This window comes from Cibotium barometz, chromosome 3 (assembly GCF_041138505.1).
Source record: "Cibotium barometz isolate CiBa-2024 chromosome 3, ASM4113850v1, whole genome shotgun sequence".
Taxonomy (NCBI): Eukaryota; Viridiplantae; Streptophyta; class Polypodiopsida; order Cyatheales; family Cibotiaceae; genus Cibotium; species Cibotium barometz.
Genome location: NC_141048.1, coordinates 23,451,448 through 23,595,626, shown reverse-complemented (window position 1 = coordinate 23,595,626; position 144,179 = coordinate 23,451,448). Strand labels below are relative to the sequence as shown.

Sequence of the window (144,179 nt, the reverse complement as noted above, 5' to 3'; positions counted from 1 at the left end):
GATAAATTTTTATATCAAAAGTGTTATTTTTACCATTTTTATTTCATGCTATTTTCATGCATAGGAATATGCATAATGATAAATTTTTATATCAAAAGTGTTACTTTTATCATTTTTATTTTCATGCATAAGAGTATGCATAATGATAAATTTTTATATCAAAAGTGTTACTTTTATCATTTTTATTTTCATGCATAGGAATATACATAATGATAAATTTTTATATCAAAAGTGTTACTTTTATCATTTCTATTTTCATGCATAAGAGTATGCATAATGATAAATTTTTATATCAAAAGTGTTACTTTTATCATTTTTAATTTTCATGCATAGAAGTATGCATAAGAGTTGATTATTTTATTATAAAAGTGTGACTATATCATAATTGAATTTCATGCATAGAGATATGCATAAAAGTTGATTATTTTATTGTAAGAGTGTTACTTTTATCATATTGGATTTCATGCATATAGGTATGCATAAAAGATATTCTTTTTATACTAAAAGTGTGATTTTTCTCATAAATGGATTTTATGCTTAACTTAGATGCATAAGAGAAATTCTTTTATTCTAAAAGTGTAATTTTCTACCAAACTGAATTTATGCATAAGAAGATACATAAAAGATTGATTTTAATTTCGAAAGTGTTAGTCTCCTTAAATGGAATTTATGTATAAATAAATGTGTAGAGAAATCTTATATCAAATATAAGAATTCTCTTTAAAAAAAAAAAAAAGATATGAAATGTGATAAGATGTGATAAGAGGTGTATGATATGTGATAAGAATTGATAAGATGCGTATGGAAAGTGATAGGATGTGATAAGATGTGTATGGGATGAGGTAAGAAGTGTATGTGATAGAATAGGATGTATATGGGTTGTGATAGGGCGAGAATGGATGTGATGTAAAAGATTAGATGTGAAGACATATGGGGTTACATGAATGGGAATGTGGAAATGGATGTATGTAGGTGGATGTGTGGATGTGGAGATGGGAGTATGGATGTATGAATGTGAAAGTGGATGTATGAATGTGAAAATGGATGTATGCATGAAGATGTATATGCATAGATGTGAATGTGGATGTAGATGTGGATGTATAGATGTGAATGGGAATGTGGATGTGGATGTATGTATGTATGTGGATGTAGATGTGGATGTATAGATGTGAATGGGAATGTGGATGTGGATGTATGTATGTATGTGGATGTGGATGTATGTATGCATGTGGATGTGGATGTATGAATGAGGACGTGATAATGGATGTATGCATGTAGATGTGGATATATGGATGTGAATATGAATGTGGATGTGGATGTGGATGTATGGATGTGGATATGGATGTGTATGTATGAATGTAGATAAGGGATGTGGATGTATAAATGAGGATGTGAAAATGGAGGTATGCATGTAGATGTGGATGTATGGATGTGAATATGGATGTGGATGTGGATGTATAAATGAGGATGTGAATGTGGATGTGAATGTGAATGTGGATGTGAATGTGGATGTATGGATGTGGATATGGATGTGTATGTATGAATGTGGATATGGGATGTGGATGTATAAATGAGGATGTGAAAATGGATGTATCCATGTAAATGTGGATGTATGAATGTGAATGTGAATTAATGTGTCGTCGATATGAGGAAATGGATGAGAATGAGTACACATTGAATGGAATGTGGAATAAGTAATGTGGACTAAGGAGGGATAATGTGGAAAGACGAGAGTTTGATTTAGAAACTGTATTTTGTGACTGTTTGTAAATGACTGTTTTATGTCAAGAATGCTGGGGAAGCATTTTGACCATCTTGTGGATTAAGGTCATGAAGACCTAACTGATAAAGTTGCAACTGCTGACGGAGAGTCAATGGAGGACGTCTCGCGTAGCAAGGTCGGCCGAGGTCTTGACCAGCCTCGGTTCGATTAAAATGGTGAGCTTCCGGTACGGTGGATGAGGGACCAAGGAAGCGGCCTATGAGTGAAGCGCTAGGTCACCTGCGAAGGATCCTAGAGGGTGCTGACCATACGGTGCTCGGGCTCTGGGTCGCCCAGGATACCCACGCGTGCGTCGAGGAAGATATTGGAACAAGGAGTAAGAGTTGTTTTGTGAAACCGGGCATGGATCTGGTTGATTGACCTTGCTGGTCTTCAATGGATGAGTCCATGGCTCTTTATATGGATCTGTTGGTTGATCTTGCTGATCTTCAACGAGAGTCCATCTTGATTTTTATAAGTGATTATATTGCCGAGTATTATGGGCTAGGAACTATTGAAAAGGCCCCTGTGTGGACAGGTGGTGAGCGTTCTAGTTGCCAATGATGCCATAGATACTCTGATGAAGGAATGATGGGAAATTATGAATCAACCGGATAAATTGGAAGATTATGATCAGTGGTACTATGGTTTCATTAAAGGATTGTTTTAAAGTTAGTTGATGCTAAGAAAAAGGCAATTTCATATTGGGTGTGTAAGTGGTGTGGCTAGTTCTATGTTTGCATGAACTTCCGGCTAGGGGGCCTTGGAACTCTTTTCCTTGGTACCCGGGACAAAACCTAACCAAATTCCAAATTGGATCCCATCACTACAGTGGTTGGGCGGTTGGCTAACCCATGGGATCGGATGGGGTTAGGCTGGACTGATGGATCCGTAAATCGAGATTTAATTTCTATTATTACGATAGATGAAGTAAATCCCGGATAGAAATTGTTCTATGGATAGGAATCAACGGCTGTGCCTCTTGATGGGGAAAAAAGCGTTGATCCCAATGATCCAAGTGTAAGTTCTTCCTTGATTTGACCAAGTACCGTTAAAGGTGCAGTCAGATCAGTTTGATCAGTAATGATCTTGACTACGTTAGAGTAAAGAGTTATCCTGGTGGAATCGCCCATGCTTTCCGGGTAAAGGAAGTTTTTCCGGTTTCGGTTTTGGACAAACCGACGGATTAGTCTCTTGTCCGGATATCCGTGGGCGAGACCCCGAGTGTGGGACCCCTGTCCCACGCGAGAAGTGCTACTTCCGCTGCTAGTACCCCGAATCCGTTGCTCGGTGGGAACAGGGATCTCACAGTTGGTATCAGAGCATTTGGTTAATAAAGATCAACTGAGAAGACAAATATGTCAAAAATTTATCAAGAAACAAAAAAAAGGTTGTAATTGTGTGATATAAGTCATACAATTTGATATTCAAACTAAAATTCGTAATTTGGTAATTGGGTCTTCAGATGGAAGTACCACAATTATATAGAATCCCTGACTTGCTTGAGGCCTAGACATGATGGTATTTACCTTATAATTCCAAGGGCCATGATTACCCGTATATACCGAGAGTATACTGCAGCTCTTTACTGACAATATATACGAGTAAATCTAAGACTTGAAATTATAAGCGTTAATGCTATCCAGAGGATGATTTCGAATGTGGTTGATATGATTTTTAATTCTATTTGAGAATTGATGAATTGAATTGGATTCTGATTGAAAAATGATGATCCTTGAAATTTGGTTGAAATGTAATAAGCTGAGCGAAACCTCAATGAGGATGAATGGGACGAGTCCCTGTGATGATATTCATAATTGGAATGATGATAATGATTTCAGCAAATCACTATGAGATTAGTGGATTGTGCTGTCAGATTGCTACTATTAATACTTGACCGTTAGATCAAGTTAAGGGATGACAAATTGAGAACTTACTTGACTAAAATTCCCGTGGAGGAATGTTCAGAAGGAAATTTTTCGGTCTAATGGACCATTATCATGTTAAAGATATGAATGATATGATCTGAATGAATTGTTGATAAGTTCTAAGGGATATTTATCCTAGTATTCTGTTGGGTTGACCAGAATATAAGGAACCCCAGAATAAAATTGGATCTTAAGAAAAAGAGTTGTTCTCTTCCTACGAGATGAGAACATCTCGCGCTTTTTTTTAAGTGGGGTAGAATGTAAGAATTCTCCCCAGTTTTTGAGGTATTCAAAAATAAGAATCTCCTCTCTAATCTTATAACTATTCTCTCTCTAATATATAAATTTTTGACAGAATCATGAGACGAGGAAATCGTAGCCGTCAGCAGCCAGACCCTGTCACTGAAGATAACGAACTTGATCCTGATGTTCGCAAGGCTCTTCATAGGACTCAACCAGGACCCTTCAAAGGAGAAGGGGAGAACCTAGGTGAGACTGTGGAGAAATGGGTGGAAGCCATGGAAGAGTATTTTGACGTCACAGGTTATAATGAGCTGAGCAAAATAGCTCTTGGCCGGTTGAAAATAGTGGAAACAGCCAGGGTAGCATGGAGGAACCACTGTGACACCAACCGTCTAAATAGAAATACCCAATCTTGGAATGACCTAAAAACCTATTTGAGAAAGAGATTCTGTCCCCCTGGATTTTTGGAAACCAAAATGAATGAATTTTTAGAACTAAAGCAGGAGAACAAAACCATTGAAGAATATCACCAAGCCTTTGCTCTTCTACTCAAATACTCACCACCTCTAGATGAAGAACAGCTCATGGCCAGGTTCATTCGGGCAATGAATGAACCTTTGGACACACTGGTCAAAAATGCCAAACCAGTGTCCATGGCTGAAGCAGTAAAAATGGCAAAGGATTTTGCCAAAGCCTTTGTAGTAAAGGTCCCGCCAAAACCTGCACCCTCTAACTTTAAAAGATTCCAAGCCCAGGAAGGTACTTCAAACTTTCCACCTCCAAAGAGGCAGCAAGGACCGTTTCAGAATCAAGATGCAGGAAGATTCCAAAGTGAAGGAAGATCCTTCCCCCAAAATACTTTCTCAGGAGGACCATCTATTTTAAGGATGCAGAACAATGAACCCAGAAGTGAGAACCGGTGTTTTGGATGCCAAGGTTTTGGTCATCAGTTAAAAGACTGCCCAACTCCTGCCATGTCAAGGGGACAGGGAAGTCTAGGACCCCGAATTCAGAGACCAATTCCTTCATACCAGTCTAATCAGGGTCCGTCTCACCCAAGCCAGGGTAACCCCAGAAGAACTCCAAATCAACCATCTGCCTCTACCCAGAATAACCTTAGAACTCCTTTCCAGAACAGGGGCAACCAAAGAGAAAGAATTCCACCTCAGACTGCAGCAGCCAGAGCAGTCACAATTTCAGAAGAAGTAGAAGAGGAAAGAAGGGCAGATCTTTACTGCAATTGAAAAACCAAGGACTTAACAGACAGTTCTCAAGTCATCCATACTCCAGCAGAATACCAGGGAAAAATCGACCGTCCACTTCCAAGGCGTAAAGTTGAATGTGATTGAAGAAGAAGAAGATGTGATGAAAGAAATCATACTCCACCTGCGAGATGAGGACATCTCGCGTTTTTTAAGTGGGGTAGAATGTAAGATTCCTCTCCCAACCCTTTTTGATGTCTAGTATCTTCCCCTGTAATCAACCCCTCTTCAGAAATATAAAGACCTTGTTTCTAACTATTTTAGCCTAGAGAGAGAAAATATTCTAGAGAGAGAATATTCAGATTTTGAATATTTTTGGATAGAAAAATATCTCTTATAATTCAGATGAGTTCCCCTGAAACAGAAATTCAAAAAGAATTTTCCAATGTGCAATTGGAATTAATTGGAAATAGGTATAAAGAACCTTAGTCTAAGGGTCTAGATTTTCAGAAATCTTTAGACTATGGTCCAATTAAGGTTCCTATGGGCCAATAGCATCAATCCATGTGTAGGGAGTAGATAAATCCAATTTGTAAAAAAGAAGATACCCAAAAATGAGTAAATGCTCACATAAGGTGAAGAGTTGAAAATGTACAAGGTTTATTAGTAAAAAACTATGAGCAATATTAAAAATATAAGATATTTTGGGAATAATGATTTTATTATGACACATATGTAAGGAAAGAGAGTTCTTTAAAGGAGGTGCATATTTCACATGCTTGAATGAGTTTTAAACTCATAAAAATTGAGATATTTCATCTCTCCTCTCTCCTCATTTAAGTCTAGTTCCAAAAAGTTAGCTTAACTAACCTAAAAATGGTCAAATATTGACCAAACTGATTTAGAAAATTTTAGAATCAGTTTGTTTGGTTAGGAGCTCAATTTTTCCTATAAATAGAAGCCTCCCCCTTGTTGAAAGATAGATAGTGTTTATGCATCGTTACTCTACTCCACCTAAGCCAAGAACTGTGAATTCATTTAATAATTCACTAGTTTTTGGAGCTTCCCTCTTTCTTCAATCCCCCTTTAGTGGCTCCATCAACATACTTAACCAATTGATTGGTTGGGGGCCTCTACCGTGAACAAAGAATCAAGCAAGTTGTAAGGTAATTAGTGAATATTGATCTTTCTATAATTTCTCAATGTTTCTCTCTTCTCAACCCCTCTCAAGCTTGAGAAGTTTAATTGGTATGGTTTTTTTTTAAATGCTATTGAAGTTTGAATAGTAGTGAAGAGTTACATAATGCTATTGAAGTTAATTTTCATTTATGTTTAAATTCTAATGATTTTTATGTAAATTCTCTCTCTCACTCAAGAAATGGTCATACTCATGACCCATTCTCGATCCAAATCAAGCTTTTCATAAAGCTTTTCCTTAACCCAAGATTAAGCTATGCTTGAGGCCAAATTAATGGCTTTTTTCTATGCTTTTAGTTTATGTATATTAATGATTCAATCCATTATGGATTAATAATCCAATTAGAGATTATTTTAATTATTTCTTTAATGATAAGCATTATCCCTTAGAAAAATTGAGATTTATCAGTCATAGCAGCGGAGCTATGGCAAAATTTTTATAAAAATTATGCATAAAATAATCTCATTCAAAGCATAAAAAGAGGACTTCCTACCATATTCTAGGAATTATCATCCTAGATTAATTGAAAGAATTTCATTACAATCATGGAGAAATTGAATTTCAATATCATGCATAAAGGATAAGTTTTTATATCAAAAGTATTATTTTTACCATTTTTATTTCATGCATAGAAGTATGCATAATGGATAAATTTTTATATCAAAAGTGTTATTTTTACCATTTTTATTTCATGCTATTTTCATGCATAGGAATATGCATAATGATAAATTTTTATATCAAAAGTGTTACTTTTATCATTTTTATTTTCATGCATAAGAGTATGCATAATGATAAATTTTTATATCAAAAGTGTTACTTTTATCATTTTTATTTTCATGCATAGGAATATACATAATGATAAATTTTTATATCAAAAGTGTTACTTTTATCATTTCTATTTTCATGCATAAGAGTATGCATAATGATAAATTTTTATATCAAAAGTGTTACTTTTATCATTTTTAATTTTCATGCATAGAAGTATGCATAAGAGTTGATTATTTTATTATAAAAGTGTGACTATATCATAATTGAATTTCATGCATAGAGATATGCATAAAAGTTGATTATTTTATTGTAAGAGTGTTACTTTTATCATATTGGATTTCATGCATATAGGTATGCATAAAAGATATTCTTTTTATACTAAAAGTGTGATTTTTCTCATAAATGGATTTTATGCTTAACTTAGATGCATAAGAGAAATTCTTTTATTCTAAAAGTGTAATTTTCTACCAAACTGAATTTATGCATAAGAAGATACATAAAAGATTGATTTTAATTTCGAAAGTGTTAGTCTCCTTAAATGGAATTTATGTATAAATAAATGTGTAGAGAAATCTTATATCAAATATAAGAATTCTCTTTAAAAAAAAAAAAAAGATATGAAATGTGATAAGATGTGATAAGAGGTGTATGATATGTGATAAGAATTGATAAGATGCGTATGGAAAGTGATAGGATGTGATAAGATGTGTATGGGATGAGGTAAGAAGTGTATGTGATAGAATAGGATGTATATGGGTTGTGATAGGGCGAGAATGGATGTGATGTAAAAGATTAGATGTGAAGACATATGGGGTTACATGAATGGGAATGTGGAAATGGATGTATGTAGGTGGATGTGTGGATGTGGAGATGGGAGTATGGATGTATGAATGTGAAAGTGGATGTATGAATGTGAAAATGGATGTATGCATGAAGATGTATATGCATAGATGTGAATGTGGATGTAGATGTGGATGTATAGATGTGAATGGGAATGTGGATGTGGATGTATGTATGTATGTGGATGTAGATGTGGATGTATAGATGTGAATGGGAATGTGGATGTGGATGTATGTATGTATGTGGATGTGGATGTATGTATGCATGTGGATGTGGATGTATGAATGAGGACGTGATAATGGATGTATGCATGTAGATGTGGATATATGGATGTGAATATGAATGTGGATGTGGATGTGGATGTATGGATGTGGATATGGATGTGTATGTATGAATGTAGATAAGGGATGTGGATGTATAAATGAGGATGTGAAAATGGAGGTATGCATGTAGATGTGGATGTATGGATGTGAATATGGATGTGGATGTGGATGTATAAATGAGGATGTGAATGTGGATGTGAATGTGAATGTGGATGTGAATGTGGATGTATGGATGTGGATATGGATGTGTATGTATGAATGTGGATATGGGATGTGGATGTATAAATGAGGATGTGAAAATGGATGTATCCATGTAAATGTGGATGTATGAATGTGAATGTGAATTAATGTGTCGTCGATATGAGGAAATGGATGAGAATGAGTACACATTGAATGGAATGTGGAATAAGTAATGTGGACTAAAGAGGGATAATGTGGAAAGACGAGAGTTTGATTTAGAAACTGTATTTTGTGACTGTTTGTAAATGACTGTTTTATGTCAAGAATGCTGGGGAAGCATTTTGACCATCTTGTGGATTAAGGTCATGAAGACCTAACTGATAAAGTTGCAACTGCTGACGGAGAGTCAATGGAGGACGTCTCGCGTAGCAAGGTCGGCCGAGGTCTTGACCAGCCTCGGTTCGATTAAAATGGTGAGCTTCCGGTACGGTGGATGAGGGACCAAGGAAGCGGCCTATGAGTGAAGCGCTAGGTCACCTGCGAAGGATCCTAGAGGGTGCTGACCATACGGTGCTCGGGCTCTGGGTCGCCCAGGATACCCACGCGTGCGTCGAGGAAGATATTGGAACAAGGAGTAAGAGTTGTTTTGTGAAACCGGGCATGGATCTGGTTGATTGACCTTGCTGGTCTTCAATGGATGAGTCCATGGCTCTTTATATGGATCTGTTGGTTGATCTTGCTGATCTTCAACGAGAGTCCATCTTGATTTTTATAAGTGATTATATTGCCGAGTATTATGGGCTAGGAACTATTGAAAAGGCCCCTGTGTGGACAGGTGGTGAGCGTTCTAGTTGCCAATGATGCCATAGATACTCTGATGAAGGAATGATGGGAAATTATGAATCAACCGGATAAATTGGAAGATTATAATCAGTGGTACTATGGTTTCATTAAAGGATTGTTTTAAAGTTAGTTGATGCTAAGAAAAAGGCAATTTCATATTGGGTGTGTAAGTGGTGTGGCTAGTTCTATGTTTGCATGAACTTCCGGCTAGGGGGCCTTGGAACTCTTTTCCTTGGTACCCGGGACAAAACCTAACCAAATTCCAAATTGGATCCCATCACTACAGTGGTTGGGCGGTTGGCTAACCCATGGGATCGGATGGGGTTAGGCTGGACTGATGGATCCGTAAATCGAGATTTAATTTCTATTATTACGATAGATGAAGTAAATCCCGGATAGAAATTGTTCTATGGATAGGAATCAACGGCTGTGCCTCTTGATGGGGAAAAAAGCGTTGATCCCAATGATCCAAGTGTAAGTTCTTCCTTGATTTGACCAAGTACCGTTAAAGGTGCAGTCAGATCAGTTTGATCAGTAATGATCTTGACTACGTTAGAGTAAAGAGTTATCCTGGTGGAATCGCCCATGCTTTCCGGGTAAAGGAAGTTTTTCCGGTTTCGGTTTTGGACAAACCGACGGATTAGTCTCTTGTCCGGATATCGGTGGGCGAGACCCCGAGTGTGGGACCCCTGTCCCACGCGAGAAGTGCTACTTCCGCTGCTAGTACCCCGAATCCGTTGCTCGGTGGGAACAGGGATCTCACATGGCTGATATCTTCACGAAGCCACTTAGCAGGGAGAAGTTTGAGTACTTCCGGACTATGTTGGGAGTACATGGGATGAGCTTGAGGGGGAGTGTTGAGAATCTTGATATCCCAAGCTCATCTACATCTTCATCGGTAGTACATCATGAGCTTGAGAGGGGCTGTTGAGATTCAAGCTCGATGTCAGTGTGAGCCAGCTATGCTATGTGCTGGCAGATTAGGTAGGAACATGTGTGAGACATAAATGACCGCGTGTCCAGCTGGTCATAGTGTGTGGACATTAGCTAGGGTTAGGAGAGTGTGGACACAACTCATTGTGTGTTGTGTGGATTATGGATTAGTGCATTATGCTTTGTATGAGAGTGGACATGGCTTCCCTCTATGGTTAGGGTTTGCAATATACATTAGGGTTTGCTCCTGTGTGTGTGTCTCCTCCTCCTCTACCGTTCTTTCAACAAAGCTCAACACCATGCACTGCACTCCAAGTAATCTCCTAAACTTGTGGAGCTTCTCTGTACCAATGCCTTCGTGAAAACGTCAGCCATATGATCCTTGTAAGAGTTACCGGGGCAGCGCCAACGAATTGACGCTATGGGTTCATTATTAGTAGGTGGTGGTGGTGGTCGATTTTTGGCCATGTTTTGAGGATGGTGTGAATCGTGTCTATGCCATGTAGCCACCCACATTGTATATGCATCTACCACACCACCTACATCATTATATATATAGACATAGTTATCACAAGCAAAGGTATCTAATGCTTGTGAGTATCCACACCCTCTACACTTAGTACTTCCTCCATCTCTAGAGTTTGTCTAGTTGAGAATGCATGGGTAGACAACACCATCACATTGTACCTATCTCAAAATTTTAAAGTCTCTAACTATTGTACTTTGTTTTGCTGTCCATCTTTCCATTGTGCTATATTCTTATATGGTATGAGCTTAGGTACTTTTAGTAGAAATAGTGCATAAAGTCTAGTCTTTCTTTGCATATAATACTAGGAGTAATGGGGCTTCTACCTCAATTTAGTGCTTATTGTTGTTGCACTAGCCTTGTGCATTCTTCCACCATTCTAAAGTACCACTAAGGATCCACAAAGGTTTACACTAAGGATGGATGCTAGATCACTTCAATTCTAATAGCCTCCCTTGAGATCAAGCATCTATACCAAGCAGGGTGTGCTTGGATCAAATATACCACAAAGAGAAAAAAATCACAAAGTTATCACTGAGATAGAAAATGCCCCACAGACAATAGAAAATGTTTACAAAATGTAATGTCATGAAGATAAGAAAAAACACCAACATATGTAGCATGTTGCCACTCAGATGAAGCCACTACAAAGGCTACGATGATGGACATGTCGCCACCCATGCCATGCACATAAAGAAAAGGTAGTAGGCCCTTGCCACTAGAGTCTTTACCTCCAAAGTCACCAAGCTGATGTAGACACAAAGAAATCATAAAAGGTGATGTGCATTGACTCACAAGCTTCAAGGTGATGTATGATGTCCACACCAAATGAACCATAAGAATGTCCCATTAGTAATGGAACCACCACAAAGAAATGAGCTCCACCAAGATTTGATGAAGTTTTCCACCAAAAATACAGCATAGATGTGTTCCCATCGGTGGACCCATGTAGAATCACATAGGAACCACCAAGAGTTTCCACGAAGGATCACATAGAAGCAACTCAATTGATGTAGAATCACCAAGTAGAGGTGCACACACTTGTGCTCACAAAGTAACATGTCCCAAAAGGAGTGATGATGAGCCATGTCTCCATGTAGAGGGTCACCAACAAGGACATTCACAAAGACAACCGTTACAAAGACTTTGGCCACTATACATATACATAATGTGTTTATAGATAGGAATAGGAAATGTCACCACAAAGAATCACCACACATATAAAGGATTTGAAGAGACCTTTATAATGAGGAGGGCTTTTACAAAAAGGGTTGAATTTTTCAAAGGTTTTTAATTTTTTGACAAAGAGATTACCCCTCTTTTTAAGGAGAGGAAAAAAAACCTTGAATTGTGTGCCTATCAATGGCTTCTCCACCGCTTTGGAACGTCTACACCGTTTGGAAGAAAGCACGGCTCGTTGTTGCTGTAGGAGAACTATATGCAGAGAGAGTTGCCTACAAGGGGAGCTCCTCTAAACTGAGATCCAAGGCTCACTCGAGCCTTATGATACTACTATGAATACAAAGCGCAAGCAGCAGCTACGTCTACTTGTATATGAAGACCCTAGCTACTGTGCCAAGAACCTAGCTGTTTAGTGCTGAAGAAGGGCCCGCTATATGAGCTGAGGTTTTAGCTGGGTATCACACTCTTCACATTGAGCTTACTCTTATAGCTCTCATAGCTATATGTGCTGGTTTTACTATTTAATGGAGCTATCTTCTTTGCTTATGGAGTCCACACTTAGTGGAGTGATAGTAAATATAGCTTATTGCTCTCTCTCTCTCTCTCTCTCTCTCTCTTTCTTGCTCAATTGCACTCCTTCTCTCTCACTCAGAGATGCTTGCTCTTACTCAAAGATTTGTAAACATCGATCTCTGTCACACTCAATGAAGAGGTAATGATATTTTCACAAGGATGATCGTCAACACCCATAATGGTGTTTCCCAATAGGTGTTATCCCTCTCTCAAACTTGCCATGGAATGAAACCTCTACTCAAGATGCTTCAATGATGCAATTAGGGGCCACACACTTTTAGCTCACATAGAATTTTCAAGCATCATAACTCCCACACACCTCAAAGTGCCACTCAAGCAGGACTAGGAATGGCAATACATTCATCACCACGTGTGATGTACTCACATAAACCAATGCTTGTAATATGCCACTTAATAGCATTAAGCAGGTTACTCTTGTGTGATGTGCTCACATAAGAGTAAACCGATGCATATGCCACTTAATAGCATTAAGCGGGTTACCGAAGCAAAATTTAGTAAGCGGTTTATGTGAGTACATCACCACAAGTGTGATGTACTCACATAAACCAATGCTTGTAATATGCCACTTAATAGCATTAAGCAGGTTACTCTTGTGTGATGTGCTCACATAAGAGTAAACCGATGCATATGCCACTTAATAGCATTAAGCGGGTTACCGAAGCAAAATTTAGTAACTTTCTACAACACTAAGAAATACTCATCAATGTGCCACTCATTCATGAGAATGAAAAATGGTGAAACAACCAATAAGATACCCAAACACTCTGAGACCATATTAAAAGACATCGTGTGAGCTTAGACTTGATAAGGATTAGATGAATCACTTAATGATGATGATTATCACTTAAGCTATAGTCACACCAAATAACAATACATAAAAATCACTAAGATAAGATGAGATGTAACCAATGAGTAATGATGTGTGCTCAAGCGTCACCACATAGACATAGCCATGAAAACTAGACAAGTAGAGAGGATCTTCCTCCACAAAGGACCACTTCGATTACTTAGCACAAAGCAACAAGTACACAACTAATAGAGGTATGTCACACACTCTCCACACTCTCTAGAGATGTGATGTGAACACTTGTATATGTAGGCTCCATGGAGGAGGGCATCTAGAGCCTTTGAATCTCTCCACCTCCCTTAGATTTCTCACATGACTCACCTAAAAGGTGTTTCCTACATCAAGAGTGTACCTACTAGAATAATTCTAGTAAACGAGCCTTCTAACCTTAGAACAAAGCATTCTAGAAAGGTACCACTAAGGATCCATTAAGTTTTGCACTAAGGATGGATGCTAGATCACTTAAATTCTAACAAAGATTTGGCCAACCTTATGGTATAAGGGAGGAGGAATTTTATGGGTAAGTGTTCTACAATTAATTATGATAGCCTCAAGATCGTAATTGGGCCATGATTTCAACAAAAAAGTGTTCTACACTTATAAAATTATGGGAGGAAGTAAGAGGGAATATTATATAGGGCAAACTTATGTAATGGGCTACCGTTAAAGTTAGCGTCCTTCACGTGGGACTCTGGTCGTGTCAAGGCAAGATTGGGAAGGAATTTATCACTTCAACTTACTCTTATGTCTAAAGGAGGTCTTGTATGGATTGTATCCTAGTGGTATGCAATGCTAAGATTTGCTACATGCATGGTTTCTTGATACACTTATATTCCTATTTGGTGGATGTTTGGAGTGAGGGGAAGAAGTAGTTGATTTGAGATTGAGATTGTGAATAATTGTTGAAATAATACACAAAAACATATACATGTGACATTGGGGATATGGGCATATGGTTCAAATCTTATAGCCACCATACATAGTGAGGGGAAGCGGTAGTTGATTTGAGGTTGAGATTATGGATTATGAATTGTTGAAATAATACACCAAAACATTTACATGTGACATTGGGGATATGAGCATATGGTTTAAAGGTCTTATAGCCATCATACATATGGTATATTATGGTCAAAGGAGGATCTAAAATAGCATATTATAGGCACCTATTATAAGTGGGAAGAGGTTCAAACTTGCACGCAAATTGAGCCAATTTCGGAGATCTTGGAGGTGCTCACTTCAAAAGTAGATTAGGAATTTGCTTAAGGTTTAACCATACCCTTAATCCATTCATTGTACCCTAGCCTATTTAAAGGCATTGATCTAATGCAAGAGTACACCACTATTATCCTATCTCATTGTGTCATTATGCTGTCCATTTGATTAAGCATGTGATTCAGTATTGTTGAAAGGTCATGGCCTGGCTGTCTACATACCACATGCATAGTGCCAAGGATAACAGGATCATATATAAATAATAGAATACTAGGGCCATTATTATCCCTCCTCTACAAAATTTCATGGCTTGCAAGGGATTAGAGTGGTGGAGGTTGAGCACGCAGTGGCGTGAACACTACTGGGATGAGTGACCTCCCGGGAAGTGGCCCCCAATTTCTAACAAGTATCACTCTCATTCTACCTTAGCTTGCTTCCATGCTTACACACCATGAGTTCTATCATCTTACTCAAGCCACCATAATTCCAACATGGTATCAGAGCCTAGATTTAAAGCACCTTCTCTAGCTTTAACCCTTGATTATCATCTATACTAATTATAATTAGTACTAATCACACTTGAAAGTGTTTGGGTGCATGGCTTATATACATGTATGAGGTGAGGCAAGAAGTAAGTTGGACCCCAAGGCAAACAAAAATATATTCATTGGTTATTTCCTTGAGAAGAAAGATTATAGATTCTATAACCCACTATGCATGAGATGCAAGTGAGCATGGAGGTTGTGCTTAGTGAGCCTTGAGTAGTTGGTTTACAATAGTGAAGGATTCTATTGAAGCTGAAGCAAAGAATCAAATGGGTGCCTTAATAAACGCTGAGTAGTAATCACATAAGCACTTAGTGGACCAAGAGATTCCTCTCTAGCAATGGGTCTTTTGTGAGATCTTAGTCAGGTAGGTTGAGGTAGGTCAGATAGGTTGAGGCAGAATGTTAGTAGGCCTTCTGATGTATCATGGTGGTACTAAGGATGCTAAAAATTTTGCAAGTTCACATGTATATAATGCAAGTTCACATGTATCATGGTGGTACTAAGGATGCTAAAAATTTTGCAAGTTCACATGTATATAATGCAAGGGAAAAGAAAAGGTGGATCACCTTGTTATAATTCTTGATGTGTCACTCCTTTGTTGATGGAGATAGTGGCTTGGACATAAGCATTAGGAAGATGCCATGGATGAAGATCTAGTTACGTTAGATTCTCATGCGACATGGGATTTAGGGCCTTTGTGTTATTACAAAGGAAACGAAGGAAATGGGATATAAGTGGGCCTAAAAAGTGGAACATAATTCAGAAGGTTCTATTAGTAGGTACAAGGGAAGATTTGTTCAAGGGATATGTACAAATAGTATGAGAAGATATTCATTAGTCTAGTTCCTAGGATGGAAATTGTGAGAGTAATCATAATTATTATGGCTGTGTAGCTAAAGGGAATAGTCTTTATAATCACAAATGGATGTAAAGAATACATTTTTACATGGTGACTTATAAGAGGAAGTTTACATGGTGTAGCCACAAAGCGAGGATGTGAGGATCATGTAGAATAATATTTTATTTATAGGTTGTACAAAAAAGCCTTGTATGGCTTGAAGGAGACACCTAGAGCATGGTCATACAAGATAGGGGAGTATCTTGTCACTATTTTAATGTTGATTTCTCACTTTATAAGACTAATAAGGGGATTGTTCTAGTGGTCATCTATGTTGATGACCATTGGATATCCAATGCTAATTTCTCACTTTATAAGACTAACAAGAGGATTGTGCTAGTGGTCATCTATGTTTATGACTTAATTATCATAGGTGAGAGTGACGATGACATTCATAAGGTGAAGATGCTTCTTAAGAAGAAATTTGAAATGAAAGATTTGGGTGAGCTGTGATACTCACGGAGTTGCGGCTTCAAATGAAGAACTTCAATGACCTCTCCTATGCGAAGGTCCCTCGACCCTATTGGCCACCTGCCGATTCTTCCAGCTCATCATTGTTATCCTTGAGGATGTGCTCAACAACCACTGAACAAGCAATGAAATATTTGATGTCAATGAAGGTCCTAACTCCTCTCATCATCAGCATGCATCAGATAGACCTTTAAAGCATGGTTAAATACTTCCACAAACACATAGTGGTAGACACTTTCAAAGACATGCTGGATAATAGGTTTTGGAAGCCCTTAGAGATTACGTGTCAATGATGGTTTTCCCACAAGCCCTTTGTCATAACTTTTTATAAGACCGACAACATATTTGGTACTAATGTAGGTTAGTAAGTCTCAATGGGCATGGCACACACAAGAAGCTACATGAAAAAAAAGAGTTGAAGAAAGTAGACTGAAAAGCATCAAATAATTTAGCAATGTTTAAAGTTTTCACCATAGTGGAAGAAGCATCTACATAAGCCCCCCTTTTGCCCAATTCCCATGGTGCTAAGATATGGTGATAGTGGCAATGAACTATCTCGATGTCACTCATGTATGGCTATGATTCTGACAATATAGATGATTATTGCTATAAATTCAAGAACAGTTGTGTGATGGTGATGACTGTAACTACTATGACTATGGCTTTAGATATAATGACATGAAAATGGTGGTCATGGTCATGGGCATAATTTGGACCAAAAATGATGGTGGCAGCTTCCAAAGTATGTGTATGTGTTATTATTACTTGCAAAGAGCTTGATGATTGTCGCATTTAGTAGAGATAAGACCCCTCAACCATGTGCAGTGTTGCCTATGACCAAAGCTTTGGCAACAACTCAAGGCAAAGATCCAGTTTGAGAGCATGTTCACGGATCTCCTATTGCACTATGCCTGATGTGAGCCATATCTACTGTGACAATTTCATCACACCAAGCGACAGTTTCGTGTGGCATGTTGGTTTCATCTAGCTTTATATAAGGTAGTTATTGGGCTTGTTAATTTTGTTAAGCCCCATGGCATGTTGGTTTCATCTAGCTTTATATAAGGTAGTTATTGGGCTTGTTAATTTTGTTAAGCCCCATGGTCTACAAACCGTGTCCACCCTCCTTGCTTAGCATGTGCGTGATGAACTTAGAAGAGGTGATTCTACAAGAACTGGTAGACGCTTAAGTGGCTTCTTAGCCAAGTTTTTACTTTTCTTGCTGATGTGTATATGGTTTGTCTTGAGGAGAAGGAGATGATTTCTTAAACTCCAAGAAAATAGTTATAAGGAAGGAAGTGTTTCTACAAACTTTTACTCTTTTTACCTTGTACTAGACGATTTTTGGGACATGTCAGTGGTGTTTGCATAATAATGGGAGGTCATGTACATAACACTTAGATATGGAAAAAATTGTACACTTATGTGTGTCTTTGGTTGTGCTCATTATTATGAGATGGAAAAGATGTGTGGCTTACATGCTAAGGTTTTGATAGAGACAAGGCATTGAGAGAGTCTTTGATAAAGTGGTCGAAGGTTGTGTTAGAGTGAGTGGGAGAGCGAGCAATTAAGACTTCCCTACAACCACAACAAGAGCCACTGGCTTTGGTAACACTACAAGCCCCTCAATATAAGAAGACCAAGACACTAGCACCCACATAAACCCCAAAGTCGGCATAACCACAATCACAAATGGTACACCAAAATGGACACTATGCCACAACAAGGTAAAACAACCATTGGTAAGAAGCAACAACTAACGAGTAGTAAAAGACCTCATTCGGATGCTATCAACATTCTGGCAAGGGTCGATCAATGCAATGCCGATGTCCCCATTCTTCTCAATAACTGGTAAGTTGAGGTAAAACACATCACCCTCCTTTTATTGCTTATATAGGCTCCCCACAGAGGGTAGAGATGGTATAGCTAGGTTTGCTTACAAGTACATCGCATGGATAGTTCAGAATCCAAACCCTTTGCAACCCAAAAGAAAATCCTGATAAGATCAAATCCAAATCCACTTGCAAGTTTGCGGTGTGCATTCAATCCCCTTCACCCACATCCTTTTGCCATCAACACTTATGCGCCCGGACAATCCTTCTTGCCTTATGGTCCATCTGGACATCGACCCATGCACCCATGCCTTTGCCAAGATCGCACCCAATATTCTTAACTACATGTTATCACTCAAACATTTAATCCCATTCTTTCACATAGCTTCCATGCCCCTTGCCAACACTTTACATGCTTGCTTCCATCCCAGTGCCTTGTCTTATCTTCTTAATTGAGTTGTTCTTGCTCCATCCAACCCTCTTTCCCTCCATGAATCACAATTCTTGGGTTTGCACACTCACACAGGCTATGAACCTTCCATCCATGCACAACGCACTTGGACACTGTGAAGATGCCTACCGGAGAATCCTCCATCCTGCCCAATCACCTTCAAGGCATATCGTGGACCATCCACTTTTTGACAGCAACTTCACCACCGAATTGCGTGACATAAGGATGTGAAACCATTAGGAAGGGAAGTATGTTAACCAATTCATTGGTGCTAACATGGAATGATTGTCCATTACTCACTCTAAAAAATGACTTATATACAAGTGACTAGTTTCACACTAGGTCAACCAAACTTACAAGTGGTTCGGCCTATATTACTAGTCTCAACATTGAGTCCATAGGCTTTCCCTGTTTAACATTAAGTGCATGGTAAGTCTGCTTTATATGTTCTTGCACTGTTTTATAAAATTTGAGTGCCCGTTTGTATGCAGAAGATGGAAAAGCACCTTAGTTTTTTTTGTGAGCTCTCCTTCTTCCCACTTCTTGCTTACTTGCATGCTATTGAGAATCTTTCTTGCTTGATAGATGCATGCTAGATAGATTTGATTGTAGGTTTTATTCTTGTATTAGCTTCTTCTTCTTCTTCTTCCCCAGCCTTTTGTGAGAGAGAACCACTACGAAGATGGATCCCTTGTTGCCTCCATCAAGGCATAAAGAGCTCTCCCTTCACCCCTTTGTCAAGCAAAACATTCTTGTGTGACAACAAAGTGAGGATGTTAGATGGATGAGCTATTGTACCCACATTGGGAAGTTGCATTTGCAACAACACATGTTTTGGGTAAGGCTAAGCTAAGCTCTTGACTTGAATTGGTGGCCTCATGTAGAGGGCATCGTTGCACCCCTTTGCAAATTAGTTTAGCAACATGAACCACTTGGTCCTCTTTGAATTCAACTTTCTTGAGCTCATATAGGAGTTGGTCTATTTGGGCTTCATGTGTCTAGCACCGTAAACTTTATGGTCTCAAAGTATTGGTATTAAAGGTAGAGGAAATCCATGTCATGCTTGTGAGTATGGGCTAGCTCCTCTTGCATGACTTCAATAAAAGCGGATATGGTGGAGGTTGGAACAAACTAGGAGTTTGTTATGGATTTTGGGAGGTTGGTGGGAGCCATTCACTTGGATCTGTTCACTTGGTGACTCTCTTGATGTGGGCATCTTTAGCTTGGGCTCCATGCACCTCTCTTGAATGTGGGTCAGGTGTGCAAAGAAGTCCTAAGGCTCAAATATTGGGAATGGAGAATATGTATGGTGGAGATTAAGTTCACAGTTGGGGGCTAGAGCCAATGGCAAGTCTTGGGGAATTCACTTAAAAATATGTAAGTCTACTATATGTGATCATAAAGAGTTTTTTTAAAACAAGATTTTGAGGGAAATTTACAGAAATATGGTTACATAAGGGGGTTTTAAATGGCATTTTGAAAAAAACCCATGAGTTTATAAAGAAAAAGGGGTCATTTTATTAAGTCAAAATTCTCAAAAAATGGTACACGATGCTTATGTTTTGATGGCAAGTTCCAATGTTTCTTTTGGTGTCAAAAATAATGTTAATATCATCATGGGGGTAATAGCGTCAAAAAGAGTGTCGGAGAATAGATGTCAAAAAGTGCATCGATAAAAGCGTCGAAATTATTGTCGGATTTTTTTTTTCAAAAGTTTTTTATTTTCACCTTATTTATATCTTAACCAATATATATGTTTTTTTTCTCACTTTTGGTATATACAAATACTTGTAAAAGTAAATGAAACTAACAAAAAAATAAAAGTTTATCTCGTCGAGGTGTTTCTTGTAAAAACATATGCAATACACTCTTCGTTCCACCATGTACACACACACACACACACACACACACACACACACACACACACGTAGATCATGGTCCTCGCACACCCCTTTCCACATACACAAATACATTACCATCAAATCATAGCATGTGAGAATATTTGCATGTTTACAAAATCATAGTTGATCATTATCAACTTTATCATCTTCAAAAAGATCATTGGCCTTGAAAAGAACTATTTTAAGGAAAATCCCTCCATCTTGGAATCGTGTAGGAATAGAAGATGCATCTATGTCGGCCTCTAAATCTTCTAGCTTTGGCTCTTGTTCCTCATTTATTGCTGGCTCTTTGTAAATATCACCATCTACTGTGAGACATCTCTTGTGTCTAACTGCTTGATCTCTATACCTTTGTCTAGCCCTTGCTCTTGTTGTACTTCGACATGTAGTGGAATTTGATCTTGTTGGCCCACACCAATCTCTGCTTCATCTTCTACTATTTCCATGTCTTCATATATTTGTTTACTACGTGGTGCCACTTGGATTACAAACTACCATCTTAGATCTCTTGGGTCCTCCTTAAAGATTATCTGCTCACAATGTTCTAGTAGTACAAATGTGTCTTTTTGGTCTGTTCGTATCTTTGTGGAGTCCACTTGAACCAATCCGGATTTGTCTCTTCGTACGGTTGCATGTGCTCCTGTTGTGACTACCTTGAACCACTTAACATCAAAGATAAACATATGAAACTTTCTAAAGCCAACCTTGATGATATCTTGGGTGGTTCCAAAGCATGTTCACATCCCTATTTAGATCACTTGCACTAGTCCTGCTTTCCTGCATGAAATTTGCTTTAACACCACAATTGAATGTTTTTCTCTTCTTATCAATCCTCTCCACTCGAAAATGTCATCCATGTGACCCTAGTGCTGCAAATTTTTGGTACTAAAAGAAAATAACACATCATTAGTTTATGGAAAAGTTATAAATAATATTTTGAGCACATGTGAACATATCGAGGTTTAGAATGAATGAAATCACCTACATGGTAGTCACAACCATATGCAAGCTCCTCTTCCTTATCCGTAATAACTTCACCACAAAGTTTTGCTTCTTGTAAGGTTTGTTGGAGCCATCTACTTGACGGAAAGTCTGCAATCATAGCAAGCAATGAAGGGTATGGTTGTGGCAAGCCGACTCCTTTGAAAAGCTTGACGAGCTCGATTCCTTTTGTTCTTGGCCTCTCTATACTGCTCAATCCACTTTTGCATACTCCTTGAGTTTAAGATGCAAAATTTATTAATCTTGTCTTGTAAGGCCACATCCATCTTTTCTCAATCCCTTGTCCTTGTGGCTCTTCTCCAACTACCCTATCATCCTCTTCCGTTAACCATAGTTTAGGCATTTTAGAGTCTATGGTACTAAGAAACTCAGTGATGTACACTAGGGATTCTTGGACAAGCCATCCCATTTCCATACTTCCCTCTAGGGGGGAGCTCTTTGAAACAGATAAACCCTTCTAGCGTCTTCATGAACCTCTCCAAAAAGAACTTCCAATGTGAATCGATGACCCTTGCCACCACAACCACCTCATCCACAACATGAACTAGGAGATGCATCTTAATGGTTAATATGTTGGTTGGGAGAAACTTCTCCACCAATCTAATTTCTTCTTTGGCATTTAAGCGGGCTACTTCCAAAGTGTCTTTCTTATCTCCTTCAATGAAATCCAACGGACCACAGTGCCAATCTTGTATATTGTATCCCTTATGTTGTCGGTGAGGCAACCATTTATGGCCACATGCAAGACAAATTGCAAACAAGAACTTGTGCCAATCGTGTGTGATTTTAAGTCGAAGAGCTCGTTATCCTTTGTAAACGCCCCCTTTAGGCAGTTCATACATCCAGTCAGATTACGAAACTCCGAAATGCGCTTCTTAACTTGAGCTTTATCTTCTTTTGTCAATACCCAAGGAGCTTTAGGTAGTAGCAACTTACCATCAGCTTTGGTTCGTGGCCATGAGTGTTGCATACGATCACTCATTTGTAAATCCTCCTTTTGGCCCTTGCTCTCTGTGACCCCATTAATAGTCTTCCAAAGCACTATGGCTATATTTTTAAAAATATGCATAGGGTCAAGCAAATGGTTAATTAGAAGACCTTCTCAATATGGTAGTTGGTAAAATGTGGACAGCCGCTTCATTCCGAGGGGTGGAGACCCTGCGTTGTCCTCCCATGCTCTCTTCCAATTGCTTGCCTTTAGTGTAGGAGGAGGCCGATCCAAATAGCTCTCACATAGTTCATGGTCCTCTAGTAGATACTTATTGTGACCCCCTCGTACACCATCTTTCTCAAGCCTCTTGAATAACGAGCCTGTAGTCTAGGTCCACACAAAGGGCATGCATTGTATCCAGAGATTGGTAGTCTTGTATTAACACAAATCATATTATACAACCATCCATATATATATATATATCAATAGTTACATAATAACAAAATAGCTTACCACTGCATTCTCCATAGCCTGGCCAATCATGCATAGTCCACATTAGTATTCCTTGTAATGAAAACTCCCTTTATCCAAACCTCTTTGACATGTCATGAACATCAATTTCTTCCCACAATCTTTGTAGCTCCTCTATTAACAGGGCTAAGTACACATCCATGTTGGCTACCTTGTACTTTCTAGGGACTATCAAATGAGAGCAAAAGATGTCCCTTCTTTATTTGCTAACCACACAGTGGAAGATTGTAGTTCATAAGACAAACTGGCCATGTGCTCCATGTTGAACTTTTAAGACCAAATGGGTTCACACCATCCATAGCTAGCCCAAGGTGAATATTACGAGGTTCCTCATTAAAGTTTTGCCACTTCTCTTCAATGTCTCTCCATGTAGTACAATCGGTGGGCATGCACATAACATCATCCGCGAGGATCTAGTGGTTCAATGCTAAGACATCATAGACACCATGTATTTACACTTGAACAAGGTTTGAATCCATGGGATGATAGGGAAGTGCCTGAGTAATTTTGCAGGAACCCTTTCTCCTTGGACATCTTTCCTATATTTGGATTCTCTAGATTGCGGACATTGTGCAATACCTGCATGCTCGTGTTGATAGAGAATACAATCATTTGGACAAGCATGGTAAGAATTGTAGTCCATATACCAATGGATTGTAATATACATGCACCATGATATAAAGGTGTATGAGCTAGCCTACACAACTCTTGCTCTTCTCTCGAGGCTTGCTCCATGTGTCGATGGGAAAACCGCCCATTTCCTGTGTTATTTCTCACTCAATATCCCGTCTATCATGTCATCCATATCTTGCTCCACATGAGTAGTACTTGCTTGTGTCGTTATCCCTCTAGTACTCTGCTCAGGTTGAAGGTCCAAGCAATTGATCGGTTCATCATTTTGAGGGGACACATTTGTAACACCAAGTAAGGTATTTAGATGCTCAACTTGAAATATACCATTTTTTAAAAATGGTCGTTTGCAAATTCTTCGTGTCGTCAAGAGATTTGGTACTTACACCAATTGTAAGGGCACAAGCATTTCTCCTCTACGTTTGGGTGTTTCGACGTGTTTGTAGTGTTCACACCATCCATGACCATAAATTTGTGTTTGTGTTTTTTTGGGAGGGGGAATGTCCCTTTATATATTAAGCCATAGTCTAGTCAGCCAAAGTTTAAATTCTAATGGGAAAGGTGTTGGGACGGGAAATTTCAAAGGTTGCATATATTTTTTGTATATAATATTTCTCGTCGTCAAAGTAGTTGTCAGAAACATCGTTGAAAAAACCATTGGAAAGCACGTTGGAAAAAGGTTTTTCCGACATTGTTTCTGACGTTTTTTCCGACGCTCTTTCCGACATTGTTTCTAACATTTTCACCGACGTTGGTTCTAACATTTTTTCCGACGCTGGAAAAAAATTACAGTGCCGAACAACAAACTCTATTTACACTATTTTCATTGTTTTTGTTTATGCAGGAGGGCATGACCTATTGGTTGTCCTCTCTCTCTCTCTCTCTCTCTCTCTCTCTCTCTCTCTCTCTCTCTCTCTCTCTCTCTCTCTCTCTCTCTCTCTCTCTCTCTCTCCCCCCCCCCCTACATCCCTGCACTCTCCTACACCCCTGTACTTTCTTGCTTTCATGTTTTCTTACACCTACATAGTGTTCTTATCTATTTTTTGGGGTATATTTTGCAAGTTGCATATCTCTACCATCTATCCCTAATCTCTTAGAGGTAAGCCCTTTTTCCTCTCCCTAATCTGTACATATTTATTTGATTTTTATGTTTTTAAAATGTATCTGATTAGTGTGGGTTTTATGCTTTTGTGATGAACTCTAACAACTTTATCCCCTCGTCGCTAGAGGTAAGCCCTCTGATCTTATGCTTTTTTTTAAATATATGTTTGTCACATGTTCATATGCTCCTGCATATCCACTTGCATAATCATATCCATGCACATATGCAGATGGAGGACCACATATATAACCTAGACTTCGTAGGTTAACATGGTTTCACCTGCTGGACCTACCGTTCGTAAGACACTTTGCCATCTTACTCGAGTGGGCACTCATCTTTTGTAAGATAGTGTTGGACCATATATAGCAACCTTACCTTGTACTTAGCATCAAATAGGGGAGCCCACAGGGGCTCTACAGTTGGCACCTGGCTTATCTATAGTGGTCTTCCGGTGGCCTGTGTCTGATGCGGCTACCCTTTGGAGACACAAAGACACTACCTATGGGACTGTCCACAGGCGCAGCAGATTTGGCTAAGGATACTGCGCATTTTGGCCCCCCTCTCTCTAGAGGGCATGTATACATGGGGTGCCGCTGCTTGGTCGACATCGTCAGGGCCTGCTCTGGGATACGAGACGGAGCAAGATAGCCAGGCCATCAGATTCATTAGGGGCCAGCCTCGCCTTGTTCCTTCACCGGACTTCTCGTCCGCCGTCTGGACACAAGAGAGAGATTTACGATGGGAGCTCCTCAGCAGCCTCACCATCTGGTTCACCTGGAGAGCCCGGTGTTTCAGGGCCTTTGAGGGGAGACTAGAGCCACCAGCAGAGACTGTTTGGGGGATTTGGCAGGAGCTGATCCACACCCTGCCCTGCGGCGCGGACAGTATGACCGGATGCGGCGATCTTGTGACGCCAGGCCTTCCACACCACTTGACACAGCGGCCCCTTCTATACACCACGCGAGAACCCCCCGCTGGCATTACAGGCCACCTGTTTGGCTTTTCCCCCCTCCTGTTGTATGATATAGCTCTCAGTTATTTGTACTAATCTTTGTACCTTTTTGCACCTAGGGAGAGTCTCCCTAGTTGCCTTGATTGGATCTCTGCTCTGCCTTCTTATGAGCAGGAGAGGTTTTTGTAGCCCAGTGGGGAGGTTTTTTTAACTAATGAAAGGATCTTTTCTCGGGAAAAAAAAGCATCAAATAGGGAAAGTCTACAGAATTCATGGACATATTTACATAAGACTAGTAATAGAGTCTGGACCATTTTTACGTTTGGTCGGCCTAGTGTGAAAACTAGTCATTTGTATATAAATCATTTTTTATAATATAAGCAAGACACAACCATTCCCTTGCATTATTAGTTTACTTGTAATCTCTCCTCTTCCTTTTTCTTGTTTTCTTGTATGCCATCAAATCTTGCTTGCTTAGATGCATGCTAGATAGGTTTGATTCTAGTTGCACTTCATTCCCCACCCTTTTGTGAGAGAGCAACATCACAAAGGACCATCACTTGTTCCTCCATCTAGGCATAGCAAGCTCTCCCTTCACCCCTTTGGCAAAGGAGCATTCTAGTGTAACAATAGAGTGAGGATGAGCTAGCGCACCGACATAGAGAAGTTACAATTTGTAGCTGTAAGAAGACAAGACCCAACGAGGACACATATGCTTTGGCAAGGCTAAGGTAGGCTCTTAACTTGAACATATAGCACCAAAGTCAAGGACTAGAATAGTGCTTATCCATCCATCCATCCCAAACTATTGAGATTACCCAATATTAAACTGATGTTAATTAGGAGGTCACACTCCAAAAAACATACAATCTTGGTGTCATTGGATGTGTTTAGTTGTTGAGTTTGATTATGATTTGAAGTTATTTGTATTACGATTTTCTAGTTTCATCTATTAGAAGGAAAAAATCTTGGTTCATTGGTGACGTGCATGAAATTGGATTAGATTTGACTGCTTTGGGCCAAGGAATACCTTAGGAATTGTGATTAGGTGTGGAATCCATTCCAAAAACATGAGTATTAAGCTCCATTAGGGCGGATTAGAGTGGGATTATTATGTTCATGCATTTCATTGCTTTGAGCCAAGAAATAGCTTAGCAATTGTGATTAGGTGTGGAATCCATTCCAAAAACATGAGCATCCCATTAAGTCGTAAAAATCTTAAAAACCACCAAAAACTAGGCCAAACCAACTCTCGCGTTGAGGACATAAGTCCATCGTCCCACGTAAAAAAGATGTGAGTTTGGACACCTACAGACGTGAGCCTAGAGAGGTATACCTGAGCTTGGAGACGTGAGTCTTGAGACATGAGTTTAGACGTACATATACCTAACATATTATACCGACTAATTATTATTATCCAAAAGCTTGTATACAAATGCCTACTCTTGGCCATGGAAAATCTTACTGATACAACCTGTTCTAGCTACAAATTCCAAGGAAAATTCTTGCTCTTCACAAATATTGGGGAATTAAAGTATAATTATGACCCAATAAGTGCCCACTAAACCTTGTCGTAGGCCCAATTCCTAGAAGTATGTACCCTACGTAGGCTTATTTCATTAAAAGAAATTACATGAGCCTAGTTTATATAAAAAGGGCATGAACATGAATACGTGAACGTGGATAGGTGAGCCTTCAAGTGTCAACCTAAATATGTGAATATGGACATGTGAGCCTTCAAGTGTGAACCTAAATATGTGAGCCTACTGGTGGACACATGGTGAGCCTGTAGGTATGAGCCTGAATACATGAGCTTGGACACGTGAACCTATGCATGTGAACATAAATACATGAATCTAGACACATGAGCATGCGAACACGAGTTTATAGGCATGAACCTAGATAGGTGAGCCTAGATACGTGAACCTAGATAAGTGAGTCTAGATACGTGAGCCTAGAGGCATGAACCTAGATAGGTGAGACTCAATGTGTGGGCCTATAGATGGAGTCTAGAGGCATGAACGTGGACACGAGCCTTAGAAAAAAAGGTGTTTGAAACCATTTTCAGATGTGCTTCAAAAGAACTAAGGACCTTTGATGCTAATTGTTGGAAATGATAATATAATCGATTGTAGTGCATCAAACCATACTTCCTCAAACCGCACCAAGACTTTGGTCCCAAATAATAAATGACTAGCACAATAGAGTGCTCTCCTATTAAGAAGGCTAGACTCCTATGGATCCACTTTAAGCTAGAAGCTTTGCAAAGAAATAAGCCAGCAAAACACAAACGTGTGAGTCTAGGAACATCAAAACACCTGAAAAAATATGAGCCACCACCACGCTCCTTTGAGCTCTGGATTTATGAACTAGCTCTATAAACAACACCATACATTTATGAAGAAGGTACCTATTTTTGGGCATAGCCCTAGTGAAAGAGTGAGAGCGGGACTAGAAACCTGAAGGTTCACTCCCACACGAAGCGGTCAAACCATTTCCAATGCCAAAATGTTTCAAACATTTGGTGTCGATTGCGAGCTAGGTATATCCCAAACTAACCATGACCAACAAGTAGCCAACAACCGTATTAACAATAAGCGAGACATTTCTCCTTTGCCATACTAGTAGTAAGGGTAAGTGTTCCCCAAAACACCCAATATAGCAAGTGCACACAATGCAAGTAGGAGTCTCACTCTCCATAGAAACTTGTTAAAGAGGTACCTTTACCACTCTCCACATGAGTCCCACTCTCGATAGGAACTCGTTAAAGAGGTACCTTGAGTCCTAGTCTCCATAGGAGTCCCACTCTCTCCACAGGGGTCCCACTCTCCAAATAAGGTCACTATAGAGGCACCTTTACCACTCCATAAGAGTCCCTCTCTCTCTATAATAAGAACTCATTACAGAGGCACCTTTACCATGGAACCAAGTTCCAATTCTTCTCTATTTGGATGATGAATGAAGAACATGGGGAAGAGCCAAGGACTACCTCAACACATGAGGGGTTCCACAAGAAAATTTTCATAACATGTTCTTGAGCTTGTAGTCTTAAAGCCAAGCCGTCATGGAGTACAAGTGTTATTGGAAACCGCACAATCCAACCCCATCCCGTACCATGAAACATAGGGTTTTGTGTAACCACATCCTTACATTCCACCACCAAGTGAATATGTAAAAGACATGCCAAGGATGTCATTTGAAATGGGAAGGAGGGTGCAACCAGCATAACACTTAAAGGCTCAGTGTTGGGCAAACCAAATGCAATCCACATCTCAAGGATGATGACCAATTTTGATGGAGCTAGAGAACTAGAGAATTGGAGATCCTATTTAGTACCTAGAGAAGTTCGATCAAATTTGTGAGGCCATGGGACGGATTAATAATCCCACCAAGATCTCATTTAGACTTTACCTTGAAGGCAAAGAATGCTAATGCTTTACATCTCTAAAACTACTTAAGAAGGCCAACTATGAGGTCCTAAGACACACTTTCATTGTGGGATTCTCACCCCACTAGTGAAGCCAGAGATGGAGCCCCCACTACGCGCACGGATCTATAACCTTAAGTAGGAGGAGGGACTATTTGTTTTTTCCCTAAGGCACACAATAGAGAAACCTTCAATGGCCCACTTGCCACTCGGGGGGTGTACTTTTAGGAAGAACTACATATAACCTGAATTCAAAGGGTATTAAAAAATCACTACTACAAGACAAGCATATACCGACGTTTTTTTGACGAAAAAGAATTTATTGTAAAATTTACAATCGTCTATATGCGCGTTGAAAAAAGTGTCCCTATAAAACCATCGGAAACATTGTCGAAAACGAGCATCAAAAAATATGTCACAATATATGTCGAAACAAACGTCAAAAATAAAATGTTTTCGATGCTTTTATCGATGTTTATTGTGACTTATATACTAATGGACACATGCAATTTTTGATGCTTTTACCGACGTTTATTCCAACTTATATACCGACGGACACAGCCAATTTTCGACACAAATCACGACGGACGCAGGAAATTTCTGACTCCTTTTGACGGATGTTGGTATAAATTATTTTTGGCATAATGGTGCATCTAGGTATAGTTCTATACTCGGATGCACCATTATGCCCAATATGTAAAGATTTTATTGAATTTGTATTCAACTGAAGTTTTACACAAACTTAAAGGCAAACAAAGATACACTGATACAAAATCAAGTTTCATTACTAGATATCAGACCACAAAGATACATTGTTACAAATTGTTGGATATCAATCCTTATACGGTAAATGTTGTATTCAAAAAAGTTTCCGCATATGCGAGCAAACTATACATGCCCAAAAGGGGTGCCAAAAAGATCTATACAATTCCAAAAATGCGCATAACATGCGAGCTAAAGTGGTGTCCAATCTGCGAGCTATCGGTAAAACGAGGAGGCTCAGATATTGCTCTCTGCAAAAACAATGCAATACCTACAAATTAGCATATACAAACTTACCGAAACCTCAAACTTACCGAAACCTCAAATTGGCATATGGTACAAAGCACTTTCCAAAACCACAACTGCCTAATCTACATTTCTGTCGTCTTGCTCAATGCCCTCAAGTAAGGCATAAGTGCCATACTTGAATGCATAACGCTCCTCCAGCTTGGTAGCTTGCAACCACCCTCTCCTGCATACATGAAAACAAAACATAAATAAAAACATACAACTATACACTAGTTGACATACAAACGAGAGGCTACAGAAAGCATGGATACTTACAAAATACTCATAAAATGAGTCCCATCCATTGCTTTCGAGGTGCGAGCTCCCCACGCCCTCCTTATCCGATTTCTCTTGGTCGCAAAATCAAGGCTTTTCTCCCTCCGTTTTCACCTCTTGGGTGACATCGGACCTCTTGTGTTTCATCAATCTCTCATGAGATCATAGATCCACTTGTTAGGTACTTTCGCACTACCTGGAGTAGGCTTGAACTTGTTCTTGATTTGATTACATATTCTTGTTTTCTTCTCCAATGGGAGGTGGAGGAATTTGGTTAGAGTGTCATGGGCATACACTGTGCCACATAGATTCCTCACATGATTCCGCATCACATAACCTACATCATCAAGAACGATCTTCCCTTCCCGCACCGCGTAAAGATGGTGATTTGCATTGGGGAGAGGGATACTACCAAAACGTCGACTAGATCGATGCGATGAGATGGGGGTTTCGGCCACACTATGTATGGGTGGACTCTCTCGTGGGGTAGATGCATTTGTGGCACTACCGCCACAACCACCACAACCACCACCACTACCCCTACGACGCGAACTGTGAGTGCAGTTGGAGGAATGGCCCAAGGGTAGGGGGTTTGAGTAGGGGATGGTATGGGTGTGGGTGTGACCGTGGGTCACGGTTGCCAATGGGCCTGCACCCATTTCGCCTTTGATCAAATAGACTCTAGCTTGCTCGGGGGTGGCTTGTGCGATGAAGGAAAAAAATTGGTTAGGGCTCATGACACGTGGAGTAGATGGGACAATTAGTTAGGGGGTAATCTCGAGGGTGACGCAACCATGTTAACCTACGAAGTGGTTAACACGCAACCATGGGGAAGCTGTACACTTTTCCATTCCTAACATTTCTAAAATTTTCTCACCACCTTTACCATCAACCAGCCTACCAAATCCTCCACCACCTCCATTCCCCTAGGGAACAACCAAAGTGCATAGAGTCATGGCCCGATCTAGTGCCATCAAAGTTTTGTTCTCTGTAAAGCAAATGAGTTTGGATCTATGTATATTACCCTTGCACATGTAGAGTCTTTTGGCAAAGGATTGTATAATAGCCATGACCTCACTCACATTTTCATTAGGGGCTTCCAAGATTAAGCGAAAGTCATTATCAAAACAATGAATAATCATTTTCTCCTTACTATTAAAGCCCTTGTACTACGTACTGTTGTGAAATAATGCCAAATCAAATGCCACCATTTAGGGAAGGCCTACCACCACTACAATCATGATGGGGGCTAGAAAACAAGCCTATCTTACAAACTTCTTGAGCTTGAAGGAGCCTAGCACCTACCCATTCAATAGGAGATAAGAATCAACTCTATAGCTCAATGTAAATACTAAATTAGCAATCAAATTGCCAAAACCCATCTTTGTCCCGTTGAGAAAAGACCACTGAATCCTATCATATGCTCTTTCAAGATCAAGTTGAAAAAGAAACTATTTTTCTTGGTTGATAGCTAACCTTTTTGTCATTACATATACTATCACCTATTAAACTCAACTATTTCCCTTAATTAAAATATATTGTGTACCTCTTACTCAAGCTTTGAGGAGTGATCATGATAGCTACCACCTTGGCTAGTATCTTGTAGATGATTATCAACATTTTCATGATGGGACTCCAAGGATTTTAAGCCTTGGCCTCCTTGGCATTTAAAGCCTTTAGTGATACTATATGAAGTTGGTCATCCCAAGTCAACCTAAGTCAAGGAAGAATTACATTATTAACCATTTCACCCTAGTGATTTACCCTTTCCTATCTATTTAAGAGCATTCTAACATTTAACGTGTAAGATTTATCTATCTAATGTTCTTAATCAATGATTTCACGAATAAAGGAACCAACTCTCATCATGGAGAAGCATTCCAATGTGACAATAGAGGAAGCGACGTAGAAGAGCTAGCACACCCAAATGGGAAGTTGCAAATTGCGGCACTAAGACAAAATCCAATGATACATGCTTTGGAAAGGCTACGGTAAGCTCTTGACTTGAACAGTGGATCTCTAGTCTTAAAATCCCAATTCATGCAAAGGTTTTACATACTTTAGTATGCAACACAAAAACACGCATGTAAGGTCAGGTAGGTTCTAGGGTTCTCATGTTGTGTTGTCTAGTTGCCTTATACAATGAATATGTAAGTGGGTTACTATATTTCCCTATGTTATTACTTGCCTATCACACTCAAATGGGAGAATGTGACTTGGGATGCAAGGTTGATGAGTAAATCCCTTCTATATCTTTGAAGATCAATAACAATTATTTTGGTTATTTCAAGTTTGGTATCATGGTGAATTCAAATCTTTCATGCAAAATGGAAAAAAATATTGTTTATTGGTTCAAGAACAATTATCTTGCATAATACAATGAGTGATTAAGAAGTTTGTAAAATAGGTGGTGAGCAATATTTAAAAAACAAGTGGATTTAGCTTATCAAATGATCTACATTTGTATTGAGATGTCTAATCCTAGTCTTCTCCATTTGTATTGAGATGTCTAATCCTAGTCGTCTCGACAATGGGGAGCTTTGTTTAAAAGAATTAAGCTCTTTTGTCGTCAAATAAAGAGCAAGAGTGCTTTGCAAGGGTGTAAGGTTACAAGATATCCAACTTTGGCAAAAGGAGTTTTGCAAGGAAATTGGAGTTAAGAAGAATAAGAGATCTTATTTGTTTGTTATATTCAAACAAGATACACACTTGACTGAAACTTCACTTATTGTTACATAATGGATATGGTATCCACTTTTGAATGAATGGATTTTGATGTCATGGAATTGATGCTCAATTTGACTTGTAAATCTATGAGGAAGACTGTGTTGCCTTGGTGGATGGACCCTTAAATTTAGAAGAAGTTGCTTATGCTTTTTCACCACCTTGGCTTTGATGGGATCAATGTTAATTTTGGAAACATTTGAAGGGTCCAAACTTGCAAAATCCCAACTTGCTAAATTTGAACGAAATTTGGATGAATCAAATAACACCTTCAAATTTTAAACAAGGTGTAATTAGGGTGATTCCTAAGCAAATGCTTGCTCTCAATAAAGCATCAGTGGCCTTTTACAATGCTTTATTCTTTCTATAAGTTGTTTGCTAAAACCATGACTTCCAAGTTCATGCCAATTTTGGCCATCATAATCATTTCTAACAAGGAATTATGGGATTATCAAGAGAAAACGGATTTTGGACAACAGGGTTTGAATTTACCAATCACTAATAAAAAAACTCATGTTGTTGCAAGAACCATGGTATTTTCTATAGGGCTTAATAGAAGTCTCTTTTTTAAGGGGAAAAAAAACATATTATTGCAAATGGATATAAAAAAAGGCCTTTGAAAAAGTGTAATGGACTTTCATTCACAAGGTCATAATTTTGGATTCGTATTCAAGGCTTCCTTGCTCCCTCAAAATTCCAACTCTCATCTTTTTGCTCAGTGGAAGATTCGTTGGAAAATTTCACCTAGTCATGTCAGATGGAAAAGGATATCCTCCTGCAATTTGCCCTTTGCTTCTCATCCCCTTCTTGGTACTCCCCTTGAAAATATTTAAATTATGTCCAAATAAAAGACCTTCAATTTTGAGAAGATGGCTTGGTAAGACAAGATTTTGCTGATGGCATTACATTGTTGATGTATGTTGAACAACACAATCTTGATGTTGCTTCTCTCATATTTGGATTCTCATATTAGAGAGTTTTAAGGGTTGCTAGGACAAGTTATTAGGCACTTACGATGCCTTATTGGAGTTAAGAGTTTAAGGGAGTCAATTCATGATGTGGGTTTTTGACAAGATCTTTAAAATTTTGAAATTCAAGGATAGCTCCTTAGCCATTTCATGCTGAATATATTCTTAAGTCTTATGTCCTCTAGCCGCCTTTCCTTGTATAGAAGACTTCTAAGTAAGGTGCCACCACTCAAAAATCTTTTGGGATCATGACTTTCATTGACACTCCTCACCTTAGTTTATGAACCTTAGTTTATGAAAGTAAGAAAACATGCCCATGCTACCATTGTTCAAATTGATTTTACAATAATGAAACATCGACACAAACTTCAAATCATGAAGCTAACCATTGGAGAAGGTCATAAAGATGATGTGGCACAAAACAAAATCACATAACACAACACAAGAAGACTATGGTTCATTTGAAAGTTTGTAATTTCTAGAGCTTTGCATGATATTTGTAACTCTCTGACGACAACTTTTCCTTACACAAATCATTACATCTTTTGCACTTACCTGTTTCACAACCGAGAACTCACCCATATTTATTTTTTCATGGACCTTTTATACTGAGAAACTCAAATAATGCATTGCATGTGGATTGATTTGTCCAGTAACTAAACGAGTCAATACAAGCCTTACATTTAAAAGAAAGTAAATGGAATAAACCATGAGTTTCATGCAATAAGCCCCATCAAAGTTGGAACTGTTACAAAAGATAACAAACACCTACAGGGAAAAGGCATTAATTTAGAGGTTTCAAACTCTAGAATCTATCATTAAAAGTGTCATGTACGACCAAGATGCAACCACTGAATGCAACGTATGCAAGGCTCGTGCCATACATGCATGCATGTCAAAGGGGGATTCAAGAGAATGTTGATAATAAACGAACGACGCACTACTTTTTCTTCATTGAAATCGCTTGCAAACTCCCAATTCAAAGGGACATTTTAAGTGCATGCCTAATTCACAGCAAAATCCTAATATTTTCTACAAAAGGTGCTACAAGCTGCATGTATACATCTCTAGCTAGATACACAACCTTCCCCACCCATGCAATGGGCAGGAAGTTGGATCCATCACTGACAGGCCGCCCAGATGGGCCCTGTAGGCAGATGTATCCAACCTGAATCACAAAAATACAAACTCAAGCAATTCTGGATCCTGAGTCAATATATAAAGTGAGACTACACAATTTCTGCACCTTTCCATAAACTGGAACAAATATTTGAGGAAAATGATCAATAGATATGCCCTTCAAAAATAAAACAAAAAAGAACATGCCCCCTTCAGGATTCCTGAATTGTGTTTACAGCTTTTTGTTGGACTTCTTTCCTCTTGAAAGTTTGTAAACAGCCATTCTGGCAATTTTATAGAACCAGAAAATGCTCACAAACTGGATGCCCAAAGCTGCCACCTGCAATATGCATCAACAAAACTCATCAAACCACATACACACCCAGGTCCCACACACCCACATTCACACACACGTGTGCATGCCCTACACATAACCATGCACAGATGCACACTCTCCCCTGACACATGCATGCACACCCACGCATACACATGCACGTGCACACCCCACATAGACACACTAACCCCAAAGCACACGAGTTACTTTCCATATCTCTTGTTTCAAACAACATATCTCCAAACAATCTTGTAATCTGATGCAAGCGAGTCGACCCAAGAGCTGGAGCTCCCAAGTGCGCGCCTGTCCAAATCCCCCCGCCCCGCGCGCCCGTTCCTCCCCTGACACATGCATGCACACCCACACATACACATGCACGTGCACACCACACAGACACACTAACCCCAAAGCACACGAGCTACTTTCCATATCTCTTGTTTCAAACAACATATCTCCAAACAATCTTGTAATCTGATGCAAGCGAGTCGACCCAAGAGCTGGAGCTCCCAAGTGCGCGCCTGTCCTTATCGGCAAGAGACGGCTTCTCTGGTCCTTACCCCTTCACAGGAGGTCTCATAGTCACATAGAAACGCGTTTCTGGGCTGAGAAACCCCGAAACCCCGAAACAGCCGAAATGCCAAAAACGCGTTTCAAAAACGGGGATTTTTTTTCGTTTCTAAAAAAACAAATTGTCTTTTTTTTAAAATTGTCTCAAGTATTTTTTTTTAAAAATGTTGGGATCTCTCTCTCTCTCTCTCTCTCTCTCTAATGTTGGGCTATCGAGATCACAGGGATCAGATGCTCTCACATGCTGGAACTCTAAAGGGGGAGTAAGCACAGTGGACTACTTGATGGGATCTCCTTCATTGATACCTGATGTGTGGCATTTCACGATTTCCACTCAGCCCATTGGCATAGCAGCCGATCACGCATACCTGAGTTTCACACTAGTAGGTAGATCCCCAAGAGATGGGCCAGCCACTCATCTACCTAGGTACCCGAGATACCAGTTTACACATGAGACAGCTGGGGTTTACCGAGATGATGTATCTGATGGCTTGTTTACTTTAGACCCACATAGCCCTCTAGACGAGATTACGAGAGGATTGGCAGGTGTACTACATGCATCCGTCTCATATGCGTTTCCCTGCACTATGATCCCTTCCACCCCCACCCCCACCCCCGCAGCACTGCCCCACATAACAGTTAGTATGATGATGAGTGTCGTGAGACACGGGCACAGCTACAGCGTGAGATTGCCATTGGCCAAGATGATCTTTCGGCGCCTTGTGAGGAGGAAGAAACGAGCCTACCTAGCTAAGTTAGAGGAGGAGATCTACCAACACTTCCTGGGGAAGGACAGCAAGAGGGCATGGAAGATGTTTCACGAGAGAGAGCCTGGTACTCCGATTACTGCACCTGAGGCATCGCATGCTTATGCTGGAGAGCTGTGTGATGCACTAGGACAGCCCCCCCTCCACTAGGAGCTAGACCTAGCAACACCTTTTTTACTATGCGGATGGTGCTAGATGCGATAGACAGGTTACAGAATGGAAAGGCACAGGATCGTGATGGGCTAGTTAGAGAGCACTTCTCATATGCGCCTGACACTTTGGCTCTGCTGATTGTACATGTGTTTAATCGTGCCATTTGTGAGGGTTTCCCGACAGCTAGTGTAGCCTGACATGGTGTCTGTGTGGCATATGGAGCCTAACATGATAGTACATGTATGGGTGTAGCCTAACACGATAGTATATGTGTGGCTTGTGGGGCCTGACATGGTGTACATGTATGGCTCATGGAGCCAGACATGATGTAATTTTGTGGAACTGGCTATCTTGGAGATCTTTTGTATTTATGTTCTGGGAAGATTCCGGAAGGATCATGAGCTCTGGACATTTTATCGGATACAACTGCGCAGATGGGTGTTTCTTCCAATCTAGTTGCACTCATGTGTGCATGACTTTGATTTTACCTTTGGATGACTCGTCTTGTTTGCCTGGACAATGCTTGAGATTTTTGCCTGCGTTGTCCATGGGGCCAGGGACGCCTTGTGGGCGTGTATGTGCACACCGGTTTGGGACTGATAGGTGGTCTACATGTGTTTTGCACGTGGTAAGTGTCCCCAAAAAACCCAATTTACAGCTTTACGTTTTCACGTACTAATAAATATGGGTGCAGGTTCACACACAATAAGTGGCCAGACAACTTATAAGTTGTACACACTGGACGGGACTTATTTAATACATGTGCCAGCTAGAAGGTGGGCACTGGACTTCATTTGTCCCACTTTCTAGTAGGCGCCCCTTTTTTGGACCCAAAAAGCACACATTTGAGCTATTTCCGGTGGGGAGCCCTTATTACTGGCAGAAAACTCAGATTTGGAGCATGCGCCTGCTTTTCTAGGTGCATGGGAGCTGGTCGACCAGCAGCTGTGGGCAGCCTTTTCTCACCATCCTTCACAATGGAAACCATCCAGGTGTATGGTAGAAGTTGGTTGACTACTCCTGGGAGCCTTTCTTGCTGCTGGCCGCCTATTTACAGCTCTTAAAAAAAAGTTGCTGGTCAGGGCACAAAAGGAGGGGAGAAAGCTGGCCGATTTGAGGGAGAGTCATCTTTTGCTGATTGGAGACTGGAGTCTTCCTGGAATGTGTGCTGCTGCCAGTCGACCCCTTCTGTGGCTTCTAAGAGCTGGTCGACTGTTGCTAACAGCCCTATAAGGCTGGTCGACTAGTTCTATGAGCCAGACAGGAGGAAGATGAAGATGCAGAGCTGTCCCGGGCTGATGTGGGAGTGCTATGGGCTGTCCATGGTTGTCCTACATATGCTTTATGCCAGGAATGCTCTCTTGTGCTGAGGATCATCAACAAATTCTGCTTGTGTTTTTGTTTTGCTTTCATATTGTACTGGAAGAGACAAGTGCTAGCCAGTGGAGAATCCCTGGGCACCCGTGAAGTTGTATTTGGAAGCAAACTCCGTTTTGGTAATCTAGCCATAAAAGGAAGGGGGGGGGGGGTGGCAGCCCATCTTCTGGCCCCTAGTGTGGTGTACTGAGCAGATTTGTCATCTTGTTTTATTTGGCATGCTTATGTGTATTTTCAGATTTCATGATTGATAAGATTTTCCGCGTACTGCCCTTCCGTTTAGAGAGAGAGAGAGAGAGAGAGAGAGAGAGAGGGAGAAGAGGACAAAGTATTGGGTCACAAATACCCTCTGTACTGCCCTTCCGTTTAGAGAGAGAGAGAGAGGGGGGGGGGGAGGAGGACAAAGTTATTGGGTCACAAATACCCTCTGTAGGGCCCCCATCACGAATGGTGTATTTGCTTTATTAGAATGATGTAAATCAAAAAATAAAGAGAGAATCTTGACCTGCAATGTTCACCTTGATTGGAGCTATCCCCTTGGCTCTCCTGGCCCTTGGAAGTGTCAATCCCTTGTGAATAATGAGATAACTCTTAACGTTTTCTTGGCTAGGCTTTTATACCCTTCTCTAGCCCTAGTTGGCCAGCTTATTGAAGTCAGCCAGCAACATAAATGCTCACGACCAACAAAAATAGCAAATAAATGCTAACGTTCTCACACTTGACAAGACTGGCCGCCCCAAGCAAACTTGCTGGTTGCTAGGCAGTCCTTGGACTGGCTATTTGGGCTATCCAACAGCTGGCTGACAGCCTCTCTAGGGCTTAGGTCCCAGTCAGCTGGCTGTCCAATGGCCATAGGGCTGGCCGACAGCCCCTCTTGCCCAAGCCTAGGCTGGTGGGCACAGCTTCGGGCCCTCCTGGGTCCTTGGGGGTGGTTCTACACCTCGCCCATGCCCACCACAAGAGCACAAGGCTCTGCCCTGGCGTAGCCTTATGGGCTGGCCCCTTCTCTACATGCAAACCTACATGCACCTACAGATGTCCGGCACCCAGTCACAGACCAGATGGTGGTTCTACACCTCACCCATGCCCACAACAAGAGCACTCGCCCATGCCCACAACAAGAGCACAAGGCTCTGCCCTGGTGTAGCCTTATGGGCTGGCCCCTTCTCTACATGCAAACCTACATGCACCTACAGATGCCCAGCACCCAGTTGCACACCAGATACATAGATCACCTGACATCATTCCAAAGGGAGACTCACAGTACAGACCAACACTACTTCATGTGCAGGACAATGCACACCTGACCTCGAAAGCATAAGGTGGAACCCTGGCTGACTCGTCCCGGACTAGACTCACATGGGATCAGTTTCCACTCCAGGTCCTGCACCTTCTTGTTCAGAGATGTCTACGTGGCATCCAAGTGCGGGATGCACATGACATTGCAAGTCTATACCGACAACCACATTGTTTGCAACACTGTATTCATTTACATTGGTATGGAAATCTGGTCAAAAATGCCCATGACACTATGTACCTGATTCTCCCAAGATCAATATACTTTATTTGAGGGAGGGGGGCCAGCCGTTCCGGCTCATTGTGCGTCTCCTGTCAATTCAGCAAATTACTTCTTGTATTGAGCATGTTGTCCATTAAATCTTGGTGTATTTAAGCGTATTGATTAGCATTGTGTTCAACCAAGCTACATTGGTATCAGAGCATACGGTTCTCTTTCACTTCTATCGTGAAAGACTATCACTATGAACACTAGCTATCTCTACTCTTAGAACACTACAGACAGCCATACAGTGAATGTTGGAGATGCGAACACAAGAGGCGGGGACAATGAAATGCATGCTTCCAATGCTTTATAGGATGAGCAAACTCATGTGGTGTACATTAGGGAACAGGACATGTGGGATAGCCGTCCCGTGGCAAAGAGAAAATGCAGGAAGAAGAGTCCATAGCCTTAAGGACTGAACTTACTCGTATGCAGGCTCTTCTTTATGCACAACAAGAAGAATTGAAGCTCTACCACCGCGAGGATCCATTGGTACATGATCGTTTGAAGGCCAAGAAAGCTGAATCTTATATGGATCATGCAATGGCAATGATTGCTCAAGAGTTGCACATGCAACCGAGAGATGCAGCACGTGAATATTTGGCTCGTACCGAGGATAAATATGCAGAAAAGGCAACCATGCCACATGCCTTGGTATCCCCACAGGTGCCTGAACAAGAACTTATGTCTAAGAGGATGAATCCTCATGCTATTAAGAGTACCTTATGTAGCCCATGAAGGATACAATGTTTATGGCAGTGGTCAAAATGTATGTCAAATGCCATTGCTAGCTGAAAATGTATATGCACAACAAATGCAACATGGGCTGCAATTTTCTGTTGGTGCAGGTATTCCACGTATCTCTCATGCCACCCATGCCTTCGAGTGTGCTCGTGAGGGAGAAGCTATGGGTGAAAATGCACCAATGTGTGTTGAGAGGCCAGCCAAGCCTCATGCTTACAGGACACATGTATCTATGCCTAATGCATCACCTTTTGTTCCTAGAATGATGCAAGTCACAGAGGCTGTCCCAATGGACAAACATGTGGGAAAACATGTTGAGATGTAGGCTAATGCATCAAAGTCTCGTGACTTCAAAGCCGGAGACAAATCTATGAAGTTTGATGCATATCATGGAGAATATGATACATCAAAGGAACTTGCTTGATATTGCTTTTAGTGATGAGGATTTCACTCAGAAATCCATGATCCAGCATGTAAGTATGTTCATGAAAGGCACTGCTGCCCATTGGTGGCTCACGGAGAAGCTCTCACCAAATCCCCAATTCTTGCCTCCCAATGGATTGAACAAGATAACAATGAGGTGGGATTGGGTGAAGCAGAATGAGGGGGAAACAGTGAATGCATATGTGCAAAAGTTTTGGAAAGTGCTTTTGGAGGTGTCTCCATTTATGCATGTCATCGAGGCGCAAAGGAAGAGAAGGTTTCAATCGGGATTGCAACCCGTGTACAAAGTGGGACTACGAATGTATCCTGGTCACACCTTACACCAACTAATTGTAGCCGCCACTGCCACCGAACAATTGGAACTAGATCCAATAAAGCTAAACCCTCATTTCAAGGCCAAGAGAGGGTTGTCCAAAACTTGCAACATAATGAACAGCCACCTAAAAAGGACCAAAACCAAGATAAAAATGGTCCAAAGGCTGAAAATATATCTACCAAGAAGTGTCCCTTCCAAGTGAGAGACTATGGTCTCACTCCGGAGCAGAAAAAGCAATATATGAGCGAGGAGAAATGCTTTACTTGTGGTAGCACTGCAAATGCACGCCCAAACAAGAAAAAGCATGATAATGCGAATGCATCAAAGCCCAATGTGCATATGGTTCCGAATGTACAGGGCAACACTTCACATGATAGCAAAGACAAGGTTGTATGTAAAGCTTGGGGACAGCTTAAGGATTAGCCCACTTTGTTCATGTTTGATGATTGTGCAACTGAGAACTTCATATCTACACAGATGGCAGTTACTTTGGATATTGAAGTGGAGGACATGGGTCCTCAAATTGAAGCAGGGGCTGCCTTTGTTGGTAGAGAAGTGTAAGTTATGCCTATTATTGGTAAGTTGTATATACACATTCAAGGCTATGTGGATCATGAGGACATTCTTGTAGCGCCTTTGAATGGTTGTGATGTATTGCTTGGAAAGCCTTGGCACACACGCATTGATCTGTGCAAGGCTTACAAGACCAACATGATCACCTTCATGCATAAAGACCGAAAGCATGTGAATGATGCTGGTGAACAGAGTGATACCATTCCCCTTGTATCTCATGTACAAATTAAGAAAGTAATGAAAAAGAGTGTTTTTACGTACTTGATTTTTGTACGGAATCATGTTGAAGAAAATAATGTGCATGTAAACACTCTTAGTAATGATAGACAGACTGAAATTCTTGCAAGAGTACAATGATTGTTTTGTTGATGAGTTACCAAATGAGTTGCCACCCATACGAACGGAAGATCATTGCATTGATCTTGTGTTGGGTAGCTCACCACCTAATAGGCCAGCCTATCGTGTAAGTGCATGTCAAAAAGAGGAGATAATGAAGCTGGTATATGAGCTTCTTGAGAAGGGATTGGTTTAGCCAAGCTCTTCCCTATATTGTATACCCGTTCTCTTGGTTCAAAAGAAGGATGGATCTTTTCGTATGTGTGTGGATTATGGGGCTTTGAATAAGATCACCATTAATAATCGGTTTCCGATTCCATGCATAGACGACATCCTTGACAAGTTGGATGGATCAGCATGCTTTAGCCGAATTGATCTCAAGAGTGGATATCATTAAGTGCGTGTGGTGCTTGAGGATGTACATAAACTGCTTTCTGGACAACATTTGGGCTTTATGAGTATCTTGTTATGCCTTTTGGTCTTACAAATGCCCCCGCTACATTCAATAAAATGATGGATTGTATATTCTGTGCGTACAGGAAATTTATAGATGTCTTCTTTGATGACATTCTAGTCTTCTCAAAGACCGAAGAAGAGCATAGAGCTCATTTGGCTATTGTTTTTGAAGAACTCCGTAAGCATAAACTCTTCATAAATGCAAAGAAGAGTGAGTTCTTCTTGTCAAAGATACATTATCTTGGACATATTGTGTCCAAAGATGGAGTGCAGATGGATCCTGCAAAGATTGATGCAATTCGAAATTGGCCCAAATTGAGATTAGTGCGTGAGATCCGTAGTTTTCTTGGATTATGCTCTTATTACTGCAGGTTCATTCGGCACTTTGCATGGATTGTTTCTCCTTTGCATGACTTGACAAAGAAGAAGGCTATATTCAAATGGACTAATGTAGAGAGGGATGCATTCCTCAAATTGAAAGATGCAACTACACATGGTCCAGTGTTGATCATTCGGGATTTGCAAAAGCCATTTAGTGTGGAATGTGATGCATTTAGAAATTGCATAGGAGCTGTCCTAAATCAAGAGGGACATGCCGTGGCTTATGTGAGTCGTAGATTTCATGATGCAGAGCTCTCTCTTGGCATTTATGAGAAAGAGATCCTGGATACAATTCATGCACTTACCATATGGAAACATTACTTTCTTGGGGCTGATTTTACTGTGAAAACAGATCACCAGAGTTTGAGGTATTTTCTTACCCAAACTAAATAGTCCGAGAATGGCCAATTTCCTCTCTATGTTTCAGTTTCAGATCTTGCACACCCCAAGAAAGAAGAATGTAGTGGCAAATGCATTGTCACGAAAGCCGTATGCAATAGCTATCTCGGTTGCCTCTCATGGAGACTTGTCTGCCATGCGTGATTTGTATCATACAGATGCTGATTTTGCCACTATTTGGACTGATCTGATGACTGGTCATGCACATGCCTTGTATGTGATCAAAGAGGGTTATCTCATGAAAGATAAATGCCTGTATAGTGTCTGACATGAGACGAAAGGTTTTGGATGGGTGCCACGCTCCTCCATATGCTGGTCATAGAGGCATAATGCCTACTACACACATGATTGAGTGGCATTTCTTTTGGCCAGGTATGTGGAAGAACATAGAGACACATGTACATGCATGTATCACCTATCAAAAGGTGAAATTTGATAGGCAAAAGGCACCAAGTCTGCTTTAGGCATTGCCTATTCCCATACAGCCATGGGAAAGTATTATAATGGATTTCATTATGGACTTGCCACCGACCCAACAAGGTAATGATGCTATTTGGACAATTGTGGACAGGTTTAGCAAGCAAGCTCACTTCTCGCCGGTCAAGAAGACCATCAAAGCTAAGCATATGGTTAAAATATATCTTGCACAAGTGTTCAAGCATTATCAAATGCCGAAGTCCATTGTGGGAGACAGAGAACCCAAAACTACAAGTCTCTTTTGTGGCAGGCCTTATTTGATAATATGGGCACCAAATTGGACTTCTCATTAGCTTATCACCCTCAAACGGATAGGCAAAGTGAGGCTGCAAATTCAGCCGTGTTGGATCTCTTGAAATGTTATGTGGCCGATCAGAAGTCTTCTTGGGAGAAGTTGCCTGTGAATCGTGCATGTGAAACTGTCTGTTGACATGGTTATGTGGCATGTGATAGGTGGTACGTATTGGTGATAAACCTAGCCTTGGGAATTAGCACTAATTTAGAAGTGAGTGTGTACACACTCCATTAAGTTTTGGGCGACCGAAACTCACTTATGAGTTATGACCAGCCTTGTGTTCACACACATTGATGTCCCGAGGTGGACAAAACCCAATGTCCACCGCCCAGACCTTATCCCCTTTGTACAAAGGGAGGAACCAGCCATGTGTCCAGTCTAGCTTGCACCACAAGGCACTTGTCATCTCTACTCGACACCTAGAGTGGACAACTCACCATCTCTCTTTCCTCTCTCTAGAAGTAGGCGCCCCCTTCATGAGGCCTCTTTGGCTGCATTTTCTGCACTTTCTCCTTGCCAACTCCATATCCAAGCTTGGCAGTGTGTTTTCCAAGCTTCCAAGAGTGTTTCCAAGTGGTGTTTACTCTCCCACACACATCCAATGACTGAAATTCAGCAAAACAGCTCTTATTTTTGCTGTAATTTCTGGTCTTTTTGCTGAAAATCCTAATTTCAGCCTTCCTTGTAAAGTTGAACCATAGGGGAAGCTTTCCTAGGGTTCCCTTTATCCTCTTGAAGACTTTTGTCGCGAAAGGATCGCGACAAATCAAAGATTTCAACACTCGCAAGTTCTTCCATTGTGAAGACTTCCGTTGTCATCGACTCTACTTGCAATTGGTAAGCTTTGATGCTTAAATATGGAAGCAAGTAGTAGGAGGGAGGAACCGGACTCCATCATCACATGCCCTATGTAGTGTTCTCTTGTCCTACGTATTATCTTCAAGTGCTCCTCCTTAATCTGTGTGACCTGAGCCTCAATGCTCACTTGTCGTTGTAAGGCTCTGTTCAACTCCTCCTGCATGTGCTGGGCTTCTTGGTCCTGTCTAGCCATATTTCTTTTTAGTGCTTCTACCTCCTGTCCTAGCTCTCTTTCGGCCTCTTGGAGCTCCGTTAACTGTCTTTGTAGACTCTCCACCTGGTTAGCTTCTACTCTCCTCCTCAGCAATTCTTCTTGTTATGGTTCTTGCTGGCTCCTCAATTCCTGCAATGCCCTTGTGCTCTGAGCACATGCCACATCCTTTTCTTTGATGATGGTTTGTAGTTTGGACATTTGTTTTAGGCCTTCTGTCATGCATTTCTATAGGTAATTTAGTGCTCCCTACACCCAATCCATTTCTTCGGTTTTCGGAAAACTGGACAAGCCTGTTACCATCGGGGTTGGGTTGGGCATGGGGGGTCCCGGCTGAGGGAACTGCATCTCCAGTTGTACTGTTGCGATGGATTCCGGCACAATGAGGCCCATCACTTTAAGTTGATAGTGGATGAACGTTTCTTGTCCGAAGGTTTCCTGCTACTATTGCTCCAGTCTCTGGGTCAGTAGCACGAATCGGCCTAGTGCAACCAAATCCTCTTCCATTTGTTGATTGTTTTCCCACTAGAACCTCCTTTAAGGAGCTTCCCCTTTTTGATGCTGACCTTCCTTTCCCCAACCTCAAACATTCTTTTGTTGCCTTGCCCGATGATGGCTGGTTCTGGGGTGTTTCTGGACAGCTTAGTGATTTTAGGTTTCCTAGGGACGTGGTTCTTTGTGTCTTCCACCTTTTCTCTTTCTGTTTTTGTGCATCGTACATAATCAACATTGCTCAGTGGATGAGAGTACATGGTTTCAAGCCGTATTCAGTTATACTGCATAACCAGACAGAATAATATAAACTTTTTCTCCTTCATGAAAATGAATTAATAAATCGACTCACTGGATTTTTTTTTCTCCCTTTCACTTGAAATGGAGCCTTTGCCTTTATTCGTCAGGGCCTTCGCTTTTCAGAGAATCTTCCTTCCTTCCTAGGCAGTGTGTACGCTAGCTAATTGAGCTCTGTCTGATCCACCAGAAGCAAAAGTATTCATATTGGTTAATACCTTTTTTTCTTTCTCACCCCGAAGAGTCCTGAAAGATGGTGATTCGATCTGTGGCGGATCTGTTTACAGGAACAAATGAAATTGGTGAATTCACATTTGCCCAGATTCATGGAGGGTCTAAAAATGAAATTGGCGAATTCACATTTGCCCAGATTCATGGAGGGTCTAAAAATGAATTATCAACACAACTTTTCTGCTTTGGCTTGAACTCTTCTTTTGAACAGGGCCTCGAGATACAGCTCAATCTTGGTTTTGGTATTCGCCCTCGTGAGCTTGCCGATCTGCTCTTTGAGGTTGTGGTAAAGAACTTCTGGCCATGCCACTTGTGTGCAGTCTCTGCAGCTTTCACAATCCCAAAAGTCTTTCTAGACATGCAGTAAGGTTTGTGTGTAAGGTCGATCATCTCCACTATAAAACTCACTGCTTTTGTCTGTCCTCATCAGCATTCCCTACTATCTTATATTTCTTTGCCTTGCTTTTCAGCGGGCCGAACTCCGCAGTGAGATCTTCGTCTTCTACTAGCTTGATTTCGATCTCCCCCTTTGTCGGTAAGTGTCACAAACGGGGGCGTGGTTATACAGAATTTCATACTGAAATCACAAGATTTATCATCCTTTGATCACTGCCATATCCCACATACATAGCCATAACAATTGATTATACAATGTGGAAGTACTGAAAGAAATGATACTGCACTAGGGACCAGAAGATGGGCTGGTCCCTCCCCCTTGAAGAATATGTATTGCCTTAAGGGAGTAAGAATTTTACAAGTACATAAAACGGGTGGATTGGCCCAGCCATACACCACCGTTTCTTCCAAAATGATTGAATATGAAAACAACTTACAAACACTATACTTGCCTACAAGTAGCCCAGCTACAAGTTAGCAATATGGTGCCCAGCACCCTTCACCAAGATTGCCCAGCAATCCCGGTTTCTTCAAATGTAGCTTAACTTCAATAAAATCAACCACCTAATGGCTGAAAACCAGCCTTAGGAGAATGCCAAGCACTTCCCAAGGGTTCTCCCGCATAGAACTTGTAGCAACCAGATCCAAGATGATTCTTCCACAGCTTCAATCTTGGGAATAGTCTTCTTCTTCTTCTTCTTCTAGCTTGAATGGAGACTTTCAATTTTGAAAATCAGAATTCAGCCAGCTTCTAAGTGTTTTGGGGAAATAAAAACACTATGGTATGGCTGGAAAAATACTCTAGAATAAGTGCATTAGATAGAGCAATAAACAAAGGCCAAGAAGTACTCTTGAATGAGGCTCGAAATCTGAATTTAGAGTTCTATAGAGAAGAAGTGGAGGTTATTGCTCATGAAAAGATGTGGTAGGGAGAGGTTTATGCAAGACTTTTGGATCAAAGAATGGCTATTAGCAAAGTAGCAACTTGTGTAGCTAAGAGAGAAGGAAAAGTTTACTTTTTATCTTTTTCTTTTGAGTTAACTAGCTTGCATGCTTTACTTTTAAGAAAAGTAAGCTTGCATGGCACACTTTTAGGTGCATGATAAGATAAAGCATTGCATGATGCATGCATGTAGCTAAAAAAAGCTTGCATGTTGCATGCATGGGGGTTTCTGGCCATGCATGTCGCATGTATGGGGGTTTCTAACTATGCATGTCACACGCATGAGGGTTTCTGACTATGCATGTCGCATGCATGGAGATTTCTCAACATGGAGCAGAAGTTTATCAACAATACTTAGCTAGATTGTCATGCATGCATGCATAGAGATAGAAAACCTACATCATAAGAGTGGGCTTCCTTCAAAATGTCAATTATTCCTGTACAAATCCATCAATACAAGGTAATTGAAGATAGGTTATGCAACATACTAACCCATGGGTGCAATCCAGATCCATGAGCTTCTCATGCAATAAAATACAAGCATTGTTCAAGCAAACAAAACAATACACGCAAATAAAAATAAGCCATGCACACAAATGTATGCATTTAAAAACATATTTTGGAAGAAACCCCATCTATTTATATGTTCTTGATATTTACAAGGGCTATGGTATTTGGCTCTCCAAGATCCATCAAATATCCATGGCATTATGTATTGCATTTGGTTCTCCAAGATCCATCAAATGCTTAACATGATTCTATGCAGCCAGGATCTCGTAGATACAGCTAGTATACACATACATGGGAAGCTTAACCATAAACATTCCATGACTACATGTAGTGTCCAACACACATGTCCATGGATAATAGAGAATTTACAATATGAATCCCGAGAAATTAGGGAATAGTTACAATAAGCGAAATACTTCTGATACATATGTGGCCGTGAACTTCTTCTCCTCCCTTGAGGGCAGCATGATGATGTTGGAGCGTTGAAGCTGCTCCAACTATTCACTTGCCTTGAAATTGTGTTGTAGTTCTTCCCAGGGCAGCTTTGCAAATTCCTTTAGGCCCATCTTCTCCAACCATTCTGCATGCATGTCTGCTTCTTTGTACAAGGTGGACGATATGTACTCTAATTCAATCATCCTGCCAGATAACACGTAGCTAGAGGAGGGTAAGAGAGAGCGAGGAACACAACGAAGCTTAGTGTTGCAAAGTAGAGAAATGCAAACCAAGCAAGGCATAAGCTTGAACGAGAATCTATAGTGCACCCTAACCGTTGTCATGGCGCATGATTCTCGTTGGTATTGAAACCGGCCTTCAGAAACTTGACGGGCGGTGCGCACACTTAAAACTCTTTACGAACTGGAATAATAAACTTGGAAGAAGAAGAAAAAGAATCAATGGAGCTAGAGTGCTCCTACACAAAAGACCAACTGGCCCCAAAGTGTGGCGCCCCCGCAAGTATTTATTTATTACTTGAAGTCGGCATAGCCCTTGTACGATTCCCGAGAAGATGCCTCCTCGCTTCACGTGGAGGAGATCTCCTTGAAACTTTCACCCAATTTGTGTTGTGGGATACAAGAGCCTTGGCCCTCTATTTATACAAGTTTTGGGAGTAGGTACAAGACCTAGATTGGTAACTTGACCCTTGTGAGCCCTAGTCTGGGATGAGTCAGCCAATGATCCACTTTAAGCATCCATGGTCAGGTGTACAAATCCCATACATGGTAATGGTCAGGAGTGCATGTCCCACACATGGTTGTGGTGCAAGTCCCACACAAATAGTCACCCTTCTGGAATGATGATGTGGTGGTGATGTTACGAACATTGATAGGCTTTCAACCAGGCGCAAGGGCACTAAGGTAGCATATCGATGCATGTACTAGCATGAAGTGCAGGGCCATAAACTATGTCTATATTGCCCTACACTTGGGCTACCTTAGGGCAGCCCATGGGCCATGGTTTGGCCCTATAAAAGCCCTTATGCATCAGTAAGCCAGCCCATAGGAGGGCCAGGCCTCAGTAGGCCAGCCCATGAAGCCACGTATGAAAGGCACCTAATTTATGGACCAGCATATATAGGCGCTATATCATAGTCACCAGAAACGGGAAACAGAAACAGAAACGGAAACACGATCGGCACCCCCTTGGAAACGGAAACAGAAACCGATGGGAAACGGAAACGGCTACGAAACGGCACATGTTATGACCCTGTGTTTTTCCCTCTGGACAACAAGCAGGTGGGCACAGGCACGGGCACGGGATGGACAGTGTGGTCAGGCTTCAGTTAATATGAAAAAGAAAACTCATAAGTGTGGCCAGCCCAAGTGTGAAAGGGGACAAAAAGGATTTTTAAAGGTGAAAAGCTATGCTTTTCCCCCTAAGAAAAACTAATACAAGTGCTTTTCTCAAAAGAACTCTTTCGAATAGCTTTTCTTCTCTTTTTTTTATGTTTTTAAAAAAAAAAACGTAGCGCTTGAGCGTTTTCTTCTTTTTCGAAAACTAAGCTCCCCGGCGCTTTTCTCCATCGCGCTTTTCCTTGCACGTTTTGCTGCTGCCCGGTTGCCCATCGCTTCGCCTCCCTTTCTCTTGCTTGTGAGCGCATGCCTGCCTATGTGGCAGCGCCTGTGCTTGTGCAGCCAGCCGCCATGTGTACCAACAGTCAGCCACATCAGCCCAGCCATGTGCACTTCTAGCAACCAGGTGCCACATCAGCTGCAGTCCAGCCTGTGCAGCTAGCCGTACCACGTGTCAGCTGCCATGTCACCTGTGCCATGTCAACTGCTGACTGGTTGTACTTGCAGAGCTGACCCACAAGATACCTCAACTGCTGCTGCTCTTGCAACAAGGTAAGAGAAAGACCAAAAAAAAACAGGCACATGAACAAATATATGATCATGCACACACACACCAAACATGTATCTGCATCCACACACGTGTACAAACTTACACATGCATATACAGGATTAACATGATCACTGAATGCTAAACATGATTAAACATAAGCACAATGCTTAAGAAAAAGAGGTAAAATACTCAGTCATGTAACATACCCCCCTCTTAAAACAAAGCAATCGTCCTCGATTGTTCATTCAAAGGATCTGCCAACAGAAACAGAACCTAAGAGAGCAACGAGAAAGCTATGTCCTGCCAACTGAAAAAGAACATCTGAAAAACATAAATCAAGAGCATCCATCTCGTGAATAGTCATGTCCCCCTGGATGCTTTACCTACTCATGGCCATCCCACAGGACCCACGATCAGCAGTACATCATGAACATGAGTAAACATTGATGCATATCAAATGAAAGTCTAGAATAGGCGTTCCCATTCTCTCAAAAGATCCGTATATCCATGAATCAAACCATGTGACTAGTACACATATATCATAGAAATCCCATACGCAGATATATTGTCAGTTCAGTATCTTGGGTGTGCTGATAAGAACACCAAGTGACTTCCAGATCTCATCCAAGTGAACTCTGTGACAAGGGAGCGGAGTCACCCCCCTCTTGAGTAACAGGTAGTACTCCAGAATCCACAGCTGAACCTGTTGAAGCACTTTCTAAGGTAGGCTCCAAACCAAAAGCCTCGAGGTAAAGTTGTAGTATCCTCAGTGAATCTGCCAAGTCACCCTCCTCCATCCACTTCGAATCCATAGGTGAACAGTTCACAAACTTCACCAGATATCGACGTGAAACTTTTCCTCTGACTTTTCTTCATCTTTGGGATAAGGGCGGAAATTTCCTCTTCTTGGATTGCCCCTTCTCTCGTGGTTTAGCGTCTTTGTTGTCCTTTGACTCCTTTGCCTCTTTAAATGCCTTCTTTGAGAAGAGACGTTGATCCTTGAATCTTGACATCTGACTAGTAAGCATGGCATATCCAATCTGAGCATTTTCTATCATCTGAGTCATATTCATGACCTTTGTTTTAATGCAGTAATCACGAAGCTCCTTGGGTAACCCACAGCAATATGTCTCTACTTGCTTAACCAGTGACACGGGCCTGAAGGATGTGACCGGTAGCAAAGCATCCCAAAATTTCTTGTTATATTCTTCCAGATTGCTACAATCTCTGGAATCTAATTGATGCCAAGCTGTCATAACATCCATCTCAAAAGTCAGTGTCAACCATAAAGAAGAGAAGATTTGCTTAAACTCCACCCAAGTGCTAGGTGCTATTTCCTGATGAAGAAGTGTCGAACACCATTGAAGAGCATTTCCCTTTAGGAAAGAAGCTGCCTTCCATACCTTAGATTTGCTTAAACTCCACCCAAGTGCTAGGTGCTATTTCCTGATGAAGAAGTGTCGAACACCATTGAAGAGCATTTCCCTTTAGGAAAGAAGCTGCCTTCCGTACCTTAGATGCCTCTGTGAAGTTACCACCAGAAAATGCCGCATCAAACTGTTGAATGAAGGTGAGAGCCTTCAAACGATCCTTTGCACCACTAAAAGTATCAAACTTTACTGTAGCACCACCCTCTTTATAATCTTTTGGCTTCTCGCCCGGAACAAGATTATCATAGGGATGTGGTTTGAGAAAAGAATTGCCCATAGCATTAGATCCCATGCCCATCATACCACCTCCCATACCAGGCATACCAAAAGCACTTCCGCCACCACCACCATAAGTTCCATACATACCTCCTGGCATACCTCCATACATACCTCCATGCATACCTGGTTGCATACCATAGCTCCCAATCATGCCCATGTTGGGTACACCCGTCATAGAATGAAAGACAAAGCCTCCGCCAAAATAACCAGGATGAGAAGTATTAAAAGGGTTTCCATGGGTAGGTGGGGGAAAAGAAGAAGAAGAATTAGGATATGGCTGAAAATTTGGGTAGATGGAAGCCGAATGTTGAGGCTTAGGTTTCTTCTCAGATCCCTGCTTCCGTGGTTTAGAATCAACTTTGAAGTTTTGTGGAAAACGTGAATCCTTCGCGAGTTCCATTAATCCCTCCATCAAACTTTGCATCTTTGCTTCATAGGCGGCATCATCATCTTCAAATTCTAGCATATTGGGAGGTAATTCTTGCTTGCTTTCCTCATCTTCATCCAAGTAGTTGTCCTCTTTTGAAGATAAATCCTTCATCTCTGCACTAGTTCCAGCCATAGAATTAAATGTGTCGACCACACGCTCGTCCCTTGAAAAAGTTGACGATGAATCCCGGCAATGGAATCTTGAAACCGGCCTTCAGAAACTTGACAGGCAATGAGCATACTTAATCACACTTAAAACTCTTTACAAACTGGAATAATAAACTTGGAAGAAGAAGAAAAAGAATCAGTGGAGCTAGAGTGCTCCTGCACAAAAGACCAATTGGTCCCCAAACGTGGCGCCCCCGCAGGTATTTATTTATCACTTGAAGTCGGCGTAGCCCTTGTACAATTCCCGAGAAGATGCCTCCTTGCTTCACGTGGAGGAGATCTCCTTGAAACTTTCACCCAGTTTGTGTTGTGGGATACAAGAGCCTTGGCCCTCTATTTATACAAGTTTTGGGGGTGAAAAGCTATGCTTTTTCCCCTAAGAAAAACTAATACAAGTGCTTTTCTCAAAAGAACTCTTTCGAATAGCTTTTCTTCTCTCTTTTTTAATTTAAAAAATAAAAAATAAATGTAGTGCTTTAGCGTTTTCTTCTTTTTCGAAAACTGGGCTGCGTGGCGCTTTTCTCCATCGCGCTTTTCCTTGCGCATTTTGTTGCTGCCCGGTTGCCCATCGCTTCACCTCCCTTTCTCTTGCTTGTGAGCGCATGCCTGCCTACGTGGCAATGCTTGTGCTTGTGCAGCCAGCCGCCATGTGTACCAACAGTCAGCCACGTCAGCCCAGCCAGGTGCGCTTATAGCAGCCAGGTGCCACATCAGCTACAGTCCAGCCTGTGCAGCCAGCCGTACCACGTGTCAGCTGCCATGTCACCTGTGCCACGTCAGCTGCTGACTGGTTGTACTTGCTGAACTGACCCACAAGATGCCTCAGCTGCTGCTGCTCCTGCAACAAGATAAGAGAAAGACCAAAAAAAAACATGCACATGAACAAATATATGATCATGCACACACATGTACACACACACACCAAACATGTATCTGCATCCACACACGTGTACAAACTTACACATGCATATACAAGATTAACATGATCAGTGAATGCCAAACATGATTAAACATAATCACAATGCTTAAGAAAAAGAGGTAAAATACTCAGTCCTGTAAACAGGTACGGCCATAATTGCTTATGCTTTTATGATTCTCCAAAATAACAAACCTTATGGAAGAGGAGGTGGTGGAAGATTCGGACAATCAGGAGCTGGGCTGATATGCTATTACTGCAACGCCCCTGGGCATAGGCAAAATGACTGTTCGATGCGACAACATCATCGGCAAGAACTACAAGAAGTAAGACCATAAAGGGAAGCAAACCCAACAGGAGCTAACGCAGCAATAAACATGGTGAAAGTGGATGAATGGACAATGAAGCATCAAAAGAAGCCATCAATAGTAATGGAAGTGACAAGGTTGCAAGGACCTATCAAGACAGTGACAGGCAGGAATGCTGATCCAGAAGAAAAGGAGAAGCCAGTACAATGGGTAGGATAGTAAAGGGCCTGAGAACAAATCACTAAGCTTGTGCAGAGTGGACAAGGAGTGGTCCGAAGGATGCAACAAAGCCCGCTCCTGCTGACACTAATCCAGACAGAACAAGCCTGGTCAGTAAGAGACAAGATATTGCAACATGCAAAAAGCCATAAGGCAATGTGAAGAGGACTCGAGCGGTTACAAGAGTGCCAACTGGAGTCTACAACAGCCCATAGCATAAAAATGATCTTGCAAAAGGAATCAAAAAAGAATCCAAAGCAAGTCCAGATAAAAGAACTGACAGGGGAAGGTCACGAAAGAGAAAAAGAAGCCAATAAGAAGAAAGAAAAGATGAACAAAAGCCAAATTATGCCAAGTCAAAAAGTAAGGAGCAGCAACCCAGAAGAAGAATATAACCTATGGGAGGATCTCAGCAAAATGAAGCCGAATATAACACTAGAGCAAATGCTGAATCTAGTACCCAACTACTACAGGCAAAAATTGCTCCAAGCCATAGTGCCAAATGAAAAGTTGGTGCAAGTGTCCGTTCAAGAAGTGGAGACTCTGGCTGCGGAGTGTAGAAACATAGAAACAGTTCAAGATTGCGACACAGTTGTTCATGAAGTGACTATAAAAATAAGAGGGCAGATCATGTCACAAGTCATCCTAGATGGGGGATATGGAGTCAACATAATATCAGATAGTCTGGCAAAGAAACTAGGAATCACAGAAATGCAACCTGCTCCGTTCCAGATCAGGATGGCTGATCAAAGGAGGGTCCGGACAGTCGGAATTATCAGAGGAGAGCATATTGAATTGGCAAGATGTATGTTCACTGCTGTATTGATAGTTCTGAAAATAACTGAGATCTCGAGAGCATATCCCATGTTGTTGGGAAGACCATGACTCAAGAATGAAAAAATCAAACATAATTGGAAACTGACAGGATCACGATCCGGAAAGAAAAGAAGAAGGTCCGCATCTTGTTTGCAAGAAAGAACAAGATAAATCTAGCCAACCGACCATTGCATGCAAAAGGATTAAACTATTTGGAAAGAGTAGAAGATGATGAAGAAGAGTAGATCATCCGAACTTGCTATCACTCTTCAAAGTGGATATAAAACGGATTGTTCAAAGGTATAATCCAGAAGTCCTGATCACTCAACCAGAATTGCCAAGAAATGAAGAAAACCAAAAAGAACAGGATGGGGGAAAAGTTAAAGACGGTCAAGACGAGATAACAAAGATACAGGCAGAGCAAGAAAAGGCTATGTTCGTTCTTAAGCAGGAAGAAGAGAAAACGAAGAGAAACAACATCAGAGTACAAGAAGATGAACTTGAAGAAATAAACCTAGGAGATGAAAAAGAGCCCAGGACAGTCAAAGTTAGTACAAAACTGAGTCACCAATTTAAGGAAGAACTTTTGGAGCTATTGAAATCCTACAAAGATGTATTCGCTTGGAACTACGTTGATATGAAGGAAATTGATCCCAACTTCTATTATCACAAAATCAATCTGAAGGGAGGAACCCAGATGGCAACCAGATGGGCTGTTCAGCCGCCAACACCACATCAACTTCCAAGGATGAAGATAAAAACTTCTTATTGAACATCTCTTTGAAGTCCTTCCATATCTTCAGTTCTCTTCATGGATAATCTTGAGCCACAAATTCAAGGTAGCATCCTTCAAGTGCATTCTCGCCATCCTGATCTTGGACTTTTTTGAATAATCTTCACCACGAAAAGCAGCATCGAATTGCCTAATGAAAGAAACGGCTTTTTGAGAATCTCTCTTACCATAAAATGCATCAAACTTGACGCTCTTTTCTCCGGGCTTGAACTCCCGCTTGGCAACTACTTGTGAAGTTTTTTCATGAACCGCTACTCCTTTTGCCATAAAAGCCTTAGGTAGGCGAACCAACCACCATGGACATTTGTGGTTCTTTGGCTTTCTCCTTGTCCTTATGAGGATTTTCAAGACAAGATGAGGTGGCTTGGCTATGGTGGGACTTCAAGGTTACAGCTTCACTCCTTCCTCTCATGATATAATGAATCCAGGAACATGCCCAAATTCACCTTATAAGAATGTGCAATTTATAACCTCATGGTAGTCATCCACAAGACAATAAACCATCAACTCCATTATGCATAGTATGGACTGGATATTACGACATCCCCACTAAGAATTAACACAATATTAACTGGTGGACGAAAACTTCACAATGTGAAATTTGCATGTCCTCTAAAACAGCATAAAGATATACCTAGATGAATCCAAGAACATGCCCAAATTCACCTTATAAGAATGTACAATTTATAACCTCATGGTAGTCACCATAAGACAATAAACCATCAACTCCATCATGTATAGTACACATGATGCTAGGTGAAGTAAATTTCATGGTCTTTGACTTTTTTGAAGTACACACTTCTTTCATGTTGAGGTAGGCTTTCGTTGCTGCAACACCATCACATGCAACAATCTTCTCGGTTAGAAAGTCTTCAAAGACTTTAGCTTCAGCTCTAGCTTTAGCTCTTCTCTCCATCAAAGCTTGAATCTCTGGATCTGCTTCGAGCTCTTTGTATCTTTGAATCTTCTCATAGTCTGAAAAAGACATCGTCAAAGAACGTCGAGAACGTCCGGATTGTTGATGAATACTCTTGTTAGGAGAATGTAATCTATGGGCTTGCCGAAAATTCTGTCACCCCGAGAAAGTTCTCACAAGAGAAGACTTAGCTATGACACCATGTAACGCAAGGACACATGAGAGTGAGAAAATTGATGAACTACTTGTAACAAACCCACTTAATCAACAATCACAAATAATGAAAGAAAGTAGGATTCAGAGAAAAGAGAAACGAGACCTCATTGAGAGGGGAACAGGCCCCTCCCCCTTTGGAAGAATTTATTGGATCAAACCACGAGAACAAAGTACCTGAACCTTTACAATAGATGAGAAGTGCCTTCCCCAAATGTATAGAGAGTGCTCCAATTTATAGGTTTGAGGCTTCAATGCTCTTGAATGGAAAGAGTAAGCTCCAAATGACAAGTGGCTACTTTAATTAACAAGTGTTAAGGTGAAATGACAAGTGTAGGGACACTTGTCTCATTCTAGATGCCACATGTCTTAATTTAAGAGGTGATTCTTCCATAACCTTCTATGCTAAACATATCCCAATCGTAAAGAAGTTGACAAAGGTGCTTTAGTAAGTCTTGATCCTTGCGAAAATCCGGAGGTGTTGATGCGAACAGAATTTCCATTAGAGTCTGCCAAAAATAGCAACTCTCCAAGATTCTAAGAGTTGCATGCTTTGGGTCCAAGAAGGCTTCGTTGTAAAGATTCACTTGTTCATGCTTTGTTCAAATGATTTGAGCATCTGGTTTCACCTTCGAAAGCACTCATCACTCATCCGGGCATTCTGGTCAATCTGACCACCCGAGTGCTAATTCCAGTCTGGTCTATATGACCACCCGATTGAAAACTTTGAGCGTTCTGACCAATGGCCAATTGTAAATAGAAATGAGCATTCAAGCTTAATTAGCTACTCAAAAGATATACAAATCACAATTCATGCTCCATGAGCTATCTGGTGATTACCAATAGAACAAAGTAGGAAGCTGGTTACATCCACATGTAGACTAAGCCACTAAGGCTGTTTTTTCTTGGTAACTAATAGAAGGATCTTTTTCCCTACCCCGGGGGGAACGGGTGGGGGTGCGGGGGCAGCAGCAGCGGAAACAAACTTGTAATCTTGCTGCTTCTCACAACATAGGTTGCATATACTTTGACTGGGTGAAAATTTGTTTCCAATTGACCTATTTAAGTACCCTTTCAGTATGCAAAGTTAGATATGGGAGTGCCTTGGTGTCATGCACACCTTCACTAGTTTCGGGTTGTCAGCAAACACCGTCAAATAGACCAGGTAAGGTCCAAGTCCTATCCTAGGAAACAATCTTGTAATCTTGCTGCTTCTCACAGCATAGGTTGCATATACTTTGACTGGGTGTGAAAATTTGCTTTTGACCTATTTAAGTACCCTTTCAGTATGCAAAGTTAGATATGGGAGTGCCTTGGTGTCATGCACACCTTTACTGGTTTCGGGTTGTCAGCAAACACCGTCAAATAGACCAGGTAAGGTCCAAGTCCTATCCTAGGAAACGATCTTGTAATCTTGCTGCTTCTCACAGCATAGGTTGCATATACTTTGACTGGGTGTGAAAATTTGCTTTTGACCTATTTAAGTACCCTTTCAGTATGCAAAGTTAGATATGGGAGTGCCTTGGTGTCATGCACACCTTCACTGTTTTTGGGTTGTCAGCAAACACCGTCAAATAGACCAGATAAGGTCCAAGTCCTATCCTAGCAAAACCAAACACGAGAGCAAAACAAACCTGCAAACAACATCAAGAAAACTTCAGTACACTGGTTGACAGATTAGTCCAAAAATATTAGCAGGATATCTGTGTCCCTTGTGCAAAAGATCACACATGGGTTGTGCAATCTTTGTAGGTAGCATCTTACATCATTTGCAAGAGCCAAAGTTGTCTCTTTCAAACCAAGCTCTTTCAGAAGTTCGCGGGCATGCATGAATGGGTTTGAAAGCTCCGACAGCCAAACACACATCACAAGCTCTGTTCCACACTGCACACAAAGTCCACAAAATCACCAGAATGCTTTGGTTACCCTCAAGAATATATGTCGATGGAAAGCTCGTGCTATTTCCCGAACTTAACAAAAGCATGTACAATTTTGACTCCATGATGAAGTTCACTTACAAAGCTTCAAATCATCAATTCCATTCATAGCATAGACTACGTGTTGTAACATGTAGTGACATCCCCAATCACATCATCAGAGCCCAAGAGTAGTGCACGTATGTGCATTAAGATGTGTTCATAATAGTGGACAAATCCTCACAGATTAACCATCATACTGAGATCAGTAATGATGACCCCATGCAGATGGCAGGTACATAATATCAATTAATGGAACAAATCATGTGACAATAAATGCTGTTTTATATTTCTCCCTATGCTACTTCTGTTGTAACAAGCACGTGAACCCAAGAGACCTGAATGTTTCACTTAATTAAAACAAACCACGATGCAAATAGAGCATGGATGCTGATGCAGATTATCTGTATGTGTGTGTGTGTGTGTGTGTGTGTGTGTGTGAAGCACATTGGGGGTTAAAACATCCCCACCAGCCCTTCTGGTATCATGTGAAACACCTTTGGCAATCATCCAAAGTCAATGCCGAGTTATGGGCACCACCACACACACCCCCCAACACCCCCCCCCCCCTTTCGTATCTCTGTGGTTTTGCATCACTCTGGGCCTTTCACCCAGAGGCGCACGATGATCTTCTCCTTCCCCCTGAGTGCAGCGCAGAGGACAGATTGGAGCATGGAGTCGATGTCTGCCGCTATCCACGGGCAGGCCATAGAGCTCTCACACAACATCTGCATGATCTGCTTATTACCGACGTGCTCACTCACTTCTGGTCATTGGCACGGATGGAGATGGGTGGCTCTGGCCACAGAGACCCAGGAGGGGAGATGGTGTCCTCCAGCCTGGAGGTGCTCCTCTTTGTGTTTCTTCATGTTTCATTGTGAGAAGTGGAGCCCAAGTATGCATATTCCAAGGAGAGTGGCTCCACATGGAGGGCAGGATTTGTGCCCATCTGGTGCAGCTTCGCCCCGGGACAGATAGTGATTACTCTCCGTCCAAACCCACACCCAAGACTCTTCGAGTGGAGAGCAGTTCCAAAAGTTCCGCCTCCCACCGATTTTAGTTATGCAGATTCTCATGGAACATTCAAGGTTTGGGAGGACCACAGTGCTTTCAGAGGCGCGGGGTCCTTAGAGAGGAGCTTCACAGAGCTGTAGTTGGTGGGCCCATTGACATTCTCCTCCAGTAGCATTTCAGAGGCACGGGTCCTTAGAGAGGAGCTTCATAGAGCTGTAGTTGGTGGGCCCATTGACATTCTCCTCCAGTAGCATCATCTTTCCGAGAGGCGCCGCTGCGGGAAGATCCTTCAGGGCAGGAGTCACACATTTTGGTCCCATGCTTTTGGCTTCTCCATGAGGATCTTCCCTCCGCTGCGGGAGATCCTTCAGGGCAAAAGTCACACCTTTTGGTCCCATGCTTTTGGCCCCTCCGAGACCCAGCGTGGGGTATGCATTTCCGTCAGCCAGCAACTATTACCTGCAATCGTTGACTCAAACACCATTGTCACTGGGAGAGCTCAGTTGGGAGACCATCAGGATTGTAGAGAACAGAGTGAGATTTTTGAACATATATGCGCCAAATGCCGCCACTATCAAGATTACAATTCGCCACTCTCTCCCACATGTGGATTTCTCGTGCATGGATGGGCATTTCAACATGTTAGAGTCGGCAGAGGACAAACTCGGACGTGGCATGGCTATAGTTTCAGGCATAGAGTACTCGGCCGGGGAGGAGATGATTCTCGCTTTGAGGGAGCAGGACCCTTGGCATTTACCGGAGTTCGGACGTAGCCTCGGGAGTCCGTGCTTCTCGAGATCCGATAGGAGGAGCACATGCCCTAACCTGTCCAGATTAGACCCGTTTTATGTAGATTAGGGGGCTTGTGGACGTGGTGGCATAATTGGTATTCTGGCAGGCATTACTCTGTCCGATCATGCACCCGTCATTCTATCCCTAGAGGACCCCTAGAGGCAAGACATACATTTGAGCGCTTGGATCCTAGACAACCTCATTCAAGACCCCAAGATATGCAGCAGGATAGAGGAGATCTAGGAGAGTCTGGATTTTCAATCTGGTAGTCCCGCAGTAGCCTTGGAGGAGATGATTCTGGCTTTGAGGGAGCCCCTTGGCATTTATCGGAGTTCTAACATAGCCTCAGGAGTTTGTGCTTCTCGAGATCCAACAGGAGGAGCACAGGCCCTAACCTGTCCAAATTAGACCGGTTTTATGTAGATTAGGGGGCTTGTTGTCACATGCATCCCACACTTGGATGCCACGTAGACATATCTGTACAGAAGGTGCAGGACCTGGGATGGAAAACTGGTCCCATGTGAGCCCAGTCCGGGACAAGTCAGCCAGGGTTCCATCCCAATCATCCGAGGTCAAGTGTGCATTCTCCTGCACATGAGTCCAAGGTCAGGTGTGCATTGTCCTGCACATGAAAACAGTGCTAGTCCGCGCTGTGAGTCTCCCTCTGGAATGATGTTAGTGAGTGTGTATTTGGTAAGATACTGGATGCCAGATCACTGTGTAGACAGTAGGGTTTGCATTTAGGAAAAGGGGCCAGCCCATATGGCTACCCCAGGAACTCATGTGGGCATGGAGAAAGTATAAGACAACCCCCATAAGGGCCAGGAAGGCCTTGGCTGTACCCACCAACCATGGGTAGGTCATGGGAGGGCTGTAGGACAGTCCTAGGGGCTTTGCAAAGGATAGCCGACTGGTTATCCAGCCCTAGGAGGGCTGTAGGGCAAGTGTGGGGCAGCCCATACAGGCTGCCCAGCCTCCAAGATCAGGCGTGTCCAGCCTCCATTGCCCATGCGCCTAAGTTCCCAGCCCTAGTTTTAGTCTAGCGCAGCATTAAATATGATTTTATGCTGTATTTATTCAGTTTTGTGGAGCAAATCTGGGACAGCCGATTGCTTTTTAGACAGCCGACTGGTCTTCCTAGAGGGTATAAATACCCCAACCCACAATTCATTCATTCATGCATCTTCCTATGCATAAATTCATTTTAAATGAGAATGACACTTTTGAATTAAAAATCAATCTTTTTTTTTTTAGTAGAAACTACACTTTTAGAATAAAAGAATTTCTCTTATGCATCTAATTTATGCATAAAATCCATTTATGATGAAAATCACTCTTTTGAATTAAAAATATAATTCTTTATGCATCTTTCTATGCATAAAATAAGAATTAATAAAAATAACACTTTTTGGATTAATTTAAATTCTTTATGCATCTATCCATGCATAAATCCAATTTAGAGCTCCTTTTATTGCCATTGAAGAAGTATGCAGCGAGATAACTATGTAGTGTGGCTTCTAGGATTGGTATTCCTCCCTAAAAGGTATGTGATGACATCATAGTGACAATGGATAGCAACGATGCAAACTCCCCATTAAAAGGTTCAGGTACTATTTCCCTTATCTCTAAAGAAGCTTGCACCCAATGCTCATTCTCATGTGCTTCTTCATAAGAAGAAGGCTCTTCTAAATCAAAGAGACCACCCATGGCTAATGCAAGCTCCCCATGATGCATATTCAATGCATGGCTGGAACTAGCCCTTGTTCTACCTGTGAGTGGAGCTACAAGTTTGCTTTCTTACAAAGTTTTCAGCAACCATCTTGGCACTGACTTGGTTGTGTCTATGGCTGTTTGCTCTTCCCTAACAAGATCTTCCACTACTTCCATAGAAGGGGGCTGAATGGCTGGCTGTTCCACATGTTCTACATGAGGATTTTCTTGTGTAGGGGCTGGCTGATCTGAATCCCTCCTAATTGCAATGGGTAATAGTCCATCAAACATGTCCTGTGTATGCCTGCATCATTACTTTTATACAAGTTGTACATGGGTTGTACTGAATTTTCAGCAAATACCACATCTCCACTGACAAAAATCTTGCGTGTTGTTGGATTATAAAAACGGTATCCTTTGCTCTCATTGATGTAGCCCACAAAAATGCATTTCATTGCTTTATCATCTAGCTTTGTTCGGAGTTGTTCGGCACATGTGCATATAATCCACTGATGGCTTTCGGCTATACCAAGCCTCAAATGGTGTTATGGTTTTCAAAGCTTTTGTTGGACACCTATTCAACACACGAGTTGCACACATTATAGCTTCCATCCAAAAATTGTGAGGCAACTTTTGTGCTTTCACCATGCATCTTGCCATCTCCATGAGAGATCTATTTTTCCTCTCAGCTACACCATTCTGTTGCGGTGTACAAGGCACAGTACATTGGTGTTTGATGCCCTTTTGAAGCATATAGTCCTTGAATGCATTTGACATGTATTCTCCACCTCTATCTGAGTGGAGTGTTTGGACTTTACATCCACACATGTTTTCAGCCATTGCTACAAAGTGTCGAAAGCATGTTAACACCTCTGCTTTCGCTTTCAAGGGGTAAACCCAAGCAAACCTCCAGGAGTAGTCATCAATGAATGTGACGAAGTAAAGATGCCCCCCTATGGATGGTGTCCGCATTGGACCACATACATCACTATGTATGAGCTGTAATTTACTTTCAGCTCTAACAGCTCCATCTTTGGGGAATGGTTTACGTTGAATCTTTCCCAAAATACACCCCTCACATACATGTCTTGTTTGGAGACTCAAGAGGCGGCATATTATCAACCATATGATGCTTCTGCAAAAGCATCAAACTCCAAAAATTTACATGCCCAAAACAAGCATGCCATAGCTTTGCATCATGCATAGCAGGAGTATGGGCAGCCACTGTATTTACATCATAAGTACGCTTGTCATAACTGTCCAGCTTATACAAGCCTTTGTATCGTGTTCCAGAAGTGACTATTTCATAACCCTTTGATGGGTCTTGTACCAAACACTTCCCATCTTCAAATTCAACCTTTAAACCTTGGTCGTTTATGGCTGAGACGGAGAGCAGATTTTTCTTTATCCCTGGAACATATAACACATTTTTCATACATATATTGGCACCATTGGTTGCAATAAGTATGACATTGCCAATTCCCTTTACTGGATATGTGGTATGATCTGCACATATACAGTGCGGCTATTTGAAGCATAAACCAAGTGTTGAAATACATCTTTGCATGAAGCACCACTATCAAAATACCATGATACTGTTAGAAGTCATCTCCTGTCTATTTTTATACACCAGGGCCTCTGTTGTGGGTGTGCCCGCCCTTATTAGGTGTTTTCTCAAATTGTTGTATTTAGAGGTTCGATTCGTGAAGAGAAGACAGCTTGGGGAATAGACCTCAGGTATAACGACTGTGATCTGCGCCTGCGAGCTCCGCCTCCCCCCCTCCCGCTGCTTCTCACCGTTGCGCCCTCCTCTCCCCCCCGCCTGTCCCCCGCCTTCTCCTTCGTCCTCTCCCCCGCCTCCTTCCTCGCACCCTGCCTCGCCATCTCTCCCCCGCCTTCTGCCTCGCATCCTCCCCTGCCATCGCTCCCCCGCCTTCCTCCTCGCATCCTCCCCCGCCTCCTTCCTCGCATCCTCCCCCGCCTTCCTCCCCCCCCGCCTTCTCCTCCTCCGCCTCCTTCCACGTTTCCTCCCCCGCCATCCCCCCCCCCCCCCCCCCCCCCCCCCCCCCCGCGCCTTCTTCCTCGCTTCCTTCACCCGCCATCTTTTCCCCCGCCTCTCTTCCCCCCACGCCTCCTTCTCCTCCGCCTCGCTTCTCTCCCCCGCCATCTCCGCCCCCTCCGCCTTCTCCTCCGCTGCGCGGCTCTTCCCCCCTGCCTTCTCCCTCTCCTCCCCTTCCGTCTCGCCCCTCCCCCCCACTGCTAGCTCCCCCGCCTCAGGCCCCCCCCCGCCCCCGCCCCCGCCCCCGCCCCCGCTATCCTATAGCCTTCCGCCTCTCCTTTTCCTCGCAGGGCTGTGTCCCTCCCGTTAGTGACCCCGGTTTCTCGCCTTTTCCCTCTGGAGGACTCCATGGAAGCCGCTCCGACTACCCCTGCCGATTCCGGTCTCCGTCTGGAGTTCACAGCTAAAGATCATCAGTTGTTTGTTTCCACAGTATCCGCTCTTGAGGCCGCCTCCTTGGTCTGCAAGATAGTGGGTAGCCGTCCGATGCGGAGAGAGCTTTGCGACCTTCTGCAAGGCAGCCTTGTTGGCGTGCCTCCCAAGATCGTCGGCGTAGATTTTTTGGGACGTGGCTACTACCAGGTGGATTTCGAGTCCCCCCAGGCAGCTTAGATGGTGCTGGCCCGGAGCCCCATTGCCCTCCGCTCTTCCCGGGCGTTCCTGGCGCGATGGACTCACGGCTTCAACCCCGCTTCTGACCCGCTAGCAGGCGCGACAGGTTTCCCTGTCACTATCTGCTTTCCAGGACTCCGTAGGGAGTACTTGCCCCTCTTGTCATCCATTGGCAAGGCGTTCGGGCAGGTGGTGGAGACGCCTCAGACAGCGGCTTCAGTGATAGCTCGGGCAGCAGGACTCCCGGCCATTCGTGTTGTGGTTCCGTCACCGGAGTCCCTCCCGAAGACGATCCTCCTCCCTTGTCTTTCTGGAGGACATCTGATACAGCGCGTGGAGTATTCGGGCCTCCCAGGACAGTGCTACTCCTGTCGGGAGATGGGCCATCTCGCACGCGCCTGTCCCGCAAGGGGGTTCATCCTTCACACTATGCCGCCTCTGGACCCCCTGCAGGAGACCCGAGGGGTGGCCATCCACCTCAGAGACCGGACATCCCTGGCTCGCCCCAGCAGGCGCCATCATCTGACGAGCAGGCCCCGGCGGAGGATGCCGCGCCGACCCAGGAGGCTGGCGGATGGCAGGAGGTTCGCCGGCGGAAACGCCCGGCCCGCAGGAACCGTCGCAGACGCCAGCAGGCAGCACAAGCTGGCGGACAGGCTGGCGGACAGGCGACTCCGGCTGGTGTCCAGGCACCTACCCGCACTTATGCTCCAGTCAGGGATAGGCGGCCAGCAGGTCCCACCCCGATGGACGAGGATTCAGACTCAGTGCCCGTTGAGGCCGCCGGTGGAGCCTCCCATGGAGAGACCCCGCTCCCGCCTCCCCCCACGGGGGGCCCCGCCCCCTCCATGGAGCAGATTCCTGAGGATCCTGGGCCGCACTCTGCGACCCCCGGCTTCTCTTCCCCTCACCCGAAGAGCACTCCTTCCACCCCCTCCTCTCCCCCCCCTCCCGCCTCCCCCGGCAGCCCCCCCTGACACCTATCCTCTGGCAGATGCCTCTCCATCCTCTCCTCGCTCTCCCCCCTCCTCTCCGCGAGCCCCCATCCCTCCCTCGGCCTCTCCAGGATACTTCGCCAGGCCACCCACTGCCCCGGGGCAGCGCAGCTAGGTAGGCCAGAGTTCAGTCCAGCGGCTGTTCCACCGCCACTCCGGGCCGGTGGAGATGGCGATCCTAGCTTCGCCCGCCACAGAGTTCTCTCCAGCCTCCCCTGGGGGGCCCCCACGAGTGATGGGGCTCCCAGTGGATTACGGTTTTTTCAGGTGTCTCCAGCTGGATGCTGGCCCGTTCGAGACGCTGGTCGCGCCTTTGCGAGTTTGCGTGGTGTGCCATCCCTCTCGTTCTCCTTCAGTGGTGAGCAGCATGGTGGCCTTCTCCTTTCCTCTCAGTGTTGCCCCAGACACAGCATGGGATTGCAACTCTGTAGAGGAAGTTTTGCGTGATCAGATACTGGAGTTTTCTCATCACTTCAGTGACTTGGGGCTCACGGACCTACTGCAGACCCGATTACACTCAGCCCGCAAGAGCTTGTTTGGTATAGGAGATTGGCGGGCGGATCCGGTCCACACCTCAGTTGAGGCGGTGCTACTGATTCTCCTCCATGCCGCCCCGAGGGTGCAGCCTACCTTTAGATACATATATGCAGAGGATTGGTCTCACGCCTATGCCCTGGACAGGGCGAAGGCGGAGTGGGGCTGGACACAGAGACAGGTCACCCTCTTTTTGGAGAGACTCCGCACCCGGACAGACAGTGATTATTCTCCCTCCAAGCCGGCGCCCAAGACTCATAGAGTGGAGGGCAGATCATCCGGGCCGGCTGAGAGGGGTGAGCCAGTGGCGGCTGCTTCACTTGCCATAGCTCATCCATGAGGATCCTCTCATGGAACATCCAGGGTCTCGGTGGACATCGCTGCTACATTGGTCGGGGCAGACTTCGCCAGGAGATCCAGAGGGCTCTCGTTGGAGGACCCATAGATATCCTTTTCATCCAGGAGCACCACCTTTCTGCCGGGCGTACCCGCTCCTGCGGGAAGATCTTGCCAGGCAGGAGTCACACTTTTTGGTCACCGGCATATGGCTCCCAGGGGAACCAGGGTGGAGTATGCATCTCAGTCAGCGAGCAGCTTCTATCCGAGGTTGTGGATTCTGGCACTCTGGTCCAGGGTCGAGCGCAGTGGATCATCCTTCGGGTTGGGGAAGACCGCATTGGCTTCCTCAACTTCTACGCCCCTAATTGGGCGACCGGGAGAGCCGAGTTTTGGAGTACCATTAGGCAGTCCCTCCCCTTGGCAGACCACTGGTGCCTAGGGGGGGATTGCAACATGCTGGAGGATGCAGAGGACAGGATGGGGGGCAGCCAGGAGACCATTCATGGGCCGGAGCTCGCTGCCTGGGAGGAACTAGTGCTGCAGGTGAGAGGCCAGGATCCGTGGACTCTCCCGGAGTTTGGCAGGTTGCAGGGGAGTTTATCTTTCTCGCGCTCGGATAGACGGGCCACAGGAGTTAACCTTTCCCGCATCGACACGTTTTACATTGATGAGTGGGCTTGTGATAGAGGTGGCACTGTGGGCATACTTGCAGGCTCCTCGTTTTCAGACCACTTTCCAGTGCTTCTCCAGATCGAGGACCCTACGAGAGGAGAGCGAGGCCAGAGCGTCCGGATTCCAGATTGTCTCATAGAGGAGCCCGAGATTGCGACCAGAGTTGAGCAGGTCTAGCAGGAGCTGCAGTTCAGGAGAGGATCGGCAGCCAGCGATCTTGCCAGGGGCTTGCAGGAGACCAGTCGGATGCTCAGACAGGCTGCCCTGGACCGTCTGGAGGCCTTCAGAGAGCAGGAGAGGAGCCTGCGCGGAGGAGTCTAGCGTCCCTTCAGAGACTCCAGGAGAGGGATCCTACGAGCCCTTGGATCTCAGAGCAGATGGAGTCAGCTCGCACAGAGATCAGATCCATCGAGGAGAGGAGGGTGGAGTTCCGATTCCATGCTCGGGCTTCTTTTTGGACACAGGCTGGAGACAAAGTGACTCGAGATTTCTTTGAGGCGACAGGGCCTCGCTTCAGCAGGCTGACGGCCAGGTTGTGGTGGATCCCCCCAGGGTCCGGGCGATAGCCACAGATTTTTACAGGGAACTGCTCTCTGCTGAGCCAGCAGATGACAGGGTGAGAGAGGCTCGGGAGGCAGTCTGGAGCTTCACGAGACCGGTTGTGCCGGCCCATTTGCAGCACTCCCTTCTCTCCCCCTTCTCGGATACGAAACTGGAGGAGGCTCTTCAGGCACTTCCTCGCGGCAAATGCCCAGGAGAGGACGGTCTCTCAGTGGCTTTCTTCCAGAGGTACTGGGGTCTCTTACATAGGGGTTTCAGATTGGCATTCGAGGAGATTATGGAGTCGAGAGTCATGCCGGACAGCATGGCAGAGGGGTTGATTCACTTGATCCCCAAAGAGGGAGGAGACAGACTGGAGATTAGACAGTGGAGACCGATCACCTTGCTAGGCACGGCCTACAAGGTCCTAGCTAAGGCGATCAGCAGGCGGCTTCAGCCTCACCTTCCGGACATCATCCACTCCACGCAGACAGGCTTCATCCAGGATCGGAGCATCCTGGATAACATTTTCTCTTTCTGGGAGGCTACGGCTTTGGCTAGATTTCGGCAAGATGATCTGGCAGTGCTCCTTCTCGACTTCGAGAAGGCATATGATCGGGTGGACTGGGCCTTCTTGGAAGGCACTATGGAGAGGATGGGCTTCCCCCCTCAGTGGATCCGTGGGGTCTCTGCACTCTACACATCGGCTCATAGCCAGGTGCTGATACAGGGCGTGCGCGGAGAGAGGTTCCAGCTCTCGCGCTCGGTGCGGCAGGGGTGCCCCTTGGCGCCCTTTCTTTTTCTTTTTGTGGCGGAGGCCATGAGCACTTTTTTGACGGCACAGGATACAGGTTTGCGGGGCCTCCTCCGCACCTCGGAGGAGCTCCTAGACTCGGAGTTTGCGGATGACACTGCTGTCTATCTTCAGGGAGGAGAGGAGAACCTCCGCCGCTTCGCCTCAGCCATGGACAGGTTTTGCAGAGCTTCGGGCGCTTTGATCAACTGGCACAAGTCGTGTGGGTTGTGGGTCAGTTCTATGCCCCCCCCCGACCTGGAGGCCAGTTGATGGTTTTCAGTGGCTGCCCCCCGGCACTACAGTGCGCTATTTGGGATGCTATGTGGGCATGGACATATCTCCGGAGCAGCAGATAGCCCCCCTTCTTCTGAGCATTCGGAAGAAGCTTCTGTATTGGAGTACCGCTCGTTTATCTCTGGCTGGCCGAGTAGTTGTGGCCAACCAGGTTCTGCTTGCTACCATGTGGTACATCACTTCTTGCTGGGCCTTCTCTCGGGCGTGCATTGGCCAGGTGCAGAGGCTCATCAGGAACTTTCTTTGGTCCGGTGGCGACGGGCGGCCCGCCAGGGCCAAGGTGGCATGGGCTGTGATCACTCAGCCGAGGGAGAGAGGCGGCCTGGGCATTGTTGATCCTATTTGCCAAAGCCGAGCTTTGCTTGGGAAGTTGGTGGTTCGTGGCCTCCTACCAGGCGCTGAGCCGTGGAAGGAGTTTCTTGTTTCCAGGATGCTCAGCCGCACTCCTTCTCTTAGCGGCCCCTGGACCCCCAGCATCAGGTGGATCTTTACAGAGCAGCGATCCAGAGGAGTGGGCCTTGGCTTCGAGGAGCGTTTTGCAGCTAGCCTTCTGAGGGCCTGGGCGCATCTGAGGCCGTCTCTCTTCCAGACTCCCCCGGGCACCGATGAGGAGTGCCTGAGGGAGCCATTGATCTGGAACCCCTTGATCCGACTTCCCGGTGGCCATATGGTTGGATCGAGGTCTCACGTGTCGTGGGGCCCATTGAGCTCCGGCCCAGCCCAGTCCTTAGACGACTGGATTTGTTTTCAGCAGCTGCCTCTAGAGGCTCAGGAGAGGAGACTCAGTGGGATGAGGGGCAGAGAGTTGATGAGACAGGACATTGAGGCGGCCATCCCCCAGGAGTGGCGGACCCCAGTACAGGACCTTCCACCTCCACAGTGGATGGGCGTCTTCACTCGGCATGAGATCCTTCTAGCGGTCTGCGGCACAGCGGAGAGAGCCGCCCCACTCACTTTCGAGGTGGGAGAGGGTGGCCAGCTTCAGAGGACACGACTAGATTTGGATGAGCTCCAGGGTTGTATTTTTCAGAGGGTGCGGGTGGTCGGCTTTCATCAGAGACAGTGGCATGTAGACCCCTCACCGGCCTCGATAGGGGAGGACTGTTCTTGGAGATTATGGGCTTGGGACAGCAGGCCTCTCATTCGCCTTCAGTGGGATCCAGGTGAGTGGTTTTGGCGAGATCCCTACTCGGCCCCTACCAGCCCAAGCATCCCCTTTTTTCAGTACACAGCGAGGCTGGGGCGGAGGATTCAGAGGCACAGGATAGCGAGCACCCCGGCAGCGGCCGAGCATTGGCGGCGACAGGGGCTCTCCCCTGCCTTTCTTAGGGACTTCTGGCAGCGCCTTTGGGCCAGCTTCCGGCCCCGGAAGGTGACGCTTTGTCTCTGGCTCACAGCGCATAGAGGACTGGCTATGGGGGCTTGGCTAGCTTTTGGCAGACACCCACCGTCCTGCCCTCGGTGCGGCCATGCATAGGAGTCGCAGCGGCACTGCTTATGGGATTGCCCACAGGCACAGCAGGTCTCGCAACACGCTCTCAGGATGGTTTTTGCAGGCTCGCCAGGTGAGATGCTGGTGACGTGGGGTGCGGTGGCTTGGGCCACGGACAGCGGCCCGGCCCTTGGATATGAGGACGTCCCTGGCAGTGCGACCATCCAGGTCTCTGACAAGGCGATGGCGGTGGTTCCGACGCCAGACTTCTCTTCGGCAGTCCCTCAGGAGGGGGACGGGCACAGATGGGAGATGATCAGCAGCATGACGGCTTCGCACATATGGAGAGCCCGATGCAGGGAGGCCATTGACCGCCAGGCGACTCCACCGACGGAGGTCATACAAGCCCTCTGGGTGGACATCATTCACACCTTGAGAGGACACTGGGGGAAGCTTCAGGGCGACTCGGATCGCATGAGAGGTGTCACCAATTGGCCGACCATTTGGTCCATTCCTAGCTTTTGCGTCTCGTTCACTTGAGGCCAGGCCGGTGTCTCATGTGAAGAGGCCAGTATTTTGCTGACATGGACGGGAGCCAGACTGGTGCCACCCGTGTGTTAGCAGGATGGTGTCGTATGGACGGGAGCCAGATCAGTGCCACCCGTGTATGACCTGGACTGTGTTCGATCCATGGGACTGTCACGCCATGGAAGAGCCAGTATTCGTGCCGTGTTTTACCTATGGGACTGTCACACCTAGGGAAACTCGTGCCTGGAACTGTGTCTTACCTATGGGACTGTCACTCCATAGGAAGACCAGGTTTTTATGTTTTATGTCGTGCCAGTTTTGTGCCGACAGATATTTTGTACATGTTCCATGAACGGGAGATATGTCCATGTTACTATTTGCACATGCACACATATTTTGCATGTTTGAAACTGTTTTCGCATGACATGTATTCGTGTGTTTGCCTGCTTGACGTGTTACTTACTGAGCGGGGACGCCTGCCACTGAGTCGTGAAGTGTGCTCTGTATTCTGACGAGTTTCAGTGCATGTGAACAGGTGGTAAGTATATAGTACATGTTGTTTAATGTTATTAAATTCTAACCCTTTGATTTATAAGGTTAGGGGTCCACACTTATTTAAAAGTGGGCACCCCCTTTGGGCACCCACTTTGGGGCCAAGGTGGGGAGCCTCACTTTTAAGTGAGTGTGGGGGTGGGCATGGTCACCTACCCCCACTAGACCCCCACATGCATGCGTAGAATCTCTAAGGTTATCTTCACTTCATTTTTTTTATTTAATATGGCTCTCCATCAAGCGTAAAAAAAACATCGTTTTCCTTCTGGCGTGGAATTCCCATCAACCGGCGATCAACTTGTTTGCGTAAGGAAACAGGCGATCACCTCTTCACTGCTGCTTCCTCCCTACAAGCTGTGTACGCTGCTATACGGCTGCTTCTACCTTCCTTGCAGCAGGCGGCCAAAACAGGCTGCGCATATTACTGTGGGGCGGCTGATGTACTGCTGCGCTTAACCCATACAGGCGACTGCTTCTACCACTCCCACTTCAGGCGCATCTCTGTTTTTCCTCTCCTGTTGGCTGCGCCTCCACTTCTACAGGCGGCTAGCGTTGACTTGTGGTGCGCTTCACACATAAGCATCGCTGCAGGCGGCCATCTCCATACAGCATACGCTGCCCTCTACAGGCGAATCCCCTGGTCTTGCAGGCTGCGTGTTTTCACCAGCAAACTGCCCTTTCTTTTCTCTCTCAGGCGGCTGAGCTTACAGTGGGAGGCTATCTTCGGTTGGCAACTACACAAGCCTCTCCTTCTTTCACAGCAGGTGGCTGTGATCTTTTGCGGTGACTTTTGTCTTGGTGGTTCACCACGAGGCTACTGCTTCTTCATCACTTGGAAGACTTCATCATACCATAAGTATTGGTTCTCTATCACCTTTCAACAAGTAAGTGATTTTCAGATTTGAGTAAAGTATTATAAGTTAAATCTGATAAAAGATTCGTCCCGCTCGGCCTACACCCGTTCGGTGCCGGGTTGTCCAAGCTCTATATGGGCGAACCTCGGTCCAAAGGTGCTGAGATCGGGAGAGCCAGGCGTTAGTACGAGAGCGCCTGTCTGTGCGTGGTCTCGGAACACCAGTGTGGTGCTCTCCGCGGAGTCCAGTGAAAGCACAGGACCGTAGCGATTGGACCACACCAGTGGTCGTACTGCTTCGAGTATTCTTCATCGAAATCCGAGCCTACTTGTTTGGTACTGTTTTCATATGTACATGGACATTATCTGGTTCTCAGAACCCATGGAGCATTGTATTCTTTAAATACTCCCAATAAATATATCATATATTGAGGGGGGGGTCGGCCCGTTCCGGCCCCAGTGCTGGTGTCCATCTTTCCATTTCTGTTCATTTAAATTTCAAGTTGTTTTAAGTTGTCCATTTCATATTTGTGGTTTTAAAGTTGTGCTATTAAACGTGTAGGTGTCCAATTGAGTCTTTCCCACTTGACGGGATCGGTTTCATTGGTATCAGAGCACGGTTGTTTCCCTCTCCCTAGTGGGGAAACGAACCTGTGTACTGGACATCCCGCTTTTAGCAAACTTTGAACACAATGGACAGCCAAGGCAACCCTTTGGAAGTGCCAAATTCGAGGGGTCCCTCTAGTGCTTCTCGTGGGTCTGATGCCCTGCGAGGTAGGCACAAGCCTCTTGAAAGGGTTCTTGATAGTGAATCCAAAGGTCAACTGTCTCCAGGAAAGACAGTTATGCTTGAACAAGACCCTGATGCTATGAAAGCTGAAATGGAACATATGAGAAAACTTTTGCAGGCTCAAGAGCAAGAATTGAAGTTTTTGCATGAAGATCCTCATCTGCAAAGTGCTATTGAAGCCAGGAAGGCTGATGCTATGGTTGATGTAACCTTTGAATCAATGGCTCGTGAAGTGGGCAAGAAACCAAGGGAGTTGGCACTTGCCTATCTCCTTCGCAAAGGTGATATCAAAGAGGGGGATGACGGAGAACTAAAATTCAGAAATCCACCTCGTTTAAAGCATGGAGATCCCGCATCCCAGAGGCTGAAATCTTTTATGCAAAAGGAAGAGGTGACTGTCACCTCTCGTCATGCATCCTCTCCCCAAGGCACTAAGCCTGACAGATTTATGTATGCCAGTGCTCATGGAGCGCATCAAAGTCACATGCATGCAAGATATGTATCTCATGGTGACAGGTCTGCTTCCAGAAAAATTTTGCCTTCTGAGTTGTCTCATGGAGAGACTATGCCATATGCAGGTAAGTCACATGCATCTGAGCTTCGAGTTCGTGGAGCACATGCCACCGTGCCCCATGAAGCTTCTTTGACGGCCCATGGAGCCCATGCAGACAGGGCTACCCCGTTGGATAAGGGGAAAAGAAAAAGAGAGGACCATGAGCCTCATACCAGGAAGCTCAAGGAGTTCAAAGCAGGTGATAAATCTGTCAAATTTGATGTCTTTCATGGTGAACACGATGCTTCTAAGGTGTTAGCGTTTGTGGCACAGTTCGACATTGCTTTTAGCGATGAGGACTTTACAGAAAAGTCAAAGGTGCGCCATGCTAGCATGTTTCTGAAAGGCACTGCTGCCCATTGGTGGATCACCGAAAAGATCACCAAGGATCCCATCTCTACTTGGAAGGAATTCAAAGATAGATTTTATGCTCAGTTCTTGCCACCCAATGCAGAGCAAACTCTCACTCAAAAGTGGGATAGGCTGGAACAAAAAGATAACGAGAGTGTGCAACAGTATGTTAACAAATTTTGGAAAGTGTTGCTGGAAGTGACTCCCTTCATGCTAATCTCTGAGGAGGAAAGAAAGAGGAAGTTTCGTTCTGGATTGCAACCTGCATATAGATCGGGTATTGAATTGCACCCAAAACATACGTTGCAGCAACTCACAGCTTCTGCGCTTGCTACGGAGCAATTGGTGCTCAAGATCAAGCAAGATCAAGGAGGTTCCAAGGCGAAGGACAAGGCTGCCCCAAATCAGCAAAAGGGCGGACAGCCATCTAAAAAGAACTTCCGGGAGTCCTACAAGGGTGGTAAAGCTGAAAATTACACATCCAAAGAACAGGGCCCAAGAAAGAACAAATTTGGATTAACCCCGGAGCAAAGAGAGCAATATGCTAAGGATGGAAAATGCTTTTCTTGTGGTAGCAAAGACCACATGTTTCGGCAATGCCCAGATCGCAAACCAAAGCATGAGGACAAGCACACCAAAGCAAATGTTCATGCAGTTCCTGATGTGCAAGGTAATACAGGTCATGATGCTAAAGAGAGAATGGTTTGCAAGGCATGGGGGCAAGTTAAGGATCAGCCCGCACTCTTCATGTTTGATGACTGTGCAACTGACAATTTCATCTCTATGCAAATGGCAGCTGCATTGGGTATTGAGGTTGAAAATATGGGACCTCAGATTGAAGCCGAAGCTGCATTTATTGGTAAAGAGGTGCAGGTTACCCCTTTGATTGGGAAGTTGCGTATCCATATACAGAGCTATCTGGATAATGAGCATTTCTTAGTTGCTCCACTGAATGGATGTGATGTATTGTTGGGCAAGCCGTGGCACCATAGGCTTGAGCCCCGCAAAGACTACAAGTCCAATATGATTTCTTTTATGCATAAAGGCCGCATGCACTTTATTGATGCTGGCAAAGAAGGGGATTCCATCCCAGTTGTATCACACATCCAAATTAATAAAGCAATGAAAAAGAGTCTTTCAGCGTACTTGGTTTTTGTGCGTGATAGTCTTGTGCCAAATCATCAAAATGTGGATGCTATGTCTAATGATAGGCTGAATTTTCTTAATGCATTCAAAGACTGTTTTGCTGACTCATTGCCAGGTGAATTACCTCCCCAAAGGCCCGAAGATCACCGCATAGATCTTGTGCCAGGTAGTTCTCCACCTAACAAACCCGCATACCGAGTGAGTGCTGCACAACAAGAAGAAATTATGAAGCAGGTCAACGAGCTTTTAGAGAAAGGTTTGGTTCAGCCCAGTTCCTCACCTTACTGCTCTCCTGTGCTTCTAGTTCAAAAGAAGGACGGATCATTCCGTATGTGTGTGGACTATAGAGCTTTGAACAAGCTTACCATCAAGAACAGATTTCCAATTCCACGTATTGATGATATCTTGGATAAGCTTGATGGCTCAGCTTGCTTTAGCAGACTTGATTTGAAGAGTGGTTATCACCAGATCCGAGTGGTGCCACAAGATGTCCATAAGACTGCATTCAGGACAGCCTTCGGATTATATGAATTCTTGGTAATGCCTTTTGGTCTCACCAATGCTCCTGCTACTTTTAATCGTATGATGGATAGGATATTCCGACCCCATCGCAAGTTTACAGGAGTCTTCTTTGATGATATCTTGGTTTTCTCCAAGAATGAGCAGGAACACAGAACTCATTTGCTCACAGTGTTCGAAGAGTTGCGGAAGCATAAACTTTTCGTCAATGCCAAGAAAAGTGAGTTTTTCCTTTCAGAGATTCATTATCTGGGACATATTGTATCCAAAGATGGAGTTACAATGGATCCTGCAAAGATAGAGACTATTCAGAATTGGCCCGAATTACAAAATGTACATCAAGTACGTAGTTCTACAGGCGTTTCATAAGGCATTTTGCTATGATTGCCACTCCTCTACATGATCTCACGAAAAAGAAAACTGTTTTCAAATGAACTTCAAAGGAACAGGATGCTTTCTTGCAGCTCAAGCATGCGATCATATGTGGTCCAGTATTGATTGTTCCTGATTTGCACAAGTCATTCGTGGTTGAATGTGATGCTTGTGGTGATTGCATAGGAGCTGTCCTAAATCAAGAAGGGCATGCAGTTGCATACGAGAGCCGTCGTTTGCATGATGCTGAGCTTCATATGGATATCTATGAGAAAGAGCTCTTGGCTGTAATTCATGCCTTAAAGATTTGGAAACACTACCTTCTTGGGGCTGAATTTGTGGTCAAGACAGATCATCAAAGCTTGAGATACTTTCTATCTCAAACCAAGCTTTCAGAGAAGCAAATGAGAATGGCGAATTTTCTTTCCATGTTTCATTTTCAGATTGTGCATACTCCAGGAAAGAAAAATGTGGTGGCCGATGCACTATCTAGGAGGCCTTATATTGCTGCAGTCTCAGTGGCCTCTCATGGAGATCTATCTGCTATGAGAGATTTGTATCATTTGGATGCTGATTTTTGCCATATATGGACTGATTTGATGGCTGGTCATTCACATGCCTCTTATGTTATCAACGAGGGTTATCTCATGAAGGATAATTGCCTATGTGTGGTGAAGGATTTGCGTCCAAAGGTTATGGACGAATGTCACGCTCCACCTTATGCTGGTCATAGAGGTATTATGCCTACTACTCGCATGATTGAGAGGTACTTCTTTTGGCCGAGCATGCGTAAAGACATTGAGGCTTATGTGCGTGCATGTATTACTTGCCAAAAGATGAAATTTGACAGACAAAAGCCTCCAGGTTTGCTTCAGCCATTGCCTATTCCCTCGCAACCTTGGGAAAGTATCACGATGGATTTTATTATGGATTTGCCTAGATCCCAGCATGGGAATGATGCTATTTGGACTATTGTGGACAGGTTTAGCAAGCAAGCTCACTTCTTGCCTGTCAAGAAAACCATCAAAGCTGATCATATGGTAAAGCTTTTTCTTGCTAACATTTTCAAGCATCATGGTATGCCTAAATCCATTGTTGGGGATAGAGATCCCAGGACTACAAGCCTATTTTGGAGGGCTTTGTTTGATAATATGGGTACTAAGCTTGAGTTTTCATCAGCTTATCATCCCCAAACGGATGGCCAAAGTGAAGCTGCAAATTCAGCTGTGTTGGATTTATTGAAGTGTTATGTGGCAGATCAGAAGAGTGCATGGGAGAAGTATCTTCCACTTGTTGAGTTTGCCTACAACAATACAATCCATGCTTCCACAGGAAAGGCTCCGTTTGAGATTATTTATGGCAGAGTGGTCTTGCCACCCATCCTTCGTACCAAGGATGAGATTTTTGCAACTGATGAATATGTTCGTGACTTGGATGTTGCCTTTGGTCAGGTGCGGACAGCCATTGCAAGATCTCAGGATAAGCATAAAAAGGCTGCTGACAAGCATAGAAGGGACATGGAAGTCAAAGAAGGTGATTGGGTATTGCTGAAATTTGAGAAGGCTAGGCTTCGGAAGAGGCCAGGACGAGAAGGATCATATCCTAAGCTTTCTCCTCGCTATTATGGACCCTTCAAGGTGATTCACAAAATCAATGAAGTGTCCTACAGGCTTGCTCTACCTAGTCATTGGAAGATTCACAATGCTTTTCATGTGAGTCTATTTCGGAAATATGTGGGGCCAGATCCTGATGAGCCTGTCACAGAAGATCCGCCAGAAATTGAAGAGCTTGAGGAGATCCTCCAGCCAGAACAGATTGTTTTTCATAAGGAGAGAAAGCTACCTGCAGGAAAGCTTTCCAGGAGATACCTTGTGAAGTTTAAAAATTATTTGCCTATTGATGCCAAGTGGGTAAATGAGGATTATTTTGCAGATTATCCGCAATTGTTGCAGGCATATCTTGAGGCTTTTAAGTTGAGGTCAACTCTTTAGAAGCCCGGGGGGATGTCACCAATTGGCCGACCATTTGGTCCATTCCTAGCTTTTGCGTCTCGTTCACTTGAGGCCAGGCCGGTGTCTCATGTGAAGAGGCCAGTATTTTGCTGACATGGACGGGAGCCAGACTGGTGCCACCCGTGTGTTAGCAGGATGGTGTCGTATGGACGGGAGCCAGATCAGTGCCACCCGTGTATGACCTGGACTGTGTTCGATCCATGGGACTGTCACGCCATGGAAGAGCCAGTATTCGTGCCGTGTTTTACCTATGGGACTGTCACACCTAGGGAAACTCGTGCCTGGAACTGTGTCTTACCTATGGGACTGTCACTCCATAGGAAGACCAGGTTTTTATGTTTTATGTCGTGCCAGTTTTGTGCCGACAGATATTTTGTACATGTTCCATGAACGGGAGATATGTCCATGTTACTATTTGCACATGCACACATATTTTGCATGTTTGAAACTGTTTTCGCATGACATGTATTCGTGTGTTTGCCTGCTTGACGTGTTACTTACTGAGCGGGGACGCCTGCCAGTGAGTCGTGAAGTGTGCTCTGTATTCTGACGAGTTTCAGTGCATGTGAACAGGTGGTAAGTATATAGTACATGTTGTTTAATGTTATTAAATTCTAACCCTTTGATTTATAAGGTTAGGGGTCCACACTTATTTAAAAGTGGGCACCCACTTTGGGGCCAAGGTGGGGAGCCTCACTTTTAAGTGAGTGTGGGGGTGGGCATGGTCACCTACCCCCACTAGACCCCCACATGCATGCGTAGAATCTCTAAGGTTATCTTCACTTCATTTTTTTTATTTAATATGGCTCTCCATCAAGCGTAAAAAAAACATCGTTTTCCTTCTGGCGTGGAATTCCCATCAACCGGCGATCAACTTGTTTGCGTAAGGAAACAGGCGATCACCTCTTCACTGCTGCTTCCTCCCTACAAGCTGTGTACGCTGCTATACGGCTGCTTCTACCTTCCTTGCAGCAGGCGGCCAAAACAGGCTGCGCATATTACTGTGGGGCGGCTGATGTACTGCTGCGCTTAACCCATACAGGCGACTGCTTCTACCACTCCCACTTCAGGCGCATCTCTGTTTTTCCTCTGCTGTTGGCTGCGCCTCCACTTCTACAGGCGGCTAGCGTTGACTTGTGGTGCGCTTCACACATAAGCATCGCTGCAGGCGGCCATCTCCATACAGCATACGCTGCCCTCTACAGGCGAATCCCCTGGTCTTGCAGGCTGCGTGTTTTCACCAGCAAACTGCCCTTTCTTTTCTCTCTCAGGCGGCTGAGCTTACAGTGGGAGGCTATCTTCGGTTGGCAACTACACAAGCCTCTCCTTCTTTCACAGCAGGTGGCTGTGATCTTTTGCGGTGACTTTTGTCTTGGTGGTTCACCACGAGGCTACTGCTTCTTCATCACTTGGAAGACTTCATCATACCATAAGTATTGGTTCTCTATCACCTTTCAACAAGTAAGTGATTTTCAGATTTGAGTAAAGTATTATAAGTTAAATCTGATAAAAGATTCGTCCCGCTCGGCCTACACCCGTTCGGTGCCGGGTTGTCCAAGCTCTATATGGGCGAACCTCGGTCCAAAGGTGCTGAGATCGGGAGAGCCAGGCGTTAGTACGAGAGCGCCTGTCTGTGCGTGGTCTCGGAACACCAGTGTGGTGCTCTCCGCGGAGTCCAGTGAAAGCACAGGACCGTAGCGATTGGACCACACCAGTGGTCGTACTGCTTCGAGTATTCTTCATCGAAATCCGAGCCTACTTGTTTGGTACTGTTTTCATATGTACATGGACATTATCTGGTTCTCAGAACCCATGGAGCATTGTATTCTTTAAATACTCCCAATAAATATATCATATATTGAGGGGGGGGTCGGCCCGTTCCGGCCCCAGTGCTGGTGTCCATCTTTCCATTTCTGTTCATTTAAATTTCAAGTTGTTTTAAGTTGTCCATTTCATATTTGTGGTTTTAAAGTTGTGCTATTAAACGTGTAGGTGTCCAATTGAGTCTTTCCCACTTGACGGGATCGGTTTCAAGAGGTCGCCGCAAGGCTTTCCTCCGCACTTGGCAGCCTGGCCCTTTCCTCATCGCGAGGGGCGAGGATGTCACTTGGCACTATAGGCCTCCAGTTTGGCTTTTCTCACCTCCCACATGTACTACTAGGTAGCCCCCCCCCCCCCCAGAGAGCGGCCAGCCACACGGGGGTGGAGCTCAGGTGTTCACTGTGTGTTTTTTATCCCTCCTTGTGAGGTGAGCTCTGTAGCCTTATGGCGTTTTCTCATTAACTAATAGAAGGATCGTTTTTCAAAAAAAAAAATTTAGGTGTTTTCTCATTTTTTTCCACTCTCTGTATTTTTTCCCCTATTTTTTTCCATTTTTTCTGTGGCTTGGGAGGCACCCCTGAGATGGCAGGAGGACCCAGTTGCTGGCCGACTGCATCATCATGTTTATGTTCTCATTTTGGAGCTGGCCGACTGGACTGGACAAGTCGTGGACCTTCTGTGCTGGCCGACTGCTGTTTGCAAGTCGTGGGTGTCCTGTCGGCTACCCTACAGCAGGCCGACTACTGTTGGGGGGCCATATAAAATGGCCCCCAACCCCCTTGTCATTGTTGTATCATTCCCGAGATCTTCTTGTGTATATAGAGCAGAGTTACATGCCTCTACCATTCTCTCTTGTGCTGTTATTTTTCTGCATTGCGTTTTGCTCGTGTTCCCAGATCTGGTCATCATCTCCGCTGCGTATTCTGACAAATACATCCTGTCTGTCAGATGCAATGCAAGACAAATCATTGTCTGAAGCACTTGGTGTGTCACTAGTGCATGTGACAAAAAAAGTGTACTCTTCCTGAATTACATTAGCTGATTGCTGTGCTTTGTCATCAGAAGAGTTGTGAGATCCCCCTGTTCCCACCGAGCAACGGATTCGGGTACTAGCAGCGGAAGTAGCACTTCTCGCACGGGACAGGGGTCCCACATTCGGGGCCTCGTCCACGGATATCCGGACAAGAGACTAATCCGTCGGTTTTTCCAAAACCGAACCCGGAAAAAACTTCCCTTACCCGGAAAGCACGGGCGATTCCACCAGGATAATTTTTTACTCTAACGTAGTCAAGATCATTACTGATCACGCTGATCCAACTGCACCTATAAAGATACTCGGTCGGATCAAGGAAGAAACTTGCACTTGGATCATTGGGATCAACGCTTTTTTCCCCATCAAGAGGCACAGCCGTTGATTCCTATCCATAGAACAATTACTATCCGGGACTTACTTCATCTATCGTAATAACAGAAATTGAGTCTCGGTTTACGGATCCATCAGTCCAGCCTAACCCCATCCGATCCCATGGGTTAGCCAACCGCCCAACCACTGTAGTGATGGGATCCAATTTGGAATTTGGTTAGATTTTGTCCCGGGTACCAAGGAAAAGAGTTCCAAGGCCCCCTAGCCGGAAGTTCATGCAAACATAAAATTAGGCACACCACTTACACACCCAATATGAAATTGCCTTATTCTTAGCATCAGCTAACTTTAAAACAATCCTTTAATGAAACCATAGTACCACTGATCACAGTCTTCCAAATTATCCGGTTGATTCTCAAATTTCCCATCATTCCTTCATCATCAGAGTATCTATGGCATCATTGGCAACTAGAACGCTCACCACCTGTCCACTCAGAGGCCGTTTCCATAGTTCCTAGCCCATAATACTCGGCAATATAATCATTTATCAAGATGGACTCTCGTTGAAGATCAGCAAGATCAACCAACAGATCCATATAAAAGAGCCATGGACTCATCCGTTGAGGACCAGCAAGGTCAGTCAACCAGATCCATGCCCGGTTTCACAAAACAACTCTTACTCCTTGTTCCAATATCTTCCTCGACGCACGCGTGGGTATCCTAGGCGACCCAGAGCCCGAGCACCGTATGGTCAGCACCCTCTAGGATCCTTCGCAGGTGACCTAGCGCTTCACTCATAGGCCGCTTCCTTGGTCCCTCATCCACCGTACCGGAAGCTCACCATTTTAATCGAACCAAGGCTGGTCAAGACCTCGGTCGACCTTGCTACGCGAGACGTCCTCCATTGACTCTCCGTCAGCAGTTGCAACTTTATCAGTTAGGTCTCCACGACCTTAATCACAAGACGGTCAAAATGCTTCCCCAGCATTCTTGACATAAAACAGCCATTTACAAACAGCATTTACAAACAGTTTACAAATACAGTTTCTATATTAACTCTCATTTTTCCACATTATCCCTCATTAATCCACATTACTTATTCCACATTCCATGTATATGTGTACTCATCCAATCACCTCCTTTTCCATCTCTTCACTTCAGATTCCTTCACATCACATATCATATATTCACATCCATATCCACATCCATACATCCACATCCACATCCACATTCACATCCATACATCCACATCTACATGCTTATCTCCATTTTCACATCCTCATTTATACATCCACATCCCATATCCACATTCATACATACACATCCATATATCCACATCTACATCCACATACATACATACATCCACATCCACATTCCACATTCACATCTATACATCCACATCTACATTCACATTCACATACATCCACATCCACATTCCCATACATCCACATTCCACATTCACATCTACATTCACATTCACATACATGCATCCACATCTACATGCTTACCTCCATTTTCACATCCTCATTTATACATCCACATCCCATATCCACATTCATACATACACATCCATACATCCACATCTACATCCACATACATACATACATCCACATCCACATTCCACATTCACATCTATACATCCACATCTACATTCACATTCACATACATCCACATCCACATCTATACATCCACATTCCACATTCACATCTACATTCACATTCACATACATCCACATCTACATTCACATTCACATACATCCACATCCACATTCCACATTCACATCTATACATCCACATCTACATCCACATTCACATACATCCACATCCACATTTCCATTCACATCTATACATCCACATCCATTCACATCTATACATCCACATCTACATCCACATTTACATCTATGCATATACATCTTCATGCATATATCCATTTTCATGTTCATACATCCACACTCCCATCTCCATATCCACACATCCACATACATACATCCATTTTCACATTCCCATTTATATAACCCCATATACTTTCACATCTAATCTTTTACATCACATCCATTCTCGCCCTATCACAACCCATATACATCTTATCCTATCACATACACTTCTTACCTCATCCCCCCATACACATCTTAATTCATCTTATCACATCCTAACTTATTTCATAAGCATCTTATCACCTCTTATCACACCTCTTATCACATCCTATCACTTTCCATACGCATCTTATCAATTCTTATCACATCTCATACACCTCTTATCACATCTTATGACATTTCATATCTTTTTTTTTTTTTTTTAAAGAGAATTCTTTTATTTGATATAAGATTTCTCTACACATTTATTTATACATAAATTCCATTTAAGGAGACTAACACTTTCGAAATTAAAATCAATCTTTTATGCATCTTCTTATGCATGATTTCAATTTGGTAGGGAATTATACTTTTAGAATAAAAGAATTTCTCTTATGCATCTAAGTTAAGCATAAAATCCATTTATGAGGAAAATCATACTTTTAGTATAAAAAGAATATCTTTTATGCATACCTATATGCATGAAATCCAATATGATAAAAGTAACACTTTTGATATAAAAATTTTTCCTTTATGCATAATATTAAAATTCAATTTCTCCATGATTATAATGAAATTCTTTCAATTAATCTAGGATGATGATTCCTAGAATATGGTAGGAAGTCCTCTTTTTATGCTTTGAATGAAAATTTTTTCATGCATAATTTTTATAAAAATTTTGCCATAGCTCCGCTGCTATGACTAATAAATCTCAATTTTTCTAAGGGATAAAGCTTATCATTAAGGAAATAATTAAAATGATTCTCTAATTGGATCCTTAATCCATAATGGATTGAATCATCAATATACATAAACTAAAAGCATAAGAAAAAGCCATTAATTTGGCCTCAAGCATAGCTTTATCTTGGGTTAAGGGAAAGCTTTATGAAAAGCTTGATTTGGATTGAGAATGGGTCATGAGTATGACCATTTCTTGAGTGAGAGAGAGAATTTACATAAGAATCATATAAATGAAAATTAACTTCAATAGCATTTATTAAATTATGTAACTCTTCACTACTATTCAAACTTCAATAGCATTTAAAAAAAACCATACCAATTAAACTTCTCAAGCTTGAGAGGGGTTGAGAAGAGAGAAACATTGAGAAAATATAGAAAGATGAATATTCACTAATTACCTTACAACTTGTTTGATTCTTTGTTCACGGTAGAGGCCCCCAACCAATCAATTGGTTAAGTATGTTGATGGAGCCACTAATGGGGATTGAAGAAAGAGGGAAGCTCCAAAAACTAGTGAATTATTAAATGAATTCACAGTTCTTGGCTTAGGTGGAGTAGAGTAACGATGCATAAACACTATATATTTTTCAACAAGGGTGAGGCTTCTATTTATAGGAAAAATTGAGCTCCTAACCAAACAAACTGATTCTAGAATTTTCTAAATCAGTTTGGTCAATATTTGACCATTTTTAGGTCAGTTAAGCTAACTTTTTGGAACTAGACTTGAATGAGGAGAGAGGAGAGATGAAATATCTCAATTTTTATGAGTTTAAAACTCATTCAAGCATGTGAAATATGCACCTCCTTTAAAGAACTCCTCTTCCTTACATATGTCATATTTTTAATATTGCTCATAGTTTTTTACTAATAAACCTTGTACATTTTCAACTCTTCATCTTATGTGAAATATGCACCTCCTTTAAAGAACTCCCCTTCCTTACATATGTCATACTTTTAATATTGCTCATAATTTTTTACTAATAAACCTTGTACATTTTCAACTCTTCATCTTATGTGAAATATGCACCTCCTTTAAAGAACTCCTCTTCCTTACATATGTCATACTTTTAATATTGCTCATTATTTTTTACTAATAAACCTTGTACATTTTCAACTCTTCATCTTATGTGAGTATTTACTCATTTTTGGGTATCTTCTTTTTCAAATTGGATTTATCTCCTCCCTACACATGGATTGATGCTATTGGTCCATAGGAACCTTAATTGGACCATAATCCAAAAATTTCTGAAAATCTAGACCCTTAGGCTAAGGTTCTTTATAGCTATTTTCAATTAATTCCAATTGCACATTGGAAAATTCTTTTTGAATTTCTGTTTCAAGGGAACTCATCTGAATTAGAAGAGATATTTTTCTATCCAAAAATATTCAAAATCTGAATATTCTCTCTCTAGAATATTTTTCTCTCTCTAGGCTAAAACAGATAGAAACAAGGTCTTTATATTTCTGAAGAGGGATTGATTACAGGGAAAGATACTAGACATCAAAAAGGGGGTGGGGGAGGAATCTTACATTCTACCCCACTTAAAAAAATGCGAGATGTCCTCATCTCGCAAACTGGGATAATTTCGCAAGATGCACGAATATGAGACTTAGAGAAAAATTTTAATCAAGATTAACCACCAAGATAAGTCTTAAAGGGAGCAAGATTCAAAATACGAACAAGATTTAAACTTTATTCATTCTCGGAACTTATACAGTAAAGATAGAGGAACTCTTTACACTTCCATAAGCCCGTCCATCATATGGTCACAAAAGCAGTCCTCACAAGCTGCACAAGTATAGGGTAACTCATCTATGGGAATGATTCTGCTGGTTATTGCCGCACCTATCTCAGTGGTATGAGGTGATCTAACAAAAGGACCTCTGAGAGGCAAGCCAAAAACGGGGTAAAGGCATATCTTCTCATGAGGAAGAAAACACGCCAATAAGAAGACCCGCTCAGAAAACCCAGGATGCCTTGATTTCATGACGCAGTAGTATCGGGGACCCAAACCCAAGGCTTCAATAACCATGGCAAGCGGACATTGTTGCAAAAGTGCTGCTGACCCCAGGGTGTTACCCTAGTTATGTCTTGATAGGTCCGCCATTTGGTCTGCGCTACAGAAGTTCCCAAGTGAGGGAAAAGTGAGCGCTCATACTGTTCTATAAAATCCTTCTTCACAGACTCACTTGCGTCTTGAAGGTGAGGAATCATTATGGATAAAACTAATTCTTGTTGCCAAGCCATGAAGGAGATTAGGAAGAAAGGAGATCGATGGGAGTAAGATTACTAAGAGCGACAAGTAAAAGTTACGACTTATATAAAGGAAGGAGCTAGCGTAACTTAGAAGCCAACGGTAGCTTGCCACTGAAGTTTTACCGTCTTTCCATGATTTGGGTTTGGCACAATTTTCTATAGAAGGCATTAAGAACTTTGAGATGAGGAGATAAAAGAAGCTCGTAAGCTAAGTCACTTACTTTCTTTGAAGTCAGATAAGGCTCACAATATCTGGGGGATAACTTCTTAAACTCCCCAATAGATAAAGAACTTCTTTTGGGCCGTACTCGAATGAAAACCAAAACCTTGGTATCCAAAACATCGATTTTCACTTCTGAACTCATTGTTCTGAATCCTTAAAACAGCGTGACTCCTGAGAAGTATTCTAGGGAAAGGGTCTTCCTTTTTTTAAACAGAATCTTTCTTTTATTTTTGAGAGGGAATAATTTTAAGATCAAAAAGGGAGATTCTTACTCCTGTATACCTCGAAGGCAGGGGAGGAATCTTACATTCTCCCCCACTTAAAAAAGTGCGAGATGTCCTCATCTCGCCAAGTAGAGGACAACTCTTTTTCTTAAGATCCAATTTATTCTAGGGTTCCTTATATTCTGGTCAACCCAACAGAATACGGGGATAAATATCCCTTATATAGAACTCATCATTAAATAAATTCATTTCAGATCATATCATTCATATCTTTAACACGATAATGGTCCATCAGATCGAAATTTTTTCTTTCTGAACATTCCTCCACGGGAATTTCAGTCAAGCAAGTTTTCAATTTGTCATCCCTTAACTTGATATACCGAGTCAAGTGTTAACAGTAGTACTTTGACAGCACAATCCACTAATCTCATAGTGATTTGTTGAAATCATTATCATCATTTATCATTACAGGGACTCGTCCCATTCATCCTCATTGCGGTTTTGCTCAAGTTATTATATTTCAACTAAATTTCAAAAATCATCATTTTTTAATCAGAATCCCAATCAATTCATCAGTTCCCAAACAGAATTAAAAATCATATCAACCACATTCAAATTCATCATCTGGATAGCATTAACGCTTATAATTTCAAGTCTTAGATTTACTCGTATATACTGTCAGTAAAGAGCTGCAGTTATACTCTCGGTATATACGGATAGTCACGGCCCTTGGAATTAGAAGGTAAATACCATCATGTCTAGGCCTCAAGCAAGCCAAGGATTCTATATAATTGCGGTACTTCCATCTGAAGACCCAATTACCAAATTACGAATTTCAATTTGAATATCAAATTGTATGAATTATATCACACAATTACAACCTTTTTGTGTTTCTTGATAAATTTTTGACCTATTTGTCTTCTCAATTGATCTTTATTAACCAAATGCTCTGATACCAACTGTGAGATCCCCCTGTTCCCACCGAGCAACGGATTCGGGTACTAGCAACGGAAGTAGCACTTCTCGCACGGGACAGGGGTCCCACATTCGGGGCCTCGTCCACGGATATCCGGACAAGAGACTAATCCGTCGGTTTTTCCAAAACCGAACCCGGAAAAAACTTCCCTTACCCGGAAAGCACGGGCGATTCCACCAGGATAATTTTTTACTCTAACGTAGTCAAGATCATTACTGATCACGCTGATCCAACTGCACCTATAAAGATACTCGGTCGGATCAAGGAAGAAACTTGCACTTGGATCATTGGGATCAACGCTTTTTTCCCCATCAAGAGGCACAGCCGTTGATTCCTATCCATAGAACAATTACTATCCGGGACTTACTTCATCTATCGTAATAACAGAAATTGAGTCTCGGTTTACGGATCCATCAGTCCAGCCTAACCCCATCCGATCCCATGGGTTAGCCAACCGCCCAACCACTGTAGTGTGATGGGATCCAATTTGGAATTTGGTTAGGTTTTGTCCCGGGTACCAAGGAAAAGAGTTCCAAGGCCCCCTAGCCGGAAGTTCATGCAAACATAAAATTAGGCACACCACTTACACACCCAATATGAAATTGCCTTATTCTTAGCATCAGCTAACTTTAAAACAATCCTTTAATGAAACCATAGTACCACTGATCACAGTCTTCCAAATTATTCGGTTGATTCTCAAATTTCCCATCATTCCTTCATCATCAGAGTATCTATGGCATCATTGGCAACTAGAACGCTCACCACCTGTCCACTCAGAGGCCGTTTCCGTAGTTCCTAGCCCATAATACTCGGCAATATAATCATTTATCAAGATGGACTCTCGTTGAAGATCAGCAAGATCAACCAACAGATCCATATAAAAGAGCCATGGACTCATCCGTTGAGGACCAGCAAGGTCAGTCAACCAGATCCATGCCCGGTTTCACAAAACAACTCTTACTCCTTGTTCCAATATCTTCCTCGACGCACGCGTGGGTATCCTAGGCGACCCAGAGCCCGAGCACCGTATGGTCAGCACCCTCTAGGATCCTTCGCAGGTGACCTAGCGCTTCACTCATAGGCCGCTTCCTTGGTCCCTCATCCACCGTACCGGAAGCTCACCATTTTAATCGAACCAAGGCTGGTCAAGACCTCGGTCGACCTTGCTACGCGAGACGTCCTCCATTGACTCTCCGTCAGCAGTTGCAACTTTATCAGTTAGGTCTCCACGACCTTAATCACAAGACGGTCAAAATGCTTCCCCAGCATTCTTGACATAAAACAGCCATTTACAAACAGCATTTACAAACAGTTTACAAATACAGTTTCTATATTAACTCTCATTTTTCCACATTATCCCTCATTAATCCACATTACTTATTCCACATTCCATGTATATGTGTACTCATCCAATCACCTCCTTTTCTATCTCTTCACTTCAGATTCCTTCACATCACATATCATATATTCACATCCATATCCACATCCATACATCCACATCCACATCCACATTCACATCCATACATCCACATCTACATGCTTATCTCCATTTTCACATCCTCATTTATACATCCACATCCCATATCCACATTCATACATACACATCCATATATCCACATCTACATCCACATACATACATACATCCACATCCACATTCCACATTCACATCTATACATCCACATCTACATTCACATTCACATACATCCACATCCACATTCCCATACATCCACATTCCACATTCACATCTACATTCACATTCACATACATGCATCCACATCTACATGCTTACCTCCATTTTCACATCCTCATTTATACATCCACATCCCATATCCACATTCATACATACACATCCATACATCCACATCTACATCCACATACATACATACATCCACATCCACATTCCACATTCACATCTATACATCCACATCTACATTCACATTCACATACATCCACATCCACATCTATACATCCACATTCCACATTCACATCTACATTCACATTCACATACATCCACATCTACATTCACATTCACATACATCCACATCCACATTCCACATTCACATCTATACATCCACATCTACATCCACATTCACATACATCCACATCCACATTTCCATTCACATCTATACATCCACATCCATTCACATCTATACATCCACATCTACATCCACATTTACATCTATGCATATACATCTTCATGCATATATCCATTTTCATGTTCATACATCCACACTCCCATCTCCATATCCACACATCCACATACATACATCCATTTTCACATTCCCATTTATATAACCCCATATACTTTCACATCTAATCTTTTACATCACATCCATTCTCGCCCTATCACAACCCATATACATCTTATCCTATCACATACACTTCTTACCTCATCCCCCCATACACATCTTAATTCATCTTATCACATCCTAACTTATTTCATAAGCATCTTATCACCTCTTATCACACCTCTTATCACATCCTATCACTTTCCATACGCATCTTATCAATTCTTATCACATCTCATACACCTCTTATCACATCTTATGACATTTCATATCTTTTTTTTTTTTTTAAAGAGAATTCTTTTATTTGATATAAGATTTCTCTACACATTTATTTATACATAAATTCCATTTAAGGAGACTAACACTTTCGAAATTAAAATCAATCTTTTATGCATCTTTTTATGCATGATTTCAATTTGGTAGGGAATTATACTTTTAGAATAAAAGAATTTCTCTTATGCATCTAAGTTAAGCATAAAATCCATTTATGAGGAAAATCATACTTTTAGTATAAAAAGAATATCTTTTATGCATACCTATATGCATGAAATCCAATATGATAAAAGTAACACTTTTGATATAAAAATTTTTCCTTTATGCATAATATTAAAATTCAATTTCTCCATGATTATAATGAAATTCTTTCAATTAATCTAGGATGATGATTCCTAGAATATGGTAGGAAGTCCTCTTTTTATGCTTTGAATGAAAATTTTTTCATGCATAATTTTTATAAAAATTTTGTCATAGCTCCGCTGCTATGACTAATAAATCTCAATTTTTCTAAGGGATAAAGCTTATCATTAAGGAAATAATTAAAATGATTCTCTAATTGGATCCTTAATCCATAATGGATTGAATCATCAATATACATAAACTAAAAGCATAAGAAAAAGCCATTAATTTGGCCTCAAGCATAGCTTTATCTTGGGTTAAGGGAAAGCTTTATGAAAAGCTTGATTTGGATTGAGAATGGGTCATGAGTATGACCATTTCTTGAGTGAGAGAGAATTTACATAAGAATCATATAAATGAAAATTAACTTCAATAGCATTTATTAAATTATGTAACTCTTCACTACTATTCAAACTTCAATAGCATTTAAAAAAAACCATACCAATTAAACTTCTCAAGCTTGAGAGGGGTTGAGAAGAGAGAAACATTGAGAAAATATAGAAAGATGAATATTCACTAATTACCTTACAACTTGCTTGATTCTTTGTTCACGGTAGAGGCCCCCAACCAATCAATTGGTTAAGTATGTTGATGGAGCCACTAATGGGGATTGAAGAAAGAGGGAAGCTCCAAAAACTAGTGAATTATTAAATGAATTCACAGTTCTTGGCTTAGGTGGAGTAGAGTAACGATGCATAAACACTATATATTTTTCAACAAGGGTGAGGCTTCTATTTATAGGAAAAATTGAGCTCCTAACCAAACAAACTGATTCTAGAATTTTCTAAATCAGTTTGGTCAATATTTGACCATTTTTAGGTCAGTTAAGCTAACTTTTTGGAACTAGACTTGAATGAGGAGAGAGGAGAGATGAAATATCTCAATTTTTATGAGTTTAAAACTCATTCAAGCATGTGAAATATGCACCTCCTTTAAAGAACTCCTCTTCCTTACATATGTCATATTTTTAATATTGCTCATAGTTTTTTACTAATAAACCTTGTACATTTTCAACTCTTCATCTTATGTGAAATATGCACCTCCTTTAAAGAACTCCCCTTCCTTACATATGTCATACTTTTAATATTGCTCATAATTTTTTACTAATAAACCTTGTACATTTTCAACTCTTCATCTTATGTGAAATATGCACCTCCTTTAAAGAACTCCTCTTCCTTACATATGTCATACTTTTAATATTGCTCATTATTTTTTACTAATAAACCTTGTACATTTTCAACTCTTCATCTTATGTGAGTATTTACTCATTTTTGGGTATCTTCTTTTTCAAATTGGATTTATCTCCTCCCTACACATGGATTGATGCTATTGGTCCATAGGAACCTTAATTGGACCATAATCCAAAAATTTCTGAAAATCTAGACCCTTAGGCTAAGGTTCTTTATAGCTATTTTCAATTAATTCCAATTGCACATTGGAAAATTCTTTTTGAATTTCTGTTTCAAGGGAACTCATCTGAATTAGAAGAGATATTTTTCTATCCAAAAATATTCAAAATCTGAATATTCTCTCTCTAGAATATTTTTCTCTCTCTAGGCTAAAACAGATAGAAACAAGGTCTTTATATTTCTGAAGAGGGATTGATTACAGGGAAAGATACTAGACATCAAAAAGGGGGTGGGGGAGGAATCTTACATTCTACCCCACTTAAAAAAATGCGAGATGTCCTCATCTCGCAAACTGGGATAATTTCGCAAGATGCACGAATATGAGACTTAGAGAAAAATTTTAATCAAGATTAACCACCAAGATAAGTCTTAAAGGGAGCAAGATTCAAAATACGAACAAGATTTAAACTTTATTCATTCTCGGAACTTATACAGTAAAGATAGAGGAACTCTTTACACTTCCATAAGCCCGTCCATCATATGGTCACAAAAGCAGTCCTCACAAGCTGCACAAGTATAGGGTAACTCATCTATGGGAATGATTCTGCTGGTTATTGCCGCACCTATCTCAGTGGTATGAGGTGATCTAACAAAAGGACCTCTGAGAGGCAAGCCAAAAACGGGGTAAAGGCATATCTTCTCATGAGGAAGAAAACACGCCAATAAGAAGACCCGCTCAGAAAACCCAGGATGCCTTGATTTCATGACGCAGTAGTATCGGGGACCCAAACCCAAGGCTTCAATAACCATGGCAAGCGGACATTGTTGCAAAAGTGCTGCTGACCCCAGGGTGTTACCCTAGTTATGTCTTGATAGGTCCGCCATTTGGTCTGCGCTACAGAAGTTCCCAAGTGAGGGAAAAGTGAGCGCTCATACTGTTCTATAAAATCCTTCTTCACAGACTCACTTGCGTCTTGAAGGTGAGGAATCATTATGGATAAAACTAATTCTTGTTGCCAAGCCATGAAGGAGATTAGGAAGAAAGGAGATCGATGGGAGTAAGATTACTGAGAGCGACAAGTAAAAGTTACGACTTATATAAAGGAAGGAGCTAGCGTAACTTAGAAGCCAACGGTAGCTTGCCACTGAAGTTTTACCGTCTTTCCATGATTTGGGTTTGGCACAATTTTCTATAGAAGGCATTAAGAACTTTGAGATGAGGAGATAAAAGAAGCTCGTAAGCTAAGTCACTTACTTTCTTTGAAGTCAGATAAGGCTCACAATATCTGGGGGATAACTTCTTAAACTCCCCAATAGATAAAGAACTTCTTTTGGGCCGTACTCGAATGAAAACCAAAACCTTGGTATCCAAAACATCGATTTTCACTTCTGAACTCATTGTTCTGAATCCTTAAAACAGCGTGACTCCTGAGAAGTATTCTAGGGAAAGGGTCTTCCTTTTTTTAAACAATCTTTCTTTTATTTTTGAGAGGGAATAATTTTAAGATCAAAAAGGGAGATTCTTACTCCTGTATACCTCGAAGGCAGGGGAGGAATCTTACATTCTCCCCCACTTAAAAAAGTGCGAGATGTCCTCATCTCGCCAAGTAGAGGACAACTCTTTTTCTTAAGATCCAATTTATTCTAGGGTTCCTTATATTCTGGTCAACCCAACAGAATACGGGGATAAATATCCCTTATATAGAACTCATCATTAAATAAATTCATTTCAGATCATATCATTCATATCTTTAACACGATAATGGTCCATCAGATCGAAATTTTTTCTTTCTGAACATTCCTCCACGGGAATTTCAGTCAAGCAAGTTTTCAATTTGTCATCCCTTAACTTGATATACCGAGTCAAGTGTTAACAGTAGTACTTTGACAGCACAATCCACTAATCTCATAGTGATTTGTTGAAATCATTATTATCATTTATCATTACAGGGACTCGTCCCATTCATCCTCATTGCGGTTTTGCTCAAGTTATTATATTTCAACTAAATTTCAAAAATCATCATTTTTCAATCAGAATCCCAATCAATTCATCAGTTCCCAAACAGAATTAAAAATCATATCAACCACATTCAAATTCATCATCTGGATAGCATTAACGCTTATAATTTCAAGTCTTAGATTTACTCGTATATACTGTCAGTAAAGAGCTGCAGTTATACTCTCGGTATATACGGATAGTCACGGCCCTTGGAATTAGAAGGTAAATACCATCATGTCTAGGCCTCAAGCAAGCCAAGGATTCTATATAATTGCGGTACTTCCATCTGAAGACCCAATTACCAAATTACGAATTTCAATTTGAATATCAAATTGTATGAATTATATCACACAATTACAACCTTTTTGTGTTTCTTGATAAATTTTTGACCTATTTGTCTTCTCAATTGATCTTTATTAACCAAATGCTCTGATACCAACTGTGAGATCCCCCTGTTCCCACCGAGCAACGGATTCGGGTACTAGCAACGGAAGTAGCACTTCTCGCACGGGACAGGGGTCCCACATTCGGGGCCTCGTCCACGGATATCCGGACAAGAGACTAATCCGTCGGTTTTTCCAAAACCGAACCCGGAAAAAACTTCCCTTACCCGGAAAGCACGGGCGATTCCACCAGGATAATTTTTTACTCTAACGTAGTCAAGATCATTACTGATCACGCTGATCCAACTGCACCTATAAAGATACTCGGTCGGATCAAGGAAGAAACTTGCACTTGGATCATTGGGATCAACGCTTTTTTCCCCATCAAGAGGCACAGCCGTTGATTCCTATCCATAGAACAATTACTATCCGGGACTTACTTCATCTATCGTAATAACAGAAATTGAGTCTCGGTTTACGGATCCATCAGTCCAGCCTAACCCCATCCGATCCCATGGGTTAGCCAACCGCCCAACCACTGTAGTGTGATGGGATCCAATTTGGAATTTGGTTAGGTTTTGTCCCGGGTACCAAGGAAAAGAGTTCCAAGGCCCCCTAGCCGGAAGTTCATGCAAACATAAAATTAGGCACACCACTTACACACCCAATATGAAATTGCCTTATTCTTAGCATCAGCTAACTTTAAAACAATCCTTTAATGAAACCATAGTACCACTGATCACAGTCTTCCAAATTATCCGGTTGATTCTCAAATTTCCCATCATTCCTTCATCATCAGAGTATCTATGGCATCATTGGCAACTAGAACGCTCACCACCTGTCCACTCAGAGGCCGTTTCCGTAGTTCCTAGCCCATAATACTCGGCAATATAATCATTTATCAAGATGGACTCTCGTTGAAGATCAGCAAGATCAACCAACAGATCCATATAAAAGAGCCATGGACTCATCCGTTGAGGACCAGCAAGGTTAGTCAACCAGATCCATGCCCGGTTTCACAAAACAACTCTTACTCCTTGTTCCAATATCTTCCTCGACGCACGCGTGGGTATCCTAGGCGACCCAGAGCCCGAGCACCGTATGGTCAGCACCCTCTAGGATCCTTCGCAGGTGACCTAGCGCTTCACTCATAGGCCGCTTCCTTGGTCCCTCATCCACCGTACCGGAAGCTCACCATTTTAATCGAACCAAGGCTGGTCAAGACCTCGGTCGACCTTGCTACGCGAGACGTCCTCCATTGACTCTCCGTCAGCAGTTGCAACTTTATCAGTTAGGTCTCCACGACCTTAATCACAAGACGGTCAAAATGCTTCCCCAGCATTCTTGACATAAAACAGCCATTTACAAACAGCATTTACAAACAGTTTACAAATACAGTTTCTATATTAACTCTCATTTTTCCACATTATCCCTCATTAATCCACATTACTTATTCCACATTCCATGTATATGTGTACTCATCCAATCACCTCCTTTTCCATCTCTTCACTTCAGATTCCTTCACATCACATATCATATATTCACATCCATATCCACATCCATACATCCACATCCACATCCACATTCACATCCATACATCCACATCTACATGCTTATCTCCATTTTCACATCCTCATTTATACATCCACATCCCATATCCACATTCATACACACATCCATATATCCACATCTATATCCACATACATACATACATCCACATCCACATTCCACATTCACATCTATACATCCACATCTACATTCACATTCACATACATCCACATCCACATTCCCATACATCCACATTCCACATTCACATCTACATTCACATTCACATACATGCATCCACATCTACATGCTTACCTCCATTTTCACATCCTCATTTATACATCCACATCCCATATCCACATTCATACATACACATCCATACATCCACATCTACATCCACATACATACATACATCCACATCCACATTCCACATTCACATCTATACATCCACATCTACATTCACATTCACATACATCCACATCCACATTCCCATACATCCACATCTATACATCCACATTCCACATTCACATCTACATTCACATTCACATACATCCACATCTACATTCACATTCACATACATCCACATCCACATTCCACATTCACATCTATACATCCACATCTACATCCACATTCACATACATCCACATCCACATTTCCATTCACATCTATACATCCACATCCATTCACATCTATACATCCACATCTACATCCACATTTACATCTATGCATATACATCTTCATGCATATATCCATTTTCATGTTCATACATCCACACTCCCATCTCCATATCCACACATCCACATACATACATCCATTTTCACATTCCCATTTATATAACCCCATATACTTTCACATCTAATCTTTTACATCACATCCATTCTCGCCCTATCACAACCCATATACATCTTATCCTATCACATACACTTCTTACCTCATCCCCCCATACACATCTTAATTCATCTTATCACATCCTAACTTATTTCATAAGCATCTTATCACCTCTTATCACACCTCTTATCACATCCTATCACTTTCCATACGCATCTTATCAATTCTTATCACATCTCATACACCTCTTATCACATCTTATGACATTTCATATCTTTTTTTTTTTTTTTAAAGAGAATTCTTTTATTTGATATAAGATTTCTCTACACATTTATTTATACATAAATTCCATTTAAGGAGACTAACACTTTCGAAATTAAAATCAATCTTTTATGCATCTTCTTATGCATGATTTCAATTTGGTAGGGAATTATACTTTTAGAATAAAAGAATTTCTCTTATGCATCTAAGTTAAGCATAAAATCCATTTATGAGGAAAATCATACTTTTAGTATAAAAAGAATATCTTTTATGCATACCTATATGCATGAAATCCAATATGATAAAAGTAACACTTTTGATATAAAAATTTTTCCTTTATGCATAATATTAAAATTCAATTTCTCCATGATTATAATGAAATTCTTTCAATTAATCTAGGATGATGATTCCTAGAATATGGTAGGAAGTCCTCTTTTTATGCTTTGAATGAAAATTTTTTCATGCATAATTTTTATAAAAATTTTGCCATAGCTCCGCTGCTATGACTAATAAATCTCAATTTTTCTAAGGGATAAAGCTTATCATTAAGGAAATAATTAAAATGATTCTCTAATTGGATCCTTAATCCATAATGGATTGAATCATCAATATACATAAACTAAAAGCATAAGAAAAACCCATTAATTTGGCCTCAAGCATAGCTTTATCTTGGGTTAAGGGAAAGCTTTATGAAAAGCTTGATTTGGATTGAGAATGGGTCATGAGTATGACCATTTCTTGAGTGAGAGAGAATTTACATAAGAATCATATAAATGAAAATTAACTTCAATAGCATTTATTAAATTATGTAACTCTTCACTACTATTCAAACTTCAATAGCATTTAAAAAAAACCATACCAATTAAACTTCTCAAGCTTGAGAGGGGTTGAGAAGAGAGAAACATTGAGAAAATATAGAAAGATGAATATTCACTAATTACCTTACAACTTGCTTGATTCTTTGTTCACGGTAGAGGCCCCCAACCAATCAATTGGTTAAGTATGTTGATGGAGCCACTAATGGGGATTGAAGAAAGAGGGAAGCTCCAAAAACTAGTGAATTATTAAATGAATTCACAGTTCTTGGCTTAGGTGGAGTAGAGTAACGATGCATAAACACTATATATTTTTCAACAAGGGTGAGGCTTCTATTTATAGGAAAAATTGAGCTCCTAACCAAACAAACTGATTCTAGAATTTTCTAAATCAGTTTGGTCAATATTTGACCATTTTTAGGTCAGTTAAGCTAACTTTTTGGAACTAGACTTGAATGAGGAGAGAGGAGAGATGAAATATCTCAATTTTTATGAGTTTAAAACTCATTCAAGCATGTGAAATATGCACCTCCTTTAAAGAACTCCTCTTCCTTACATATGTCATATTTTTAATATTGCTCATAGTTTTTTACTAATAAACCTTGTACATTTTCAACTCTTCATCTTATGTGAAATATGCACCTCCTTTAAAGAACTCCCCTTCCTTACATATGTCATACTTTTAATATTGCTCATAATTTTTTACTAATAAACCTTGTACATTTTCAACTCTTCATCTTATGTGAAATATGCACCTCCTTTAAAGAACTCCTCTTCCTTACATATGTCATACTTTTAATATTGCTCATTATTTTTTACTAATAAACCTTGTACATTTTCAACTCTTCATCTTATGTGAGTATTTACTCATTTTTGGGTATCTTCTTTTTCAAATTGGATTTATCTCCTCCCTACACATGGATTGATGCTATTGGTCCATAGGAACCTTAATTGGACCATAATCCAAAAATTTCTGAAAATCTAGACCCTTAGGCTAAGGTTCTTTATAGCTATTTTCAATTAATTCCAATTGCACATTGAAAAATTCTTTTTGAATTTCTGTTTCAGGGGAACTCATCTGAATTAGAAGAGATATTTTTCTATCCAAAAATATTCAAAATCTGAATATTCTCTCTCTAGAATATTTCTAAAAGGGCTATCAATGACATGGCCTGTGCATCCCTAGAGTCCAATCTCTTTTACTCTTGTGTGGAAGCACGTTCTACCTCAGGAGCTCTTTGAGCACCTCCCCTTTGAGGCGTGGCTGGCTGTACGGTAAGTGGGCGTGTGTCATCCCATCACCACACGATGCCCCAAAGCCCTTTGGCTACTCCAGAGGGAGTAGTTAGATCCATCCAACTTGTCCTCCTGGGTGAGCACACCAAATACATCTGTAGCATTTTGAGCCATGTCAACAAAATATACCTGCAAGCAAACCAAGCACCAATGTGCACTGCCAAGCAACTAAATGTCCTATGCAAATTTTTGCCTGCAAACTGAAGCAAGTGTAAACCTGCACCAAATTGTCCAATTACACACAATGTGTATACATATGCGACAAATCACAGCTGTAATGCCCAATTACATGCTCCAATCTAAAAAGCCCCAATTTTTATACACTGCAATTGCTTCAATGTGCAGTTAATTGGCATCTGAATAAAAAATTACCTCAAAAGAATCTGTCCTTGAAATGGCACATGCGGGAGGGGATTGCAGGTACAGACGAGGCACGTGCAAGTACTGAAGGTGTAGGCCAGGTGTAGGCCAGGTGTAGGCCAGGTCAGGCGAGCAGCGCACGGAAGTGGCGAAGAGCAGGTACAGTCGTGCAGATGACGTGGCCAAGAGCTGGCCGACGCAGGTAGCAAGTATAGGCGGTGTTAGGCTGCAGGTACGCCTGCCAGAATGAAGCTGGAGAGGAGCTGGCTGGCACGGGCGTGCGGATCTGCAAGCGCCGCCGGAACAGTGCCGACGAGGCAGCCGGAGCGACGGACGACGGGAGCAGGCTGTGAGACGGAGGGTGCGAACAGGGCGCCGCCACCGGGGAGACGAGGCAGAGGCGGTTTGCTGGCCAGTAGCGTGGCCGACTGGGCTGGGAGGCGTGGCCAGCTAGGCTGGGAGCTGGGCGGCTGCGGTCCTCTCTCCAGTAGCGCCGCCTGTTTCGGGCGGCGAGGACGGCTGAGCCGGCCGGACGGAACTCCACAAGTGACAGACGGAATCCCTGCGTCGACGGAAAGCTCACAGCGAATGGACGGACTAGGTGGGTTGCCGGAAATCCCACAATCAGCAGCGACGAAAATCCCACAGGCAACAGCGACGGACGGAAACACAACAGTCACCTGCAAAGATTGAATTCCCAGTCAGCTGAGGACCTGAGGTTGAACCTCTAGAGCTCTGATACCAATTGTTGGTGTTGGACTCACACACTCACACACGCAGAAACCTGCACATTAGGGTTAGGTGCAGGAAGAAGAAGCTCACACAGAAATGTGAGAGAGAGAGAGAGAGAGAGAGAGAGAGAGAGAGAGAGAGAGAGAGCCAAAAGTGTGGTAGCCACAAAATGCAAGTCAACCCTTGCATGTGTGTCACATCCATATAATATAGAAGTACAAAATATTATATGTAGAGTGTCCTTTCACACTTGATATCCAAGGGGAAAAACCACATGGGAAAAAGTGCCCTTGGTTAAGCCCTGTTCACACATAGCACTACCATAAGTGAGCATATGCCTACACTTTCTCCGATCATGCACCCGTCATTCTATCCCTAGAGGATCCGAGGAAGCAAGACAACACATTTGAGCGCCTGGATCCCAGATAGCCTCATTCAAGACCCCGAGATATGCAACAGGATACAAGAGATATGGGAGAGTCTAGATTTTCACTAAGGTTCAGTGCCTTGGATGCAGGCCTTGGAGAGATCAGCAGTTTATTACAGGAGGCAACGCAGAGAAGGTTCGCTGGCTTTCAAGAGCAGAAGAGGAGCATCCATCGGAGCCTAGCTTCCTTGCAGCAGCTTTAGGAGAGTACCCTAGACGGCCCGTGGATTGAAGCCCTGTTGGCTGCAGCCCATTAAGAGCTTAATTCCATCAAGGAGTGGAGAGTGGAGTACAGTTACCATGCCATAGCCTCCTTTTGGACCCAGGCAAGAGATGGGGTCACTCGCTTCCCTATGTGGAGACGAGTTTGTCCTTAGCCATGACCCTCTCTTTCCATGCCGTGGAGAGGGTGACCTAGAAGGGGAAGAAGAAGAAGAAGATGATGATGATGATGAGGAAGATGAAAGGCTTGATGAAGAAGATGGGCTCCTAAACCTATTTCGACCATGTCGACCTTTCCCACGATGAGAGTGGGCTGATTTGGAATGGCTCTTCTTTCTTCCACGAGAAGGTGGAGGATTGGGATATCTCTTTGATGAAGACTCTTGATTTTCAGCCGCATCCTCCTTTGTTGGTTGCTCATTCCCTTTCTTCATTTGCTCGATCTTCTTAGATAGTTGCTCAAAAATTCTCATCAAGTCCGGATGTTGGAGAATAGTGTCCAAATTGGTCATAGTTTCTTTGACCATGTGGGTTCTTGTGTTTGCTTTCCACTTTTGGGGCTTGGTCCTCTTCTTGGTGGTGAGTGCTTTCCACTGCTTGAAGAAAAAGCAAAAAGCACCGCGTGTAAAGATCATTATCTCTCGTAGGAGAGAGATATAACCTTCGCTTTGATACCACTGAAACATGCCTTCATAAGGGTTGTAGCACGGGTACTTGGCTTATCAAGAAAACAACAATTTCATGTGTGAAATCTTGAGAATAAACAAAAGAGAGAGAGTAGAGAGAGAAGACACCACACTAGGGATCGAAATAGCCTTGGGCCGACCCCCCCCTCCGAGTTATATTAGATAAAACTCCTTAGAGGATTCTTGAGTACAAGTTCTTAGAGCTAGAGAGCTCTCGTGTCTTTTTTACATGTTGAGAGAAAAGCTGAATTTATAGTTCTTGACTTAAGAAAAGTGCTTTAAAACTCACTTTTAGTCCAAAAAGCATCTTTTTAATAATAAAAGCTCTTCTCTTTTCAATTTTTAATAAGCTTTTAACCTTTTACTTTCCAAAAGCTAGTCGCATCATTCCAAGCCTGTAAGGTGACCTTGCGCTGCTTTTTGCCACGTGTTAATGCCACGTCACCATTGCCATATCATCAGTACCACACCACTTTTTTTTCAAACCTTTTTTTCCAAAAAATAAAATAAACTTTTTTTGTTGGCCGCATGCGCGCGTTGCGTTTTGCATATCAGCAACCTGTTTTTTGATGCTTCAGTGACACTATACTTGTTGTATTAGCCCATGTACCTGTTGTTCTAGATTTTGTACCCGCTTGGTGAAAGAGTGCACAGAGCGGAAGCAAAGGAGCACTAGAGTGTGCAGAATAGAGAGTGCAAGAGAGAGAGATATGGAGCAACTATGCTGAATATACTGAAGCAATACAGTCCCAAGCAAGAGACAGATGTAGTCTCATAAGTGAGGGAGCAAAAGATAGACAAGGCAAGATGAAAAAGTGAGAGGCCAGCCCACCTATTTATAGGTGGGGAGAGCTGGCCGACTGTGTAAAGCTTTTATAGCTTTATTAACATGATTAAGACTTAATTAACGAACATAAGACAAATGCTGATAGAAAGATTAAGATGTTTGCATTGAGACAGGGGCCTTTCTTAAATAGAGGCCGAAAGGGTACAAGTGAAGAGACACATCCCTAGGAAGGGGTGTGGCTCTTGAGTCAACGGTTATGTCCTTTTCTGGACTTAGGAGTGTGCCTTTTAATGAATAGACATGTCCTTTGATAGTGACCCATGTGTAAGGGTGTGACCCTTCACAGGTGTCCTTTCAGTTAATAAGGGATTAATGAGTAATTAAGGAGAGATTAAGAGAGTTAGTCACAATCGTGACATTCCCTCCCACTTAAAATAAGACTCAAGAGTAGTTGTTGAGACTCCGGGAGAAGGGAAATGATTGAATTGCTTCTGCATCCAAAGCTCTAGCTGCTAGATCCCATGTCATGGCATTATTGTTGACCATAACAATCTTGCATATACCAAACTGAATATTAAGTGCATCTGCAACTTGTCTCATCTTTACCAAAAGTATGAGAATCATATCTATAACTTGAGTAGAACTTTTGTTAACATCATTGGTAACTTCGAGCTTTGTCCAAGAAAAGACTGAATCTTCATTTGCCTTTAGAGAAACCATAAGCAAACTGTCTTGATTCTCCATATCAAGGATTGTGTCACCAAACTTTGCATTTGACCATCATTTGGAAATCTGAAAGGGATTCCATTGGCTTGTCTGGAACACGGATGTCTTCAAGGGTTGTCGTAGATAAAGAAGAAATATCTTCCATATGCTTGTGAAATTTTTAGCTTAAAGGAATTAATGGTTATTTTTATGTAATTTTTAAGAAAAATTTTAATAGATTTAATTTAGGGAAAAGAGAAATTCCCATGATAATTGGATTGCACTCATTGAAATGAGAAAAAGAAGGATTTCAAGTTTATTCAAAAAAATAGGTATTGATATTTTAGTTAAAAGATGAGTTTCCATGATAATTGAGAAAAGATGGATTTGAATTAAATTCTAATGTCAAAAGATGAATTTCCATCATAATTCTACCTAATGAATTAAGGTTGAGAATTTATGTGGGAAAAAGATACAATATCATTATGTTCGTGAACGGGTTCTTGTTGGATATTTGCGTTTGGAGTATTGTCCTTCAGCGGAGAATGCTACAGATTTGTTCACCAAGCCGATTTCTCAGGCTTCCTTGGCTCCTCATCTTCGGCTTCTCGGAGTTTGTTCAGCATCTGGTGCTGAGATGGGGTGTTAGCACATTCATCCCGAGTTTATGCCCATTTTTGGTGTCCTTTTGGTCCCTTTTGCATGGCCCTTGATTGTGGACTAGCCACCCCTATTTTATATATTTTTCTGGGATTTTTCCCAACCCGTATGGTTTTTTCCTCGTCGGCCAGCTACTCATGTCCAGTCTGTCACGATTGTGACTAACTCTCTTAATCTCTCCTTAATTACTCATTAATCTCTTATTAACTGAAAGAACACCTGTGAAGGATCACACCCTTACACATGGGTCACTATCAAAGGACATGTCTATTCATTAAAAGGCACACCCCTAAGTCCAAAGGACATAACCGTTGACTCAAGAGCCACACCCCTTCCCAGGGATGTGTCTCTTCACTTGTACCCTTTCGGCCTCTATTTAAGAAAGGCCCCTGTCTCAATGCAAACATCTCAATCTTTCTATCAGCATTTGTCTTATGTTCGTTAATTAAGTCTTAATCATGTTAATAAAGCTATAAAAGCTTTACAGTGGTATTAGAGCAAAATTTTTTCCTACCCGTGGGTTGTGAAACCCTCACCCTCTCCGCGGCACTCACCCTCTCCTCGTCCACCCCTCTTCTCGGTGTTGTATGGAAGCAGCGGAGCGATGGTGGACTTGGCGTAAAGCTTTGCCCATGGTGATGTAAAATATTTATTTTTCTTCCCCCGTGGGTTTTACGGGCCACTTAGCCTCTTCATTCGGCGTTCTCCCCCCTCGACAACCCACACGTGTGTTGTATGGGAGTTATGGAGCAATGGCAAATCTGGCGGAACATCCTCCTCCTTGCTTCGTTCGCTACAGGCTATGTGCCCCCTCCTCGCTATGAGCAACTGCCGGCCTTGAGCGCCCCTAGCTGCTGAATATCGACTGCTCTCCCCTCCTCGCTTCGGGCACTGCAGGCTGTGAGCCCTCGCTTGTTTCATGTTGCTGCCGACCAAGCGCCCTCATCGCCGATTCGTGGTTGCCGCCACTCTTCGCTTTGCTGACGGCGCCCCTACGAAGCGGCACCTCTTCGCTTTGCTGGCCGTCACCTTTACACCCATAACTTAAGGCTTATACAAGCCTTTTAAACACGTGGCTTCCACCAGCCACGTAAGCAGCCGGCAGCCAGCACCCAACGGCCACCCGCCAGCGAAAGGAAACCCGCCAGCCTCCAGTGCATTTAAAAAAAAAACGGCCAACCGACCAGCGCATTTTTAAAAAAAAATGGCCAATGCCACGACCAGCCTCCAGCGCATTTATATTTAAAAAAACGGCCAGCCGACCAACATATTAAAAAAAATGGCCAACGGCAACGTGTGGCTTCATCTGCGAATTATGCCTGCCACTTCCCAAGTTCGCTCTCTCTCCTCCAGCGCTGGCCCATCTGTAAGCACCATCTTGTGCGCGCAATGGCAGACGAAGTTTTCGATGTGCCCGTTCCGTATCTCTCGTATGTAGACGAGGTTCCCAAAGATGAACTGCCGGGCGAATCCTCTCCCTTCACACGAGATTATTGTCATCCCAGATTCACCCCTGTCTGAGCGAGAGGTGATCATTATTCCCGATTCCTCGTTCCCCCACGCCGGGACCAGTTCCAGTTCCTACACGAGTTCCAATTCCTGCACCACAGGCATCACATTTTGCCCCAGGATTATCTGAGTACCAGGTAGATGCGGTGAACACTGTTACGATCAAGAGATGGTCTCTATATTGATGGCTATAAACAAATCCTTGGAGCAGCAAAATGCACAGCAACAAGCCGCATTCCAGCGGTTTGAAGCCATGTTCCATCAACAACCAAAAGCTCGTATCGATGAGCTTCAACATGTTTCTCAACAAAAATTCTCTCACCCTAAGCATGGTTCTTCAGAGACACCAGACACAAAGTATCTTCGTGCGAGCAACGCAAGCCTCAGCATGGATATTCTTGGAAATGTTACAGTTCTAAGCAACCAACTTCTTATTGGAATCATCAGCAACATGAAGCTTCCAAAGGATCACATCTTGGAAAGAAATCAGCCATATCAAGATGGGCTTACTTAGTGGCACGTGTGTCCGACCCTAGTCGAGTACTCGGTCGTGAACGCCACGACGTTGGACAAGTTTCCCCTCGCGAGCAATGCCCTACATTCAAGTCCTTGCAAGCTCTTGGTGGCAGTGTTGAAGACTTGCTCATTCTCACATTGTGCAAGAGGATCCTTGAGAGGTCTAAGAGGCGCAAACAACCTCAACCTCCCACATTGGAAGCCTTAATACCTACTGAGAAAGCTGAAGATTCAGAAGATTCTGGTACATGTGTGACAAATACAATGTCCACAACTCCTTTTCTTGCCGGTATCTCAATGTGTTTCGTACGAGCATGGAACACAGGGTTCTTAGCGATGGCGATGCAACTCTGATTGTCACACCAAAGAAGAGTAGATCCAGTAGGAGGACACCCAAGCTCCTCCAATAATCTCCGCAACCAAATCACCTCACATGCAGCATAACAAACCGCACGATACTCCGCCTCTGTAGAGGAAAGCGCCACAGTAGGCTGCTTTTTACTGCTCCATGAAATGGCTCCAGACCTGAGTGTAAAAACACAACCAGTGGTCGAACGTTGAGTATTTGGATCTCCAGCCCAATCTGAATCAGACCATCCGACAAGAGTGCATCCTTGGCCATAGAAGATGCCAAAGTCCAGAGTGCCACGCAAGTACTGAAGAACTCTGAGAGCACACCGCCAATGACGGGGTTTGAATGAGAAAGAACTCAATAAACTGACTGCGAAATATATGTCCAATCGAGAGTAGGTCAACCAAACCAAACAACCGACGAGAACCCGATACTGTCCCTGATCAATCCCTGGAGAAGCATCAAGTAGAGAAAGCTTCTCACTAGTATCTATAGGAGAAGATACTGGTCTGCATCCAATTATCTGAAATCTGTCAAGAATCTCCCGTGTGTACTTCTCTTGAGAGAAGAAAATGCCCTTCGAGGTCTGCCAAATCTCAAAGCCAAGAAAATAATGCAGAAAGCCAAGATCCGTAATCTCAAACTCTCTCTCCAAAGCATCCATGACAGAACGGATCCTCACAGAATAAGAACTTGTAAAGGTGAGGTCATCTACATAGACCACAATGATAACAATCAACCCCCTCTCAAGGAGGATATAAAGGTTCGAATCTGCATGAGAACGGCGCAGGTCGAGCTTCCGAAAGAACTCATCAATCCGTTGGTACCAAGCCCATGGAGCCTGCTTCAGACCATATAAAGCCTTCTTCAGCCGATACACCTGATCCTGTTTGCCTGGAACAACAAATCCCGATGGCTGATCAACATAAACCTCCTGTGTAAGCTCTCCATTCAGGATAGCCGACTTGACGTCCATCTGGAAAATGGGCCATCTATGATGTCCTGCAAGAGCAAGAATGGTGCGAATGGTAGTCATCCGGGCCGTCGGAGCGAAGGTCTCATCGAAGTCAACCCTTGGCAACCAACCTCACCTTAAAGCCTCATATGGAGTTTTATCGGGAAGAGCAGCAATAGGAGACCCGTTTTGAATGTAGACAGCAGTGGAAGCCGCCTCAACCCAGAAACGTCGAGGTAATGAAGAATGCTCAAGCATAGCATGGGCCATCTCCATAATGGTCCTATTCTTCCTCTCTACAACTCCATTCTGTGATGGAGTATATGCTGTAGTAAGCCGTCTCCGAATGCCATGGGTCCTGCAATATTGTTGAAACTCCTGGGATGTAAACTCACCCCCTCCGTCGGTCTTGAGAGCCTTGACTGAGCAACCGGTCTCTTTTTCCATCTCGACTCTCCAATCACAGAAGTGCTGAAAAGCCTCACCCTTGGTCTTCAAAAAGAAAACCCAAGTATATCTGGAGAAGTCATCCACCATCACGAGCATGTACAACGCCTTACTCAAAGACGCAGTACTCATAGGACCACATAAGTCTGAATGAACAAGAGCAAGTGATGTCAAAGATCTGTGTGTCGCCTCCTTCGGAAAGGCAGCTCGGTGTTGCTTCCCTTGTAAACAAGAGGAACAAGTAGAAGATGGAGCCTTGATGGTCGGTAAACCCTCAACCAACCCATCCTTCGAAGCTCGCTGTAGAAGCTAAAGCTCAAATGGCCAAACTGAGCATGCCAAAGAGGAGAAGAAGCACCAGAAGAAAGCAGAGCGGTCAACTTGTACAGACCACTATCTTGGAGTCCCTGAGCCAAGATGCTACCAGTCGCCTTATCACGAATGGTAATCTCATAACGAGAAAAGATCACCTCCGCACCTTGAGCTGTAAGAGCACACACTGACAAGGTTAAATGTAACTCGCGGCGAGTGCCCGGGGAACTAGGACCTTTTACACACTTGTTGATACCATCAATGCATGTTCAAACACTTAAACATGGCCACAGCCTTAACACATATCCATCATCACTTTGCATAAAACATAAAGACTAAAAGAATGATTTTCATCATATTCATGGGAAACTAATTTTAGTGTTTATACATAAATAATTAATTAAGAAAAGAGAAAATTTTGGTAATTTTATTTTTATGCAAAAAGAGGAATTCCCATGATAATGGAGATCCATGTAATTAAATGGAAAAAGAGAAATTTTGGTATATTAAAATAATGAATATTTTATTTAAAGAGGAATTTTAGATAAATTTATTTTATGCATGAGAAAATTTAAATGATAAAAGAGTCCCGTCATGTCCACTTTACCACTTGCACTCCGTGTTGGTACTCTAACCACACACCTTGGATGAGAGGTGGGCTCAAGTAACAAGATAAAATAATCACTCGTCGCGGACATAGATAACCTGGTGTTCCATAAGCATTTCTGCTACACATAGTTTATAGGCATTTCGGCCACCAATAGTTTGTAGGCATTTCGGCCACCAACTCACACTACCCTCTCAAGTGTCCATGTTCCCTTCCATCTGCTCTCTATTGTTCCACCCACACATGGTAGAAACAATCTTCAAGAGAGCACGTAAGAAAAGAGAACACTACACAAGGTATGTGAACCATGAGTTCCATAAGTCCAATGCATCCCAAATAAAGGGAGCCATAAAGAATAATCCATCCCAGTAAAAGGGAGTCATAAACATAATCCATAAACCTGAGGATGAATTCAAATCCCTAGAAACGAAGTCCAAGAATCCATAGACCTGTATACCATACCTCTTACCACATACTCCATGCTAACCATACTATAATCCACAATATCCATATGGAAAGAGTGCTAAACGTGTGCACATAAAGCCAACTCCATACTTCCAAGATAAATTTTGTGAATTCAAAAATCCTTAGACCAAGCTGTCTATTGCTCATGCTCTTGCTTCATAGGCTCTGAAGTGGCTGGCCATGCTTAATAGCAATGATGGTAAGTGTGGTCCCCACTTGAGATCTTTTCTCTTCCTTATTGATAGAAAGAAGCCTCTGCTTCCAAGAAAGCCTATGCTCTAATACCAATGTAACTCGCGGCGGGTGCCCGGGGAACTAGGGCCTTTTACACACTTGTTGATACCATCAATGCATGTTAAAACACTTAAAAATGGCCACAGCCTTAACACATATCCATCATTACTTTGCATAAAACATAAAGCTGGACAAAACATCCACAAATGCTGAAAATGGAGCTTGCACGTGTGACACCGCATAGAGGCCGGAATGGGCCGACCCCCCCCTTGGAGTATTTTATTACCCAAGGAGAATAATATCATGTACAAGCTTTGAGGGCCTTACTCTCCCCATGGGAGATGCCGGATTATCCCTATACAAATGCCATAACACAGCCCAACACAAGGCTACCAAGCCGGAACATAGGCTGTAGAAATGCCAAGCCAACAATATAATCCATATACCTCCGTGTGAGTACTAATTCTTCCCCAAAAAACCACGGGTCTTCATGCAATAGAGTTGGTACAGCAAGTACAACTCTCCATTCAGCCAATACACCAGGTACAATGGTTGGTACAGCATGTACAGTGGCTGGTACAACAGGTACAAGTAGTACAAATGTTGGTACAACAGGTACAATGACTAGTACAGTAGGTACAGTGGTTGGTATAACCGGTACGGTGGCTGGTACAGTAGGTACAACAAGTACAAATGCTGGTACAACAAGTATAATGACTAGTACAGCAGGTACAATGGCTGGTACAGCCGGTACGATGGCTGGTATAGCAGGTACAACAAGTACAAATGCTGGTGCAACAAGTACAATGGCTAGAAATCATAATAAATGATTAAATACCCTTGCCTTCAGTATTTCTTCGCGATGGAAGCCTCCAAAACAGTCCCCAACAGCCGGTATTCTTCATGGGCAGCCTTCAAGAGAGAGAGAAAGAGAGTAGCCATCATTAGGGCAGCCTGTAACGGTGGTAGAGGCTAGTGTGCAGCAAGAGAGCCTCCATTAATGAAGAGAGAGGGCTCCAATTTATAGATTTGGGCCTCCCATGAGCTAAAATGGCAAGAGAAGGCTACGATGACAAGTGGAGAGCCACACAATAGCTAAAGTGACAAGTGTGAGGCCACTTGTCTCACTTTGATCTACTTTCTAACAAATGTCACGCCACTTGTCTCACTTTGGTCCACCTCCTTGCCACATGTCCCAATCTAAGAGATGGGTCCTTTCATAAACTTTATCTCTAAAAATATCCCAACTGGTAGACATTCTGTCATAGACACTTTGCCAACTCTTGGTATCTGCTCAATTCCAGATGTAATGATGCGAACAAAATTTCCATCGGAGTCGGGCCAAAAATAGCAACTCTCCTAAATTTTAGGAGTGTGGTCCTTTGTATTCTAGGATAATCCCCCATTCCCAAATCTTGTACTTTCCAAATATTTAAACATCCTGGAGTCGACCATACCCCTTTCAGACTGGGAAATGTCCAGGCTGGTGACATTAAAAGCCAAATCTGGAATACACAAAACGTCAGAGAAGTACCTCTTGTCCTCGGAAGAGAGGAAGATGGGGATGGTGCCACGTCCATGCATTGGCACGGAAGAAGAATCACCCAAAGTGATCTCGCCTGACCTGGCAGTGAAGTCCTCGAACCAGTCTTGATGGGGTGTCATGTGAGCAGTAGCACCACTATCCACAATCCACGACCGCAACTGAGAAGTCACAAGAGCAAGTATACGACGAGTACCTGCTAATAGAAGAATGCCATCATCCTTCTTGGTCTAAGACACCGCTGTAGAGGAAGAGTTCTTTGCTTCTTCATCCCGCTTCTTCTTGTGACATTGGGGCGACTTATGACCCTTCTTGCCACAATAATGACATTCTATGTCCTTGTTTTAGAAGATTTGCTTTTGTCTTTATCCTTGTCGGAATCCTTGGAGTTCTTGTCAGAACTCCAAGGATTCCGACAGATCTCGATGGGGTGTCATGTGAGCAGTAGCACCACTATCCACAATCCACGACCGCAACTGAGAAGTCACAAGAGCAAGTATACGAAGAGTACCTGCTAATAGAAGAATGCCATCATCCTTCTTGGTCTAAGACACCGCTGTAGAGGAAGAGTTCTTTGCTTCTTCATCCCGCTTCTGTCATGTGCATCCGTTCATGCCAATGCTCATAGACATGTATATTTTCATAAGCAAATATATGGGTAGATTTAGGGGCAGATTTAGAGCAGATTTTGCAGCCCTACAAGCTCTCGGAAGTGCCCAAGACATAGCCCAATGGTTGGGACACCTTTTGGGCATAGTTTGGACACAAAATATGACTGTTTGGACAATGTTTTGTGGGAAAAATAGGCAAAACCGACTTGATTACGAATTCATTCCTTTTTCCTATAAATAGGATCATTAGGCATTCATTAGAATCATCATTCAAAGATCAAGAGGATCCATTTGTCAGAGTCTGCAAGGCAGCAAGGACACAGTGGTGGATCAACAGGAGCTTCTCTTGTTCGATTGCAAGTAGAGGGTTGCAAGGATCTTTGGTATGCATCATGAAGCTGTGAATCAGCAAGATCATTGTATATATAGCATGTTTTCGCAATATACAGTAGATTAGGTCTTTCTCTCCTTCTCTTTTGTGTCTTTGCTAAACATAGGATTAGCGTTATCTTCTTTGCTTAGCGTTAATCATGAACACGCTTCCGCAAAGAATGTTACATTGGTATCAGAGCTTAGGTCATCCTAGGACAGTTCTTAGCTTATATTTGGTGCATGCTGAATTAGGGTTTCTGAAATTAGGGTTTGCGTTTTAGGGTTTACGAGCAAGATTAGGGTTTGCGTTTTTGCGTTAAATCTGCATTTTTGCATCAACTTTTTGCTCATTTTCAGCATAGTATAGTGCTAGAAAGTCTAGTTTTCAGCCTAGCATGATCCTAGGGAGTTTAGAAAGCATGTAGAACTCTAGAGTTAGGGTTTTTGGGCTGATTACAAGAGGAAAAAACAGCAAAATAATATCATGAGTTCAGAGGCAATGGACGATGACTTTCTCACGACCTTGCAGAGTCGTCGGAGACAGGAAGATGAACGATACAAAAGGGAACAAGAACGCTATGCTCAGTATGAACAAATCATCGTTGGGGCCAGGTTTAGGCAACAACTCATAGAAGAGCTTCAAGAAGAGATGCGTCAAGACCCACTTCTATATGAGCAAAGATGGACACAACTCAAGGAGACATGGGCACAATTCATGGCAGCATCAACAAAGGCCAAGAAGGAATCACCTAGGGTTGTAAAGCAGCCCATGACCGAGAGCGTTTACCCAACGAAAAGAGAGCTTCTAAGACAAGAGTTCTCGGGAGACGTGATCACAGAAAGAGGTGTTTCCGAGGAGGTGCCATTACCCGGGATGCACATGCCAGAACCAAAACCAAAGCCAAAGCTAGAGCCAGAAGCCAAACCAAAACCAGAACCACAACTCGCGCAAGTGGATCTTTCCAAATCCTATTTGGAGGAGGATGAGGTCAACCCGATAGTTCCCAAGGAGGTGGATCTCTCCAAATCCTATTTGGAGAAGGATGAGGTCATCTCGACAATTTCAGAGGAGTTTTCAGAAGATCTAAAGACCAAGCCAGAGAACTTGAAGACCAAGTTAGAGAGCTTGGGGATTGAGCCGATGGATATGAAGTGCAATCTTCAATTGGACCAGAAGGAAAACGGAGCAAAGGTGTATGGATTACCCCAGTGCTCCAAGCTTAGCAAAAGGGGATGTCATGTGCATCCGTTCATGCCAATGCTCATAGACATGTATATTTTCATAAGCAAATATATGGGTAGATTTAGGGGCAGATTTAGAGCAGATTTTGCAGCCCTACAAGCTCTCGGAAGTGCCCAAGACATAGCCCAATGGTTGGGACACCTTTTGGGCATAGTTTGGACACAAAATATGACTGTTTGGACAATGTTTTGTGGGAAAAATAGGCAAAACCGACTTGATTACGAATTCATTCCTTTTTCCTATAAATAGGATCATTAGGCATTCATTAGAATCATCATTCAAAGATCAAGAGGATCCATTTGTCAGAGTCTGCAAGGCAGCAAGGACACAGTGGTGGATCAACAGGAGCTTCTCTTGTTCGATTGCAAGTAGAGGGTTGCAAGGATCTTTGGTATGCATCATGAAGCTGTGAATCAGCAAGATCATGTATATATAGCATGTTTTGGCAATATACAGTAGATTAGGTCTTTCTCTCCTTCTCTTTTGTGTCTTTGCTAAACATAGGATTAGCGTTATCTTCTTTGCTTAGCGTTAATCATGAACACGCTTCCGCAACGCATGTTACAGCTTCTTCTTGTGACATTGGGGCGACTTATGACCCTTCTTGCCACAATAATGACATTCTATGTCCTTGTTTTAGAAGATTTGCTTTTGTTTTTATCCTTGTCGGAATCCTTGGAGTTCTCTCGTCAGAACTCCCTTTCCCTTTCTTTTGTTGATTCTTCTCTTTATCTCGCGTTGCCAAAGCTCCATCAGGGCCACCAGAGGTGCCAGTCCGCTCCTCAAAGCGAGACTCAATCTGCATAATGGAGGGGAGAACTTCCTCCCAAGTAACTGAAACAAGACGAGGAGAAGAAACAAGAGACTGAAAATATGCATCAAACCTCTCTGGAAGCTTGGAGAGAAGCCGAATAGCCATGTCCTCTATAGAGATATCCTTGCCCCACAAACAGCAAGCTCGTCCCGAAGATCTTTCATCTTCAAGATGAAAGCAGATAAAGACGGAAAGGCGGAAACTGATAAGTTCATAAGTTGCTTTTCCAACGCCAAAATCCGACCCGGAGACTTAATCTCGTAGAGATCTGCAAAAGCCTTCCAAACTTCATGAGCAGCATCTGCTGTACGCACATGAGAGAGAACAGAATCATGACAGTTCAACATCAGAAAGGAGAAAACACGACGATCATTCGCCTGCCAAATATCAATCTGTGCCTAAGTCACACCACCGGAAGCAAGGGTGGAAGGAGTGGCATTGGCCGGTGTAACAAGCCAATCCCAGAGATCCACGCCGCGCAAGGCTGATTTCACCTTCACCTTCCACAAGGTGTAGTTGGAACCAACCAACTTAGCAGACTCAAAGAACATATGAAGAGTAGTCCGAGCAGCCATCACAAAAGCCTGGGCTCAATCTCAAAAATATGCACAATCTCACAAGAAGTAGTGTCCACCATAGGTACCAAGGGTGCCACCAAAGCCCGAACCACCACAATCCCCCTCTGCAAAAGGGAATGTCCACCGGAGAGGAAAACGCAGCCAAAGAGGGGCTGCTGTCCTGAAAAAACAGGCCGCCTAGATCCAAACTCCAAGTAGAAGTGAAACGCTGATGAAAAAGTTACCTTCTGGCTGCAAGCGACGAAGCCAAACTGACGGAGAACAACCGGCAGAAGCTGTCCAGAAAACGCAACAAGTAGAAGGCTGCAAATCTGAGAAAAACGCAAAGGTTAAGGGGATGTAAATAGGGCTAAATCTGGGGCAACAGATGGAATCACTGAACCGGGAGCGATGATACCATGAAAGAGTGCACAGAGCGGAAGCAAAGGAGCACTAGAGTGTGCTGAATAGAGAGTGCAAGAGAGAGAGAGATATGGAGCAACTATGCTGAATATACTCTGACGAACGCCCCAGCTACATTTAACCACATGATGATGCGTGTTTTCTGAGAGTTGATTGGAAAGTGTGTGTTCATATTTCTGGACGACATACTCATATTTTCAGCTACAGTTGAGCAGCATGACATTGATGTGGAGAAAGTCCTTAAGTTGCTGGAAAGCAACGAGCTCTACGTCAATGAAAAGAAGTCAGAATTTTTTCTGTTCCAGGTGCATTACTTGGGATACATAATTAGTGCTGAAGGCATTTGACTTGATCCGGCTAAAGTGGACGAGATTGCTAACTGGGAAGTACCTCAGATAGCTTATGACATTAGATCATTTGTGGGTATATGCCAGGCATATTCTATCCACATCGACAAGTTTTCTGATCTCTCGGCAAATCTCACCGATCTGCTAAAGGGAGTGAAAACAAGGCAAAAGATTCGAATGACTCCATGAGCGTTGGAGGCATTCCAAAACCTCAAGGTGACTTTATCAGAAGCGCCCTGTTTTGCCCTTGCCTCGTGGGACGAACCATTTCAAGTGATCACCGATGCGAGTAACATCGCAATTGGAGGTGTATTGCAACAGAATGGTCATCCAGTAGCTTACATGTCTCGTAAGTTACTGCCCGCCGAAAAGAACTACTCAGTCTATGATCGTGAACTCCTAGCAGTTATACAGGCCTTGAAACATTGGAAATATTTCCTGTATGGCCGTGACTTCGAGGTTCGCACTGACCACCAGGCATTGCGCTGGATTCAGACGATGCCAAGTGCACAGTGGAGTGATCGACGACACCGCTGGAGTCAGATATTCCAGCAGTTCGGTGGTATGATTGAGTACCTTCCAGGAAAGGCCAATCCAGTGGCCGATGCTTTGAGCAGGAAGGGACAAGTGTCTACGGTTCAGATCACTAGACTTGACCTTGTTGGTACAGGACTAGAGGACATGAAGCACACGTACGCAGATTCCGAGGAATTCGGTACTCAGTGGGAACAGGCATTGGATGCCACAGGACCATGCCATTTTCTGATACGCGATGGTTGGCTTTTCTACAAAGGCCGACTATGTGTCATGAAGTCATTCCGGGCAGCTCTTCTCCATGATGCCCATGACGCCATTACAGGTGGTCATAGGGGCATGAATTCGACTCCGGAGAAATTAGAACGGCAATACTATTGGCCAAAGATGAGGCGTGATGTGTTTACATATGTACAACGCTGTGACATTTGTCAAAAGGTGAAAGCTCCTCGTGGAAAGAAGATAGGGTTGTTACAGCCCTTGCCAATTCCTGAGGGTCCTTTCCAAGACATTTCAATGGACTTTGTCACAAATCTACCTCCCAGTCCGAGTAAGCGTAATACGCACTGCTTAACTATTGTTGATAGGTTTAGCAAATTCGTTATGCTTATTCCTTGCAGGGCCAATGTGACTGCCGAGGATGTTGCCCAGTTATTCATTCGGCATTGGTACCCGATTGGCAGGATTCCTAGAACCATAGTGTTAGACCGAGATGCCAAGTTTACCAGTAGGGCATTGTTTGATAATTTTGGTACTAAGTTGAATTTTTCCAGTGCATTCCACCCACAGATAGATGGCCAAACAGAGATATACAACCAGTTGGCCTTTGATGTGCTGAAGTGTTATGTCCACGATCAGCAAGGTAAGTGGGAATCGTTTTTGCCTTTAGTTCAAGCTGTTTTGAATGACTCTTTTTCTTCAACTATTGGCAGGACTCCATATGAGGCAGCGTTTGGAAGACCTTTCCAGTCGTTGTTAACTTCGTCTTCAATACCGGAGGCAAACAGAGTGACGGAGTCTTACCAGGAGATTTTAGAGTCAGTAAAGGACAGATTGGCTAAAGCGCAAGAGGCCTACACTCGACAGGCCAATAAAGACCGAAGGGATATGAAGTTTTCGAAAGGAGATTGGGTTTATCTTCGGATTATGAAGCAAAGACTGAAACAGGTGGGCAAGCGATGCCCAAAGTTGTCTTTCAAGAGCTTCGGACCTTTTCCCATCCAGAAAAAGATTAATGAGGTGTCTATGCAGTTAAAGCTACCTCCGAGTTGGACTATGCACGATGTATTTCATGTCAGTTGGTTAAAGCCATATGCAGGTCCACCCCCTTCAGAGGTCACAGATGAAGCGGAACCAGACATTGTTGATGAAGCAGAAGTAATGGTTCCAGAACATATCCTTCTGCACCATTTCAAGCATGGCTCAGGCCGAACACTACGACAGTTCCTCACGAAGTTTCAGGACCGAGGAACTCATGAAGCGGATGGCTCGACAAAGAGTTCTTTGAAGACTGTCCGGCGTTATTGACGGATTATTTGGAGGCTATGCAGCTTCCGTCAAGTTAAGCTGAAGGGGATGTCACGTGCATCCCGCACTTGGATGCCACGTAGACATTTCAGTACAGAAGGTGCAGGACCTGGGATGGTGAACTGGTCCCATGTGAGCCCAGTCCGGGACGAGTCAGCCAGGGATCCATCTCAGTCGTCCGAGGTCAGGTGTGCATTGTCCTACACATGAGTCCAAGGTCAGTCCTACACATGAAACAGTGCCAGTCCGCGCTGTGAGTCTCCCTCTAGAATGATGTCAGCGGTTCTGTGTATCTGGTATGGTACCGGATGCCAAATCACTGAATAGATAGTGATTAGGACAAGGGGCCAGCCCATAGGGCTACCCCGGATCTGAGTGTGGGCATGGGAATGGTGTAGACCACCCCCATGAGGGCCAGGAAGGCCCAAGCTGAACCCACCAACCATGGAGGGGCTGTAGGACAGCCCTAGGGCAAAGATAAGGCTATTTCCAGGAGCTTACAGCCTTTATATGGCTGTAGGGCATGTATGGGGCAGCCCAGCCCTGGGATTGTGGACAAAAGATGTGCCCAGCCCTTCAGAAGTAGGCGCCTAATGTCCAGCCAGCCAGGAAGAGATGCGCAGACTTTATGGGATTTTTTCCAGCATTTTTTGGGATTTAATTCAGCATTTATTGCTGAATTTTCACCAGTCGTGGGACATTGGTGCTTGCTGCCTGTTTATTAGATGGCCGACTGCTCCTGATGAGAAGTATAAATAGTGGAGGCCATAATCCCAATCATTAATCTCATTTTTCACCAAGTGCTCAAGCAAACCAAGGGGCCAAGACAGCCAAGGGCTTGCTAACGCAAAGGAGTGAAGGATTCAGGTCAAGGGTAGGGTATTCCCAGCCAAGAAAAGGTCCAAGGTTGCTGTATTTTCTTTCAATTTTCTCATCATTCTAATAAAGCAAATACACCATCCGTGGTGGGGGCCCTACAGAGGGTAATTGGGACCCAATACTGTATCCTCTCCATCTCTCCCTCTCTCTCTCTCTCTCTCTCTATTTTTTGCACTTCTCCATCGCAAAAAGAGTGCTGAATTCTGAGTTTTGAAGTTACCAATCTTTCTCCGAAGCTTCCACATATCACACTAAAGAAGTGAGAGCATCCGGTGGATGGTAATATTGCGGTCAGGAAAAACCACCCAGGCCTCCACCATGTCGAGAGAGACATCTCATCGAGAAGAAAGCTGGCAGGAAGTTCTGGAGGTGCAAAGCGACACACCCAAAGAAAATACGCTTCCACCAAGCACAAAATTGCTCCTAAAGATAATGATGGAGCAAATATTGAAGATGCAGCTTGTAGCAGAAAAAGAGAAGCCCGAAGAAGGTCTCTCAGATCTCGCAAAAATGTTCTTCGGTTTGGAGGAACAAAGAAGAAAAGACGACGAAAGATGTGAAGAAGCAAGAAGAAAAGTTGAAGAAGAAAGAAAGAAAGAAGAAATGAGATGTGCGGAGGAGCAAAGAGGCTATGCAAATCCACCACCACCACCACACGGTGGCACAGATTCTGGCATCAGGATGGCTCCAAATCCTTTGTCCTCCACCACCCCAACAACCACCGTCATTCGAACTTCACCAAACTTTGGTAAGTGCGATCATGCTGCTGTTACTCAATTTATTCATTTGAAGCACATTTTCTATTAGCTAAAATCACAGATCCACAAGACAAAGTCCATGTGTGGCAGCACCTCAACTCACTGAGGAAGCTGTTACTTGGTGGCAGCACTGGTCTCAACTTCACACAGACCCATTAAAAGGCCACTATCAGTTTATTTGGGCTACTTTCGTGGGCTGACTTAAGGCCCATTTTCTTCCACCGCACTATACGAAAAATCTTGAGGACGAGTTTTACAAACTCACTCAGAATGGTTCCCCTGTTTTGACCTATTCCAACAAGGTCATTACCATGGCCTAGCAATTGGGTATATCAAAAGAAGACAAGTTGAAACAGTTCATTAGAGGTTTAGACACAAACATTAGGTACCCAGTCCGAAACTTTGAGTCTCGGACTTCTGCATGGACACTAACCCTAGCTCAGAATCAAGAACTGATGATGAACGGAAGTAAGCCCAAGCAGGTACAATCTAGTCCTAAGCCCCAACACCAGTCAACTACCAAGCAGTCATTCAACCAGGGTAAGGGGGCTCAGAGCCCACGCAAGTACAATCTAGTCCTAAGCCCCAACACCAGTCAACTACCAAGCAGTCATTCAACCAGGGTAAGGGGGCTCAAAGCAGCAAAGACCAGAAGGACCAAAAGAAAAATTCTCAGGATCAATCAGGCAATAAGAAAGTTCCCACGCCCAAGAAAACACCCGAGGAAAAATCTAAGGAGGGCATCACTAGACATTACCTCCAGCTGGATGAAGAGACACGGTACAAGGCAAGGAACCGTTGTTTCTTCCGCCAACCAGACTGAGGGACACGGGAAGAAGGATGGCACTAAGTGGCAGGTCGAAAAGTCTGCCAAGGCACCCACTTCCACGATAGTGACCGCAGCATCCACATCCACACTGCCACCATCAACCTCTAATGGCATTCAGCAATTGAGCTTAGAATCCGGTGATACACACAAGCTGCTTGCCCATATCAGATTGCCAATACAGTGGACAGAGGCTGTGAAGGGCAAGCACTATCTACACATGTCGTGGCACCCACCATTATGATGGAGTTCTGCAAGCCATCTGCTGGCAAAGGTTCCTAGATGCTGATTGGCATTTATTTGCATGCCCCAAAAGAATGTCATCCATGTTCCAGGTCTTGACAGGAGTGGAGGCCTTGTCTGCATTGTTTGGACAGGCACCTCATGTGTAAAGGGAAGGCACCCCATCCCAGCAATCAAATGGCCATGATTTCATAACCCAAAAGGGTGCTCATGGGCACCTACTTGTTTGTATCCAGCCTTGATACTGTGAAACATTGGTTTATAAAAGAATTAGTTAAGGTCTTAGGAAAATGCAGTCTTTTAAAAACCAAACTGTCCAAAATTCAGTGGCATCTTAAGCTAATGAAAAGAAGAAGATAGGATAGGGGATGCCCCAAACCTTGTTGTAGAATACAGAATATGCAAGACCGCTGATGCTGACAGTGTGGTGAACAAAGTTTGAATAATCTATGGGTGTGTCAAAAAGACAACAGAAGAAATCATATATGAAATACGCCAAACTCACTGTCATTGTCAATATCTGCATAAAGAACAAGAATTCGGTCATAGCCAATAAAAGTAAAAAGTTCAATTTTGTTTCGAACATTTGCATTGAAACTCCCCATACATGCTATGCTTCTTTGGATACATAGTTCACATACTCAGAAACCAGTATTTGGATTAATAGATTTTATACACCAACCAAAAAATGGACAATAACACAATACAAATCGGTCAAGGAAATTTCATTTTTTTCATTGCCTACTAAGTTGGAAAAGGAATCAAAAGGGTCATGACAACTCGAAGTTCACTTCGTAATTAGCATTTTACGCTTCTACAAATCCCCACGAACAAAGGATAGCATAAATGAGTTTGCACACAAGGGAAAAACTTTTTTTAATTGAAGACGATTAAGCCCTGGAAGGAGAGCTTGCAACCCACATTAAGTCTAAGGTAAGCCACATGATAACCACGGATATTATTCGGGCCAGGAGTGCCTATCAAGCCGCTGAACGATCATGAATTTGCCAGTTGATCTCATCCCAAAAAGGAGTTCAGTTAGTAAATAATTGGGAAATTATAGTGTCATTTTATGTGTTCTTTCTCCTGGTTGGCTTGCAAACAAGGCTAGAGGCTACTTGAATCAAGGCAAAAAGGGACGCTCTCAGCAATCCTCTTCAAACACCCTCGATAAATCATACACTGCAATCTGAAGACCATTTCAAGGAAGGTCATGCATCGCAATACCTCATCATTTCTTGGCAATCTGAAGACCATGTCAAGGAAACGGAAACGGCTCCTCCCAAGAAATGGAGTTTCCACAACGTTTGGCTATGAAACACCCATTTCCTGTTACTATGAAGAAGAAAAACCCTCGAATTACTTTGCTATTAAAGTCGACAACAACAACAAATGCACACTAGAAGGGACATTTGTGGTTTTTTTACTTTCTAGTGGTGATACATCTTCTATAGCACATGTGTTGGTAAGGAATCGGTTGCTAAACATTCACTCACAGAATGCCTCCTGGTTGACCGTGATGTCAGTGCATGGGCACCAATCCATCCATTCCTGCCAAAATCCACCAAGCTACGCTGACAGTCGCCTAGCTACATGGGCAGGAACAGGTGTCCCACCACCCATTCTCTTCCTCTTCATATGCTTCACCAAGACTTCCCCATGGCAGTTAAAATTCATGGGCTAATTGTCACCGTGCTAGTATATACCCTAGAGATCTATCTTCTTAACCCTTGGTTGTGTGCCCACAGAAAGGCAGGCGTGGACAAATTAAAAGTGTGAACAACTACCCAAAAAGGGCATCTAGGGGTGCAGATTTAAACACTTCTCCTAAGTTCAATTTGAGCTAGGGGCTGGCCTTCATAGTAATTCTAAACACTATCCATATTTTCAAGAATTTTTTATTTTATTATTTTTACTGCCAAACTACACAGCGCTGCTAGCGCTCCCTTCTGCACAGACGACTTTTCAGCTCTGCCGAAAACTAACACAAACCCTAAACTTGCCGACCCTTTATTCTTTTGAAAGCAAAAATAAAAACCCAGCTGAGATTTGCTTCAACCCCAAAAGAAGAATTGCAGAAAAAAGCTGACCTGCATAGGGGAAGGAGGGTTTCCCAGGGGCCAGAAGATACGGTGCCAGTCCTGGACGGAGAGAGAAGAGAGCGCCAGCGAGACGGCCACGTGGATGAGGGAGACGACGCGGTTGCAAAAGTCGTGGGAGCGCTTGGGTAGCAAAGCTCGCACCACCAGAAAAACGGCAGTCCACGCGCAAAACCCTATCCCTAATACCTTCGCATGCTGCATCTCCGTCGCCATCGCCATAGTGTTAGCCATGGGGGAGAACTCTCTCTGAGCTCAACGCTCAACGATCACATTACCTGGCTTGCCACGTCGGATGAAGCAGCGTAGGATCCCGTTCCAACGTGTCAACTTTTTAGAGGCGCTTCACACATGTCGCGGACAGCCCCCCGTGGCCCATTGCTATTCCATTACTTAATGTGAAAATTGACTTATATACAAAAGGGCTAGCTTTGATGGGAAGAATTTCAGGACCCTCGAGGCTCTATTGTCTTCTAGCTTGCATATTCACCCAGGGTTTGGGTTGAGAGGTCGGACAAATGTTGCCCTTAGGGTTTGGGAAGAATTTCAGGACCCTCGAGGCTCTATTGTCTTCTAGCTTGCATATTCACCCAGGGTTTGGGTTGAGAGGTCGGACAAATGTTGCCCTTAGGGTTTGGGAAGAATTTCAGGACCCTCGAGGCTCTATTGTCTTCTAGCTTGCATATTCACCCAGGGTTTGGGTTGAGAGGTCGGACAAATGTTGCCCTTAGGGTTTGGGTTGAGAGGTCGGACAAATGTTGCCCTTCCTCGCGTGAGGCAACATGCCGTCCAAGGTCTATCTCTAAATGTTTGTTATTTTCGATAATGTCATCACTAAACACAAGAATATCGTCAAAGAATACTACCACAAAGTTTGGATATTTAAGAAAGATGCAAGTCATCATACGATTGAATGTGACCGAAGCATCAGTAAGATTGAAAGGCATCACTAAAAACTCATAATTGCTCGATTGCATTCTAAAAGTAGTTTTGTACCTCCATGCAAGGAGCTCTAGCTCTGTGAATCTAGCCTCATGCAAAAAACGTGAGAGAGAAAAGAAGAGCTCTAAAATACCTAAAATAAACCTACCTTGGCATACTTTTTTTAACCACCCATGCAAGTCATGTGTAAAGTTTTTTGCCAATGCAATCAAGGATTATCATACGTAGAGGAAGAAAGAACAACGTGCAAGGATGAAGTCTAAGCTACAAGAAGAACAAGAGCACAATGTAAGTCATGGTGCAAACGAGCAGAAGTGTCAAAAAATGTGCAATGACGTTGTTCAGTACTTTAATAAGCGGACCAAGGGTCTAAAGGAGAAGACGAGGTTTGACATATTATCTTAGGTTCTCAAACATCGCTACATAAAGGAAATTTCCAACAGTTTTTCACTATGGAACCAGACAAGTCTAATATAGAGTGCATACGAAATACACTTAAAGCAGTGAAATTTTCTAGAAACTTTGAGGAGCTATTTCTTAAAAGGTCTATTCCAATGATTCTTATGAATGGTGCCGACACAAATACATCCTCTCTTAACATGGTAGATGCTTCAAGGCAATTGAACATACACAAACGTAACTTCTATGCAGCTAGAGAGCGTTTGCAAACCTTTGCTGATGGTATTTTGCCATCGGCAAGCCTGTGCAATAGGCATAATTAGTGATGAGGTGAAAGATCTTGTTTTCAATTTTTGTTAAGCTATACTCGTGTTTCACGCAACAAAAAGGATGTATGTCACAAGCGCCTTGGTAGAAAATCTTATGTTAAGCATCCGACACACCTTCTCGATCAATCTCAGGTAACAGCAACAACTCGTGCTCCAACACCTGTGTTGATTTGGTGTGCTTTTATACATTACATATTTTTTCAGTATAGATTCAAAGACTATATTAGAGTTTCCAACCGATGTACAAACAAATGCCAAATTCTCTACTCTTCTATGATTCTATCATCCTTGAATGTACGTTGTTTCCTTCTTTTATCATATGTCTATGTGTATTATGTCTGACTGTTTGATATTCTGTTAGTCAACCTATAGCCCTTAGACTACTTGGGAAAGTTTAGGAATGGAAAATCTAGCACATAAAAAGAAATCGTCCTTCCTCACAAGGTAGGGCATGGTTCCAAACGGTTTTCAACTTGGGGCAACAATAAATAAAACCAAGAAAACCGGTGTAAAACAAGTAAGAGATTGGTGTTAAACTGGTAAGATACCTGATGGAAAACAAGTTGTATACACTTAAACTATAGCAAAAACAAGCTTAACAGGCTTTTCACCGGTATCATACCAGCCCAAACCAACATGATACCGGTTGTGGAATGATAGCTGTATACAAGTAACACTCTACTGATAGGGAAAAGACCAGCCGGTTAAACACTGCCACCATCATACTGGCTTAAGAGCATGGTCTCCTTTAATGTACTATGTATTTAGCAAATTTTCTAACCAGTATTATACCGATTGAACACTGGTATTGTATCGGGTAAAGACCGGAAGGAGAACTTGGGGTGGCCATGTGATACCAGTGTTTTGTACCAGTATGATATCGTTTGGAACATTAGCTCTATGTAGCATGTATTAGATATAAAGTAAAGATCAGCTTTGCTTTAGACAACACCAGTTTTAAAACAATATAATACTGATGTTAAACCAATATAAGATACTGGTTGGTGAACCAACTACATACACCTAGGAACCTATAGCTACAAACTAGTTTCAAATCAAATGTTTAACTTGTTATGATGGTTTTGTATTCAGGTTGAACTATATTTGTTGTTTAAGGAGATGCATCCACACGCACCAATTCATCAATGAGCTTTTGAGAAATTAAAGCCATACTTTGTGTGCAAGCTTAAGGATCAATACACTTGTTGCAGCATAACACATGTTCAGATATCATTCTTAAAAGATGCCTTGAACCAGAATGAAGGATCTACTTTTGGGTTACATGGCAAAGCATGTCAATGTGATTGTGTCATTTGTAATGTGGGTTCTTAGCCAGGTGGGTGCAAGGCTGCAGAGAAGTCCTACAAAAGCATCACAAGCACATGGGAATCCATCCTATGTCCCAAAGTTGAAGGTACTATTTTCCATGCTTTGAAGTGTCTGATGGGGAGTTGTACTGTATGTGGTCTTTGAAACATAATAGTTTGTCTAGTTGAATTTGCATATACTGGTCGGCTTGTCACCGCGAAGATCTTTCAGGACATAGAATGTGCAACCACTGATGATGGCAAGACAAAGAAGAGGAAAGAGTTAATACACAAGGAAATGTCATGCAAGGCACTGAATCAAATGTTCAATGATTAGCTCGAAAAGTTTATCAAACATAATTTTGTGTATCGGTGGCAAGCTGAGCAATATAAAGAATACTTGTCCAATTTTCCCAAAGATGTGGTAATATCTGTTATAGATTTTGTTGAGAATTACTCTTTTAAGAAGCAAAATGAACTGGTATTCAAGCCAAGTGTCCATATTTGTGCATATTACATACTTTTGCATTGCAGGTGGCATCTACAAAACCATACACTTTTATATCTATGATGATAAGAAGGATGATACCCATTTTGTACAACATTGTTTCATGCTACATTATAATTGGTATTCCCCTACAACGTCATTGGTTTGGTCTGATGGTGCTTCATCAAAATTCAAAGCAAAAAGGTCTGTCTACTTTGTTTCTAGGTACACTACCATCACAGGGTTGCAAATGACTTGTAATTTCTTTGGCTCTAGTCATGGAAAGGGAGAGCACGATGGTGTAGGGACTGTAGTGAAGAGAGCACTAACTTATGAACAACTCAAGCCTAATGGTACTAAGCTCCAATGTGCAGCTGATGTCGTAAAGTTTTTGTAAGAAATGCTCACCACCACTGGAGCTGAGTCCACATGCTGGGTATTCCCCTTTGGTATTCCCCTACAACGTCATTGGTTTGGTCTGATGGTGCTTCATCAAAATTCAAAGCAAAAAGGTCTTTCTACTTTGTTTCTAGGTACACTACCATCACAGGGTTGCAAATGACTTGTAATTTCTTTGGCTCTGGTTATGGAAAGGGAGAGCACGATGGTGTGTAGTGAAGAGAGCACTAACTTATGAACAACTCAAGCCTAATGGTACTAAGCTCCAATGTGCAGCTGATGTCGTAAAGTTTTTGCAAGAAATGCTCACCACTGGAGCTGAGTCCACATATGCATCACAAGTTTGGTACGTTAATAGAGTCTTTTGGGAAATAAAGTTGGGTGATATAGATAGAGATGAGGCATGGAATGTCAAGGTTGTATAACAAACACAAGATCCCTAGATTTAGTCTCTGCTTACTCTCAACACGATCCAACAACACATTGAGAGTGCATCAGTTATCATGTTATTGTAGTTATTGTATGGAACACTTATGGCGTAGATGCAGCAAATCAGTCTCATATTCATACTCAAGACCACATTGCCCTTGAACCATTGGTAGATGGCACTGAAGAAGACAATGCTGACATTGATATTAACATCGCAAACATTGAGGAGGCCACCTACGAAGGGCACCATGATACCCTTTATGATGTCCTTGTAGGAGACAATTTTGCCGGTGAGACAGCTGAAAAGGAAATCCAAAGAATGGTGACTTCTACGTCTTGAAATGCACAAAGGAGGAAGAGCTCTACAAGAGACCTATAAAGGATGGATGGGGGAATTCCATTGCATGAGGTTATTTTATTATGAAAGGGTTCTTCTATGCTCCTAAAGATGAGCAAACCTATGAGTTGTGGGATAATAAGTTGGAAGCCTTAATAGCGACACATCCTGTAAAAGTAATCAAATTTCCAATGGGCCCACACCTAGTTTACAAAAATATGTTTGTCCTATCCCTTGAGGTACATGAAGCTATGTACAGTAGTATGGCATTCAATTTTTAGCATACTTGTTAGATACAAAGCTGTGTAAAACAATATGCCATCCAATTGTGTGCATACTTGACATGTTTCTAATGAAAAAAAAAGAGACAACAATATTCAATATCAATGGGATTTCAGTTGATGTATTTATATATTCTAGAAAATATACATATTTGTTGCTCTGTATATATATACATGGGCTAATTTCAGGGGCGATGGGGCGAGGTGCCTATGATGAATGTGGGGTGGCCTTGGATGGGTCTCTGAGGCTCTTTCCATTTCTTCCCACAATCTTTCCTCTACTTGCTTGTTGGCCTCCTGTTCTTGCCTCCGGGCCTCTAGCTCAACCTACCTTCCAAATTCCACCCATTCATCCACTTCAGCTATGCACCTTTCAAATTCATCGATAGCAGCTTGGTGCGCTTGAACTTCCCTTTGGTATTGTTCCTCTTGTTGATGCCTACGCTCTTCGGCTTCCCTTGCGAAATCACATGCCCATCTTATCTCTTCTTCTACACGATCATGCACCGCCAAAAATTATTTTTTGTAAAACTTTTATCTTGAATTGTTTAACATGAAATGGATTATATTTTTACAGATTGAGTTTCTGTACACAAAGGAAAATGTTTTATTGGAAACCTCATAGCTATGTTAGATAATTGGTATCATACTGGTATTAAAAATCTTGATCAAGAGATGTAGATTATAAACATCACTTACATCAAGAATATTGAAAATCTTTTTTAACAAAAGAAATGCATTGAGGCACGTCCTCCATCCACAACTGACATCTGCAGGCTAGATTGGCACCCTTATCCTTCGATATCTCATGGTCTGAAGAAGATTTGGCTCCAATAATAGGTGTTCCATAGCTGATGCAAACTTTTGAGCACATCTAAAAGGTTGACAAAATAAGCATTAGTTTATCCTACTTCAATAAATTTATCTATATGTTCGTGGAATAGGAAAATGTCAATAGGTACTTACTCTCTAACGTGACCATGATATTCGGAGACAAAGTTTGCAAAGTAACATATATTTCATGCAATGTCGTATAGTAAGCAAACTCTAATGTTGGCTAAAAAAGCAAATAGGACATAGGTGTTATAAAAAAAACACATGCAAATTACCTAATATATGTTGTCACGAGTTTATAACTTAACACGAGACTCACTCTTTATTATAAGCCGTGATAATAATTCGTGCGCCAGATCAAGGTTGACCTCCTAAAACTAGGCCATTAGGTCTAAAAATGATGTCCCCGTTCCCCGCATTTTGCAATTACCCTGATATGAGAGGGTCTACAACATATGTACTATTCTGTATTTCTTCTTGTAGAAGCGAGAGACAATACCTCCAGGCAACAATGAATAGAAAATAGAATTAGGATTTGTGAGAAAATAGAAATAGGATTTGTGAAAAATAGAATTAGAATTCAAAAATAGATTTCAACACCATTATGCCAACATACCATAGTGATACATTTACAATTGTGTCTGTGACTTCTAGTATCCCTCCACATCGCAAAACACGTAAATCAGCCGCATCTAAGCTAGTAACAAACCTTGCGCCCCGAATTGTAATGCCATAGTGATGGGCACAATACTTTCCAACTCCCTTAATTCTTTGATATTTTCTACTTTGATGACGTTAATTTCTCTACGAATCCTATTGGCTTCTTGGCCTACATCATCATTTGCTAGATCATTAGAAAAGTTTCACCTCCATCACTAGCAGAACCGGAGGATTGTGGTTGTGCAACCTTGTGCCTCCAGTTCTGGTTGTGCGTGAGGCTTTGGCTGTGCCGCATCTTGCTGCAAATGGTCTTGTGCTTCTAGTCTTCTTTGAGTCCAAGAGTGGATGTCCATGTCATGACCAGCATGGATGTTCTCAACTAGTCTTGCACGAGGATGGCGGGACAGGACCGTCAGGATCTCCAGCATGCGACGATCACTAATAGAAACATGTGCTTATAAATGATCATATCTGTACCTTAATCTACAGAGTGTATCGAAATCCCTAAGCATTATTGTAAGCCTATGGGCATGGGCAGTGAGGAAATATGCATCTTCAAAAAACTCAATCAGCCAGTCTTCAGTAATTTCCTAGAGACACAAAACTGCAGATGCTTGCCATCGCATGCCAATACTCCAGTGTTCACAAATATCACGCACAAGCCTCTAGAATGGTAGCCTAGCTATTGCAGGTTGCACATGTCGCTCAATCTGTAGAAGCTCTCGCAGAACTGCCATGTGGGCTTAATATCTTCTCCTCTTACCTTGCACTTAAAGCCACTCCGTAGGCCTTTCACTTGTATCTATCCTTCAAGTAGTTCGCTTGGTATGCACCATCTAATAAATAAACTCAGTAAGACGACAATCGAAAAATTTTTCGGAGTCAGTACCAAGTGATAACGAACTAGCAGGATGCTTGCAAATCGCTTGGTACTGACCTGCCGAATACCAAGCGAAATAGTGCTTGCCAACGAGACTCGGGTCGCTTGGTACTGACCCTGTGAGAAAAATTACCACAAAAGGGGTTAGTACCAAGTGATATGGGCCCTACAGGATGGCAACGAGACTCATGTTGCTTGGTATTGACCCCGTGAGCAACGTGTACCAAGGGGAGTCAATACCAAGCGATATGGGGCCAGCACGATGCCCACGAGCCTCCTATCGCTTGGTACTGACCCCTTGAGAAAAATAACCTCAAAAGGGGGTCAATATTAAGGATGCCAACGAGGCTCGTGTTGCATGGTACTATCTTTGTGAGAAACATGACCCTAAGGGGGTTTGGTACCAAGCGATATGGGGCCCGTATGATGCTAATGAGCCTCCTATCACTTGGTGTAGACCCTGTTAGCAACATTACCCTAATAGACCACAATACGTTAAGAAAAAGTCGTTACCAGCAAGCAATAAAGAGCTCGCAGAGTGCTTGTGATCCCCTTATCGCACGGTACCGACCCTTGAACGAACCCTTATGTTTAGGTCAAAAAATCTCAAAATACTTGCAGTCGTGCAATGGATGTAGAGGCGATGGCATTGTTTGATTTTTGGGGCGTCGATGAGGAGGCAGATGCAGTCGTGAGGCAAAGGCAATAGGGCACCGTGATAACGTTTCCTAAAATAAATCAAACACATGGAGGAGAGGAGAGTACCTAGCATATTGACGTGTCATTCATGCGTCAGACCTTGTAAATGCCACTTGTGATCAGTACACACCATGGTGCTAAGACCACATGGTACGGGACCACGTTGGTCTATAATGGCCCCTATCTCCCTCCAAAGCTTCATTCATTCGCGTCGAGTTCCTTGCCATCGCCCTTTGTGTAGCCACTCTGTATCGCCATTGCCCCTTCTTCTTCTTCTTCTATCTCCACAAGAAAACTGAAGCTTTTAATCAAATCTGCAAGCATGCTTTTCTCTCTTTCTAATTAATGCACATACTTAAACACTCACAATATTCATTCTGAACACACACACACACACACACACACACACACACACAACCTTATAGAAAGAAAAAAATTATATGATGTTTTAATGAACCACAACCTTGTTAAGTGTGATGCATGCTCATTTTTGAAGGCATGGGATGAAACTTTTATTTGAAGGGTTAATTATATTATGCCCTTTTTTCCCTATATGTAACAAGGGGATTTTGAAAAATTCACCCTTCAATTTTTCGGTGGCCTTATATGAAGGGTAAAATGGCTTATAAATGCGTGAGACCTTATAATGCCACTTATGAACAGGACACACCACGCCTGTGGTGCTAAAACGGCCCGAATCTCCTTGGGGACATCGAGCTTTCTGCCCATCCTAAACCCTTGGTGTCAAGCTCTCCGCCCTTCGTGTCGTCCCTCTGCATCAACAACGCCATCGCCATCGTCTAACCTCTGCCTTGCCATTGCCTTGGTGTTGAGCTCCCCTGCCACTATTGTCGTCGCCATCGACAAAGCAGGTATCCTTGTAGTGCCTTATAGCTTGTTCTTTTTGACTCCCTTTTCTTTCATTTTGTTATATGGGTTAGTATGAAGATGTGAGGGGCTCGCGAACATCGCATAAGCCCCTACCGCTTGGTACTGGCCCCATGATCTATATGGCCTCGTATTTACCCCCATGTCTCTCCTTTTATACACAAGGGGTTAGTACCAAGCGATAGGGAACTCATAGGCATCGCATAAGTGCTCATGCTATGCGAAGCACATGTACTCCAAGCACCTAAGTGGGAATTGCCATTCCATGTCTTCGTGGATGCTTCAAATGTGGCAATAAGGAGTGTCCTGATGCAGGAGGCCAAAAAAATAGATCTAGCCCGTCTACTACACTAGACAGATGCTGAGCAAAATTACTCCACCTCCACTGATAGGGAAGCGGTTGGTCATGATCTACTCTGTCAACAAGTTTTGCCACTATGGGTAACAAGTTCACCCTCCATGTGGATCATTCCACCTTGCTTAAGCTTGTTGATAAAGCAACATAGATTGGTAGGCAAGATGACTTGATGGATGTTGATCCTTAAGGAATTCGAGTTTAACACTGTGCATACCCCAAGAGCAATCCATATAGTGGCGGATTACCTGTCCCAACTGGAGTTTGGTGAAGCCTCGATCGGAGTAGTAGATGATCTACCCTCGATGCGGAGCTGTTCACAATAGAAGATGTCATGCCGATTCCTCAAACTTGGTATGATGAAATGTTGGCATTTGTGGCCATAGTTCTGATGGAGGATAACCTTTCTCAAGATTAAAGAAAGCGGATAGCTATCTGAAGTCAGTCTTTCCAAGTAATAGCCAGATAGTTATATAACAGGGCATCGATCAAATCCTCTAGAGATGCATTCCACCTCATGAATAAGAAGGTATCCTCAAAGAAGCCCATCAAGGAATTAGTGGTGGTCACTTCGCAGGAAAAGTAACAGGAAGAAAGATCCTCCAAGTCTATAATCGGCCATGCCTACAAATGGGCCAAACAATGTGGTGTGCCAGTGCCTTGGCCAACCAATTGCCAAACTGATAGTAGAGACCGGATGCCTCAGAATCCGATCCTTTCCTTGGAACCATTCCAAAAATGCGGCCTTGACTTCGTGGGTCCATTCAAACCGCCAACTTGATTCACCCCGATAACAAATATATCCTAGTGGCAACCGACCACACAGCACCAAATGGGTGGAAGCCAGATCCCTCCAAGATAACACGGCCAAGTCCACTCTCAAATTCCTTTATGATATGATCATTAGCCGATTTAGCTACCGATCGAGCTAACTAGGGCAAACACTTTGTGAATGATGTCATCAGGCAGCTGGTCACTCAGCACCTCATCATCCATAAGAAATCCACCATCTATTATCCACAAGCCAACGGTCAAGTAGAGTCCACCAACATGATATTACAGTGCATCCTCAAGAATCTGGTCAATGAGAATTTCACCGATTGGGATGAGATGTACTCGATGTTATGGGCATTTCGCATAGCCTATAAGGTCTCCACATGGATGACTCCATTCAAACTAGTATATGGCACTGAAATTGTCATGTCTATAGAGTTCTTAGTGCCGAGTCTTTGGATAGCCATAGCTGAGAAGCTAAGACCCAAGGAATCCCTAGAGCATTGCCTGGATTAGCTCCTCCAACTGGATGAAGATCGATTCAAGAGCTTCTTCGTCACTACAATGATCGAGAAGTAGAGGAAGAAATGGGTCGACCGGCATTCCAGATTTTGACTGTTCAAAGAAGAAGATTCGGTCCTCTTGTTTTCCAGTCACACAAATGGGTCCGCATCCGGGGAAGCTAAAGCTAAGGTGGACTGGACCCTTCAAGATCATGGAAAGATTCTACGATGGAACATTCCTCCTCGAGATTCTCACAGGTGTGCTTCCACAAGCTAGTGTTCGCCGCCTGCGACCGTACAACGGGCCGATGCCACCTAATGTGTTCATTTATGAGATGGCACCACTAATCCACTACACACTCCCAAGAACAATCATCGTAGATTCGTCTAGGAAGCCAAATGATTTGATACCCCTTCATCATGGTTATTCGATAGCTGCATGGCAATCATGCACGCTACAACGCACGCTCCCAAGAACAATCATCGTATATTCGTCTAGGAAGTCGAATGATTTGATACCCCTTCATCATGGTTATTCGATAGCTGCATGGCAATCATGCACGCTACAATGCACGATAACTATTTTTAGATTATCATGCACTGTCATTAACTTTTTTTGTATCTATCTATTTGCATGCAGCCAGTCTTCTCGCGTGAAGCAAAAACCCTACACCAGTTCCCAGCCCTTCGCGCCTTTGCCTCGCCTACAACTATCATCTCTCTTTCTTCTCGTACAACACCTGCTTTCTTTGCAGCCATGGTGACCTTTGAGCCTTTCAATAGCCACAGAGCACGCTGATGTGCAACAGTGGCTAGGCATCACCCACTTGGAAGATTTCCTCAACATGCCATGGCACAAGATCCCTGTGCATCCCGAAAGCTGAAGACTTGGTCAGGCAGCTCGAGCAGGCACCACCATCAACCTACGTGGCATCGAGACCACACTCACAGAGGATTGTTAGGTTAGGGTTGCACACAAAATGGGGCACACAGAGAAGTATAGCAGCAAGCACACTCAAGAGAGAGATGGTGATTGATGCTCACACAAAGAAGATGGCATATAATGTGTGGAGAAAGAGGGTTGAGTCCACAATATCAAAATACAATAAATGTGGTGTCTTTTCACACCTAATATCCAAGGGGGAAAACCCAAAGGGAGAAAAGTGCCCTTGGTTAGCCCATGATCACATGTGGCACAACTCATAGCATATGTGTGGCAGATCACTCTCCAGAGGAGAGTAAGCCTAAAGCTTTGCGGAAAGCTTCAAACTTCTCTTGAGGGAATGCCTCTGTAAATAAACAAATATGCAACATTATCATGTGTAGAGAAGTAAGATAATGAGATCTCCCTTGCATGAATCCTCTCCTTTACATAGTGATAATGAATCTCTATGTGCTTAGTGTATGCATGAAACACTGGGTTTTGTGCCATGGCTATAGCACTCTGACTGTCGGTGAGTATGGTGGTGGGTGTCGGCCTAACACTCACAAAGATTAGTTATCAATCTCTTTAGCCATACACAATCTATTTTGGCTGTAAAGACTGCCGTGTACTCAGCCTCACAAGTAGATGTGGCAATAGTGGGCTCCTTTTTTCTCAGCCATGATATGCATGAATGCCCCAAAAAGAAACAATTCCCACTAGTGGATTGCAGTGTACCATAGTCACCAGTCGAGTTTGAATCACTGTAAGCATGTAACTGCAAGCTTCCCCCCTTGGGATATACCAACGGAAGCTGCCCCCTGGGGATATACCAACGTAAGATCCAGGGAGCCTTGAAGATAGCGAAAGATTTGCTTCACAGCTTCTCAATGCTTTGTACCTAGGCTATGCATAAATTTGCTACACTGGGAAACCCCAAACTAAATATATGGATGTGTGTTACTTAAATATATGACGTAGCCCAGTTCTTGGCTATAAACACTCATATCAAAAGGCTCGCCAACATCATACATGCTCAATTTCAGCCCTGGCTCCATCGGAGTAGAGATGGGCTTACAATCTTGAAAACCCAAATTTGTGCAACAGCTTTTGAATGTACTTTGATTGGTATACATAAATCCGCACATTTGTCTGCACAAATTGTATGTCCAAATAATAATGCAACAATCCCAAATTTATCATCTCAAATGACGTTTGCAATTCAAATTTGAATGCTGAAATTTTTTCCATATCATTCCCAGTTTTAGCAACATGTCATCCACATAAAGAATGAGCATAATCAAAGTGCCATGATCCTCTTTCACATAGAGGGCGATCTCCATTGGACTATTGCAAAATCCCTGCATGGTCAAATAAGTATGCACTTATCATACCAAGCTCAAGGAGCTTGTTTGAGACCATAAAGTGCTTTTCGAAGCTTGCATACTTTGTTTTCTTATGACTATGCATCATGAAACCAATGGGTTGATTTACATACATTTCTTCCTGCAAATCCCCATTGAGAAAAGTTGATTTTATGTCTAATTGATGCACATTCCATCCATGATGGGCAGACAATGCAACAACACATCTAACTGTGGCCATACGAGAAGTAGGTGCAAAAGTCTCATCATAATCAATGCGTTTTTGTTAGGCATATCCTTTGCCCACTAGCCTGGCCTTGTACCTGCAATGGTACCATCAGACTTTCTTTTCAACTTGTAAACCCACTTTGTGCCAATGGGCTTCTTGCCCAACAGGCAAGCCTACCAAATCTCATGTGCTATTTTTATGGATAGAATCCATCCCATTTTTTATGTCTTGCATCCAATGATCATCCTCATGAGCCTCTTCAAATGAATCTAGCTCATCTACATCACAAAGTGTGCTCATGTAAGAAACATCTGCATGTTCTCTTGTATTACGTGAACTAGTCTATGTCCTACTACCAAATGGAGCTAAGAGTTTGCTCTCCTGTAAAGTACGGAGCAACCACAATGAGGCACAACTCTAGCCTCTTCCATTGCTATCCGCTCTTGCTCCACTACCTCCTCCACATTTTGAGGTGTAATGAGCTCATTCATGGGCTGATTTTGAGCACCCAAATGCTGTCCCTTAGGCAAAGTTGATGGCTGATCTATTGTGCCATCAATTCCCAATGGGAGAAGTCCTTCAAACATGTTAAGTGGGCTTGAAGGTGGCTGTCCAAAAAATTCAGCCCAATGGTTGTTCATCTCTGTTGTCCAAAATCCTTTGTGTGGAAGGATTACAGAGACAATAGCCTTTACTACCACTGTTGTAACCCACAAATTTGGACTTAGCTGCTTTTTCATCAAGCTTACCTCTCAACTACAGAGGTACATGTGCATAAGCTATACATCCAAAACCTCTAAAGTGATCAACTTTAGGTTTCCTTTCATGCTAGGCCTCATATGGCGTTATGGTTTTCAATGCTTTGGTAGGGCATCTATTCAAACACGTGTAGCACACATTATTGCCTCCATCCAAAATTTGTGAGGCAAGCCTTTGCCTTTAACCATGCATCTAGCCATTTCCATCAAAGACCTGTTCTTTCTCTTAGCAACACCATTTTGCTAAGGAGAATATGGCATCGTGTATTGATGCTTTATACCTTTTTTTTGCCATAAAGGCTTTGAAAGAAATGGACATTTATTCCCCCCCCCCCTCGGTCTATACGGAGGGTCTGCACTTTGCAACCTGTTTGATTTTCAGCTTGTGCAACAAAATGCTGAAAACATGTAAATACATTGGATTTTGCCTTCAAGGGATACACCCAAGCAAATCTGGAGTAGTCATCGATAAAGGTTACAAAGTATAGGTGCTTACCAATAGATGGTATCCACATAGGACCACACACATCATTGTGCACAAGCTGAAATTTCTGGACAGCCCTTGTAGATCCCTCTTTTGGGAATGCATTTCTGTGCATCTTACCCAATATGCACCCTTCACATACATGTTTTGTTGGCTGATCTACATGAGGCATATCTTGTACCATTTTATGCTTTTGCAATAGCATCAAACTGCCATGATTCACATGCCCAAACCTGGCATGCCACAGTTCTACCTCATGTATGGCAAGTGTAAGAGTGGTAACCACATGAGCATCATGCTCTCTCCGATCAAACCTATCAAGCTGATATAACCCATGGTATAATGTGCCAGAAGTGACCAATGCATAGCCACCTTCATAGTCTTTCACTGTGCATCTATCGTCCTCAAAGTTCACTACATATCCTCTTTTACCAAAAGAGGAGACGGACAACAAGTTCTTCTTAATCCCTATGTGCATATTATATTATGTGCATATACTAGGAGGCTAACCCACCCTAGGCATGTGAGCATAGGAGCATGTGAACATGATCTAGTGGAACAAGGGTTAGACCTAACCTTGGGTTGGGGTTAGGGTCAGGCAACCAAGCGTCACACATGGAAATGGAGAGTCAAGAGTCACTTGAGAGCTCTCTTATATAATAGGGGCATGGGGCACTCTCAAGGGATGCTCTCTTGCATAGAGCATGATTTCTACTTTCTTGTCATTTCATACTAGAGCTGCGTGTTGTTGGATTGAAGGCATACTTCTTGGTGGTATGGGACACCAAGGTTAGGTATGTGGTTCTTCATTACTTTGATGTGTGCACCCTTGGGCTCGAGGGCGGGTGGAAGATTATATACCTGGATTATATGTGTTTATGCATAGTGATTAGCTAGAGATATCTATGGGGTTTTAGCAGTGGTATCAAAGCAGTCTCTACTTAATTTTTGATGTTTTTTTCTCCTCTTAATTCTCTCATTATACCAATATTCTAAGCATTTTTTAAAGTAAATTTTAACGTTTACTTAGAAAAAAATATTATTTTTTGGTTTGTTTTGGTGTCTTATGCATTGGAATGTCAATATGGCGGTCGGAACGTGATGCTTCTTGACTTGGATGGATGTATCGACAATGCGGGAAAATTTTGTGAGTGAAATTGCTATTTTTCTCTATTTTTATGGTTAAAATAAGCATTTTACGGATTTTTAAAACCAAAATACCGCACATGCTGGTAGAAAGGATTCCCTAAATTTTTACAATTTTTAGGATTTTTCCCTAATTATTTAGGATTTTTTAAGAGCATTTTTATGGTAAAATAAGCATTTTTAATGCATTTTTGCCGCGGGCATGTTAGCAAATTTCTGTCGATTATCTACTGAAAATCAATGGGTGGTAGCATGTTATTGCATCAAGTTCTCTTCCATGTGTGCAACATATTTTCTATCTCTCATTAGAGTTTTCCTTCAAAATATCTCTTGCGTGTGAGAACACCCCTCATGTGGGTAGAATTGATTAGTGAATAATCATGATTAGTGTTTAATATTCATGATTAACAGAGGAAGAGAAGAAGAGATGAGAGAAGTGGTGAAGGAAAGGTTGATGAGGTGGAAAAGGGGAAGAGAAAGATAATCTTTGCTTCTCCCCCTCTCCCTCATGCATTCGTGCACAGCCGCCCCCGAGGGGGGTCCCACGGGCGGCAGCTTGCGCCCCCCCACGATGAATCAAAGTTTTTTTTTATCATCTTGAATCTTTTAGCCTTTTGGGTCCAGAATTTTTTGACCATTCAAATTCCGAGAGTTACATGTCTTTCTCGTTTCCGTGACCCTTGCTATCCGCATTCCGGGGTGACTATTCGGGTTTTGAAATTTTTGTCCATTTGTATTCTCGTGCATTCAGAGTACAATTAAATTTCTGAAAAATTCTAAAAAATTCATGGAAATTAGACAATGGATTTTTCCAATTTTTGGAATATCCGAGTTTGTTGTTTGGCATGTGGCGTGTCCGGACGTTCGAGCGCCCGTGATGACTGTTCGATTTCTTGTAAAAATCTACTTTTTTTCCATAAAATGAGAAATTCCATTAAAATTATAGATTTTAATTGGACTTGAGGATTGTTGGGTGAAATCAAAAAATTTCATGATCAATGGGATTCTCAGGGTAACTTTTTCATAATTACCAAACTTAGGAAAAATTTCTAAAATTCATTTTAGAAATCCTAGAAATTGGTATTTTTTGTATACCAATTGTATTTTGGCAAATTTTATCGCTAAAGTTTTTTGGAAAATTTAGATTTGGAGTGCCATAAGATAGGATTTGGTGGAGTTCAAAATTAGTAAATTTTGAGGCCGTAGAAAAATTAGAAAAAAATCATGATAGTTATTTTTTCTTGAGAATTTAATATTTTTGAGGGTTTTTTAGTGTTGTACATTTTCACATGCTCACATTAGATAAATGCAGGTTATTTGCATATAATTAATGCTAGTGTGCCTTGTATTAGTAGTTATTTCCGTTTGGATTAATTCTAGAATGGTGTTTTTATTATTATTTATCATTGTTTAGCCACCAAATGCTACTTAAAGCATTTTTTTCTTATGTGCAGTCAATTTTAGTGAATTAATTTACTATATCATTTTGGTCAAGAATGGGTAAGTGAAGTTGCCTCAAGTTATTCGTAATTTTTAGAGAACTTTATTATCGTGGCTTACATTGATTTCTCTATCAATGATAATGTCGACGAGATGTGTGATCATCCCGATGTCCTGACTCATGAAGGGAAGTTCTTAAATTCCAAGTTGTTTAAGAAGAGGAGGTTGTTGGAAAAAGTGAATTTATGGAAGTGACAGAGCGTCTGGAAGCAACTATTGCTATAAATGTCATGATGAGATGGAGTCACCTGAAGGTGCAGATCTTGACTCTACAAAAGGCTCTTTTGGCAGCGCCTCCTGCTCCTACCAAAGTAGTTGCTCCGTCGTTTACACCAAAAGTGTATGGAGGGTGAGAAAAAGGCGAAGACTCAAGAATGTGTAGTTGCTTAGCTCAATAGGTGGACTACACACTTTGCCTTTCATCCATTTACCGATGCACAAAAGCTGTAGATGGTGCAGGGGTTATTGACTTGGTGGAAGGATCTCAAAGAAGATTCCATTCCTACCACTTGGGAAAATTTTGAATAAGCTTTCAAAAAAGAGTTCGTCCAACCAAAGGATGAATTCGAGATAATTGCCAAGCTTGTTAAAAATAGCATGGGGAATCAATCATTTGATAATTATGTGCAAAAGTTGACAGTTGGCTGCCAAAGCCAAATTAGATGATCATACCTTATGTCGTATTTTCATCAACGGTCTAGCTCGTGACTATCAGTACGAGGTAAAAAAATGCAAAGTCAAAACAGCTGAGGATGCTATTCAGGCAGCTCAGGTTTTTCATAAGACAACGATCAGCGCCAACACTTCAAAACTATCGTCTAATGAAAAGAAACCTAGGTTCACTTTTACGAAGTGGACAAAAAAGGAAGATGATTTTTACACCAAAACCAAAAAATTCTGACAACGCGAGCAAGAATCCAAAATTTATGATTAGGGATAATCTCACATGTTTCAAATGCAAAGAAAAGGGACACACAAAGAAATTATGTCCTTTGAATGGAGCTGCAACACCTTCAGCGCCTAGGAAAAAGGCAGTACTAAAGAAGTTTATACCAAAGAAATATGTGAACATTACAAAACTTCAAGGTAAATTTTTTGAAGTCAATATTACGCATCTTTGTGCGCTTTTGTCGCACAGGTCGTAGCTGGGGACTTGCCAGACACCGTATGCGAGCCACGAATGGCTGCAAGCATACAACCAGGGAAGGAAGCTCAAACAGAATGCCAAAGGGTGTGTCACTCACCGCTCAACCGCCGCCTTGAAGGATTCCCACGTCGCAGCCGTGAAGGAGGAGCCGCCGTCGCCGCTCTACCGCCTCTCCGCCGCCATGCCGCTACACAGTGCTCGATCGCTCTCTCACGCTCTCTCTCTCTCTCTCACACGCAGGAGAAGGAAACCAAAGAGATAAGGCAAGAGCACTCTTGTATTCACAACACATGAGAATGAGGATTTTAGGGTTACATTTGACTCATATAGGTGACTTGGCCGTTCACACTTGGGCGCCCATACATGGCCGGCCGACCCTAACCCTTATCCTACTGATATCCAAGGTGCGCCTCTCATCGGCGATCACCCAATCCCTTCATCCTTAACATATGGTGCCGACAAGCCCGGCCCATGACTCAGAATATTTAAATTAATGACGTAAAACATAGTGCGTCCGCCATGGGTTAACATGCCCCCCTTCCTGATGTAGATTCCGTCCTCGGAAGCTATGGTATGGTAAGCTCGAGAGGGTTGTTGTGGTAGACCGTCTGCAAAATAGGGAAGTAGAGTGAAAGTATGCTAGAATTCAAAAGATATAAAGTGTAGAAATTCAAGCATGCTAGACCACAATGGATGATGAGAACTTAGTTTAAGGGTTACATGAATGAGCTAGTGTAGTAAATTAACAGGAGTTTAAAATTATTGAAAGTAAATCAAGAGTTAGCAAGGTGTCAAAGGTTAATCAAGGTTTATAACTGGCCTAAGTCAAGGAAAAGAACCAAGCTTAATAAATAAACAGATGACCACACTGTGTTTACTCTAAGAACAAGTTTATACCACGAGCCTAGGGACACAAGAAACATTAGAGTTACAGGAGCCTTTTGCCTTTATTTCTTCACGCACGTGACAATTTTTATACACAATGGCGACCTTCCTAAGGCAAAACTAACATCGATCCTGGTACCATGTTTAACACAAGGCATTATCCAGGAATCTATTAGCTCACTTTAGGCAAGGCTATCCCCTACCAACCAAGGCATCGGTCTGGAGTAGAATACTCCTCGCCTACTAAGTATCAATAAGGCGATAGGCCAACATTGAAGCACATCACAGACTTGTATTGCCATTTATTGTAGGCTTGTTTTTTTTTTTTATAAAGTTTCTTTTGATCTTCGCTCCTGAACTAAAATGTGTTCTTACATCCTTTCGACAAGGGGTAAAAGCTATGTCCTAGAGGTCAACACACACACAGCCAGGTGTTCAAACATTAAGATGGTTTGACCTTAGACCTAAGACAATCGTATTCCAAGGTTAACTAAAGACGTCATGCTGCCGAGGAATATTTCCAATAAAGTTAAGCTCATTAATGATTTACACTAGCATGTAAGCAACTTTAAAAACTAAGTAGTACATTGATAATTTCCATGTGGTCATGCATTATAGTTTATGCAATTGATTGAACAGTAAAAACGAAAGAGAGTGGGTATGGAAGAATTACACCTGTAATTGGAGATCTCCTTGATTTGACGAGACAGCTTGCAATTTGATGTAGATATATTTTGATGAACGTTGCGGCAGTCTCTGGTCTTGGAAGCGAACCCACCTCAAACTTTTTAACCTGTACAATCAACTAACAAGCACTATACCTCGAGAGGCACATGAGTGTGAAAATTCAAGACTCGTTTAAAGAATCTAAACTAGAAAAAACTTGAAAACACTAACCTACCTACCAGTCACCACACTACTACTGAGGATACGGTAAGAGGATGTTGTAGAGTCCTGGCTCTAGCCCTAAGGCTAAGCCTCTATCCGCATCATCCAAATAAATAAAATCAACCTCAGTAGTGCCATGAGTTTCATCCGTCCATTCATCATTGTCAGATATTTCCTTTTCATTTTCCCATCCACATAGACTCATCAAGAATGTAACGATGCGAGGATAGTCATCTTGTGGAAAAGGAAAGCATTGGGCTATCGGGGATATGTCCTCTACGGAGTAGGGGTCAGTCATGGTTAATAGGCGAATTAGCCATTCTAATTCCTCAACATTTTCCTCTCTGGCTAATACATCTATATGATCCCATTCAGTTTCAATTACAGGATAGCACATGTGAAATATCTGAGAAAGGTACAGATGATACCTCTCATCAAAGGCGGGAGTGGATGAAGTGTATGATGATCGTGCATCTGCCATATCTGCAAACACAGATATAGCATCAGTAGGTTTGTGAGACAGGTCAATCTAGTTCTTGATTGTATACGGATATTTATCCTCTTTTTGTGCTCTTGCTCTTTTTACTATTTTTTGTTTTTCTTTTCTTTGTTTTGTTTTTTTTTGTTTTTTATAATGTATGAAGCTATATATATACATCCCCTTGAATTTGGCAATTACATGGTCAGGGGAGAAGGTTAAGGAGGAAGCATTAGAATGTCGAGCGTGAGTACATGCTCCCCCTTTCCTTGGGTAGATCATATTATTTGCAATGATGTTGCAGCCTCTTGGAACCAATTTGTCCAGCGGGTCATAGGTTGTGATGTGGGCAGATAGCTTTTTATGACCCTTGTGGCCACATCTAATTGCAGAGATGGTAGTGTACGCTCCCATTGACGAATGGAGGAAATGGTTTCCATCGATACTATTACAAGGGGAGATGTAGGCTCATCGGTTTTTTGTTGGGTGTTGACAAGAGTAGGTGTAGAGCATGTAGAAACTTCTATATGAGTGTGTGCCTGGCATGAGGAGCTAGAAGCTTCATGTGGCTCCCCCCTTCCTGAGCTAGGTGGTAATGATCGATATCGTTTGGGAATCCAAACTAACTCTGGAAGTGGTGCGGAGCACTCTGTTACCTTTCCCTTACCACGGTCTTGAGTTGTCATTGGGGTGGCAACAATTGGTTTGCAAGGTTTTACAGGTGATGTAGAGGGATTCACCTTATGTTTAGGGACCCAAATCTGGTCATTCCCCTCGTAGTACCCTTGGGCTACTAATAATTTTTTAGGGATCCATCGCGATGTTACATTGCCCTTTCTCGGGTGGGTAGCTGCTTTCCTTTTACGAGGCTTCTTGGTGGCTGAACGAGATTGAGCAGGGGAAGTAGCTGTTAACGAAGCTTTGGGGACCCATTTGTATGTACTCTTTGGCATAGTAAGTAAAGCTTTAGGGACCACCTTGCCTGTTTCCACTCTTGGCATTGAAGCGTTAGAGGGGTGGCCAACAATCGAAGATGGTTTTGCCACTGGACTTTGTGATTTTTCGTTATCTAATATTTGAGTGGATGACTTAGGTGCGGGATTTTGAGCGGTCAGACCTAGTGTTGGTTCTTGCGTTGTGACTTGTCTGGTTGCCCAATCGATATTGCACTTGGTGGCCATCATCCATTTGCGCCCTAAGATTACAGTCCCTCCCATGGTACCAG

General features: G+C 42.6%; 1 protein-coding gene across 4 annotated transcripts; it reads right to left on the bottom strand.

The window, feature by feature from the left end:
- Window positions 1-35,283: 35,283 nt before the first annotated feature.
- On the bottom strand, window positions 35,284-123,008 carry LOC147639853 (uncharacterized). 4 transcript variants are annotated; one of them, XM_086774679.1, is made up of 6 exons: window positions 122,642-122,936; window positions 120,931-121,071; window positions 59,107-59,226; window positions 58,881-58,976; window positions 51,062-51,109; window positions 35,284-35,734 (listed from the first exon to the last, which is right to left on the bottom strand). In XM_086774679.1, the coding sequence occupies exons 1-5, from the start codon at window positions 122,882-122,884 to the stop codon at window positions 51,101-51,103; spliced, it is 609 nt and encodes a 202-aa protein (XP_086630805.1). In that variant the 5' UTR covers window positions 122,885-122,936; the 3' UTR covers window positions 35,284-35,734; window positions 51,062-51,100. The 4 variants fall into 4 exon arrangements, with proteins under 4 accessions (XP_086630805.1, XP_086630791.1, XP_086630783.1 ...); XM_086774665.1 differs by lacking the exon at window positions 51,062-51,109 and having other exon boundaries at window positions 122,642-122,933; XM_086774657.1 differs by lacking the exons at window positions 35,284-35,734; window positions 51,062-51,109 and adding an exon at window positions 53,788-53,999 and having other exon boundaries at window positions 122,642-122,942.
- Window positions 123,009-144,179: the final 21,171 nt, after the last annotated feature.

What these genes read in the sequence shown, in the direction of transcription:
- LOC147639853 (XM_086774657.1), bottom strand. Translation starts at nt 122,884, where the DNA reads ATGGCTAACACTATGGCGATGGCGACGGAGATGCAGCATGCGAAGGTA. An exon ending in ATTCTGTATTCTACAACAAG is followed by an intron (nt 59,227 to 120,930) that starts GTTTGGGGCATC and finishes CTTTGTGTGCAG; the next exon opens with TGTGGAACAGAGCTTGTGAT. An exon ending in CTTTGGCTCTTGCAAATGAT is followed by an intron (nt 58,977 to 59,106) that starts GTAAGATGCTAC and finishes TGTTGTTTGCAG; the next exon opens with GTTTGTTTTGCTCTCGTGTT.